The following is a 121,123-nucleotide window of genomic DNA, read 5'->3' as shown; positions in this document are numbered from 1 at the left end:
TTCTGCTATAATTTATTCGATAGCTTTAATAACAAGTCTTCTTGAACTGGGAGTTTTGAAGCTTGTTTTAATCCTAGCACTGGAGGAGGGGGGCGCTGTGGTAAAAGGCTTATTCTAAATTTGAGGATAGATTGCATTATATAAATATGGCAAGGTTTTGTCTGAAAACAAGGAGAAAAGCCTGAGGGAAGAGTTTCTTTGTTCTGTATTGTTAGAGATCAAGTCCACATGCTTGGAAAGTAGTGTCCTACCACTGGGTTACACCCCCAGGCTGAAAGCACAGATTTCAATATGTTCAATACAAATTTATTTTTTGCTGGGTGTGGTGACATGCCTTTAATCCCAGCTCTCGGGAGGCAGAGCTCTGTGAGTTGGAGGCCAGCCTGGTCTACAGAGCAAGTTCCAGGACAGCCAGGGCTGTTACACTGTCGAGCAGGAATAGTCAGTCCAAAGTTGTTAACTTTTTATTTTCTAAGTTATACATTATAATCACATGGCATTTTCATCTTATTGGGTATTAATACAGAGGTGATTTGCAGAGTATGGGGGTGGTGTAATTTTGTACAATTCTATGTCATTTTTTTAAAATATTTATTTATTTATTATGCATACAATATTCTGTCTGTGTGTATGTCTGCAGGCCAGAAGAGGGGACCAGACCTCATTACAGATAGATGGTTGTGAGCCACCATGTGGTTGCCGGGAATTGAACTCAGGACCTTTGGAAGAGCAGGCAATGCTCTTAACCACTGAGCCATCTCTCCAGCCCCCAGTTCTATGTCATTTTATATAAAGAACTTGAGAATCCACAGATTTTGCTACCCGTAGGCTGAAGGGCCAAACCAATCTTCCACAGATGAGAGATAATTGTGCTGTTCCTTGTGATTTTAGGGATCCCCTAGAGCAGTGGATATAGGCTCATGTTGTGGTGACCCCAACCATACGTTTATTTTGTTGCTACTTCATAACTGTAATTTTGCTGCTTTTACGAAACAAAATATAAATATGATGTGGGATATCTGATAGATGATCCTGAAAGGGTCATGACCCACAGGTTGAGAAACTGTCCCAGAGAGCACAATGAAGAGATTCTTTTTAAGGACTAAATAAAGGGCACAGCAGTTTTAGAAAAAGCAACATGTCCACTATGGGACAATCCTGCAATGAAGAGGTGGCCAATGGTGCACATACTTTACATAGTACCTCGGGATGGTTAATCCTGCCAACTGGACCTAGAATTGCCCTGGATGTGCCTGTCAGGGATTAGGCAGGTTAGGTTAACAGAGGTTAGGCGAAATTGAATTTAACTGTATTAAGTTAAAGTCTACCAGGCCTAGAGGAGCCAACCTGGAGTCTGCCTGGCACAGTCAGAGGTCCTAATAGGTCCTAGCTCAATGAGGGGCGACCACGCGATGCCAACAGATTGGAATGCCTGGGTGCTGGCAGGGTATATAAGCTTTTCCCTGTTAAATGAGTCTGCAACATCCCTTTTGCTGGACTCCCGGTGCTTCACCCCCTCCCCAGTGGAAGATGCCCAGCAGCATCTGGTACCCGGGACAGGGACTTCTAGCATAGGTCTTGAGGTCACCTGGTCAGAGTCCTTCATTTTCATTGCAGCTGTAATTTGGGGATTTTTGCCTGGAACAGGTTCTAGTCATTCCCCTCTCCTCACTTGCAGTGCTAGACAGCACCCCCAATATGGTGTCGTTTCGGTGAGAAGGCTCCTGGGTGCCTTCAGCAGGTAAGAGTTGGGACCCCCAGGCTGGAGAGACCGCTGCTCTTCCAGGGGTCCTGAGTTTAATTCCCAGCAACCACATGGTGGCTCACAACCATCTGTAATGAGATCTGGTGCCCTCTTCTGGTGTGTGAGCATACTTGCAAGCAGAGCACTGTATACATAATAAAAGAAGTTGGGACCCCCATCCTTGCCTCCTTTTGTGTCATCTGTCGTATTTGTCCGCCTATTCGGTTAAGAAGGCACTTTTTTCTGTCTCGGTTTGCCCAGCGTCTCCATATAAGGGCTGACCACCCCCAGGAGGGAGAACCAATGCTTGACTCCCGAATGCCGTCTGTCACCCAGAGACACTGTGTGGGCATATGCCTGTGGCCTAAAGAACCACAAAAATTCCTCACTAATCACAAAACAAAGATCTGATACAATTTCCCATTCTGACTATTGTCTTCCTCTACAAAACGAGTAACCTTTCCACCCCCACCCCTCCGTGTCTGGTGAGAAGACAGACAGTTGGAGCCCACAAAACGTGCTAAGGAGCGAGGCTACAGCTAAAACTGAATGTGCTACTTCCCTGTCAGCTCCACTCCCGCTGCGGGAGGCTACACCTCTGTGCGGTGATCTTGGAGTGCCCCAAGGTGTAGCACGATTAACAGAATACTAGAGACAGATATAGGGATTCAACCTAAAGACCAGAAAAGCAAAACAGTCAGCCACTGGTTCTTACTTCTACCTCAGTCCAAAACCGGCGATTCTGCTTCCAGGAATCTCAGAATGAGACTGTGAGAGCTGTCTCCCCATCATTTATCTTCCTCTCTAGTGCTGGGATTAAAGGCATGCACCACTACTGCCCGGTTTCTATGGCAAACTATTGTGGCTACTGGGATTAAAGGTGTGTCACCACTGCCTGGTCTGTAAGGCGGATCAGTGTGGCTGTTTTACTCTGCGAACATCAGACAAGCCTTATTTATTAAAAACACAAATGAAATATCACTACACCAAGGGTCGCCTGCCCCCGAAGGCAGAAGTTCCCCAGCACTGTGGTGTGACCCCAACTGCTGCATCCCCCTGCCTTAGGCCTCAAAGGCTGGTGGGAACCCTCCCTGTCAACCTTAACCAGCCCTAGATTCCCATTCCAGTAGCTGAACGCTCCCTTATCCAGAAGGGGGCTAATGAGCCAGGCCCAGCTTCACCTTACCTTGAACAGATCCTCACTCAATGGGCAATGCAAACCCAGCCTGACTTGCATTGGTGCAGTCTGCTGGAGCCAGTCGCCTTTCTTAGCTGGATATCAGCTTGTGAGGATCAAGCAGAAGCGTGAATGAACCTCTTCATTAATGTTTCAGGGATCCTTGACATGCTCACTGGATGAGGTAACTGCCCATTCCACCCATCAGGCTCAAATTGGCCATCAAGCCTGTTACCAGCAGGTTTCTAACTTGACCTTCAAAGCTCCTAAGGCACCGCACCCCGCAGGACCCTTCAGCATACTTCCACAATCTTCTTCAATAGCCAAGGGAACTTTTTACTGATTTTCTCGCACATACCAATGAGGCAGTGGAGCGAAGAGTAGATCCAGGCCCCACTAGAGAAATGTTAATCAAACAATTGGTTTGGGAAGGGCTTAGTGCCCCCACCTACAATGCGGTTGCAGCCGTCTGTGATGAAGACATTCATTCCTGAGTACTGGCCATAAGAGATCTTGACCCCGGAAATGATCCCATCACTGTCCTCATGGCTTCCCTAGATGCCTTCCTTGTGGACAGGCAGCATGTCGAGGACACACCCAAGTAGACAGACCTTGCTGGGGATGCGGTAAACCAGGACATCATCTGTGGCGTGACTGCCCCTGATGCCTCAGAGGCAGTAAGGGATCTCATTGGGCAAAGGATTGCAGATCACAATCTGCCAAAGCACCTGCTCCTTTAAACTCCTGGCAGGGCGCTTCATGGCCCCACCAGTAAAATGAGGCTCCGGTAATCCAAAACTCTATTGGACACGGCCCGTTTTTCCACGCTTCCCAGTGCTGACCGTCTATCTGTTAGAGGTTTGGCGGACATGAGTGTGGATATCACCATACTGACAGAAATGGAGGCACTCGACTTCTCCCATTAGAAATTTAGATCTGGGCCTATCATCAGTGGAGTAGGAGACCAGCAGGTTTCAAAACTTACCACCTGTCTGGTCCATTGGAAAGATCTTGATGGCAGCCGGGCGGTGGTGGCGCACGCCTTTAATCCCAGCACTTGGGAGGCAGAGGCAGGCGGATCTCTGTGAGTTCGAGACCAGCCTGGTCTACAGAGCTAGTTCCAGGACAGGCTCCAAAGCTACAGAGAAACCCTGTCTCGAAAAACAAAAACAAAAACAAAAAAAGATCTTGATGGCAACAAGGGAGCCATTCACCCTATCCATTCTATGGTACTGAGAAACCTCTGCGGCAGAGACATCCTGGAGGGTGTGGGTGCCGTCCTAACTCCTGACGACAGAGTTTTCTTCGCTAATCTTCCATAAAAAGAACGGTCTGGGGCAGTGGTGGCGCACACCTTTAATGCCAGCATTCTGGAGGCAGAAGCAAGCAGATCTCTGTGAGTTCGAGGGCTGCCTGGTCTACAAAGAAAGAAAAGACAAGACAAGACAGGTTTGGTACATCGCAATTCTAAACATGTGTCGCACCCCCAATTCTAAGAGCCACTGACCCTCAGAAATCCACCACGATTGAGGTTCCTGGCCCGATCCCATTGACACGGCTCTCGAATTCAGACTTCCGGGTGGAACAGTGGCCTGTGATTGAACCAAAGCTATCTGTTCTAAAGGAATTAGCTGCAGACAGCTAAAGATAGGGCACATAGAGCCAAGCACAAGAAAACATAATACCCCCTATTTATTATTCCCAGGAGATCTCCATGCAGTTAATGATCAAATGGGAAAAATGGGGTCCACACAACCAGGCCTCCCCAACCCCAGTGCTATTCCTCCATCTTATTATATTTTAGTTTTCGACATTAAAGATTTCTTTTTTCTTCAACGCAATGCCCATCAAAATCCCAGCAGAATTTTTCAAAGACCTCAAAAGAACAGTACTCAACTTCATATGGAAAAGCAAAAAACCCAGGATAGCCAAAACAATCTGTACAATAAAAGAACTTCTGGAGGCATCACAATCCCTTCAAACTCTATTCTGGGGGAGGCAATCTTTCAGTTACTCATTACTTCAGAACAGTCCCACAGAGGTGTTTCAGATAACTTGATTCCCTCACATCTGAAGACTGATAGGTCAGCTGGGCTGTTCTTGCTTGGGATCATGCATAATTGTGTTCAAATGGTGACGAGTGGTGAAATAATCTGAGGCTCAATTAGGACGGTAGATTGGCTCATCACACCCATGTGTGGCCATTCAGCTGAACCAGCCATGGTCTAGCTCAGTATTTCTCCCTGTACAGCTTCTCCATGTAGTTGACTTCAACTCCCTCAAAGCATGGTGATCTTAAGAATTCTTACATGCTGGGAGGTGGTGGTGCACGCCTTTAATCCTAGCACTTAAGAGGCAGAGGCAGGTGGATCTCTGTGAGTTTGAGGACAACCAGGACTGTTAAACAGAGAAACCTTGTCTCAAAAAACCAAAGGGAATAAAAGAAAAGACTTCTTACGTGAGTTGGGGTATGGTGGTGCATAATCCTTGGGACATAGAGGGAGGAAGATGAGATAGTTCAAGGCTATCTCCACCTACATTTAGTGAGTTTGGAGCCAACCTGGTCTACATGAGGCCTAGTCCCAGAAAAACAAAAACAACACTTTTTTTTTTTTTTTTTTAAGATTTATTTATTTACTGCTGGGCAGTGGTGGCCCACACCTTTAATCCCAGCACTCAGGAGGCAGAAGCAGGCGGATCTTTGTGAGTTCGAGGACAGCCTGGTCTACAAGAGCTAGTTCCAGGACAGGCTCCAAAGCTACAGAGAAACCCTGTCTCGGAGGGGGGCAGGGGATTGCTATATGTACAGTGTTCTGCCTGCATGTAACCCTGCAGGCCAGAAGAGGGCACCAGATCTCATTACAGATGGTAATGAGCCCACCAAAGAGTTGCTGTGAATTGAACTCAGGACCTCTGGAAGAACAGTCAGTGTTCTTAACCTCTGAGCCATCTCTGCAGCTCAATAACAGACTTTTTTTTTTTTTTTTTTTTTTTTGTTGAGACAGGGTTTCTCTGTGGTTTTGGAGCCTGTCCTGGAACTAGCTCTTGTAGACCAGGCTGGTCTCGAACTCACAGAGATCCGCCTGCCTCTGCCTCCCGAGTGCTGGGATTAAAGGCGTGCGCCACCATCGCCGGGCAATAACAGACTTCTTAAAGAGCAGTTGGCGTCTACAAGAGCACTCTAAGTAATACAGGTAGGTTCCAGGTCACTCTATGGCTTAGGACTATGTTTCAATAATTCAAACAGAAACCATAAGGGTCCAGACTCAAGTAAGACAATGACATAAAGGCTTAACTGCTGCTCCCTGGGGAGGCAACACTGGAGAGGAGTGGACACACATTTGATGATGTTACTGGGTTGCTTATACTCCACTTAGGGACAGGTCCGAACTATATCTACCTTGAAGCACACACTATTTGGAAGGCTTTTGGAAATGAGAAGAGGTCCACAGAACAAGGGGCCCTGAACTACAGGTCCAAGAGCTTTAGTTAATTTGCTTCTAAGTCTGGCAGGCCTGCTATGTAATCTGGTATGGTAAGACAGCAGACATGGCTTTGAGGCGCTCATCAGCTACTGTGTACTACAGCAATTTCCAGGAAAGGAGAGAGCAGCTGCACAGTCTCCCATATGCATAGCACGAGGGACGAGGTCAATAAAAGCAGAACATCTGAGTCACTAGAACACCCATAGCCTGTAGTATTGCATATATACACGCATCGTATATACCCAGAATTGGAATACAAAACTACACAAAGAATATTAGACATTTACTCAATATCTGTGTGTTCAAACATTTTGTTCTGTATTCTTTATTGTAAGAGGGATCATTGAATCATTTGTAAGAAAATGTTTTGAGCATTTACTATGTGCCAGGTACTGGGAATTTAACAACAAAGAACACAAAGAGGTAGGTGTGATGGCACAGAGGCCTGCAACCCCCATCTGGTTGGGAGGCAGAGACAGAAGGATGAATCTAGTGTGGAAATCAACAACTGCCTAGCAAGTTCCAGGCTAACCTGAACTCAACAGTCCAAGACCTTGTATAAGCCCCTCCCCTACCTCAGACAGGAAACAAGATCATCACAGAACACATGCTGTGACAAAACCAGAAAACAGAATGAAGCGATGGAGAGCAAATGGAAGGTGCTTTGCAGGCACGCAGCACCCTGCATGGCGCTAGGAACTGAATTCAGGGCCTTCTGCACGCCAGGCAAGCACTCTACTAGCTTAGCGCACGCCCAGCTCCCAGGAGGGATTTCTGCAAAGGTGACATTCGGCTTCACTGTGAGGAAGGAGAGGCCAATCATGTGGAGTGTGCAGAGAAATAGCAGCGACTCTAAAGCTCCTGGAGGGAAAGAGTAGCCTCAGCTACAGAGGGGAGGGTAGCACGGGGGAAGCAGAGACGGGAAGGAAAGGACAAGAGGGATGAAGAACGGGCCAGCCTGTGTCTGAAAGGAGGCAGGACAGTCTCTGCAGGGGCTTATGGGCCATGTAACCCAGGCTGGCGTCAAACTCACTGTGTAGTCGAGGATGAGCTTGCTCTTCCGGGCCTCCTGCCTCCATCTCCTGTGTGCAGCCACATCATTTCTGTGGTGTTGGGGATGGAACTCGGGGCCGTGTGCATGCTGGGCAAGCACTCTGCCAACTAAGCTACGTTCCCAGGCCAAGAAATGGATGCTTTTCTAAAAATAAATAAGAAGTCATTGAAGAGATTTTACTTGGAAGGAAGCAATGTTATTTACTATGTATTCCTTCAGACAGTGTCTTGATATGTAGCCCAGGTTGAGCTGAAACTTGAGCTCTTTTGGCTTCTGCATCAAGATTGCTGGGAGACAGGCCTGGATCACCACAACTGGTAAAAATTAATTTTTTTTTTGTCATTTGTTTTGTTTGTTTGTTTTCAAAACAGGGTTTCTGTGTAGCCCTGGATGTCCTGGCACTTACTTTGTAGACCAAGCTGGCTGTAATGGATTAATTAAAAATGTTGCAGGATCCCCAGTGGCTGCAGTGGCAGGTCACTGAGCAGCGGCAGTGGGCAGTGAACAGCAGTTCTGAGAGCAGCCAGTCCCAGGCAGGGATAGCATGGTTCCCTGAGAGGCTGCAGCAGGCCACGAGGAGAGACACACAGATGGGGGCCATGAGACCACGCTGCAGGTCTCCGAAAGTGGCTGGTCCTGGGCAGAGAGACACGTGGCGGCGTGTGAGAGACAGTTTGTTCTACAGAGAAACCTTCTCTTGAAATTCCCCTTTTTCCCCTAAAAATGCTACCCAAAGCAGCCAAACTGTTAAAGTTTCTGACAATACAATGCCAGGTGCAAATATGCAAATACTTGATTCATGAGGTACCAGGCTTTTCTTGGTCTTCTCTAAACCAAGTTTTTTTTTTTTTTTTTTAGATTTATTTATTATGTATATAATGTTCTGCCTGCATTTATCCATGCAGGCCAGAAGAGGGGATCATATCTCATTATGGTCCACCTTTTATTATGATTATGAGCCACCATGTGGTTGCTGGAAATTGAACTCAGGGCCTCTGGAAGAGCAGGCAGTGCTCTTAACCTCTGACCCACCTCTCCTGCCCTCTAAGGGAAGTTTTGCTTTGCATAGGCTTTGTATCCATGGGAAACTCTCTGTTAAGATTCACATAGGTATTCAAAAGGTATTTGTTACACAAAGGAAGGCCTAGAGGCTGTGTGAAAACTCCCGAGCCAGGTGAGTATAGACTTCATGGCTCCTGGGGGTTACCTGCTAGCCCTCTGGCACCAGGTAAGTGGGACATTATACCACAGACCTCCCCTTCTTCCTTTCTTCAAAATTTAATTTTCAAAGGTTATACAGCTTTTTTTCTATCTATCTGACTTACAATTTTATATAAGTAGGCCAAAACACATCTTAAAACATTATTGATAGAACAAGAGCAACACCTGCTCCAATAAGAATTCTGATAAGAACCGGGCGGTGGTGGCGCACGCCTTTAATCCCAGCACTCGGGAGGCAGAGGCAGGCGGATCTCTGTGAGTTCAAGTCCAGCCTGGTCTACAAGAGCTAGTTCCAGGACAGGCTCCAAAACCACAGAGAAACCCTGTCTCGAAAAACCAAAAAAAAAAAAAAAAAAAAAAGAATTCTGATAGGATGACTCACAGGGTTGAATGAGACCATGGTATCTAGAAGAATTTCCATAATATCTATTCCTAGCAGGTATTTTTTTTTTTTTTTGTAAAAGTCTTCCTGATTTCTTTCTGTAAATCATACCATTTGAGAAGAATTAGTGTGATCCATCTGTTTGGTTGAAAGCATCACCCCAGCTCCCTAACATCCCTGTACACTGAAAGTCCAGATTGTTTGGCTGGGAGCTTCACCCTGGCTCCTGGAATAAGACCCCTCCCCAAAGGAGGGTCAAGACCACTCCCACAGGCTATTTAAACTGTTTCCCAGAGAATGAACACGTGGTCTCTGGGTTTTGTGTGGTCTCCCCTTTCCTCTCTTCCCCTCTTCATGCTTTCCTGGTGCCACCCAGGAGCTTTCCACTAAACATGGGCATCTTTTAATTCAGTTTAATTCTGTTAGACTGGAATTATTTGTGTTGGTGGAGAGGCTCGTCTTGATACCTAACTGATGTGGGAGTGTCATATATCAATCTGTTGATTTCATTGGTTAAGTAATAAAGAAACTGCTTGGCCCTCATAGGTTAAAACATAGGTGGGTGGAGTAAACAGAACAGAATGCTGGGAGGAAGAGGAAGTGAACTCAGACTCGACAGCTCTGCTCTCTGGAGCAGACACCATGCTCCCCTCTCCCCAGCAGACGCAATAAAGCTCCGACCCAGGATGGACGTAGGCTAGAATCTTCCCGGTAAGCACACCTTGGGGTGCTACACACATGAATAGAAATGGGCCAAGCAGTGTTTAAAAGAATATAGTTTGTGTGTTGCTATTTTGGGGCATAAGCTAGCCATGCGACTGGGAGCTGGGGTGGCATGAACACAGCCCGAAGCTCCCACTTCACCTAACACCATCAAATACGTCTTAACCTTACCTCAATCATATTTGCTTTCATTAAATCTTAAGGGTGAATTACAATAAGAAGAAACATTCCAATCACATTTTAATCTCATCTGCTCCTTAAAAATTTCTACCTGGGGACTGGAGAGATGGCTCAGCGGTTAAGAACATTGCCTGTTCTTCCAAAGGTCCTGAGTTCAATTCCCAGCAACCACATCGTGGCTCACAGCCATCTGTAATGAGGTCTGGCGCCCTCTTCTGGCTTGCAGGCATAGACACAGACAGAATATTGTATTCATAATAAATAAATAAAATATTAAAAAAAATTCTACCTGAACCCCTAACAATATAACAGCTTGTCTTAACTCAGCTAATTCACTATCTCATTATCAATTTTATTTTGTTCAGTTCATAGTTCTGATGAATATTTATGCCAGTCTCTAATGAATTCAGTAGTTTTGATTTCTTTTCTTTTTTCTTTCTTTCTTTCTTTCTTTCTTTCTTTCTTTCTTTCTTTCTTTTTTTTTTTTTTTGGTTTTTCGAGACAGGGTTTCTATGTAGCTTTTGGAGCCTGTCCTGGAACTAGCTCTTGTAGACCAGACTGGCTTTGAACTCAGAGATCCGCCTGCCTCTGCCTCCCGAGTGCTGGGATTAAAGGCGTGCGCCACCACTGCCTGGCTAGTTTTGATTTCTTTATGAAGCATCATTACAGCTATTGCTGCTGTAGTTGTCAATACGATGATCCTCAAATCAATTGCAATAACCAGTCTTGATGTGGGATTCCCTTCTGTATGCTGTGAATTTGTTTTGTTACCACTGCTTAAAATAAAGAAAATAAAGATAAAGAAGTTGCTTCAGCCTATAGCAGGGCAGAATATAGCCAGGCTGGGAGAAATAGAGAGAGAGAGTAGGTGGAGTCACAGAGATTACATGTAGCTGCCAAAGTAAAAGGACATGCTGGATTCTTACTGTGGTGATACACAGATTAATAGAAATAGGTTAATTCAAGATATAAGAGCTGCTGGGCAGTGGTGGCACATGCCTTTAAGCCCAGCACTCGGGAGGCAGAGGCAGGCGGATCTCTGTGAGTTCGAGGCCAGCCTGGTCTATAAGCACTAGTTCCAGGACAGGCTCCAAAACTACAGAGAAACCCTGTCTCACTGGGAAAAAAAAGATGTAAGAGCCAACTAGAAATAAGCCTAAATCATTGGCCAAGCAGTGTATAATTTCTGTGCGATTATTTGGGTCTGGGCAGAAGGGAGAGGAAAGAGCAGTCTCTGCCTACACAGTCTAACCATTTGACGTGGTTTTTTTTTTTTCAATATTTTCTCAACGAGTTTCTGCACCAGAGTCATCACAAAAGAGTCTTGCCGCCAGGCGTTGGTGGCGCACGCCTTTAATCCCAGCACTCGGGAGGCAGAGGCAGGCGAATCTCTGTGAGTTCAAGTCCAGCCTGGTCTACAAGACTAGTTCCAGGACAGGCTCCAAAACCACAGAGAAACCCTGTCTCGAAAAACCAAAAAAAAAAAAAAAAAAAAAAAGAGTCTTGCCATGGCCTCAGCAACTTCATGAGTATTCAGATTGCTAAGAATATATAAACCCTCAAAATATATAAACCTCTAAGAATATATAAACCCTCAAAAGTAAAATTTAAGAACATACCAGAAAAGGATGGCTCTGATTTAGTTTAAAAGACAAATTATATTTATCATCCTTAATGTTTAGTTTTCCTTCCCATGCCTTATGAGGGTGGAAGGCACTTTCCAATTTCCACAAGTTAGGCTGAACTGAAGTGCCAGATTGCAGGAGAGGACCTGCCATTCCAACTCCATGTCATCAGATAGGTTCACCAACAGAAGCACCAATTTCCACAGTTCCATTCAGATTATACCGTGTCCATCTTAGCTCTGAGTGAGAATATTTTCCTTGAGCGGGGCCAAAATGGTTCCAGTGTGTGATGTCTCCTTGGGATATATTAATTAACACTCAAGGATTCTCACTCTTACACTGTTGCCAGTGCACCCAGTCAGATTCCTTGTTGGTAGCCCACATCTCACAGAATGGTAGTCTTATGGAACTAGTATCATTAATCTCCTTTAAAACCAGATGCTTGAAGCATATAAAACATGTATGTAATCCTGGAAAGTATTGACTATGGATAGCCATGCTTGAGAAGTTAATTTTAGGCACTGAGTTCCATTTCCCGTGCAACTAGGAATCCCTTGTATTCCCAGTGTCAGTCCTCTGCCCTCTTCCCCTGACTGAGAAGGACCTCTGTTGGCATATGGACAAGGTAACCATGAAGATGCATCATCAACTACCACAGGGATCTCCCCAACTCACTGCTACGTTAATTGGAGAATTGGGGATAAAAGCCAATTTTAAAATGTATAGTTTGTCCCGGCCGGTCACCTGTCTAATGACCACAAATAAGTATATCAAGGAACAGATCTGTAGCATTCAGAGTCATTCGCCTCCCCTGTCATACAAACTCTTAAATTGTCCCCAGGAAACGCTGTGTGCTCCAAAGGCCTTGGCTTCCCAGAGGCATCTCAGCAGCTGAAGCATTCCTCTTGGCTGTGCTGGATTTTTATCAGTTTTGATGGGATCCACAATCTTTTATTTCCTGCAGAAACATGAGCATAACCTCGGCCCTGACTTAACACTTTCCCTGGTTTTACATGGACTAACCTAATTCAGCAGCTCCCCCACACACACATAATCCAATGTCTTTTAGCAGCTGCTATCCCTGTTTTATTAGCATTTAAATTTTTTTTTTAAAATTAGAAGTTAGTAAAGCATTATGTATTCTGTCTCTGGGGGTCCTTATATTCCCCTCTGTTTAACAAGCATCTCTGGATTAGAGTTTTTCTAATCTGTACTTTTGTAGCTGAATTTCTGTTTACTTTCTTTAAATCGTAAATAGTTAAGAATCTCCTCTTTGTATTTTTCCAGGGGAAATTTCTAATTCCCAATGGATAAATTTTTCTGTATTGCATCAAACATTCATTCCAAGGTTTCTGTATCAGAAGCAGCCAAGAAAATATCATCCTTACAATGATAAATAATAGACTGAAGAAATTGTTTACATACCACTTCCAGTGGTTGATTTTTTTATTTTGTTTTGTTTTTCGAGACAGGGTTTCTCTGTGGTTTTGGAGCCTGTCCTGGAACTAGCTCTTGTAGACCAGGCTGGCCTCAAACTCACAGAGATCTGCCTGCCTCTGCCTTCCGAGTGCTGGGACCAGTGGTTAATTTGTAAAATATTGACACAAAGCTGCGCTATTTAACAATCTAAGAAAGTACTTTTATTGATATCTCTTTATGGACTAGGCATTATTGTAAGTAGGCAGTATAAAGGCATTTTTTTCTATTTTGTTTTGTAAAGGAATTTTGAGCTATAAAGATCCCATAGATTGAATTATCTTTTTTTTTTTTTTTTGGTTTTTCGAGACAGGGTTTCTCTGTGGTTTTGGAGCCTGTCCTGGAACTAGCTCTTTAGACCAGGCTGGTCTTGAACTCACAAGGCGTGCGCCACCACCGCCTGGCTAGATTGAATTATCTTATTAATAGCTTTTAGATCAGTTAACATTTTCTATTTTTTCCATTTTTGAGATTCTGTTTTATTATAAACACAGGAGAATTTTAAGGACTGGTAGTTTCCTCAATGTGCTTAGCATCTAACTGTTCTATTACAATTCCTCAAGCATTTTTTCCTTTAGTTAAGAGCCACTGTTTTATCCACATAGACTTTAATCTCCTTTTCTGTTTTTCAGGTTCAATATGTTTAATCCATTTTACATTTTGTTCCACCTAAGATTTTATTGTCCAAAAGTTGAGTGGAGACCTCTTGAATAGGTCAATTCAGATTTTAGAATTTTGAAAAATTACAGATATGTCAACTTTGCATTTAATAGGCCTCAATCTTATTGTTATTTATTTGCAATTTTTACTTTGGCCTCTCATCATTAATAACAGTTTACCAAAACACCTTTTCCCCCAGTGATTTAAAATCTTTTACTTCATAATTGGAGTTGTTTTACCTTTAAGATATGGGGGCAACAATAATTGAGCAATTCTTTTTTTTTTTTTTTTTGGTTTTTCGAGACAGGGTTTCTCTGTGGCTTTGGAGCCTGTCCTGGAACTAGCTCTGTAAACCAGGCTGGTCTCGAACTCACAGAGATCCGCCTGCCTCTGCCTCCCGAGTGCTGGGATTAAAGGCGTGCGCCACCACCGCCCAGCATAATTGAGCAATTCTATAACCAGTTTTTATCTGCATAATCTTCTATACATAAACCATCTTTTTTTAAATTTTTTTTTATATTTTTTATATATATTTATTTATTCTGTCTGTGTGTGTGTCTGAAGGCCAGAAGAGGGCGCCAGACCTCTTTACAGATGGTTGTGAGCCACCATGTGGTTGCTGGGAATTGAACTCAGGACCTTTGGAAGAGCAGGCAACGCTCTTAACCACTGAGCCATCTCTCCAGCCCCTACATAAACCATCTTTAAAAGCATTAAAACAATCTCTATGAAGAACCAAAGTTCCTCCATTTTGTCCTCCACCTCCATCTGTGTCTTGCTTAAGCTATTTCTGGTAAAACCTTCTAGTCCTCAGCAATGGCTGGGGGCAAAAGTGACAGGGTAGCCATCTGGAAAGTGCAGATAAACCACAGACCGTCCCCACCTGAAGGTCAGCTGATATGAAAGATTGACAAGCAACAGGCGAGGTTTGAAAATAAAATTTGAGAAAAGTCTCTAGACACAAGCCAATCAGGATTGAACCTGTCACCCCACACCCTGCTAATGTAACTTTTCTGGCTTTTTCCTTTAAATAATGGCCTCTAGAAAGGCGGGGGCCCTCCTCTTGCTGCTGCTGCATCGCTTGCATTGACAAGGCCCCTGCCAGCTTGTATTATGCACACAATAAACCTTGCTTTTGCATTTCAGTGAGTCAGCCTCCCTGGCAGTCTTTTGGGGTAACTATGGATTGGGCACAATACTTTATAGGATTTTAAGACATAACTTTAGGCAATACTTGTGGAACATTTTTATAAAATCTTAAAAAGAGGATCTCTCTCTTTTTTTTTTTCAAGACAGGGTTTCTCTGTAGCTTTGTAGACCAGGCTGGTCTCGAACTCACAGAGATCTGCCTGCCTCTGCCTCCTGAGTGCTGGGATTAAGGTGTGTGCCACCACCGCTGCCTGAGGAGGATCCTTTTTTATAGATCCAAAGTAACATGTTAATGCAACTTGCTAATTATTAACAGTGTGGATGAAAAACAGTAACAGCAAAATTTTAAGCAAAGTTAAGCAAACACAACAAAATTCTAAGCTCTGGCTTGCTGAGCTAGCTCAGGCTGAAGCAGTGAGGTCCATCTGTTGTTCCTTTAGATACCACAGCTCTGTCCTGACAGGCAAATTTCAGCCAGAGAGAAAGAATTCCGATTTTTTAAAATTTATTTATTATGTATATAGTGTTCTGGGCACCAGATCTCATTATAGATGGGTGTGAACCTTCATGTGGTTGCTGGGAATTGAACTCAGGACCTCCGGAACAACAATCAGTTCTCTTAACCTTTGAGCCATCTCTCCAATCCCTGAACTCTGGTTTTTAACTATTCGCAATTCCTTATATCAGAAAGAGTCTTTTCCCCCCTGTATATCTACTGGGAAGAGGCTTTTTTTCTTTTCATTATTTTTCTTTTATGAGGTCTTCTAATTTTTAGAACTTGATACAATATTTTCCCTTTCCTTTCCTCTTCTCTACAGAGAAGGGTCTTTTTCCTTGAATTATTCTCTGTTTTGGGAGCCATTTTATCTCTTTCTTTAAAAATGTACAGTTACTGCTTTTTCTTTTGACAAGCATTTTAGCAACTATACATTGTGTTGCTCCTGAGATGAAGAGTTTAAATTCCCCATGATCTTGCCAATCCCGGGGTCCTCTTACTGTTGAGAGTTTCTCCTAGTTCTCAGTATGGCTGGATTCTCTGATCTTCAAGCCCCATGTTGGGTGCCAAAATGTCATGACTATTTTGGCATGGGTATGTGGGTTCACAAGTGTCCAAGAAATGAAGACTCAGAGTCACATTGAGAATGAAATCGGCCTCTGTGCCTGCAGGGGGCTCAGTCTTGGTGAACTGAAGCCTTCCCTTTGCCTCCCAGCATCTTTATTTTTCCTGTATTTACACTTTAGCTAGTAGATTTCCATATCTCAAAACAAACTGATAGAAGCTTCTGACAATACAATGCCAGGTACACATAGCTGATTCATGAAGTACCAGGGTTGTCTGGGTTTCCTTGAAACCAAGTTTTTTTTTTTTTGTTTTGTTTTTTTTTTTGTTTTGTTTTTTGAGACAGGGTTTCTCTGTGGTTTTGGAGTCTGTCCTGGAACTAGCAACTAGCTCTTGTAGACCAGGCTGGTCTCGAACTCACAGAGATCCGCCTGTCTCTGCCTCCCGAGTGCTGGGATTAAAGGCGTGCGCCACCACCGCCAGGCTTGAAACCAAGTTTTGCATAGGTTTTGTATTCGTGGGAAACTCTCAGTTAAGATTAACATAGGGCAGCAAAAGATATTTGTTTGTTTGTTTTTTGAGACAGGGTTTCTCTGTGGCTTTGGAGCCTGTCCTGGAACCAGCTCTTGTAGACCAGGCTGGTCTCAAACTCACAGAGATCCGCCTGCCTCTGCCTCTCGAGTGCTGGGATTAAAGGTTTGAGCACCACACTGGCCAGCATAAAGGTATTTGTAACAAAGGAAGGCCAAGAGGCTGTGTGAAAACTCCAGAGCCAGGCCAGGTATAACCCAGCAGGGTTTCATGGCTAGTAGAGGTTGCTTGCTATCCCTCTGGTGCCAGGTCAGTCTGGCATAAATCACTGTTTTAAGCAAGCAAACTGTTGTGTGGGGGGATGGACTGTGCAGAAAGAGATGAAGATGAAACACCAATTTGAAGTTAAAACTCTCTGATTCAGGTAATGGTAATTTCTCAATTTCAGTAATGAAAGCAGAGTTACAAAAACTGGGTAGCAAATGGAGTCCCGGGGGGACAGAGAGGGCAAGAAATAAAGGTTAGCTCTCAGGTTTTGATATGCACCATCACTCAGTCTCCTAAAGCATAACCTTTCTTACTCGGAGCTTCAATAAATTCAGTCACCATATTAGGGCTCTCTGAAGACACAGATCAATGGGATGCATGTATAAAAAGAGAATTTAAGGAATTTAGATCACACAACTTCAAAATCTTCAGGGCAGGCAAGTAGGATAAAGACCCAAGGGAGATCTGGAGGCACAAGTCTTCCTTCTTGAGGGTCTTACTTTAACTAACTTAATTTAGGCTTGAATTCTTCTCACTGAGGTTAGGGGTTGCATAGCTCAGTGGTAGTGCAAGGCTTGCAGAGGCTCTTGGTTTTATCCTTAGTACAGCAATTAATTATACTTATGTATTAGGTACTTTGCCAAGTGTTGAAGATAAAATTTGTGAATGATTGTGTCCTCTCTCTTTCTTGTTGCCGTCTCTCTTGCTTAACTTTTAATCCAACTTTACAAATAGATGCTGTCTTTATAGACTGTCGCCTCACGATTTAATAATGCCGTACAACACTTCTTGAAAGTCCACCTTATGAAATGTTTATTTTTAGACCAAAAATACGCAAGAAATGGAAACTAATGAGAATGGCTGGTTACTGTATATCTTTTAAAGATTTGTAAAACTATGAATATAGATAGACAATGGTGGCGCACGCCTTTATCCCAGCACTTGGGAGGCAGGGGCAGGCGGATGTCTGTGAGTTCCAGGACAGGCTCCAAAAGCTACAGAGAAACCCTGTCTCGAAAAACAAAACAAAAAACAAAACAAAAAAAACCCCTGAATATATCGGAAAATAAACAACAAAATATCTAAGCTAGCTCGTCCCTTAATGTCCTTACAATTGTAGTCCAGTGCCAAATGAGGAAAAGAAAATGCTCCTTTTTAGGTGATTTATCATCAATTTACCTATTCGATTGCACTCTTTCAGGTGAGAGCCACAAGACTTCTAAATGCACCCGAGGAGTCACTCGGTTTCTCAAACTCCAACTTCACCAGCGCCTACCGCAGGCAGCCTACCGCAGACTGGAAACTGCATCCTCCGCCGTCGTTAATGCTACCTTTTTACATCTAACCTCATAATGCTTCTTTTTGTTGCAGCCAGAGCACTATGTCGAAACCTGTTTACATAACTATTTTGCTACTGGGTTGAGAACAAACTAGAGCATATGCCTGGCACACACCACGGAATTCCAAAATGTTTTCGTTAAAGAATCACCGTGCTGGCCTCCGGAGGCTCACGGAAAGGGGAAACCCCGAGAGATTGGGGTCAACTTCGTTCTCCCAGCCCGCAGGCTGGAAGATGCGGGAGGACCGCTCCGTCTGCTGCCTCCACCCAACGCTCCACGCCGCTCCCAGTCCATTCGCAGCCGGCGATCCGCGGCCGACGGACGAGCGCCGCCCGACTCACGCGTGCGCATTTCCTTCCCTTCCAGGGGCCCCCGGCTGGGGCTGGCGTCTCCCAGCCCGGCGTCGCCCCGCCCCGCCCCGCCCTGCCCCGCCCGCCGCTCGCGTCGCCCGAAGGGGCGGGGCCTCGGCCGGGCGCCCAGTCAGCCACGGTCCCAGCCTGCCCCGCGCGGGCCAACGAGAACCAGCCTGGTGACTCACCTCTGCCGCGCTAACTCTTCGCAGCTCTTCCCTTCACGCACGCTCATCCCGACTCGAGATGGCGACGGCGGCGACGGCGGCGGCCGGCGACTCAGACTCTTGGGGTGAGCAGAAGTTCCTGCCCGAGTGCGGGCCGTGGCGGTCTCGCTGCCACGCGTGGACTAACGCGACTCCCTCTCTTCCGTAGACGCGGACACGTTCTCTATGGAGGACCCGATGCGGAAGGTCGCGGGCGGCGGCACGGCCGGCGGGGACCGCTGGGAGGGCGAGGACGAGGACGAGGACGTGAAGGTAGGTGCGGGCCGGCGCGCCAGGCCGCTCGGGCAGGCGCCGGCTGCGGGCCGGCGGGCAGATCGGGGGGCCCCGGGGCGCCGCCCGGGCCTGCGGGCCGTGGGTCCCGCGTGAGCGTCGGCCCAGCCGTGCCCTGGTTCCCTCGGCCGGCCGGCCATGTGGGCAGCGGGCGGCGGCGTGTCCGGCCGGACTCTGCCGAAGGTGGCGGCAGCCCGAGTCCCAGCCCTTCACCGGGGGTCCGCTCTCCGGCCTGGATCCTAACTGGCGACGAGAAGTGACAGCAGCAGTCGGGTCGGCCCACGTGCAAGCTTCGCAGTCCAGAACCTCTCACCGGAACGAGCCGAGCAGATTGGAAACTCGGTTGCAGTGTTTGTCCCATATGGAAAGTAGGGAGAGCCGCCTGCCTTGCCCGGTTCGCGGCTCCCAGGTGTCAGTAACTTAGGCTCCTTAGGGTCGGTGGCTCGTTACAGCGGTTGGATGCAGAAAAGAGCTTGGTTTTTCCTAAACTAGAATTGGAACAGTAAAACAACTTTTAGCTCTCCCTTCCCCCACCCTGCGGTAAGAAGGATGACCTGAGCGCCGAGTTAACCAGCAGGTTAGTGGACAGAAACCTAGGCCAGAACTGGGCACTGTGGAAAAGGGAAAGGTAACAGTAATTCATCTACACAGGGATAGGCCTTGAAAAACACCCAAAATTTGGTGGTTGAAGTAGACCAGGGGCCAGTGGTTTTGTTTTTCTTTGTCTTGTAAGTTCGAATCCTGTTAACCTTCATTGTTTTTGAAAACTCCCACGGGCTCATCTTACAGCTTTAGATGTCATTATCTTCTGTGTTCATTTAAAAAAAAAAAAGTTAGAAAGTCTCAGCTCCATAACTGTATACTAGTGAAGTTTTCTTTTTCAAGACAGAGTTTCTCTGTGTAGCCCTGGCTGTCCTGGAACTAGCTCTTGTAGACCAGGCTGGCCTCGAACTCACAGATCCGCCTGCCTCTGCCTTCCGAGTGCGGGGATTTAAGGTGTGTGCCAGTACTGTCCGGCCACTATTGAAATTTTCAAAGTCTTCCTATATTTCTGCAAGTAAAGTTTTGTAAGGACTGGAAAACGCTTTTTGTCCTTTTATTAATCTAGTACTTTGTAAGTCCTGCTGCTGTTCAGAATTTTGAGCTCGGTAGTCATTGTGAATTTAGTAGTAGTGTTTGGATTTTTATGTCCTGTCTCTGACTTGTGTCGAGTATGTATCCACTTTACCAGACAGCCTGAGTTTGAGGAACAGGTGAGGTCTGCATACATTGAAGTTAATAATGACTAATAGTTTTATTGAGTAGCCACTTCCATGCGTGTGTTTACCTGTTGTGTGTAATGCGCTTGGGGATAATTTGTTACCAACCTTCTGTTACCAGCAACAGCAGATTTTCAGCTTTGATTTTTCACTTTTCCTAGGAAGTGGAAGTTAAGACATAAATAAAGAAGTTAGAAAAAGGAATGGGAGTAAGTAAGTTCAAAACAAAGCAGGGGGGCTGGGGAAATGAGAGGAATTGGAAATAAGTTCCAGAAAGTTGTTTAAATTTGTCTGTTATGATGCCATGTAGTATCTATCTGGGATTATGGCATCTAAATGGTGTTGAGCCTGATGTTAATAATTCTCATCACTCACATTGTTTCTTAACCTTCCTAATGTTGTGACCCTTTAACATGTTTTTAACATGTCCTCATGTGTGGTGACCCCCAGTCATAACGTTTTTTGTTGCTATTTCATAACTGTAATTTTGTTACTGTTATGAATCTTAATGTAAATATTTGATATGTAACCCCTGTAAGAGGGTCACGTGACCCTCCCCAAAGAGACCTATAAGTTGAGAACTGTTATAAGTCTAAGTCTTAGAGCTAAATTTTAGAGACTTAAAGTAAGGTGTTGAAATGTTTATTTCCATTCTCATGATACAGCATAAAAATAGTTTGACTCCTGGCTTTTAGAATTATACTGATTATAATGTCACCTTGGCATTTTCTAGATTTGTGGCCATAAACAAGTTATACTTTCTCAATATGTAAATAGTCATAATGAGACCGCATTAATTACATAGTTACTTTGTTATTTTTGCTTGTTTTGTTTTGAGATAGGGTCTCACTGGGTAGCCCTTTATGGCCTAGAACTTACTGTGTAGACCAGGCTGGTGTTGAATCTCATAGAATTCTGCTTAGCTTTGCTTCGTAAGTGCTGGGATCAAAGGAGTGCACCACCATGAGAATATGTATTTTAAATGAGCCTTAAGCAGGGTCACCTAACACCTGATAGGTATTCAATAAATATTAGTTTTCAGTGATCTTTACTTTTTTTTAAATCCTATGCACATATTTAGGCTGCTAAATGAGATTTATTTTGTGGGTTTTTTTTTTTTTTGAAGATCATGTTTTTTGTTTGTTTTTGTTTTCGGAGTCTGTCTTGGCACTCACTCTGTAGACCAAGCTGGCCTCAAACTCACTGAGATCCACCTGCCTCTGCCTCCCAAGTACTGGGATTAAAGGTGTGCACAACCACTGTCTGTTTTCAGCATTTAATCTTTTTGTGGGGGTATGCAAACAAGGTTTAATTTTCATGAAATCAAGTAATTGTAGTCCTTAAACAATTCAATGTGTGAATTTTTAAAAAAAATACCTGAATTTTAAAAAAAATGCCGAGATGACCAGTGCCTGTAGTTTCAGTACTTTGGGGAAGTTGGGGGCGAATCTCTTGATTCTAGGAGTTTAGGACCAACTTTGGCAGTTGAGTGAGAGTCCTATCACAAAACCTTAGGAAGCATTATCATTATTCATTTTATGTCAGGACAAAGTGACCTTTATAAATTGCCAGTTTAATGCTGTTTATTTAGTTACTCGCTCTGACTGTCCTTTTCAGAAGCTATCTTGCGGTGGCAAAAATGGACTTAAGTTGCAAACCTCTTAAAGGATAGACTTTTTCCCAGTAAAAAGATGAGAAGTGACTAGAAATGGTGCCGGGGTTAAGAGCAGCAGCCTCTTCCTGAGAACCAGAGTTAGATTCCTAGAGCTCCTGTCACAGTCCCTGTGGCTGTGCATCTGGAGTCTGTTCCTGTAGACACTCACAGACAGGCAGGCAGATAGACGTCTATGTGTGTATGTTTGTAAGTGAGTGGAGCAGACATTTCTGGCATTATTTACTTGAACCTTTCTTACTATCCTGATACACAGAGGTCTGGAAAGAATGTTTTACTTTGTGTATATGACTGGAATGACGTGCAGGATGTAGACACAGGATTGAGCACTTAATGGAAGCAGGGACAACTCAGCTTTAAAACCATTTTACTAGATTGTCAACCTTCCCATTGAACAAGTTACAAATTAGGTTTATTCAAAAGGTATACAGATTTTTAGAGGAAGCTTGTGACTGTTCAACTCTCTCAAGCATTTGTTTTGTTTTTATCTGTGTATGTTTAGTTTTTTTAGTCAGGATCTCATGTGGCCCCAGCCTGGCCTCAGCCTTTGTGTAGCCAGTTGAATTCTGTGACCTTGAATCCTGATCCCCTTGCTTTTACCTCGAGTACTAGGGTTGCAGGCCTGTACAACTACCCCCAGTTGATGCTGACTTGGGGATAGAGTCCAGGGCGAGCCAACAACTGAGTTGTATCTTCAGCCCTCAGCCAATTCTTTCTCTAGATAAATTGATTTATTACACATAATCTCAGAGAATTAACCCAGGTAAAAACTGAGCATTAAGCAGTTATGTCCTACTCATTTTCTTTTTTTTAAAAAAATATTTTATTTATTTATTTATTTATTTATTTATTTATTTATTTATTTATTTATTATGTATACAATATTCTGTGTTTGCCTGCAGGCCAGAAGAAGGCATCAGATCTCATTTTTAGATGGCTGTGAGCCACCATGTGGTTGCTGGGAATTGAACTCAGGACCTTTGGAAGAGCAGGCAATGCTCTTAACCACTGAGCCATCTCTCCAGCCCCTAGTCATTTTCTTTAAGGATCTATCCAAAGTAATAGTTTAAAATTTCCAGGGTAAGGGCATTTTTCAAGTATTCTGAAGAACAGGATTTATATTTTATTTTAGTGTGTTTTATATTTTAATTTTGAGCTAGGATTTCCAATTTGGATCCTCCTGCTTCAGCCATCCAAGTTCTTTGATTATATATGCCTGTCTCATGAAGATCTGTGTTTTAGAGAAAACACCTTCTGATACTCAGAAGGTGACCATTTTGCATAAATAGGTATCTTTTTGTTTTCTTTAAATTGGTGTCTCCTAAAGCTGAGGATTGTGTCAGATTCACTGTGTACCTAAGGATAGCCTTGGACTCTGATCTCTTGGCTTGGGCTTCCCAAGTGCTGGGATTACAAATGTGTGCTATGAGGCCTGACTTATGCAGTTCCAGTGATCAAACTCAGGATGTCCTGGACTATCTCCCCAACCTTGTTTTATTTGGGAGGTGGGAGAGGCAGTCGAGTTATATAGACGAGACTGGACTTGAATTCTCCAGGTTCTCTAGCCTCAGCCTTCTTAGTGCTGGAATTACAAGTGGTTGCCACCATGCTTTTCTGAAAATTTGTATCTTGAAGAGATTATTTTTCTAAATTTTACAGAAAATTACATATATGCAGAAGTAGTTTAATAAGTTCTTCACTGTTTCCTGATCCTCAACTGAATGAAGAGAGTGACCATCATTTTTTTCCCCTGAGGCAGCCTGCCTTTTATGGCCAAGGCTGTCCTTACAACCCCTGTCAGTTCTCTTGCTTTAGCCTCTCCCAAGTGCTGAGGTTATAGCGTGAAGGAGCCACCATGTCTGACCTTTGAACTGTTAAGGAAATTCCAATCATTTCAGTATTGTAATACTTTTTGTAAAATAGCAGGTTTTTACTTAGCTTTTTATTTTTTATTTTTATTATTATTATTATTTTTTTTGGTTTTTTCGAGACAGGGTTTCTCTGTGGTTTTGGAGCCTGTCCTGGAACTAGCTCTTGTAGACCAGGCTGGTCTCGAACTCACAGAGATCCGCCTGCCTCTGCCTCCCGAGTGCTGGGATTAAAGGCGTGCGCCACCACCGCCCAGCTTACTTAGCTTTTTATAACTATTGTTGTTGTTGTTATTTTGCAGTTACTGGAGTGTAAACCCAAGTGCTTACACATACTATCATTGGACTTCATTTTCAATCCTAAAACATACTTTAAATTTTTTTTCCTTTTTTGTGTGGGTGCATGTGCCACATTGTATGGGTGGCAATCAGAAGATAACTTCAGAGTCAGTTATCTCAACAAGTATTTTTTGTTCTTGTTTTGTTTTTTGAGACAGGGTTTCTGTACGTAACAGCTCTGGCTGTCCTAGAACTCACTTTGTAGACGAGGCTGGCCTCAACTCACAGAGCTCTATCTGTCTCTGCCTCCTAAGTTCTGGGATTAAAGATGTGTGCTACCACTGTCCGACTCAGTGTTTAGTTTTTTGATTGTGATACTGCTCAGCCAAGAATGTAGAGTTTGTTAATAATCACTCTGAATATAAGACAGGTAGGCATTGAGCTAGAACTTAATGAATTGGATTGCATGGAGTAGAATTTACTGAAACAATTACATGGACTTAAGAAAGATGATAGAACATTTAACTTTCTTTCATAAACTGAATTTTTTTCTTTCTTTTTTTTTAATATTTATTTATTTATTATGTATACAATATTCTGTCTGCATGTATGCCTGCAGGCCAGAAGAGGGCGCCAGACCTCTTTACAGATGGCTGTGAGCCACCATGTGGTTGCTGGGAATTGAACTCAGGACCTTTGGAAGAGCAGGCAATGCTCTTAACTGTTGAGCCATCTCTCCAGCCCCCATAAACTGAATTTTTATGAGAAGTCTAGCCCTGTCGGTGCTGAGGCTGTTTAGAGCAGAAACCAACACATACTTTACAGAGTACTAAGAAGTTGTTTTTCCAGTAAGGAATTATGATGTATTTTGTGGGCTGGAGATATAGCTCAGATGATAGAGTGCTTGCCTAAGATACATGAAGCTCTGGATTCCATTTCCAGCATTACATAAACATGATTGTGGTACCTTCCTATAATCTCAGTGAGGGTAAGAAGTTCAAAGTCATCTACTCATAGGAAGAGTGGGCTACTCTACCTTTAAAAGAAATGCGAATCAGAAAGTTTTGCTGTGTCTTAACTAAATTATTTAAGGAAAAAAGGAGAGAAGTATATGTTAGCTCCTGGGATATTGCTATGAGGCAAAAGCCGTTTTACTGCTCTTTTGAAGCTATTCCTGTTTGACAATCTATAAATATGTCTTCCTTCAGCTGGAAAGCATTTTCAGACTTGAGTATATTCTCTCATTGCATATGACACTCAACATTTTGGTATTGTAAAAATGGCAGAACCAGCCACCTATAGGTACTTTATTATAAATTTAAGTACATATATAAAATATGTGTACGTATATATATACATATATACATACATACAAAACAAAATAAAGTATTTGTTTTGATTTTAATACTTGGTTGTGTTTGGTTAGAAAAAAAGATTTTGGGGCTGGAGAGATGGCTCGGTGGTTAAGAGCATTGCCTGCTCTTCCAAAGGTCCTGAGTTCAATTCCCAGCAACCACATGGTGGCTCACAACCATCTGTAATGAGGTCTGGTGCCCTCCTCTTCTGGCCCGCAGGCATACACACAGACACAACATTGTATACATAATAAGTAAATAAATATTTAAAAAAAAAAAAAGATTTTGAGGGGCAGCCTTATGCCTTTAGTCTAGCACTTGGGAGGCAGGCAGATCTCTGTAAGTCCAAGGCTAGCCTGGTCTATAGAGTTCCAGGATAGTCAGGGCTGTTACACAGAGAAACCCTGTCTTTTTTTTTTTTGTTTGTTTGTTTCTGTTTTTTGAGACAGGGTTTCTCTGTAGCTTTAGAGCCTGTCCTGGAACTAGCTCTTGTAGACCAGGCTGGCCTCGAACTCATAGAGATCCACCTGCCTCTGCCTCCCGAGTGCTGGGATTAAAGGCATCCGAGAAACTGTGTCTAGAAAAAAAAAAGATTTTGAACTTGAAAAGCAGCCATCTCTTTCAGACAAATGATTCAATTCGAATGATACTAGGCATAAGGAAATTATAAACAGTCTCTCTTCTACAGAGCTGGCCATTACAGGAAGGCAATCAATGTTTTTGTTTTTGTTATAGTCTCATGGTCCCGGCTGGCCTAGAACTCCACATGTAACAGAGGATGGCCATGAATTCCTGGTCCTCCTGTCTCCACTCTCCAGCTGCCGAAATTACAGGCATGAGCCACCAGGATACCTGGATCAGATTTCTGGAGTGTCTGTTGTTTGTTTTAGCAATGGAGGTTGAATCCAGGACCTCATGCGAGTTGTGCGAATGCTGTCTCAATTGAGATATATTCCCAGTTTCTGGGAAAGGTATTCTTATTTATTTATTTATTTATTTTGGTTTTTCGAGACAGGGTTTCTCTGTGGCTTTGGAGCCTGTCCTGGAACTAGCTCTTGTAGACCAGGCTGGCCTCAGACTCACAGAGATCCACCTGCCTCTGCCTCCCGAGTGCTGGGATTAAAGCCTGTGCCACCACCGCCCAGCGGAAAGGTATTTTTAATAGGATATTAATAGATTGTATCTTGAACCAAATAACACTTAGGTCTTTTTTATTTTGAAGTGATAGATAAGCTTACTGTCTATTTTAAGTGTCTTGAAACACTTTTGTCATTTTATCTGAAAACTTGCCAGTGTTTACAGAGTTCTTGTGTTTACAGGATAGTCTGCACAGTTTTTTTTTTATAAATAGCGATTGTGGTAGGTATTCTATACCCTACATTAAATTTTTAGGACTTGCTAATTTCGTAGCTAAAGAGCCAAAATTTTAAAAATTCCTGTGGAAAGCTACTGAGCCTCCTTCTGTGTACTCTTAAGAAAATTAATATGACAATTTAGTAGTAACTTCAGGACAGGTTTGTTGAGTGTATTTGAAGGTAATGATGATAGACAGTGACTTGCCTTTCATGGTCCTTTGTGCATTGGGGTGGGGTCATGACTCTGCCTAGAATTTGTTTACAGGAACTACGTCTTTGGCTACTAAAACCCTTCCCTTTCTGGCCTGGTTTAGTGACATTGCCACAAATCCCAGCATTCTGAAGGTAGAAGTCAGAGGATTGTGAGTTCAAGGCCAGCCTGAGCTACACAGCAAGACCCCACTACAATACCCTACACCCCCACCGAAAAAAAAAGGGGGGGGATTCTGATAAAATGGGGAATTTCTAGGGAGCCTCCTGTTTGCATGGATGGGAGCTGGGTTATCTTTTATAGGAAACCATTTCATAATAGGGACATGGTATATAGAGTTGGTGTGGAGGAGCTACTAAGGGTGCTTCTCTGTGTTGAAGGTATCACCAGGGTACTGTTTATTTTCAGTGATAGTTCTCTCTTGGCTTTGTGGTACCAGACAGACTTCGAGATTTTTAAATTTCTAAACAAAATAATAGGCACCCTGAGTTTTGAAGGTGTGTAATTAATACAGTTTTATGTATCTGGGCACATTTTACATATTAGCATGTACCTTACTGTGTATTTTTTTTTTTTTTTGAGATTCCCTATGATCTAGGGGAGTTCATTCTAGAACTAATTGAAAGAACAAATATTAGTAGGAGAAACTCAGTTTGCAGTTACTCTATATTCTGAGTCTCAGGAAGTTCTTTGTCACTTTGAGCCACTCAATGCAAGTCCCTATATTGTTTCTTACTAAGATCATTTGTTGGCTATATCCGGACCACAGTTTTTTCTGTAAAAAGGGATGCTGCTGCCGTATATTGAGGAGAGTTATGAGAATTAGCCTTAATGTTACAACAAGAAAAAGCTCCTAGCATAATTTTGGGTGTAAAGTAAATGTTCATCAATATGTTCTGTTACTACTATTATCTCGGTTTTAAATCTGCACTTACTGGAAATACAGTACCCTCCTATCTGAAGCACTGTCTAAGCAGCATATTACAGACCCTGAAATACTTGATAGTTAACTTCTGTTGGTAGCTCTTTGGTTCCCTTTGCACTACAGTTTTCATGTGAAAACTAAGGCATAGTAGTAAGGTAATAATACAAACTTTTTACTTTTAATTTTTTGTTTGTTGAGATAGGGTTTCTCTGTGAAAAGTCCTAGCTGACCTGGAACTTGCTTTGTAGAGCAGACTGGCCTTGAACTCAGAGATCCACTTACTTCTTGCCTCCGAAGTACTGGGATTAAAGGTGTGCGCCACCACTGCCTGGCTCTGATTTTTTATTTCCAACTCTTATATCTTAGTTATTCAAATAATGAATAATTAATTTGTTTTCAGTCTGATAAAACTCGAAACCATGGGTTAAACTGACAAGTGATTGTAAAAATATATTTTTTACTGGTGAGTTAGCTCATTGAGAGCACTGGCTGTTCTTCCAGAGAAACCAGGTTAGATTTCCCAGCACTCACATGGTAGCTTACAACTGTAACTCCAGTTCCAGGACATCTGAATCCTCTTCTGGACTCCCTGGTCACACAAGTGGTACATAGGCATACATGAAGGCAGAACACCCAAACGCAGAAAATAGAATGTTTTAGAAACTTATACATACACATACTTACTTGTATATGAAATTATTCCAATCAGGAGGATATATTTTTAATTTCTTTGCTGGATGTACAAACTTGTTTTTATTGAGGTTTAGTGTATATATATACCTGCATTGATTTAGACCTGCGGTCTATAATGCTATAAAACTAGACGCTTGTGTTTGTGTCATAGCTGTGGGATTAGTCAGCTGTTGCCTCTTCTAATGGCGTTAGGGCTTCCTGCTTTGCATCTTCCCTCTGATGGCTCATCTTTAAATGACATGTCATACTGTGCTGGTGGTTGCTGAGACTGTGTTCTACCTATAGATTAAAGCATAATTTAAATTGAGGACTGTCTCCATCCCTGCTAAACTGGAATCTTGTAAATTCTATAGTGTCTTCAGAAATTGTTTGACATTAGGTTTATATGTAGCTCAGTATAGAGTTAGGCATAGAAAAAACAGATTATAGGTCTACCTCAGTGCCTTGCCTGGTTTAAGGAGGCAGAACCATAAAGGTTTGAATAGTTCCTCACTCATCTCTAATACTGTGCCTAAAAATACTGTGTAATTTGATTCATTGACTATGATTGTGTTGTAAGCAATACCGCTGGAAACAAATAACCCATTGATTAGAGAGCAGCGTACTTGGTCCATCTGGTGAACGAAACAACTGAAAAGCAATGGGCAGTACACATGTGTGTAATCTCAAAATGCAGTAAGGGAAGGCCATTTTGGGCTATATAGGTAGACTTTGTCAAATTAAAAATAAGACAGCAACCTACTTAAGGCTTATAAATTTGAGCTTGGTTATCTTGTATTTTTAATTGGTAAGCTTTTTATGGCATTAGATAAGTGGATATAAAGGCTTATGGAAAAACAAACAGCAGAAACATAAAAAATCCTAACCGGGCTGGCTCACAACCATCTGTAATGAGATCTGGTGCCCTCTTCTGGCCTTCAGATATACATGCAGGCAGAACACTGTATATATAACGAATAAATAAATCTTTTTAAAAAAAATCCTAAAATGGGGAATGACATTAAAAACACATTATTTTATGTATACAGACATTGGACACACCATAAATCTTCTGTAATGAAAGCAGTGTGGTAGTAAATGGGCGTTAGTTCCATTTTAACCTCTGCACTCAGGAGATAGAACAGGGTCACTGCAAGCTTTAGTCTATATGACAAGGTCTGTGGTTTTTTACTATCGATAGATCAGGGGTTTAAATAAAAAAAAACAATGAAACAATATACATTCTAGAAGAAAACATGGTGAATTCTTTGATGTGAGATTTTTTTTTGACTTAATGCAAATCTAATGCAAATCTAGAGGTAGCAAAAGCCAGTGACTCATAGATTTTACTGTATTTGGAGGACAATTTCATTAAGAGAGGAACAGAAAAGGGTGCCTATCATCTCTATTCTGTTCACTAGTGTACTGGAGATTAGCAAGTACAATTAGAAGAATTAATTTGTCAGGCTGGTGTGGAGGGCCTTCTTCATGTCTTCGATCTCATCACTTGGAGGCAAAGGTGGGGAGATTGCTGAGTTGGAGGCCTGCATGGAATATATAGTGAAACCCTATCTCAAAAGTCAAGAAGTAGTGTGCCCTTTCTGTTGTTTTTAGGTGATGTGTACTGGTTGTATAGTATATCCATTATCCAGAATACTTGGGGCAGAAATACTTCCATTTAGGGGCTTTTTTCGCTTCAGATTTTGAGGTATTTATATATATGTATATGTAATAGTATGGGACCCAAGTAAACATGAAATTCTTTTGTTTTAAATATACCTTATACCCATAGCTGGAAGGTAATTTATACACTATTTTAATCATTCTGTTTGACAAAAGATGTATCAATGGGTCAGATGTGGAATTTTCTGTTATTTTTAGTTTTTGGTAGTACTGGGAATTAAACCTAGGGTCTTGTGCATGCCAAGCAAGCAATTTATTATATAAGTTGCTTTCTCTCTCTCTCTCTCTTTAATTTGAAACAGGATTACTCACTTCGTAGAGGCAGGCCTTAAACTTTGATTTACCTTTCAAGTAGCTGGGATTATATTCAGGCTTGTGGTACTAGGTCCATTTGTTGTAAGTATGGAATATTTTTTTTCCTTCTTCGAGACAGCCCTAGCTGTCCTGGAACTCACTCTGTAGGCTGGCCTCAACTCACTAAATCCACCTGTCTCTGCCTCCCAAATGCTGAGATTAAAGGCATGCAGCACCCCCGCACCCCAAGTATGGAATATTCTTGTGCCAACATGTTGATGATACTCAAGAATGTTTTGAATTCTGAAACATTGCAAATTTTTTAATTAGAGAATTATAAGTAAGGAATTGATAGTAAATCTTAAGTGGTAAAATTGCTGTTCAAAGGCTGGGAGTGGTAACCTGTACTCCAACCACTTGGGAAGTGGAGGCAGAAAGACCGGGAAGGAGTTCAAGGCCAGGCTAGGCTATACTGGACTCTGTCCTTCACTAATGTTCAAAGCCCACTAACCTTTGCTGCATACAAATAACTAATTATAGGGCATGATGGGAGCAAGGGAAATTTAACTTACAAAAGCAACAGAATTTACAGAATACTAGGAACAGACCCAAAGAAAAACATGTAAAACTTATTATACTCCTGAGATACGGAAGTAGACTTGAAAAAATGAGAAGATAACCTTTGGCTAAGGGCCTTACTGTTACAAAGGCTATAATACCAAAATTACCAACAAACTTGTTTGTGCAGAGTTAACCATAGAGATTCCCCCCCCCCCCCCCCCCCCCCCCCGGTTTCTCCGTAGCTTTTGGACCCCGTCCTGGAACTAGCTCTTGTAGACCATGCTGGCCTCGAACTCACAGAGATCCACCTGCCTCTGCCTCCCGAGTGCTGGGATTAAAGGTGTGGGCCATCACCATCCGGCAAACGTAGAAATCTTTTTTTTTTTTTTAAATTTTTATTTATTTATTATGTATACAATATTCTGTCTGTGTGTCTGCCTGCAGGCCAGAAGAGGGCACCAGACCCCATTACAGATAGTTGTGAGCCACCATGTGGTTGCTGGGAATTGAACTCAGGACCTCTGGAAGAGCAGGCAGTGCTCTTAACCGCTGAGCCATCTCTCCAGCCCCCAAACGTAGAAATCTTGTGGGAAAGAAAATGTGCAAGAATTACTAATGGAGGGGCTGGAGAGATGGCTCAGTGGTTAAGAGCATTGCCTGCTCTTCCAAAGGTTCTGAGTTCAATTCCCAGCAACCACACGGTGGCTCACAACCATCTGTAATGAGGTCTGGTGCCCTCTTCTGGCTTGCAGACATACACACAGACAGAATGCTGCATACATAATAAATAAATATATAAAAAAAGAATTACTAATGGAGGTTCTTGTCTTCAGGATAACTGGGATGATGATGATGACGAAAATAAAGAGGAAGCAGAAGTAAAACCAGGTGAGCTAATGATGCTGCTTCGTTGTTTTAAACCAAATCTCTTTGTATATTTTCCTTTTCTTGTACTTTTGTACAACAGTCAGATTAAGTACCTACTGGTTTTCTGTTTGATTGCTGGGTCATCTAGGTAGGAGAAAAGAGTAGAGAAAATGGTGTTGTTTGAATAATCTTTTTTTTTTTAAATATTTATTTATTATGTATACAATATTCGGTCTGTGTGTATGCCTGCAGGCCAGAAGAGGGCACCAGACCCCATTACAGATGGTTGTGAGCCACCATGTGGTTGCTGGGAATTGAACTCAGGACCTTTGGAAGAGCAGGCAATGCTCTTAACCACTGAGCCATCTCTCCAGCCCTGTTTGAATAATCTTATTTGTCTATTTGGATCTTTGGGGATAAGATTTTTTTTTTTAATTTATTTTTTTTTTTTTTGTTTTTTCGAGACAGGGTTTCTCTGTGGCTTTGGAGCCTGTCCTGGAACTAGCTCTTGTAGACCACACTGGTCTCGAACTCACAGAGATTCACCTGCCTCTGCCTCCCAAGTGCTGGGATTAAAGGCGTGCGCCACCACCGCCCGGCTGGGGATAAGATTTGAAAGGAAAAGGAAGAGTACTGGAACTTTTATCATTTCCAGAATATCACCATAGACTCTGAAAGCTAGGGAGGTTTTGTCTCTTCAGGTGTTCAAGTATCATATCTGCCTAAGCCACAGACTAGAAAGTATTCAATATAATTGTAAATAAAATATTTCTTTCAGAAGTAAAAATTTCAGAAAAGAAAAAAATAGCAGAAAAGATAAAAGAGAAAGAACGGCAGCAGAAGAAAAGGCAAGAAGAAATTAGAAAGAGGGTAAGTTCTGTCAGTTTCCGTAAAATGCATACAGAATTCATAATGTGTCAGTTGTGGTACAGCGTCTTAACTGGCTGCAAATATTACCTTGCAACTTGAAGGGCTCTGTAAAGACAAAGTGGATATACCATAAGATAGGTGCATCCCAGAGCAAAGGGATTTTTGGTGCAAAAATCCAACCCAAAAAGTCTTACATCTGAAAATATTTTCAGTCTCATTAAAACAGTTAGATTGTGCAGTGACCACACTTAATGTTTTTTCTAGCACCTGCAGTTTTGCTTTTTTTTTTCTTTCAGTGCTGGGATTGAATTCAGGGCCTCATGAATGTAAGTGATCCCTCTGCCACTGCGCTGTATGCCCAGCCCACCCACAGCTATTTCTAGTCACAGTCATACACAGAGAATACACTGAGCAAACCTTTGTCATGTCCTAAAGTGGTTTTATTCTCGATTATTTGTAGCAGGATCCAGAAATATTGTTATATTTATTAATTTTCTTTTTAATAGGAAACATTTCATAATTCAAATTAATATAAAACACTATTCCTTATTCTGTCTTTCCCACTATCCCTCATGTAAACACTTGTTCCTTATCTTTCCATCACACCTTTATATTTCTGTGGTGTGTATTATCCCCAGCTCTCTTTGAGACAGACTCTAGTTGTGTAACCTAGGCTGACCTTGAACTTGATTTCTTCCTACCTCCACTTCCCAAGCACAGAGATTATAGATGTGCACCGCTAACTGGCTGTCCTTTCTTCTGTAGTTTCCACTTCATTTTTATTTACTTTACTGTAGAAATCTTCCCATAATAATACATAACATGGAAATACCTCTAGTACTTTACTTTTTGTTGTTGTTTTGTTCTGTTTTTTTTGAGACAGGGTTTCTCTGTGTAGCCTTTGCTGTTCTGGAATTCACTTTGTAGACCAGGCTGGCCTGTAACTCAGAGATCTGTTTGTATGCCTCTGCTTCCTGAGTGGAATTAAAGGCTGCACAACCCCCCCTTGACTTCTTTACTTTTTGTTAAAAAGATATCTTCAAATATGAAAGTAGGAAAATAATCAGGCGTGATGGTATACTCCTGAAATCCCAGTACTCTGGAAGTGTGAATTACATTACTGTAAGTTCAAGACTAGCCTGAGTTGTACTGTAAGGCCCAGTACCATAAAGCCAAATGTTGGTGGTATCCATACCTATAATCCTGGCATGTAGGAGGCAGAAAGAGGAGGATTGCTAAAAATTGTATGCTAGCCTGGTCTATATAGCAAGTTCTAGGTCATCCAGGGCTACATAGTGTGAGACTGTCTCAAAAACAACAAATATCACCTAATATTGTTAATGTGTCCCCAGATTTGTTTCAGCTATTTTTGTTTTGTTTAATATAACTAATATACATTTTACCTTTAAACTCTGAAAAGGGGATGTTTTTCGTATCAGGTTGTATTTATGTAATATACCTGATATTTTAGAAAACTATTTTTAGCTATGTCTGTATAGCTTGTTTTTACAGCGAAAGAGATGAAGCATGAGATCCACATCTGTGAGATGCAGCTCATTGATGGAGTGCTTGCTTGTGTGAAAGGTGCTATGGTCAGTCTGCTTTATGTGGGGGAGACAGTGTCTCTGTGTAACTCCGTCTCTCCTGGGATTCGCTCTGTAGACCAGGCTGGCCTCAAATTCAGATCCACCTGCCTCTGCCTCCAAGTGCTGGTATTAAAGGTGTGTGCCACCATGTCTGACTCTGCCAAAAAAAAAAATTCTTTGTTTTCATATAAACTTGTTAATAAGGTTTTTGTAACTTGTGTTTTACTCAAGCACAGTAGTTTATTATTTGAGACTTTTATACTTGTATATAATGTGTTTAGTTGAAACCCCTAGTTCCTCCCCTCCTGTCTTCCCCATTACTCTCCTTCCCAACTTCATACGCTGTTTTTAAAAACTAAAGAGTCTACTTAGTGCTGCCAGTGTGTAGATGGTTACAGGACCATCTACAAAACCATGTGTTCAATCCTTCGCACTTCATAAAACAATGTGGCACTACATGCCTATAATCCCATTGCTTGGGAGATGGAAGCAGGAGGATAAGAAGTTTGAGTAATCCTAAATTACATAATGAGCTTGAGACCAGCTCGGGGGCAGGGGTAGGGGAGGCTGTCCTTGTGCTTGTTCACACCACCACCACCATGTATGGTACACACATATGAATGAATAACTATATAAGGAAAAAACATTGAAGTTTCAAGCAGGTTGTGGTTCTGCATGCCTATAATCCCACTGAGAGAGTTACAGGTTTGAGGATAGAATAGCCTGGGGGGTACAGATAGAGATCATGTCTCAGTAAAGAAGCAAACATGTGCATGGTGGCGTATACCTGTGCTCTCATCCCTCCCTTACTATATGAGACTATCTCAAAAAAAATTTAGAAATCAAAAAACTCAAAAAAAAAAAAAGACACAAACAAAACTATAACATGTTAAAGAATAAAATTTAAAGCTTTGAAGTGGAGTTTAGGGTTTGTTTTCTGAGACAGGGTTTCTCTGCGTAACAGCCCTGTCTGTCCTAGAACTCCTGAGTGCTGGGATTAAAGACATGCGCCGTCACCACCTGGCCAGCTTTTCAGGCTTTTATATTAGTCTCCAACTTGAGGAGACCTTAACTTGAGTGTACTTAGTTTGTCTTAAGCCTGACACTGAGATATTTTCAGTTTTGATCTTTGTCTAGGTCTAAAGACACTTGGAAATATTCCATTTTTCTTTTTTAGCTTCTTTACATTTCTACTCCATTAACAAGGAAATGTGTTTTCAACATGAAAATTTACATAGGCGGGAACATGCAGGTGTTTCACTATTCCCCAGTAACTGTTGTCTGTAGAAAAGACACCAGTTACTATCTACCCTTTCAGAGGGCTGGGGGGATAAGTGAGAGTTTTACATTACTGGGGTGTCATGTTGGTATTTTGGTTACATTTGTAACTCTAAAATAAAATCAAACTTTTTCTGATGTTTTGAAAACATCTTTAATGTCTACATTGCCAGATGAACAGTGTGTTAAACATTCTGTAGGTGAGCATTTAGGATGTCACTAGATTTACTTGCAATTATAAATAGTATTCCAGTGGATATCTTTGTGTTTAGCTATGGTTTCTCCACCTCCTCCCATCCCATTTTATGTGTATTGGTGTTTAGCTTGCATGCTTGCCTGTCTATCTACCACTTAAGTGACTGGTGCCCTTGGAGGCAAAAAGAGCACATTGGATTCCCTCCAATTGGAGTTGTAGGTGGTTGTGTGGGTGCTGGGAAGAACACTTGGTCTTCTAAAAGAACAGCCAGTGGTAATCTTTGCCACTGAGTCATCTCAGTGCCTCCTCCCTTTAAAAAAAAGTTTATTGTTTTTGAGTGTCTTGTGTGTATGTATATTTGTACTGTGTTCATGTGGTACCTGTGTATCTCCTAGAACTAGATTTTTAAGTTACCATGGGGGTGCTGGGATTTGAACCTCTGTTCTATGGAAGAGCAGCTAGTGCTCTTAACCACTGAGCCATCTCTTCAGCCCCCTGCCCATATCTCAGGTTTCTTAACACAAATATTTATTATAGAATTGATGAAAGCATGTAGAAATATTTTAAGATGCCCGATAGAGGTCTCCATATTCTAGAAAGGTTGCTCAATGTCTGTTGTGGCAGCATGTGAAGAGTGCCATTTCATCTTACCTTCAATTTCATCCACTCATTTTCAACAAGTGGATGGGGAACTAAATAGCCTCTACCTTCCTGGGTTCAAATATTACCCTTATTATTGTGTGCAAATTGTTTTACCTCTCTGTGTCTCCATGCTTTATTTATCTATATAATTAAGATATGAATATCCTTTAAAGTGTTTAGAAGAATGCCAAAATACAGTAATCATTTGTATGATTACAAATATGTGCTTGTTTCTTTGTGTAAGTGCTGATGACATAAAATTTATACTATCCACTATAAGCTCGTCTTTTACAAGTGAAACTTGTGTTTCATTTTAGTTAGAAGAGTCCGAAGAACCTAAAGTGCTAACACCTGAAGAGCAGTTAGCAGATAAACTTCGGCTAAAGAAGCTACAGGAAGAGTCAGACCTTGAATTAGCAAAAGAAACTTTTGGTAAGATGGTGGGTGCAGTGTTGAACTACTCCAGGTGAAAATTCTGCCAGTCTTACTACCTCTCTGTGAGAGATCAAAAACTACGGTTTTTTTTTTTTTTTGGTTTTTCGAGACAGGGTTTCTCTGTGGTTTTGGAGCCTGTCCTGGAACTAGCTCTTGTAGACCAGGCTGGTCTCGAACTCACAGAGATCCGCCTGCCTCTGCCTCCCAAGTGCTGGGATTAAAGGCGTGCGCCACCACCGCCCGGCAAAAACTATGTTTTTAAAGGATGCACACATTCTAATTGAGATTAGAACACTGTTTTAAGCTCTTGTTTATATATTTAAGATAACTTGACAAAGTATAGACATGTTTTCAAATTTTTTTGAGTAATATTTTATAGTATCATATATATAAAACAACATTTGTAACACATGCCCATATTCCTAACACTTGGAAGACTGAGACGGGAGGGTCAGAAGTGGTGTTTAACTAGGGCTATATAGCAAGACTGCCTCCCAACGCCCTCCAAAAGATGCCAGTAGACCAGTAAAGTGTACTGTTGCCTAAACTTATGAACTGGATAGATTCTGCTGTCTTTGGCTTTGAAATTGAAATATCCAACTGTCTTTGGGGATATCCTATTGCCGTAAGTCCAGATAGGACTTGGACAGAGCAGGTTGGTCCATGTAGAATATTCAGTTTTGGCTTTGCCTTGTGTTCAGGGTTGTTTCTTTTTTTTGGCCTTCATAATACCCTACCTTTCAGGGCCATCATTTATCTTACAGCTTATATAGTCCACCATCAGGAAAGTCAGGGCAGGAACTGAAGCAAAAGCCATGGAGGATTGCTGCTTACTAGCTTGTTCCTTACTGCTTGTTCAATCTATTTACTCACAGTTCCCAAGACCACCTGCCCAGGGGTGGCATCACCCACCGTGAGCTGGGCTGTCCCACATAAATCAAAAATCAAGAAAATGTACCCAGGGGGCTGGAGAGATGGCTCAGCGGTTAAGAGCATTGCCTGCTCTTCCAAAGGTCCTGAGTTCAATTCCCAGCAACCACATGGTGGCTCACAACCATCTGTAATGAGATCTGGTGGCCTCTTCTAGCCTTCAGGCATAAACACACACAGACAGAATATTGTATACATAATAAAATATTAGAAAAAGAAAAAGAAAATGTACCCAGTCTGGTGGGGGTATTTTCTCAGTTGAGGTTCCTGCTTCTAAGAGGACTCTAGTTTGTCATGTTGACATAGAACTAGCCAGCATACCTAAGGAAGAGTTAAAAGAAATAGAGAAATACAGACTACTTCATTTGTCAAGTTTGTCCTTACCTGGTGTGAAAAAATTCACCAACCCCTTCTCTAGAACAAAGAGGCTTGCTTTAGGAAAGTGTGTTCATACCCTCAGTGGTTTTCTAGCAGTGTTGGCTGTAACTGTGGGTGTTCCTCTCTTCAGGACAGCCCATGTGTGTGTATGCTCAGTGCAGAAAATCTCATGGGGGTACCAGTTGCAAATTAAGAAGTGGAAAATGAGCTAACAGTCACTATTTGGTTTAATAGGAATTGAATTTGTGGTTTTGTTAGATCATTATTTGACATTGAAAAAGGTATGTTAAGAAGCATACATACTTTTAACCTAGAATTTTAGGCTAGATTATTTTTCTCTCAGGCTTTAACACATGGTTACTTCTGTTTAATTTTTGGAGTTAGCTAATTATTTTTATCATATCCGTCTCCTTATCCTTTCCCATCTTTGTAAAAAGTTTTTACATTTATTGGGTTTCTGTACCCAAGGATGCTTGTGGAAGCCAGAGGACAGCTTGTGGAATTGTTGCTATGGGGGTTCAAGGGATTGATTGAATGTAGGTGGTCACACTTGGTGCCCCCCCCATCCCTTTTGTCTTTCTTGGACAGCTCCTGAGAGCATCTTTCTTTGAACAACTAGTAAATTCTGTGGGTTCCTTTTCTAGTTACAGCTTTTGTTTTTGAGACAGGGTCTTTATAGCTCTGGCTGGTGTAGAACTTACTATATATATAGACCAGGTTGGCTTGGAACTCACAGAGGAAATTTGCCTCTGCTTTCTGAATGCTGGGATTAAAGGTGTTTCTAATACTTCAGTTGGAACAGGAATCAAACCCCAAAACCCATGACACACAAAGAATTCAAGGTTTTTAGTTTTTAGTGCAGGGGATTGAACTCAGGGCTTCATACACTATCTGAGTATCAAGCACTATCTGAGTAAGCTACATTCTCAGTCCATATTTGGTAATTTATTGGTTGGTGGTTTTCTTTTTTCAGACAGGTTCTTGCCAGGCTGGCCTTGAATTCTTCATCCTCCCAAATGCTGGGATTATAAATGTTTGTAACTACTCAACTTCATATTTTTTTTTAATTGGTAGTAGTTGACAGTATTGTAAGCAGACAGTAATGGGGTTTGTTATTAAATATGATTGTTGCCTAAAATGGAAGAAAATGCTAAATTGGAGGTCAGTAAAATTCAAGATAAAATAAATTTTTTTATATTTGAATTTCAAAGGCACCCTTCTGAATTCTGTCCAGGAACTCCCACTGGCCCAGGTTAAAAAGTTCAGTAGTTTAAAAAGCTTCCTAGGGCTGGAGTGGTGGCTCAGTGGCTAATAAGCCTGATAGCCTGAGTTTGATTCCCCAGAACTCTCATTGGTGGACGGACTGAAAGTTATCCTCTGATTTCCACATGCAGGTCATGGTGGCACATGTTTTTATAAAGTTCTGCTTTAGAGTAAAACTGATTAGATAGCAGCTTGGTTTATGGGGAGGAGCATGTGGAGATCAGAAGACAGTTTTGTGTCCTCAGTTCTTTCTCCCCATCTTTACACGGGAAGCTCTTACCCTGTGAGCCATTTCTCTAGTCCCCATTGATGAACTTACAATGTTTGTATCTTCCTAATGCTTCAGGTCTTCTCTCCTGCAGGTGTTAATAATACAGGTTATGGAATAGATGCTATGAACCCATCTTCAAGAGATGATTTCACAGAGTTTGGAAAGTTACTAAAAGATAAAATTACACAATATGAAAAATCACTATATTATGCCAGTTTTTTGGAAGCCTTAGTTCGAGATGTCTGTATTTCATGTAAGTGATGCTGATTTCTAGCCCCTTTTGTTAAGATTATATTGTAAACATCATACTTGGGAAAGTTTTTTTTTTTTTTTTTTAAAATATAAGCTTTAATGCTATATAATATAGACTTTTGGGATTTCCATTTTAGCAACTATTTTTGGAATGTTCTCCAGTTTGAGTATTTGGGGGTGGGGGCAGGCTGCTTTCATTGTTGTGTGGGAGCTTCTCAAGAGAGATAGCTGATTTATGCCTAGCAAAGCAGGTCACATTGTCTCCTAAAGGACTACAAAGTATCTTTAGAGGGAATGGACTAGGGGCTCTTTGGGAACTGTTGATTTTACAAGTAGAGTTTGAGATGCTATCCAAATTGCCCAACAGAACTGGTGCCCTAATGTTGGGACACCATACCAAGAATGTCTGAGGGTGGTGAGGGGCTTGGGACTTGTTGAAGAGTGTCAAAAGGCTCTTAATGAATTAAGAGTCGTAGTTTCTTTGAGGAATGATCACTAAGCAGGGGATGATCAATGTGGTAATGATTACGCCCAGGTGGGTTTTCATTTTACACGTATGTACTGTTTTTCCTGTTTCTTTTGTGGGGGGCTAACAAAACCCTAACGTTTTCTGTATCTACTGTTTGTCCACTACTAAAAGGTGTTGTTCCTGGGCTAGAAAACATAGCGGGGGCAGAGGCCTATCATTTGTGTGTTATCATTTCATATTCTATGTAGCTGCTACTCAGTGATTGTAGAGGCTGTGGTTAGTCTCCCCTTTGTTTAGACTGAGGGAAGACAGTAAGAAGCCATGCAAAGGCTAAAGAGTTTACAAACATTGTTCTTTTGTTTTCCAAGACAGGGTTTCACTGTGTTTTGCTGTCCTGGCTATACTGGGTCTCACTCTGTTGACCAGGCTGGCCTGGAACTCAGATCCACATGCCTCTGCCTCCCCAGTGCTGGATTTAATGCGTGCATCTGGCTAATTACAGTTCTTATACTCATTGGGTTGACCATTGTACTTTAGTGTGCTATATAGACTGAACAGATACCTGCTTATTTATGAAGGAGAAATTCATAGTTGTTTTAATAAAGGTACCTAGGTTACAAATGTAGGGTATCTATTTTGATTTTATTTTTTAAAATGCTTAAAAATTGAAGTTTAGTAGTATCTCTTTCTCTTTTTTTAAAGTGGAAATTGATGACTTGAAAAAGATTACCAATTCATTGACTGTGCTTTGCAGTGAAAAACAGAAGCAAGAAAAGGTAAGAAAGAGCAAGCTGTGTAGAGAAATGCCTTATGTTAGGGTGGGGCTGTGGGCAGAGTTCCCTCAACACGGTAAAGAGCCTGTTGAAATTTTAAGTTAGAACAGAACAGCAGTGTGGTGTCTGTTGTCTCCATTCATAGACATATTTGTGTTCTTTTCTGAGACAATAAAACTTGCTGTAGCCTAGCCGGGTGGTGGTGGCGCACGCCTTTAATCCCAGCACTCAGGAGGCAGAGGCAGGCGGATCTCTGTGAGTTCGAGACCAGCCTGGTCTACAATGCTAGTTCCAGGACAGGCTCCAAAGCTACAGAGAAACTGTCTCGAAAAACCACCACCAACAACCCCCAAAAATGCTGTAGCTTTAACATCTCAAGTGTTTGCTGTGACAGGTGAAATGTTCATAGCATACAGGTTTATGAATTTTAACTCTTCCTTCATTTTTAGCAAAACAAAGCCAAAAAGAAGAAGAAAGGTGTGGTTCCTGGAGGGGGATTAAAGGCCACTATGAAAGATGACCTGGCAGACTATGGTGGATATGATGGAGGATATGTACAAGACTACGAAGACTTCATGTGACATTCTATCTTCTCCTGGTGTCTTCTTTCTGTTGCCCACAATCCCTTCAACATGTAGCACAACTTCCTTTCCTTTCAGTTCTGCCAAATGCTACAATCAGAAGTGCAGTATCTTTCGTGCTGGTTATTTAACCCCTTGACACTCAGGTGCTAATGAGCAAATGAGGGAACTTGGATCTTGTTGCCAAGGGGTTAAAATTGGGAACTTCAATTGCTACTAAATCATAGTTTAAAAACAAAACAAACCTAATAATGTTGTCATTGTTGCTATCTGATTCCATAGCAGCAGTCACTAAATTGGAAACAAAGGTCGCAACATGACAAAAAATTGTGTAGTATTTACCAGCACCATTCAGTAATACAGCCTTAACCATACCTCCTTGAACTACTTCATAACTTGTCGAGAAGAGCAGTTTGCAGCAAGCAAGGGCATGTGGGATGCACCTAGTATTAAAATTGCTTTGTCTAAAATTTGAGCGTGAGGATATTAAAAACATGTTGTGAAGAAGACTGCTTATCTCAGAGTGAAGATACTGTGGCTGAAAAATACTAGTTTGATACTTAAGATTTTAATGACCAAAACCCTTCAACTTTGAAGCTGAAGAAGGTAAACCTCTCCATTTGTTACAGTGCCAGTGGTGGACGCTCCAGTGCATTGACTGTCTAGTTATTTATCGGCCTATTTCTACTGATGGAGGACTTCAGATGGGGGAGGGAACTGTTTCTATTTGCCTGATTCAAGTGTCTGAGAAACAAATCTTGTTGTTCTAGGCTGCAACAGAAAAACTTAACAGGGTTTTGGCATTTCCTTTTCTTTATAAAACATACTCAGCAAACTGCACCAGTTAACTACAGTTTGGTAAATTGTTATGTTAACAATTATGACATCCGCAATGTTTTATAAAGCAACTAATTTAATAAAATCACTATTGTGAGGACTTAAATTTTGTGTTACCTCCCAAGAGATAGTTGAGTACAGGATGCAGCTCTTGGATGGAGTTCTCTTTGTACTCACCAAGGCTTAATCAGTGCCTGATGTAGTTACAGTTTTGAAGCAGGAATGTTTGGGGCCTTTAGTAGAGCAACAGATACCGCTTTCCTCTTGTTTATTTGGGAAATTTTGTTTAGATGCTAGAGGCTCAATTAAGTACCTTAGAACTATTTATTTGGAGTATTGGCGCCTACTACTCATGTTATTGTTTTAAGCATAAGTTGGGTGATCATTTAAGTCATTTTACCAAATTTGTGGGGTTTTTTTTTTTTTTGTCCTCATAATTGTCACTTCACTAGGTCAAAAAATGTTTTTAAATTCTCTTCCATAGGCAATAGGAACCTCAAAGCTCTGTAGACTACTAAGTGGAAAGCAGGACCATCTAAATGACTTGAATTAATGGAAGGCCGTGACTACACAGCAATAATTACAGTAAATACTGTTGAAGGCAGACAAGGGCTAAGATCTCCTTAGCAGTAATAATGACAGACACTGAATTTAAACCTATTTTATTATGAAAAGATCAGTTTCTAACTCATGAAAATGTATCTATCACCTGTTCCTTAACTGTGTAAATAAGATTAAATTGCTTTGAAACTGGAACTTCCAGGCACAGGTACTCTTTAATCATGACTGTTCTCCTAATGTGGAAGCCATTCTAACAAGTCTTTGACCTTATACCAGTTTCCCCTTCATTCCCTGTAGTCACAAATGACTGATGCGATATGGTGTGTTTCTGGGTTTCTCACCTCAAGTGGGGAGAAAGATCTCCAAATACTTTATTGCCATATAGGTACAAAAAGCAATAAGGCATCTTTCAGATCTTCTAAGCTGCAAGCATATCTTTAAGACAGCATCCTGTTTGAGGGTCCTTCAGAAGCACATTTACAATTTCAAAAAATTTGTGTTCATATGCCAACTTGTAATGCAGGTAGATGTCTTCACAATATGAGAGTAACTTCTTCAGGTTTTCTGTGACCCTGTCGGTAGGCTGGTGTTGTTTATATCTGCACAAAAATATGTAAAGTACAGGTTAAATACCATATCAACAAGGGGGGGATCACCTCTGCCACCATGCAGGAGTGTTGTAGCTGAGGAAATTACTGAACTAGTATTAGATTTAGTATTAGATTAGTTAATTTAATTAAGAGCAATTATGTTGCTGGGCATTGGTGGCTCACACCTTTAATCTGGGAAGCAGAGGCAGGTGGATTTGTGTGAGTTTGAAGCCAGCCTGGTCTGTAGAGTGAATTCCAGGACAGCTAGGGCTACACAGAGAAACCCTCTCTTGGCAAAAAATAAAACAAGAAAACCCAAATATGTCAGCACCTACCTTAAATTTAGTATTACTGCAAAAGACGACTTGCTGGAGTTTCTGGCTGACTATCAACTTTTTCCTTTTTTTTCCCTTTTTTTCTTTTCAAAACAACATCTCCATATGTAGCCCTGGTTGTCCTGGGACCCACTAGGATTTAAAGCAAGTGCTGGGATTAGGGTCAATTTAAGTACTTACTTTTTGGAAATGTCTTCAAATATACTGGGTCTTAGTAACTTTTGCTGTTTAAATTCTTCCAAGTAACCAAAGTCTCCTTTAAGAATCACTTGTTGGTAGAGAATTTCAGCCCAGTCAGGAACAAAGTCATAGGCCTCAGCTACAATAGAAGCCTTAGAAGGATGGAAATGAAGGGAGGGGACGTTAGAGCCCATGCTGTAGAAAACTGAAGGCACGGTGTTAAAGGTATCAGGTTGCCTGGTATTGCTCTCCTCTCATAAAGCCCTCTCCATTAACTTGTTTTTAGTCTTCCTCACAATGGACAGTAAAACCGCTGATGTGAAAATTTATTTTCATAACTCAACTATGTGGGAAGCAGGAAAGCGCTGATGCTGGGCCATTACTGCCTTTTGTTGTAAAGGGCAAGACCCAATCTCCGGGCAATTCTCATTGCTAAACTGCAGGCTTCATTCCATGGACACAGTCTGCAAGATTGTAAAAGGACAAGCCAAGGAATTCTCTTCAAACCATAACTGCCAAACATCAAAATTCTCTAGCCTTTGCCCAAACGATGCGCTAGAGAAAATATGCCAGAGAGTGCTGGGAGTGTGCCTTTGTGAAGACCTTGCCCACATTTGTGAAGACCTTGTCTGATCTGAACCACTACAAAACACATGCGCAACTATCTCAAATTGCCTCTTCTTGGTACTATTAGACAGCTAAATCAGAATAAGTAGTTTGCCCTGGGTTTGTCCCTAACGCTGAGACCTCAGTTACTCAGCCTCTGGACACCAAGGGGAAGACACCAGGATTACCTGTCACAGAGTATTCGTACCTGGTAGAACCTAGGTAGAGCCATGATACAGTCCATTAGCTTCTGATGGCCCAAGTTGATTAGCATTGTGTTCTGACCAGTGTTGAGAAAGTGAATCTGCAGTGTTATCAGCTTAGTGAGCCGGTTACAGTGTAGGGCTTGCCGCACACAGGAGTCCTGGGGAACAAGTGGAGGAAGCATAAGAAGAGAATTTTATTACCATCTCTTCTGTACTCAATACTGACCTCTGCTTGACCCATTACACACTCCCTCTTCACTTGGAAGAGCCCAAGCCAAAGTAATTCCTACTAGTACGGAGGCCAGGCTAGAATAACTCTTGGTTACCTTGGCGTAACTCTCCGCTGCATCTAACATCAGAGTCAGGGCTTTAAGCAGGAGCTGTTTGAGCTGGGCTCCATCCTTGAGGCTTTCCTCTGTAGAGTAAAGGATACTTGCTGTAAAGCTGAGTGACCCCTCAGGCCACTCAGTGTGGCAGGCTAGATGAGAGAAACATCCTAAGTATGTGTACTTAGAGTATAGTATAGGTACGCTTCACTTGGGCAAGAAATGTCCTTACTAGAACTTGGATGGAGTGCAGTCCTACGGTTCAAACTCTTATGTAAACTTCCATCTCCTGCCACCAAGGCTGCTACCAAGTCTTTCCCCTAAAGAGCTGGTCGGGTTAGTGTGGGCACGGCTGTGGAAGTGCTGCATCTCACTCACCCCAGGGCTGGGACTCAATCAGCTTCAGCTGGATACAGGCCGCCGCTTCATGATTCTCCCCTATCTCCCGGCACATGCTGAAGCACAGGGCAATCATGTTGTGCTTCTCACTGTCTCCAGGGCGGCAGCGCTTGATGTAGTCTAGCAAGGCTGTCTTCAGGGTGCCACTCTGCCCAGGAAGAAAGGGTATTTAAGTTCTTAACCAGAGACCACAGGGGAGGATCAGCTGAGTCCCTTTGTTTTATACTGCTCAAAATGCCCAAAGAAAGGTAAATTATGAATAACAGTGGAAATGACTGTGAGATCTTAGGCTGTCTTGGGGATAAGCAAACAGACGCATCCTGGCTGGGAGGACAGCCAGTTAACCTGACCAGATGAAGGCAGCCCCGGAAGCACACACTGACCTACTATTGTGTTTGCGACTCAATTGTGAAGGTGAGTGTAGCAGATTTAACAGCTTTACTTAGAAGCAGCTTGAATGCTCCAAATAAAGGCTAAGAATACCTTGTAGCCATTAAATTGCTGAAGGGAGTCTTTTTTTGTTTTGTTTTGCTTTTTTCAGTTAGGGAATAGAACCCAGGGCTAAGCACATGCTTTAAACACTTAACTGTGGCCGGACTACCTTGACTTGGAAAATAGCCACAGCAGACATTATAAAAGGAGAACCTCAGTTATCTTATTTTCAAGGCATAAAATTTTGCTAACGTGAACTATATTTTAGGGTACATGTGCAAAGAAAGGGGTATATTAGCAGTGGCTCTCACCAGATGGTGAACACTGAGGACTTCCATATTTTCTAAATGTCTTAATATGGAGTATATATTACTTTTGTAATCAGAAAAAAGTTATTAAAATAATTTTAAATGCAAAATGCTTCAGAAGAACAATTTTAAAATCTGGGGATACTGAACGGACCTGTGTTGGGTCTTGCTCCTTTGCCAGCAGCAGGATTGTCTGGAAACAGCCTAATAGAGGTTTTTTTAAAGCTGTATTTCTTGACAGAGGAAATAAAGACAACCCACCAACCCAAATGCTTTGTAAACAAAAGCTATATGAACGACACCTCATGTCATAGCACGTAAATGGGGCTAGAGAGGCTCCAGGGCCCACAGACCCAGCAAGCCAGGCCTCTGTTTCCAAGGCTTTTTCCTATTGTCATAAAAGGTTCTCTGGCCCAGGTTAATGCACTTGCTTCCTACCTTGGTGATTGCTTTTCTTTTCTTTAGTGTTTTTTCATATGTGTTTTGATCCTGTTCTTTTCTCTCCAACTACTAGATCCTCCCTACCCACCCAACTTTGTTTTCTCGGAAAAACAAGAAAACAACAAAAACAGGCCAAAAAGAAAGTGCCACATGAAAACCATGGAGTTTGTTTTGTGGTGACCAACATTTCTGAGCATGGATCTGGAGTGTGATTGATAGTACCCAGAGACACTCCATAAAAGCAGCTTTTCTCTCTCCTAGAAGGTAGCAGTTACAAATAACTTCTTGTGGGACTTTATGTCCTTTTCCCTTTTGCTGTGCTGGAATTCTGTCTGGTTTGAACTGGGGCTGGGCTGGCGCATGCCACCAGTCTCCGAGTCCCTAAGTGTATCAGCCTGATGTGTCTGGAAGACACCGGTTCCTTGCAGTCATCTACTCTGCCTGGCTTTTAAAATCATCCTGCCTTCACTTCTGAATTAGATGCCTGAGCCTTTTGTCAGAATAGAGACCTGTTGCAAGGAGACTGCTTGTTCATCCTGGCCGCCCGGCTAGGCTGCAATGGCTCTCAGCAGCATAGTTTGTCTGGAAAAGAAAACCCCCCCAAAAAACCAAACCCTCTAGTGGCACTTCCGCACAGCCTCAGCACCGACAGACCACTTGCAGGGTGGTTCTCGGGGTGTTCTTGTCAAAACAGATGCTTTAAACAACAGGGAGGGGCTGAAGGCTGAGATGAAAGACAAATATTTTCTTCAGTGCCAATATCATGACCTAGTGTGAACTCTAGCTTAAGTCACTGGTGGTAGTGTGTACCCAGGGGAAGACCCTGACCTCACTGAACATTCTAGAGCCCTACACAGATACATTCCCAAGAGCAGGTTAGACTTACATCCTGAGCTCATTACTAAACACGTACCGGATCTAGCTTCTTCCTCATCAGAACTTCAAAATAGTGCTTTTGATGCAGCAAGTCAAATATGTACGTCATCTCATTGTACCTTCCAATGCCGGTGAGGAGGCGTACCTGCGGGAAAGAGCATCGAGCTGCTGAAGCCAGACCACTACCATCGCCCAACACAACATGGTGAGAATGGTCAGGCTGCCATGTTTTATTCCATCCCAGCCACCCAACTGAGGTTTCTCCGGATAACTGGAAATGAATCTTTGGGATGTCACTGTCACCCCTTCTCGGTCTTTTTTTAACTGACTACCAAGTGCTATAAAACCTCTCTGAGCAGGTGCTTCCTCTTGTTGCTTCTCATCCCCCTGGGATCCATTTTACTTACCCACGTGGTCAGCATTTGCAGAGCCATAAGAGGGTTGAATGCTTCGTTTACACATCATGCCTGAACCCGTTTGGGGGAGAAGCAGTTCTTTCCCCTAGAAAAGTTGACTTCCCTGGCAAGAAGCTATAGTAGCCCTGGGACATGACAGGACGTCTTGCTTTCTTGGGACACTTCTTTAGACAAATCAACCAGCAACCCGGGGCTGAACTGTCTAGCCAGTAATCAGATGTGTGGCTTCAGACGGCAGAATTCCCTGAGGCCCTATTAGCTGTGAGCTGGGTCTTTGTTTCTCTTCAGAGCTGCCTCAGGGTGAGGTGGGCTTGAGGGGACTACTCACCACCAGCCCGTACTCCTCCTTGGGAGCCAAGTGGTTGTCTGTAAGCATTCGGGCGGCCTGTAGGACTCTGATGATGCCCTCCATGTGGCACGTGAAGGTGAAGCAGTGGTGGGCCAGGATCAGGAGCTCTGTGGCTGGGTAGTAGGATGTAGAGAAGCTGGGCTTGTAACTACTGTTGACTTTGGCTTGCCAGGAAAGTAAAGGGCCTGGCAGAGTGTCCTGTCTAGAGAGCTCTCATCCTCTGACAGGCTTAAAATTTAACAGCAAAAACTGGAAGCAATCTAAAGGTACTACAACAGTACAAAACTTTGAGTTATAAAGACTTACTGCAGGGCAGCTCCCCGTGGGGGACAGACGGAATCCTGTCCAGCAACTTCATGCCTACCAGTGTGCGGTCTTGACACACAGCAGTTAGCTGGAGAAGTGTTTGGCTCTCCTCTGCTGGGTTGAGAGGCTGCTTTTCTCCTGCACAGAAAGATGAGGAGACTGTCACTGTAAGAGAGCTGGCAGGAGGCCAACTTTGTCCAGGCCCGGCAGCAGGTATGTATGCTGACAGCTCTGTCCATCTGGCCTTGTGGGTCAGGGGCATTCTTCAGAGGCAGAGCTAGTCTAACCACGGTCATAAAACAGTACGGAGCAAGAAGAGGAATGTAAAGAATTTTTCCCCAAGAATCTGTAATCTTGATAGAGCAACATACAAGCTGTGTATGATTCTAACGTTCAAATCTTTCATGCTGGGAAACAGTGTTGTCTGAGAGGCTGGGAGGTCTGCAGAGAAGGCACCTGTTCCCTCCGATGAGGTCAGCAGCTCTCGGGTCACCTCTTCAGCCACTAGTTCAGCCACAGTGTCCGGCTCCAGGCCCTGGGTGCTGATAAAGACCTGGGCTTGTCTGCATCGGTCAGGCCGCTGAGAAGCCAAGATTGTTCGCAGCACGGCTTCACTGTCCCTGGCCGCAACATCAGCATAGGAGCAGCCCAACTCCTAAGTGGAAGATAACAGGAGCAAAGTCATTGTGAAACAAAAAGTAAACACACTTTGAAATGTGCAGACCGCTGCTGCCTGAGTTTAGCAATTCCAGAAGACCAGAAGCAGCCAGCAGCACGCCTATGAGTCCTCCAAGCCAGTCCCTCACCTCGTGTCGAATGCTCATCTTTTCAGTCACACGGTGTAAAGGAATGGACGTGAAAGAGCCTTTATCGCTCCTGGAGCATGCGCGGAGGCCCGAGTTTGCAGAGACCCCATCTGAGGCCAGCGCTGCACCGCTCAGCTTCGCTTCCCTTATGGTCTTGCACTTGTGGCTGTTTCCCAGCCAGTGCAGGGCCACACACAAATCGTGGCTGCTCTGGGTTGTTTTGGAGTGGGATGGAGGAGACAGGGTCTCCCTATACAGCCCAGGCTGGCCTCAAACTCCTGGCAATCCACCTGCCTTGGTATCCCAAGTGCTGGGATTAGAGGCTTAAGCCTTCTGTCTTTATATGCATCAAATGTCATATACAATGTTAATTTATAGAGCAAAATCTTACTCCTGAAGTCTAGAAGGAACTCATGTTCAAAACAGTGTTTATAGAGAAGAGCCAGGAGCCCATGGGAGTTAAATATCTTGCCCCACCTTTCTGTTTGCTTGAGCTACAGCCAAGACTCAAAGTGGCCTGGCATCCTCCCCATTAGTCCCCAGATGGGTCACCATCTTGACAAGGGCCTGCCGTACAAGTCATAGTTCTGGGGATCTAGGGACCCTGCTCATGCTAGGCAAGTACTCTCCCTTTCACAATTACCATCTGAAGAACTCCCACTGCAATGTCCAAAGTCTACCCCAACTTTCCACTTCCCTCTTAGACAGTGCTCTGTGGGCCCCCTGGCACACACCTTGGCAAGTTCATACAGACAGAGGACCTGCCGGCAGTAGTTCTTCCCGCGGAGGCACTTGCTGGTGAGAGCTCGTAGACTCCTCGTCACCTCATCAGTAGAGGGCGCCATCATAAATGACTGACTGTCCAAACTCGAAGCTGAAAGCAAACCCAAGTCTGAAGGGAGCTTTAGGTTGCCCAGTTCCCAGCGCCCCATGATTTCATCACTTTGAAAAGACCCCCGCCCCCCACCACCTCTGAACTGAGCTTCCATGATGCTCCTGGCTCTGGGGCCACTTCTGACAGAGCCCCACTTAAACCTCCATCATCGCCTTTTAGGAAATCCAACCATGGTTTCTTCAGTGATCTCACTACCTCAGACTTCAAGTTTCCTGCATGCGCTAGAGGCCAGCACGGAGACGCGTCAGAGCCCTCTGCTCTCGAGCCCCCTTGTGTCGCACAGACAACACATCTATCTATCTCCAGACCATCTCTCTACCCCTTGGTTCTCACTTCAGCAGGGCTCTGCCTCCCTTCTTCAAATAACTCCTCCCCAGTCTTATTCCAGGTTTTAGAAAGGAAATCTTGGGGCCAGGCATGTGGTTCAGAAGCAGAGTACTTGCCTATCTTTTTTTGTTTTCTTTTTAAAGGCCTTAGGTTGAAACCCAGCACTGTAAAAATGCCAAGCCTTAGCCTGAACTAGGAGAAATATTTCTTACTTGGCAGAACATTTTCGTAAGTAGACCGTGTGACACTTCGTCTTTTTTCGTCTCTCAGCAACTCATTCTTAGCACCGGGTGGCCCGGAACTCACTTTGTAGCTCAGGCTGCCTTAACTTAGGAGTGATTCTCCTGCTTCAGCTCCCAAGTGCTAAGATTGTAGATGTGTGCTACTACTCTGTTTGTGACACAGCGTTTTACTATCAATCAAATCAATCAAACCCCACTGAAGTATGGTACATCCATCCAGTAGAATGGTCTTTCCCCATTAGAGAGCCCACTGGTCCATCCTGACAGGGTAAACGTGTAGATTAATATGATAGGGTCTAACTTTTGGGGAAATGTGTTGTGTGTGTCTACACTGACAAGCAGAAAAGAACACATGCAAGCAAAAAATTGGTGTCCTGGAAGCTCTGAAGAGACAGCACTGAATTTACTTTTCGCGTTCTGCATGACTGTACTCTGTCTTTTGTTACACTAAGCATGCTAAACTTCTATACTTAGCCAGGCGGTGGTGGCGCACGCCTTTAATCCCAGCACTTGGGAGGCAGAGGCAGGAGGATCTCTGTGAGTTCGAGACCAGTCTGGTCTACAAGAGCTAGTTCTAGGACAGGCTCCAAAGCTGCAAAGAAACCCTGTCTCGAAAAACAAAACAAAACAAAAAAACAAAAAAAAAACTTCTATACTTAGAATATGAAGCATCATGAGCTGAAGAAGCCTAGCATGCCTGCAGCCCTGAACTCCACTCCCATCACATAAGTCTGCATGGCGGCACAAGCCTGTAACCCCAGCTCTCTAGAAGTGGATGCAGGGAGACTCAGTAAGGAGTTCAAGGCCACCGCTGCCCATACAGTGATAGAGCCAAACAGAAAAACAGTTTAAATCTAAAAACATACACTTTAAAAGTGAAGCAGGGTGTTGGGGGCATCTCTCTGATCCCAGTACTTGGGAGGAGGAGATCAAGAGTTCAAGGTCATTCTTGGCTACATAGCCAGTTGGAGGCCAGCATGGGCTAAGTCTCAAAACATAACAAACAAACCTGTAGAAGCCCAGACCTGAGCACAGAGGTGGAGGAGAGACTGCAAGTGTCTGTCTGTACATACGAGCACTCAAGCAAGCGCTAGGACCAGTTTTAGGGTAGGGCATGAGCTCCTGTGCTTACCCTCCCTTGCCCTGGCACCTAAGACACCTCTTGGCAGTGGTGGTAGAGGCTGCCATGGCAGCTGGAGTGAGCTGGGGGTTGGGAGGAGGTAAATCCATATTGAATCCAGGTTCAATCCCCAGTACCCACATGGCAGCTCACAACCAACCCCAGCTCTTGTTCCGGGGTTGGATACCCTCCTCTGGCTGCTGAGGGCAATGAATACACATGGTGCACAGACAAACGTGGCTCACGTATTGAGTTCTAGGCCGGCTACATAGAGAGACCCTGTGTCAAAAAGGGGTGGGGGGCTGAAGAGATGGCTCAGCAGTTAAGAACACTGACTGTTCTTCTAGGGAATTCCAGTTTGATTCCCAGAGTCCACGTGAAGACTACAACTGTATTTCCACAGAGTCCACGTGAAGACTACAACTGTATTTCCAGAGTCCACGTGAAGACTACAACTGTATTTCCACACACAGTGAAAAACACCCATGTACTTTTCTTTAAAAAGAAAAAACAAAAACATTACACAATAAGGTAGAAAACAGTCCAAATGATCCAAAACGCAGGGGAAAAAGTTTTCCTGAAAAAACCACAAACTACCAAAACTCATCCAAAAGCTAAAAGATAATCTTAATAACTATATAATTATAAAAGGAATTCATAATTTAAAATATTCTAAAATTAAGCCTCTAGATTCAGACTTGGGGAAATAACATTAAGTCAGCCACAGTGGCTCACGCCTCTAATCCAAGCACTTGAGAGGTGGAGGTAGGAAGATGGGGTTTAACATCATCCTCAGGTACACAAGAAATTAAAGGTTGGTCTGGGCTACATAAGACCTTGGAAGGTGTCGGGTAGGGTGGGGGTGGGATAAATTACACCTGGGTAAACCACAGCTGGGTGTGGTGGTGCGTGTCTGTAGTCCTAGCACTTCAAAGACAGGAGAATCTCTGTGATTTTTGAGGCCAGCTTGGTCTACAAAGGGAGTTCCAGGACAGCCAGGGCTATGTAGAGGGATCCCGTCTCAAAACGAACAAACAAAAAAGTAAATTTGAGACTAGTCCTCAAGAACATACACACAAAAGCCCTCAAGCCAAAGCGCTAACCAGTCCCACCTCTACTGATCAAAGGTGATGTGTTTACCTGGGAATGCATGGTTGGTTCGGTATTTAAAAATCAATAAGCATATCTCATATTAATAGTTTAAAGAAGGAAAAAAACTACACAAACAGATCAACAGGTGCAGAAACAATCACAATGAACACTGAACAATGACGATAAAGTCTATCCCCAAATCAGTGCAGAATGAGGTGAGTGCTTTCCTCCCACGAAAGCAGCAAGGGAGTACGCCAATGGTCGCCCATGACCGCTCATGGTTGGTTGCCCAAGACCGCCCATGGTCGCCCACGACCACCCACCGGACAGTTTCGGCCCAGCCAGCACAATGACACATAAATGAGAGCAATGGTGACACGGAACATTCTCTGTTTCTATTCGACATGTCTATGTAGAAAATTCCAAGAAAAAAAAAACATAGGAAAAGCAAGTTCAATGAGGTGAATAACACAAAACCTATTTTATTTCTATCTCCTACCGATGTATATTATAAATTCTTAAGCAGATACTTGATTTTAATCCTATGTGTGTGTATGAGTGGTAGAAGAAGGGGCTAGAGCTACAGGGCCTTGTGAATGATCTAACTTGGTTGCTGGGAACCAAACTGGTCCCCTACAAAAGGTGTCTATGTACTTTATATCAACTTCTCTTCCCCTAGACTTGGCTGTCCTGGAACTTGCTATGTAGACCAAACTGGCCTTGAATTCATGGAAATCCACTTGCCCCTGCCTCCTGAATGCTGATGTTAAAGGTGTGTGCTCACATGCCTGATGTTTTTGGCTTTATTTTTGTTTTAAGATAGTTTGACTATGTAGCCCTTGGCTGGCTTCAAACTCATGGGCAATCCTGCTTCTGCCTCCCAGTGCTGGCTTATAATATTTATATAATTTATATAATTTCAGTCAACTAAACTAGTATCAGCCAAGCTGAATTCCTCCACTTGATCTACTTGAGCTAGTAAAAAGATGTTACTTTATTGACTAGTTAATAACCTTGTTTACATATTACTTGGGGAAAAGTTAGTGGCTCCTTAGTTTAGTGTAACTAAACATCTTAAGAGGTGCCCCCTTTCTGGAGACAGTACTGGACCATGTGGCAAAGGCAGACAGGGTGTCACCCTTTACTTACTGCTATGGACTTTCCGGAGAGGGGCGCTAGGGCTCTCTTGGTCGTCAGGCAGCGCAGCACTTGGGAGGAGAGCTCGGATGTCTGAGTGCAGGTCGTCCACGCCGGCCTCTGCGGACGCCAAGGCTCTGCAGTGCAGCGCCAGCGCCACATCCTGACTGTAGAAGTGGAAATACCGGCACACCCTGCTTGCTTCGTGCACACAGCTGCCATCCAGCAGCTGTCCAATCAGAGCATTCAGTGCTTCCCGCTCCTTCCAATTCAGCCTGTTCTCACACGTCTCTTTAGATGGAAGACCATTAAGGTCTAAGTATTCGGATGTGTTCAGAGCAGCAAGCTTGGAGAAGGAAAACTCATCGGCTAAGATATCAAAAGACAGTTCAGCGCCAGCTGACACTTGTTGAGAGGGGCTGGGCTGGGTTTCCTCCGTGCCCCCTCCACAGGCATGCCGGGTGATGCGGCAGATCCAGGCCTGTTTCTCCAGCTCTTCCAGTTCTCCCAAGGGAACAGGCTCTTCCCGGGCCAGCCAGTGCCCTCCCAGCGTGAGCAGCAGGTGGCGCTCCTCCAGGCTGCCTGGCTCAGCGGGATGCTCACTCACCACAGGGACCTGGCTGGAGAAGAAGGAAGAGGCCGCTCTGTTCGAAATGGAGTTTTTCTTAAAGTTTTCATGGCACTTTTTCCAGAAGTCAATTCTTGTGTGTTTGATGGACCACTTCTGAGTGTGTTTTAGGGTCTCCATTTCCTGGGTTAGCTGTGAAATTGAACAAAGCAGACTTCAGCTTTGCCGGGGTAAGGAAGCATCCTCCAGACATTGATGCACTAAGGCCATGCTGGCTACAAGCCAATCTCATGATTACAGATGAGCCTGGGCTGCAGAGGGTGCTGGGTACAATTATGAGCAAAGTCAGAACGAAAACAGTTCTCAGAGCGTCTGAGCGGGGGCTCGGAGAAAGCCGCGTTCTATTTACCCTGTTCAAAGGAAAGCAGCTGAGCTGATTCCAGGGCAGTGGTTCTCAACCTTCCTAGTGCTGCGACCCTTGAATGCAGTTCCTCCTGCTGTGCTGACCCCAACCATAAAATTAATTTTGTCACTACTTTATAACTAATTTTGCAATTATTACGAATCATAATATAGATATCTGATATGCAGGACATCTGACATGTGACTTCCAGGTAGAGAACTGCTGTTCTATAGGCTGTGCTTACTTCAAAGCATACTCACTTCTGAAGTAATGTGCAGAAAGGGCTGCCCCGCCTATGGACTGCATCTCTTGGGTTCTCTGTTAGGAGCGTGAGCATCTTAAATGTTCTACCTGCTCAATGACCAAGCTGTCCACAGGCAACGCTGCTAACTCTGCTACTCTCCTGGCCACAGCAAACTGTCCATCCGCCTTCAGCTTTTCCAAAATAGATCTACACTCATGCTGAAAATTCTCAGGGCTGTAGCTGGTAATAACTGCAGGGCTGATGGCCACAGGTGTATCCTTCAAGATCTGGCTGAGCACACACAGCTTATGCACATCTGGGCCTGTGTGGAAGAGAGGAGGACACAGTCACACAGTACTGAGGAAACACCCCGTGAGGAAAGGAGAAACAGACACAGGACTTTCTTTTTTGGGTTGTTTTTGTTTGTTTGATTGTTTTTTTGAGTCAGGGTAGCACAATGCTCAAGCTGGTCTTGACTTATTACTAGCCAAGGAAAACCTTGAACTCCTGATTCTTCTGACTCTACCTCCCAAGTGCTAAGATTATAGGTCTATGTCCTGTAAAAACAAGTCTTTTATTCTGACTGATAAGAGAAGCTGTAAGTTCAGTTACCTACATACTCAAAATGCTAAGTCCCATCTATCTCTTTCACTCTATCTATCCACAAACACGTATGTATCATGAATATGTATATACATATATAAATATGTACATATGTATGCATATATGACACTTAGCATTTTCAGTTTATATATATGTGTGTGTATATGTATGCATGTATGAGTGTGTGTGTACATTGCAAAACCCTTAGTCAAAGTCTGGCTGAACTTGCCCAACTTGCTCGAAGAACTGACAGAGATTAGATTAAGACATGAAATCAACATCTGTCATACACATGTGGCTTTTATTAGATAGAATCTCACTTTAGTCCGGACTGGCCTCAGTCTCATGGCAATTCTTACTCCAACCTTAGCCTGCCTCTCTCTCTCTCTCTCTCTCTCTCTCTCTCTCTCTCTCTCTCTCTCTCTCTCTCTCTCTCTCTCTGTGTGTGTGTGTGTGTGTGTTTCTGTCTATCTCATTTGTTCTTATTTCCATCAAATTTGTTTGGTCATTTGCTCACTCAAAACCAGCATCATTTGGATGGAGACACAGGCTTGCAGGGCAGCTACAATTATACTGGCCAGTCCTCAGGCATGGCTACTGTAACTATATTCAGAGTGGAGCAATATTTGCTCCATCTGGTGTTTGTTTAACACAGCGGACACAGCTGCACTTCCTGTTGTCCCTGGAAGATTACCCTGGTAACATCAGGAATTTCAGAGCCGTGAGTACATCTTGACAGTAGAGAGCTGTTAGCACACATGACACCTGGATTGATAGCCAGTACAGCAACACAGACAAACAGACGAGCAAGGATTCTCTACCAGTGCTTTGTGCGGCTGGGTTTGTTCCTACTTCCAATTAGTATTATGTGAAGCCCATGCATGTCCACTTACACAGGACGACATGAGGTTATTTCTAGTGTTTGCTGCAGAATGGCAGTTTGATTTAGATAGTTCTAGAGACAGGCGACACACCACACAAAGGTCACCAGCATGGTCATGCCTTCTCTCTTTATATTATAGAAAACGCAAAAGAAATATAGAAAACATTATAGAAAACACATGTTTTTCTTGGTTTTTGAGACATGGTCTTGTTATGTAGCCCACACTGGCCTCAGGTCTTCCTGCATGCCTTCCAGTTGCAAGGATTACAGAAGTAAACCACAGGCTTAGAAAGAGCATAGCTGTGCTTACAGAAATGTGCTGTGGTCTGCTTCTGTTGCTGTGCTATAGCATTCTGAGCTCAGGGAAGAAAGGGTTTCTTTCAGCTCACACTGCCCAGTAACAGTCTATCACAGAGGGAAGTCAGGGCAGGGACCAGAAGCAGGAACTGAGGCAGAGACCATGGCAAAATGCTGCTTACAGGCTTGCTCTTCTGGCTCGGGCTCTGACCAGCACTGCCCACAGTGGGCTGGACCCTCCCATGTCAATCAACAACCAAGACCATTCCTCATAGACATAACCAAGGCCAGTCTGATATGGGCAATTGCTCAACTGAGGCAGCTCTTCCCAGGTAAATGTTGCGTGTGTCAGCTTGACAAAACACTAACCAGCACAGTCACTAGCCAGTGCTGTTCTGGAATGTGCTACCTCTTAGAAACACTAACCAGCACATAGTCACTAGCCGGTGCTGTTCTGGAATGCTACCTCTTAGAAACACTGTTTTCTTTCAGCCATGAGACCTGGAGCCTGGAATATTTGGTACTGAGCCCAGCATCTTGTCAGTGTTCTGTGGAGCTCTGCTTATCAGCTGAACATCTGTGAGTATCCTGGAACAGTACAACCAGAGGACACTGTCTCTCAACAACTTGAAAGACCCAACAAGCAGAAAAGAGAAAGACAATGTCAGTTTGATATAACTGGCAACAATCTTAGAGAGCCAATGTCTAGAGGAAAAAAAGAAAGCACAAATTGTCTCTAAAATGTTCACAATTAATTATTATTTCTGAAATAGGGTTTGTGGCCATAAGCAATGAGGACATATTACAGTTATCTGCCAGAGAGTATTACAATGATGTGTCAATCCAGAAGCACGTGCACACATACGTGTGTACATACACACGTGTGAGTGTGTGTGTATGTGTGTATGTGATAATGTTCTTAAACCCTGTAAAGATTTGTCATTCATATTGGTTTCATAAAATGCTGAGTGGCCTGTAGCCAGGCAGGAAGTATAGGTGGAGCAACCAGACTAGGAGAATTCTGGGAAGAGGAAAGGCTCAGTCTGCAGTCACCAGCCAGATGCAGAGGAAGCAAGATGAAAATGCTGCACTGAGGAAGAGTATCAAGCCACATGGCTAAACACAGACAAGAATAATGGGTTAATTTAAGTCATAAGAGCTAGTTAATAATAAGCCTGAGCTTATAGATCAAACAGTTTATAATTAATAAAAGCCTCTGTGTATTTTGTGGGGACTGAACAGCGCAGGACCGAGGGCGACAGAAACTGCCATCTACAATCATGTGACAGTTGTTTAGAAGGACTGGTTGCATCACAGTGGATGGCGCTATTACAGACGACCTCTTCACACTCAGTTATGGACATCAGTGTGATGCTATCTCTCGATGCATTCTAAAATTCTGAATGCGCTCCAAAAATAATTTTAAGATATGGGAGCTAACTTCTTGGCAGTAGCTCCAGGGCAACGCTGGCTTACCGTCGGAGAAGAGGGGCTCAGTTCCGACAAGCAGCTGGAGGAGCTTCCCCAGCTCATACTGTGTCTGACACTGCTGTGGCATGAGTTTCAAAATGAAACACGCCTGGTCCTTCATCCATGCGGCAGGGAGGACAGGAAGGCGCCTTGCAGGAGCTGTGTCAAGCTATAAGAAACAACAAAGGCTCAAAGACAATGGTTCTTGGAATGAAAAAGCAGAATCCTCACATTTCGGGAGAGGAAAGCCAAAAACTTTTAAGGGTCTATCACACAGGAGTGTATGAGCATTCTCCTTGGTCTATCACACATGGAGTGTTGATATCGGGGCTATGTGTATGAAAGTCGAGAGACGCCAACACTGGGAACCATGGAGTTCCCTGACTTAAATTCTTCATACTACCAAATTAGTTTCTCACTTGGAAGCTTCCTATATTTAAGCACAGAAGATTTCAAATCCCTATCATTAAGGTCTTTTGGATAGCCTTTCTTACCTCTGTTGAGGAAGAGGAGAATTATAAGTTCCAGGTCAGTCTAGGCTACTGAGCAACACAATGTCTCAAAAACCCTTACCTGAGTAGGCATTTCCTTTCTTATTAAAATACGAAAAATCTTATTTTATTTAATATTTAATTTTACTCTAATATTCTGAATGCCCTCCAAAAATAATTCTAAGCTATGGGCGCTAACTTCATGGCAGCAGCTTCGGGGCAACGCTGGACTGAGAGATGTGTGAGACGGCTCACGTGGGACGCCTCAGGGAGTTAGGGCTCTCTCCTGCTTTCCACCCTGGCTCTGGGGATGGAAGTGAGGTTGTCAAGCTTGCGAGGCAAACCTGCTGAGCCTTCTCAATGGCTCCTGAACCAAAACCTTTGCCTCTCCCAGGAGACAAAGCGGTGTCTCGCCTGCGTCACCCTCAGGGCCACCCCATTGAGAAAACGCAGCCACCGGCCACCCCTCTCTTTTTGGCGTCCGCATCCATCTCTGCCCCACTAAAAGTGTGGCTACACCATCAGGACACGAGCACAGCAGCGTATCAGGCGACACGTCTCCGTGGCAACTACACTCACTGCGTGCCTGCCTGGCTTCTCTGCAATGACACACATGACTGTCAGTCACGTGACTCACTCGCTCGCCTGCTGTCTCCCCATGCCAGCCACCAAGCACAAGAGCCAAACCAACCAACTCCAGACCAGAGGGCGGGGCACTCCCATTCCAGCCTACCATCTCAAGGCTTTTCTGGAACTCCACAAGCTTGACTTTGGCTTTCTCGTAATTCTTGAAGAACATACACAGTTCATACATCTCCATAATCAATAGAAGGGGAGAATCCTTTGAAGAAGAGTTGAAATTAGAAAACCCAGAGCATCAAATGCTATTAATAGCAGCTTCAGAACTAAATTAAATCTCTCGTGTTATTTCCTTTTGAAGAAAAAAAAAAAAATCAACAAATCCGTTTCTGGTTAGTCCACAGACGTCCACTGGGTGGCGCTATGCCTCCACAAGCATTCCTGGAGGCAAAATGCTCCAGTAGCCTACCCTCTTATGGTCTCTGTGGCACCATCCAGACTATTGGTAGGGTTGTAAGATTAGAAGAGAGGAATTTTGGATTAGAAAGGAGGAATCTGAACTGTAAGTATGCCCACGTTCTAGTGCACTTAAGTCTGTGTGGTTTGAGTTCTGTGACTTTAGTTATTAGTCTATAAAATAAGGGTAATGACACTTCATAACATCTACGTATACATAGTTTTATATTGTGAGAACTTACTACACCAATACATGTAAGTCCTCTGCTAAATAAACGTGATGTCTCTCAAAGGCCCTGGGGCTTGATACCTAACACTAAACACCACACAGTAGGTCTACTATTGTCTCTTGATACCTAACACTAAACAACACATAGCAGGTCTACCATCATTTCTTGTTGATTCAGTAAGAAAAAGCCAAGGGGTGCTATGCCTTGAATGCTGAAGTTCTAGAAAAACCTGGAGAGAGAGAGAACATAAAATACCTTAATAAAAAGTTGGAAGCCTCGGATGAGGGTGTGGCTCTTCTGCCTCGTCAACACAGTTCTCCAGATAACGGACAGGTCCTCAAGGCTCCATGGATGATCCTCTACAGAGGCCTGGATGTGTTCCATTGCTTCAGCTGCAACCCTGTCCTCCACAGAGGTGACAATCCAAACACATAGACAGGGGACAGCACTGGCACCCTGTCATCGAATAAGAATGTTTCAAAAGGAAAGAACTGGGCCTGGATCAGACAGATGCACAAAGGCCAGAGATGGGCATTCCCTGTCAGAAGAGGTCACTGTTTCTCAGTGCAGGTCACTCAGAGAGCTTCCAAACATGACACAAACTGACGACTATGCAAGGGACCGTCATATACTGTCCTGAAGAATGTGGCAGTCAAAGGCCACCAAGGGGACGAGAGTCCATTAACTAGCTGAAGTTCTCCAGCGAGGGGGACGTGGATGCCTGCCCAGCAGAGTGCTCTTGTGACGGCCAGCCAGCCAGGGTCTGAGCTCTGACTGCTGGCTTCACTGGTGTCAGGAGATAGAGAGGAAGCTCAGTGGATGGGACAGCCTGAGCTGTGGCAGCGCGGACACTTTCAGTGACGCTGGAAGCAGGTGCAGGAGCCTCACTATCGTGCATCCCATCCCCGCCTGCGGCTCGCTTTCCTTTCTTTCTCTTCCTTTTTCTTCTCTCTCCTGTCTGATTCTCTGTGTGTCTGAGCACGGGTGTGCTGACGCCCACAGAAGCTAGAACGGGACAATGGGTGCCCAGAGCTGGAATAACAGGAAGCTGTGAGCACTGAACTCCAGTTCTCTGCAAGAGCAACAAGCACTCTTAACCACTGAGCCAACTCTCCATCCCTAGATTGTTTTTAAAAACGTATTTGTATGTGTGCATGTTTGCATGTATGCGTGTAGACGCATGTCATGGAGCACGTGTGGCGAGCAGAGGACAACTTCCAGGAGTCAGTTATCTCCTTCCACCTTGTAAGGCCCAGAATCAGATTCAGGTTGCCAAGTTTGGTGGCAAGTGCCTTCCCACTGGCCCTTGCTTTGGCTGTTTTTGTGGTTGTTATTTTACTTTTTAAAAGACTTAGTTTATTTTAACTTCGTGTGTGCTGAGTGTCTGTGTGGGGTGTATGCACGAGCGCTGGTGCCCAAACCCAGGTCCTCAAGAGTGCAGTGTGTGCTCTAAGCCCTGAGTCATCATCTCTCTAATCCTTGTGCTGCTCTTTTGAGACAGGATCTCGCCTTATGGCCCAGGTTAGCCTCAAACTTTCCATCCTCCTAACTTAACCACCCAAGTATGTGGGACTTCAGGCCCCCACCACGATGCTCAGCTCTGTTCTGTCTTACTGCTTTCTGGCCCCTTAATTTAGGCTTCTCGTGCCCCTCACCTGGAGACAAGCGGCCAGGACACTGAGGACAGGAGCCCGTTGTCTCACTGCCTCAGCCAGAAGCCAGGACCAGGAGGCCGACTCCTCCGAGCACTGGTGGAGAATTTCAAAGAAATCCCTCGTCTCTTCTTTGCTTTGCTGGAGTTCCTGGTGGCCCTTGTAGTCTTGATCCCCGTCCGCTTGAGAGATAGATCCTGATGACAGTTTCTCAAAAGCCAGCTTCAAGTGGCTCTGAAGGACGGGGCTGAAGTACTGGAGGAGAGAGTTCACCTAAAGGGCAGATGATTAAAACACACTCACATTCCTTCTTAGCTAGAGGGGGCATGTGCATCACAGAAAGGCTCAGGATGGATCTTTAGGATGCTGAACTGTGTCAGAGGTGACCATGTGCTGCTTCCAAAGTCTTCTGACTTGTCCGTGATAACGTCCGGCTATCTGGCCCAGGGTGGCATAGAACTTGTGATCCTGCCTCCTCCGTCTCCCTAGTACTGAGATGACAGGCCTGAGACACCACAGTTGGTTGCTTTTGAGTGAATCTGAGTGAACTTCCATGTTCAAGCTGGAATCCTCAAAACTCGTCCACACTCTACCTACGATCACCCTCTTGTCTGATGCCCGTCTAATGAACTTGGCAAACACAGCTCTCATAGCAGACAAAAACAGAAAGAACACTGTTCGGGAAGTGGGTTTACCTCTTCTGGGTGGTAGTTATGGAGTTGGCTGTGAACCAGGAACTGCAGCCAATCATTTGCTTTGGCACATTCTCTAAGGTAGGACAGGCTCAGCTTCATATTATGGACCGTGCAGAACTGTAAGACTAATGCCCACTGGCTGCTGGATTCACTGGACAACCTATATCAGAATTGGGGATGGACAGCAGATGGGAAAATATTAAAATATAGCTCTAAGGCCAGACATGGGGGTGCATTTCTGCACTCAGGAGGCTAAGGCAGGGAGTATCTATGAGTTTAAAAGCCAGCCTGGTCTATAGAGCGAGCTCCAAGCCAGTCAGGGTTCCATAATGAGACCCTGTCTAAAAAACAAAAACCATGAAGTAAATAAATAAATAAGATGGCTAAGTGGTGAGAGGAGCTTACTGCTCCTACAGGGAACCCAGGTTTGGTTCTCATCACCCATGTTAGGTGGCTCCCAGCTGCCTGCAATTCTCCTTCCAAGGAATCAATACCTTTGGCTTCCATGGGCACCTGCACACATACGCACGCACGCGCGCACACACACACACACACACATATGAACACACCTATAATATAGATCTAGTTTGAAACTTGGAAATTGGTAAAAATTAACCAGAGCATTTTCTTTTTAAAAAAGGAGAAAAGCAAAACAAACAGAAACCCTTTCAACAGGAGTAGGCATTATCACCCAGTACAGAACAAATGCTTAACATGCATGAGGCTGTGGGTTTGATCTCTGTTGTGGTAAAAATAAAAATAATTAAAATATATGCTTCTCAACACATACCAAATATTTATTAGACTTCCTAAAAACAAAACAAAACAAAAAAACTAGCTGGGTGTGGTGGTGCACATCTTTAATCCTAGCACTCAGGAGGCAGAGGTAGGTAGGTCTCTGAGTTCTAAGCCAGCCTGGTCTATAGTGTGAGTTCTAGGACAGCCAAGGCTACACAGTGAAACCCTGTCTTGAAAACAAAACAAACACTCCTCTCTTGGGCTGGAGAGGTGGCTCAGTAGTTAAAACAATTGCTGTTCTGACAGAGGACCCATGTGCAGCTCTAGCACCCACATGACAGCTCACAACCTTTTGTAACTTTAGTTCCAAGGATCTGATGCCTTTTCTGGCCTCTGAGGACACTGAACTTATGTGGTACATAGACATACATGCAGACAAAACACCGCAACAACCTTAACAACCCACCACCTCTCTTGCCTACAAGGAGGAGCAGACTTCCTTTTCATCCGCACAGAGGGCATCCACAGGGAAGCTGCAACTCTTTGTCTGCTTTATGCCGGCTGAGGAAGACCAGGATTTTGATGAAAGAGCATGACACTGGAAGATCAGCCGAACACAGGCTGCCACGGTCAGGTTTACTAGAACAGCCCGAGGCTGCAGCTCACAAACCTGTTGAAACCCTGTTGCCCAAAGCTGTTCCACACGCCTTCTTCCAAGAGAACGAGCAGCTCTTCGGTGGTGGCCTTGTCACCGGCAGCAAGCTTAGTCAGCTTTTCAGCTGTGAAAAACACGGGTGAGAAAGACCCAAGTGGGCACAGCGGCACAGCCCTGCAGCCACAGCTCTTCAGGACGCTGAGGAAGAGGACTGCTCAGGTTCAGGAGCTCAGGGTCAGCCTGAGCAAGAGAGAGCACAGTGGGGCCCCATCTCCAAAAAAACCAAAAACCAAAGAAAAGGCTCAATGAGATCAAAGCCATCAAGGGTCTGGGCATGTGTTCAATAGAAAAAGTCAGGACCTGGGCATTTCTGTTCAAGTAATGAGGCTCAGGGTCATTTAAACCCCATTAAAATGACATCTAAGAAAGTGAAATAAAAGGCCGGGCGGTGGTGGCACACGCCTTTAATCCCAGCACTTGGGAGGCAGAGGCAGGTGGATCTCTGTGAGTTCGAGACCAGCCTGGTCTACAAGAGCTAGTTCCAGGACAGGCTCCAAAACCACAGAGAAACCCTGTCTCGAAAAACTAAAAAAAAAAAAACTAAAAAAAAAAAAAAGAAAAAGAAAAAGTGAAATAAATAACATGAACTGTGCAAGAAAGGGGGTAAGTACTGTCTCCACCCTTCCCCACGTGTCCTTTGGGCAAAACAGAACAAAGGTGCTGTACCTAGAGACTCTCTGACAGAACTGGGGTGAACGTCTTCATTTCTGCACTTGTAGCCCAGAATCACATTCACCACTTTCATGTCAACTCTGAGCTTGAGGCTGCTAAGACCAAGCAACTCTAAGAAGCACACACAGGCAGCTGCTACTGCAGGGCTGTGGGAGGAAGTGAGCCCTAAGGTGTAGGCCTCCTTGCCTACTTGCTGGATCCTGAAAAACAAAGATCAACATTACATCAGTCAGAAACATCATTTTCACACTGGCTGGAGACCTAGCTCAATGGTTTAAGATCTTGCTGTACAAGTGTGAGGACCTCAGTTCACACCTCAGAGCCCACATAAAAGTCAGATGAGGGGGGCCAGGAAGATGGCTCAGTGGGTAAAGATACTTGGTACTCAGCCTGACAACTTGGGTTTGATTCCCCAGACTCACATGGCGCAGGGAACCAGCTCACAGACATTGTCCGCTAGGCTAGAGAGATGGCCCAGTAGTTACAAGTGCTTACATTATTGTCGATGACCCAAGTCAGGCTCCCACACCCATGCCAGGCAGCTCACAGCCATCTGTCACACCAGCTGCAGGGGACCTGGTATCCTCTCCTGGATTCCCATCTGCACGTGTATAACCCCTCCCTACTACAGACACGTAACTTAGAATTTTTTGTTTTGTTTGTTTTTTGAGACAGGTTTTCTCTGTGTAACAGCCTTGGCTGTCCTGAAACTCACTCTGTAGACCAGGCTGGCCTCAAACTCAGAGATCCGCCTGCCTCTGCCTCCCGAGTGCTAGGATTAAAGGCATGTGTCACCACTGCCCAGAAAAATAGAATCTTAAAACAAAAACTTATTTCTGATTTCTGTGGGTATCTTGGTGTACACACAGACACATATATAGACAGACAGACACATGCACTTTTTTAAAAACTGCTTCTCACCAGGCAGTGGTGGCACACACCTTTAATGCCAGCACTCAGGAGACAAAGGCAGGTGGAGTTTGTCCTCTGAGTTTGAGGCCAGCCTGATCTACAGTGTGAATTCCAGGACAGTCAGGGCTACACTGACAAACCCTGTCTTGGGGAAAAAAAAAGAAAAAAAGCCATCTGCTTCTCACTAGGACAAGAAAACAAAACAACGTCAAAGGCAGGCAGGGAGCCTGGTATTTGATCACTTGCTCTCTCCCTTCCCTTTTTGCTCATTTGGGTTCTAGGTCACCTTATTTTGGGTACTATAACTATTTCCTTAAATTAAAAATTTTTAATTGGGAATTTTTTGTTTTTGTTTTAGAGACAGGGTTTCTCTGTGCAACAACCCTGGCTGTCCTGGAACTAGCTCTGTAGACCAGGCTGACCTCCAACTCAGAGACCTGCCTGCCTCTGCCTCCTGAGTGCTGGGACTAAAGGTGTGCACCCCACTGCCTGGCATAATTGGGAAAAATTTGGTAAGTGTGAAATGCACTCACTACCCATTGCCAATGGCAACGCCAAGGTTGTGGAATTTTTTATTTTTCTTCAGAAAAGTTGCTTTCTCTGGGGAGAAATGGAGAGCCAACCAAGTGCCAGCGGGACCAGTGCTGTCCGGATGGAGGTGACATTGTAACTAACCAGCTGCCCTTTCATCTCTGCAAAAAGGAAGACTGAGCACTGCTTATATTTCTGAGTTCCAGCAAAAGTTTTATAAGAGAATTCGTAGCATGGCATTTTTGTTTCTCCAGATCTGCTTTAGTGTATCTACTGAAAGTAGTTTCCTCTCCTGATTCCTTGTATTCTGCAGTAGGTCTTAGTTCTTCTCTGCTATAAGTGGGCTATTGGTAAGAATGATAGTTAGATTTGTGGCTGGTTCCTAACTGATAGGAACCCACCAGAAGCATCATCTTGTAGAGAAGAGGCTGCAGGAAAAGATGAGGGACACAGCACTTCTCGTCTGTGTCAGCACAAACACTCAAAGCTGTCACTACGCTGCCAACTGTTTCACAAAATATGCCCCCAGTCTACGGGGACCAGTGTTGAGTCGTACTGTGGCAGCTTGTCGGGCCAATTCAGAGTTCAAAGTCCTTTTTGCCATCGTGGCCCCCTGAGGTCCACACCCCAGATAAATCAAGTTCTAAGACTCTTCCATACAAGGCACAGAGATGTGCTATTAACAGTGGCTGTGCTTCCATGACCAATGCAGAACGCAATCTCAGAAGCACAAAACAATACGCCTATCCTTGCAAAGATGTCTCTGCAAAAACGGATTTAGAAAAGACATCAGTGTCCAGCACACTGCCACACGGTCACAGGAAACACAGCCCTGCCGTACTCATTGAGTTTAAACAACAAAATGCTCCACAACACCTAGTTGCACTGGTTAAACTGGATTTAGCCAGTCAGCGACATGTTGCTCTAGAGCAGTGTGGTTCTCAGTCTTCCTAATGCTAGGACCTCTTAATCCAGTTCCTCATGTTGTGGTGACCCTTTTACTATATAACTGTAATTTTGCTACTGTTGTGAATCATAATGTAAATATTTTTGGAGACAGAGGTTTGTTAATGGGGTTATAACACACAGGATGAAAACCACTGCTCTAAGAGTAAACAAAATACCCTGCTCCCCCTGAGCCAGCGTGGCCCATAATGCTGCCAGCTGTGACTTAACAGATGGAGCAGCGTTACTGGTTTGTGTGAGATGTGGCCCAAACCTGACTCTTCTAGAAAGGTAACTGCTTTCCGAAGCTATTTCCACAGAATGACTGAGCACAACTAGAATACAGGCCCGAGTCGGCTGGTTAATCTGCCTGTGGGCTGCTGTGGTAGGAGGAGCCCCCCAGGTCAGCTTATGTGGTCACGTAGGTGGAGGGTGTGGTGTGGAGGCCAGCCCTCTTCCTCCGCCACACAGGTCCTAGGGCTCAGCTTGCCGGGCTCCTCACCTGCGGAGCTGTATTGCTGACCCCAGATTCTCTTGGAGCCCCCATTCAAACGCTTCAGCACTGTAGCTTCTACCTTCACCCAGCAGCCACCAAGAACTTTCAAAAGCGCTGGACCTGTGCTCTGAGCATGCTACGGGTATGAGCACGAGCTGCCTAGAACATCAACACTGCCTTGTCTTTTGAGATTCATTTCTACTTTATATGTACAAGCGTCTGTGCATTATGTGTGCTCAGTGTCCATGGAGAGAAGAAAAGGGCATCAGATCCTCTGGAACTGGAGTCACAGGTCCCCTGGAAGAGTGGCCAGTGCTCTTAACCACTGAGTCAAGCTCCAGGTACATTTTAGAGGTCTCAGATGTACATTTTATATACGTAGAAAGTTTTCTAGCAAGATGAACGAGACATTGCCAACCCTTTAATATGGAGAATTGGAGTCCGGCCTCCTGTCTCTCACTCCCTCCTTCCTGAACTACTGAACTACATCACCAGGAAAACCTACTAAAACAGCTTAAAATGCATCCCTGCGTTAATCATAAAACAAAAAAATCTCGCTGTCAATTACATCAGACAGTTCCCCCAATTCTGTATGAAGAAGAACACAGAAGACAGCTCGTGCATACAAAATGCACCTTGTACAGAATCCCTCTGCTGCAGCTGCTGGTGCCTGAGCAGCTGTCACGTGACTTTAAAACAGGTCTCTTTTCAGAGTTATTGTTTTACTTTTTCCATTAGCAAATATTATGTACAATAAAGCCAAAAACTCGAAATGCAAAAGAAAGGCACAATGGAAAAACGAAGTCACCACCCGAACACAATCACTGTTGTCCCTAGTCACCTCGGTGACCTGGGACTGCTTGGAGTCTGACAGGGTCTAAACCTGAACTTGAGCTCAGCCCTCGTCAGAGAAACTTCTCTTTGCAGTCGGTGGTGATGACCACAGACTCCCAGCTGATTCATTTGCACAGGATAAGGGACACCAGAGTGCTCAGCCCCCTTTCCTCAAGGTTCAGGGATCTATGTGGAAAGGGGACCGAAAGATTATAGGAGCCAGAGGCGGTGGATGATGTCAAGAAAACTGTGCTCTCCAGACAGAGCGGGGCGGGAGGACATGTGAACTCACAGACTGTGACAGCGTGCCAAGACCACATAAGCTCAAGCCAGACAGAATCCCAGCTCGGTGCAGGGGAGGTGGGCACAAAGTCCCATGCTAGCTGAGGAGCTGCTGGCATGTGATTGTGCTGGGGGAGGGAAGGGAGAGCCCGTCTTCCTTAGCGGGGTGACACCTGGTGCACTGACCATCCGCAAAGCAGGCCTCAGGCTCAGCTGTGCTCAGTTCACACAAAGTGGGCTCAAGGGGACAGAGGGGACAGGGGAACACACAAAGTATGAAGTTGGGTAAGTAGGAAGGTGGGGACACCTGGGATATAAGGGGGTGAATACGATCAAAATGCATTGTATGAAATTTTCCAAGAATACAAACATTTAAGACAAAACAAAGGCAAACAATCACAGTGCAGGTAATGATCAGTTTCACTACTTTTTAAAACGCACCAGTAAAACACACATATGCTTTTCTAACAGCGGAAATGAAGCTCTCAACACTTACAGTTGTTTGGGAGTCTTACTCTTGATCAACTCCTGGACCAGGAAAGTGCCAAAGGCAAACGATGGGCGTCCGTGATGTAAATAATACGCATAATTCAGACGCTCCACTACAGCGTATTTACTCACCAGGTCAGGGCTGGAAAAATGTGGGAGATGGCTGGCTGTATCTGGGGAGAAAGCAAAGTGTATCAACCCTTATGACAGATAGTACGAACTTAACATCACAAACATGGAGACAGAGGCATCATACATATTAAACATTAACCCCAAACTCAAGAGAAACAGAAGCTAAGTTCCTAAAATGGCACAGAACTCAGAAAGATTCTTGCGTCCTACCCAGGACAGCAGTGTGTGTGAGCTGGGCACACGGTGAGGGAGAGTGGCAAGCACCTTGCTCTCCGAGCTGAGGCTGCAGCTCGGTTGGTGGAGAGCTTGCCTCACACACATAAGGACTGGATTTGATCCCCAGAACCACTCTGTCAGATGTGGTAGCAAACTCAAGAAACCCAGCATTAGGGAGGTAGAGGCAGGAGGATCAGATATCTAAGGTCAGTCTGGACTACACAGCAAGTTCCAGACCAACCCATATGAGGGCTCTGTACTCCCAGAGTAAGAAACCCCACGTCTTACCTCCTATGGCCAGTGTGTTGGCAGACTGCCAGCCGAACAATCTGCTAGGATCAAAGGGCGGCAAAGACTGAGAAAGAGGAAAAGTTAATCAGACTCAAAAGCTTATTGACCCTAAAACAAATAAAGCAACAGAAAGCCCTTCAGAGGAGTCTCTCCATAGGACTCTGGTAGAATCTTTGCCAGCACATGTGGGGCTCTGACTTTGATCCCTAGAACCGAATACAGTTTAACGCTATCTCTCTGAACATAAAATTCTTTGAACATGGCTCCTCCCCACACCATTACAGAAGAGAGCACGAGACAGCCCCTAAGGACCAACACCCAAGGTTGGTCTTTGATCTCTACATACACGGGCACATGTGTGCACCTGCACACGCATGGAGAGCCACATGAACAGAAAAGTGCACGCATACAAAGAGCAGTGGCATGAGACCGCAGTCATAGCTTTCAGGAGGCTGAGGCAAGCAGGTCACTTGAGCAGCACAGTAAGATGCAGCTTTAAATAAACAAATGAGTAGCCAGGTGTGGTCACACCTGCCAGCCCAGGTCCTGGGTGGTAGGAGAGGGAGGATCAGGAGTCGAAGGCCATCCTAGATTACATAGTGAGTTTGAGCGCTGCATGAGATCTTGTTTCAAAACAAAACAAAACAAAATTATGTACGTCAACAAGAGCTAGTTCCGGGACGGACACCAAAGCTACAGAGAAACCCTGTCTCGAAAAACCAAAAAAAAAAAAAAAAAAAAAAAAAAAAAAAAAGAAGAGAACAAAGAATAACTTGATATGGTTTGTTTTAGAAGTTGATTCAAATGCTGGAACTCTGTACACCTTTGATCCTAGCACCTGAGACACTGAGACAGGAGGATCACTACATTGAACCAAATCTGGACAAAGCACTGTGTCACTGAAGTGTCTGGTTTACACCAATGCTCCACAAAGTGCTGCAAGCATGGCAGACACGCCTGCACCAGAACGTGCAGCCAGCACGAGGCTGCCTTCAGGAAATTCTTCTAAGGATTTCTGCATATGAGTGTTTTGCCAGCATGTATGTGTGCCTAGTACCTGTGGAGGCCATCAGGGGGCATCGGATTCCCAGAATTAGAGTTACAGATGGTTGTGAGTGGCCATGTGGGTGCTGGGAATCAAGCCCAGGTCCTCTGGAAGAGCATCCAGTACTTTAACCGCTGAGCCATCATCTAGCCCCATTCTTCAGGAAACTACAGAAAACTGATCTCAAGGGCATACGAAGTGGCGTGATGGGCTTGCACTCTAGCACAAGCTGCTAACCTCATGGTATTCCAGAAACAGACAGTTCTGGCATATTTGTGAACCACACTTCCAAGTAGCGTTAGTCCACCCCAAGAATTCCTCACATCTGAGTAGGGCAGATTTCACATCTCTAAAGAACAACAGAACTTAGGCTGGACTGAAGACACTATGAGCACATATGTAAAGAAGAAAGCCTGTTGAACTGAGATACGGGCAAAAGATGCTTCTCCTCCACAACCTGAGTAGGTCTCAGAGGGTCTGTACATCCTTTGAAACAGAAGCAAAATGATATGTTTCCACGCCATTCTTCTGGGTGTAGGCTCAGAGCTCTATCCTTCTTTGCCACGATTGCTTACCCTGAGTGTCTACAGGAGGTAGGGTTTTCTGTTTCCTGGCAGAGACCTGGCTGACACATCCAAGAACCAGCTCCCTAAACACAGTACCTGAAGGAGGTGGTAGAGTGTGACATCAGAAGGCAGGACACTGGGAGCGGCGCCCTGTGGGAAGAGGGCAGCTTTCAGCTTTGGGTAAGGCATCAAAGCCATCTTCAGCAGCTGGGGGTCCACCTTCTTCAAACAGTTCTCATTTTCTTCATTCTGAATGACCTATGCAAGAAGACACATTACAGATGGGAGTGATGCTTAGCATGTACATTTTAAGATGTAAAAACCAGTCACATAGGAGACGGCTCCCAGTGAAACAGCACTGGCAAAGTGGTCACCCGATTCTCGGGCCGCATGACGCTGGACTAGATGTTTAACATCCAGCCTCCATTTCCTGCAAGGTTAGGAAGAGAGCTAGATCTATTGCTCTCAAACCATATGTTGTTTGGGAAAAAAGTCATCTCTACCACAGTGTTTATAATATTTCTATTTAACACTCATTAATATCTTAAAAGATCTCACAACTATTACTGCTGGACATGGTGGTGCCTGCATATCGCCCAGCATTTTTGAGGCTGAGGCAGAAAAATCACTTAGAATCCAAGACTAGCCTGGGTCACACAGGGGATTACAGGCCAACTTGGCCTACAGAGTGAGCCTGCTCACAAATAAAAGAGCTGGGCAATGACAGGGCACGCCTTTAACCCCAGCACTTGGGAGGCTGAGGCCTGGTCTACACAGTTGAGTTCCAGGGCAGCTGGCGCTACATAGTAAGACCCTGTGTCAAAAAAACAAAAATAAAAACAAATAAATAAATACCATCAAGCAGATGATTCCACAGTCCTTTCTTGACCTGTACCCTCTGACTGGTGGCTAAAAGTGGGCGCAAGTAGCTTAGCCATGCATGCACAGCAGCAATTTAAGGGTAACTGCCACCAGGAAGAAACTACTGGAGAGGGGTTGTCCAGCAGCATTCTTGCCCTCTGTATGTTCAAAGAGCAGAGGAGCACATCCACATGTCCCCCAGAGGAGTTTATAGGGAAAGCTAAAAATTATGCTTTCAAATAAACCTTTCAAAAGGGTAAACGCATAGACACATCACAAACCACAGACCTAAAATACTGACTTACAGAAGTAACCCGGTCGTGATTCTGTCCTGGAGTTATAGAAAACACACCAAAGGGACAAAGAATCTCTGTCCATGCCTGAATTCTGCTTCAGCTCAGGACACAGGACGTAACTCACCCGTTTTGCGCTCACCCATCTATCAGGACCCTTGGAAGCATTTTTGCTTTGGCACCAGCTAAGGTTTAGACAATCCCGGTTGTCTATGCCAAGTTTCAAATCAATCCAATTTCACCATGGTAAGTCTGAGTGTCTCCCGTACCTGGCTGACACCCCCAGGAGCATACATGGTAGTAGCAAGGGCCAGGAGGGTGTGTCCTTCCAACAGCATACTGCTCACACTGGCCTGATTGGTGGGAATCAAAATTTGAGCATTTGCAAGGCTGGCCTGGAAGATCAGCTTGGGATCTGAAAATAAAAGGGATAATTACCAAATTAAGAGAGATATAATTCTGAGAAAAATATTTTTAACTCTGTCCACAGTAAGAACAACTTCCTAAGTTTAAAAACAATGAAAAGACGTGTGTGTGTGTCAAACTCAAAAGATTCATCTTCATAAAAATAAAACTGTCAAAGAAAATGTAAAGGTAGCAGAGTCAAACTTCAGCACGTGACATTCTAAAGTAGTAATGCCCTCTGGACAAAGAAATACTCAGTGGACAGAGAAAGAAACAGACATGCCTACACACAGCCCCCTCGCAGCAAGGGACTCGGAGGCCTCAGGTAAACCGCATCAGCGGCGCTCCAGGGTGACTGTTGGTCATCACGAATAGGCTGTGCCAGGCAAGGGCCCGACCTCACTGACGGCGACTGGCCTGACAGTAACCCTTTCGGCCAACAGCCTGCGACTCGGTGATTCTGTATACAGAGGCCTGCATGTGCTACAGAGCTCATTTGAAACAAAAGCAATGGTCTTACATTAAGATATATTCAAGACAATTATTTACAATTGAGAAAAGTGTAACGACAAGCTCATCAAAAAATAGAGACTGGTAAGTTAGTGGAGGGACTATTTCTCAAAGAGAAATCTTATGCCAACATTAACATGAGCGCTGTCTCTAAGGGTGCAGGGACAGCCTCATTACGCAAAGGCAGTTACAAAGCACAGATGTTTCCTATGCTTCTGCACAGGGCAGGCGCCATGGGAACCAGATAGAGAACGTAAGAGTAGTCATGAAAGCAGAAAGAAACTGGAAGGAAGCATACAATGTCACCGATGGCCACTTGTGGGCAGTCATCTTCCTGTAAGCCCAGGCTGGGTCTATGCGGGTTTCACCTTGTGGAGAGTTGTAGGTAGCTTCCTTTGTTTGTTTATTTGAAACAGGGTCTCACTATACAATCCTATGGCCTGGAACTCACGTGAAGACCAAGCTGGCCTTGAACTCACAGAGATCCGCTGGCCTCTGCCTCCCTTGTGTAAGGATTAAAGGGTGCACACTGCCACCTGTAACCCCAACAAAACTGGACACTACATCAAAGACTGGTTGTTGACATTGCGTGATGTATAGCTGCTTGCCTGGTATCTTTCCCCGGAATCTGGAAAGAACATTACTAGCTAGAATGCTTGGGGCAAAGGGGATTTTTTTCTTGTCCGGTCATAACCTTACCAGTTGTTTCAGCAGCCCCCTTCCAAGGACACAACAATCCCACACATACATGAGTTCTTTCCCTTTCATTTGGAGCTCCAGACTGCAAGATTTATAGGTTCCTAGAACCTACCTAAGGGTGGAAGGAGAGAACCTGACTCCACAAAGTTGTCTTCTGACCTCCACATACGTGCCTGGGGCATAGGGACTTACCATGTGAGAGGCCCTAGCCCTGCAAAAGAATAGAAGGGAGGGAGGGAGGGAAGGAGGGAAGGGAGGAGGGAGGGAGGGAAGGGAGGAGGGAGGGAGGGAAAGGAGGGAAGGGAGGAGGGAGGGAGGGAAGGGAGGAGGGAGGAAGGGAGGAGAGGAAAGACTCCTAGCAGGTTTCTAGAAGGCACACCAATTCTTTGTGAGAAAAGGTGTCAATCTACCAAAGCAGGGGCTGAGCCTGTGCTGCGTGGGTGGCGTGACGGAGCGGCAGAGCGGAGCACAAGGCAGACGCGAAGGGAGTTTAACTGCATAAGCTCTCGGTTCCAATTCTGACTTTTCTTGGCAGGCAAAAACCATGTTTTTTAGTTTTCTATTTCATTAATAAAATGTGAGCCTGGATCACAGTCAAACATTTGACTACAGTCAAAGGATTAACTTAAAAGTTTGTAAGTTAAATGCCATTCAGTAGACTCACAGTTTACCTAGAGAAGACTTGTGTATTTAATACTGAACGTAATACCTGTTAAGTTACTGGAAACTTGCCGACACTGAACCAAAAATTCAAGCCAAGGGTGAGCTTCATGTAGTTCTTTCTTTTCCAAAAAAGGACAATTTCCAGGGCTAAGTCTATATTTAAAGACAAACAAACAATGTGTGGGATTATCACACGGGACATGACTGTCCTGAGCACATTTGTCAGGTGAGAGCTAGCATTAGAAAACAATTTTGGTGTAGAGTATAAGGTAGCAGTGTGCATTTCAGGCCAGCCTGGGCTACACAGCAAAACCTTGTCTCAAAAAACCCTGAAAATTAGCTGGGTCTGTAGTTCAGATGCAGGGCACTTGCCTGACAAGCAGAACACCTTGGGCTGGATTCCAGCATGGCCAAAAAAGAACATAAACTCTAGCATCTGTAATCTCAATGCTCAGGAGGCTAAGGCAGGAGAATTGCTGTAAGTTCAAATCCATCCTGAGCTACAGAGTGAGAAAACAAACACCTCCCTTCCCTATAACGAGTACACACACACACGAGAGAGAGAGAGAGAGAGAGAGAGAGAGAGAGAGAGAGAGAGAGAGAGAGAGAGAGGCAGGCAGGCAGAGAGGGAGACACATATAAGTATACAAAGGATGGGGCTGAGGAGGTGGCTCAGTGGTCAAAGCACTTGCGTGCAAGCATGAGTGAGGGCCAGAGTTCAGGTTTCTAGAAACCCACATAATTACAGCCTAAGAAGACAGAGACAGGAGATTCCCAGAGCAAGCTAGCTAGAGAGACGAGTCATTTGGTAATCTCTGCATTTGACTGAGAGACAATGTCTACAATAATGAGAATCTGAATTCAGATCTCCAGTGCCCACACAAAAATCTAAGTGACTAGCCGGGCGGTGGTGGCGCACGCCTTTAATCCCAGCACTTGGGAGGCAGAGGCAGGCGAATCTCTGTGAGTTCGAGGCCAGCCTGGTCTACAAGAGCTAGTTCCGGGACAGGCTTCAAAGCCACAGAGAAACCCTGTCTTGAAAAATCAAATTAAAAAAAAAAAAAAAAAAATCTAAGTGACTCAGCAATCCGAAGCTTCAGCTCTAGAGAGGTGGAGTAGAGATGGGGAATTGCCTAGAGTCCATTGGCCGGCTGTCTACCCCACCAGCAATCTGAGGTCCAATAAGTGATCGTCCTTGAAAAAGTAGGTGGACAGTGATTAAGGACATCACTCGGTATCAACATCTGGCCTCCACATGTGCCCACATGTGCATATGTGTCCACCCATCCACATGCACACACACAATATGAATATATACATATATGCTGGGCAGTGGTGGTGCACGCCTTTAATCCCAGCACTCGGGAGGCAGAGGCAGGCGGATCTCTGTGAGTTCGAGACCAGTCTGGTCTACAAGAGTTAGTTCCAGGACAGGCTTCAAAGCCACAGAGAAACCCTGTCTCGAAAAACAAAACAAAAGAATATGTACATATATGCATATATGTATATCAAAGACTACATCTAATGGTGCTAATACTGATCCAATAACAATTAGCAATGGCCACAGACAGGATTCTACAGTTGGTTTTAAATGAAGATATGTTGATTTATGTAAATTTATCTATATAAACCTACCTTTTAAAATTAATCCATTTTATAGTGGCTATGAACTTAAGGTTTCTTTTTAGAATTCTCTGAAGAGAATCAAGAATTGCTAGTGAAGTCTATCTTTCTGCTAAGATCTCTCCTTTTAAGCGTTTAAAACAAACGTGCTTTTCATTCTGTCATTTTTCCATGCAGCGCTGGTGAATGACTCCACAGCCTTGCGCACGATACACAAGGGCTTTGCCACTCACTGCTGTCCCAGACACAACATTTCATTCTGATCTCAAGTGATCTGAAAGGCTAATAAGATGCTAGACTCATGTCAACAAACACACACGTCTTTAGTTGAATATAATCCTGAGATCACAGAAGTGCCGAGTGTTGGAGTGGAAGAAACTATTTCAAAAGGATCAGTTTCTCAACACTTGATGCTTTCCCAAAGCAGTTCAGGAGCCACATGTGACAGCTGCTGCCTTTGACCCCACAATTTAGGAGGTAAAAACAGGCCTCTGTGACGCTGTGGCCAACTTGGTCTACACAGTGAGTTTCAGGGCTACATGGTGAGACCCTGTCTTAAAAACAAACAAAACCACAGCAGTTCATGTAGGCACACGGTGCGTACTTGTAATCCCACCACTCAGGCAGCACAACAGGAAGGCCAAGAGTCCAGGCTTCTCTCGAGACCCTGTCTCAAGCCCCACCCACCCAACAATTCCAGAGCAGTTTGGAAGGAGGACATGGGCACGGGAGCCGGCGCAGGGCTCACCTGTAGTAGTCAAGATAGACGTAGAGAAGGTGCTGCAGGCTGTGCTCCACACAGTGGAGGATGAAGAGGGAGTGGAAGTCCCGCCCTCCTGAGGGGCTGTAGCTTTGCACGGGGAGGGGGTCCTGCATTACGCCCCCAATCCGGCTGAGTCTCAGGAGGAGGAGCTCAAAGTCTTCCAGTTCAGATGCGAGAAAAACCCCGCTCCTGTGGGGCAGGATTGAGAGAGAAGTTAAACCCATTCCCGTGGGACAGGGCTGAGAAAGGTTCAAGTTAACATGTGTCCACAAAAGTGGCTAAGAAGCTACAGCGGTTTAATAGACACCAAATGCTAAACAAGTTTGGAGGTCTGCACTTAAATATCGCCTTTCATGAATTCACTACTAAATACATCAAAACTGCCATACAAAAGGATCATGAAACACACACAGAGTTAAAAGAAATGCTATATAAGGGCCACAGTGATGGCTTGGTGGTTAAAACACGGGCCACTCTTCTGGAGGACCCGGGTTCGATTCCAGCCCACATGGAGGCTCACAACCATCTGTAACTCCAGTTCCAGGGATTTCATGCCCTCTTCTGGCCTTCGTGATCACTAGGAATGCAGCTGGTGCACAGACATACATGCAAGCAGAATACTCATGTACACGCAATAAAAATAAACTAATATTTTTAAAAATTAGATACTTTGAAACTAGATAACTGGCACCCTGATCATAGACAATTGTGCTTTGGAAGCTACTGATGTATTCCCTCCCGCTGCATGCCCTACAGTAACCCGTCTGTCTGACTTCTGTGGTAACTAATTCTTACCTTTTAATTCACAGCTTATAACTACAATCAACCCCAATAATATATGGTTGGATTTTGTCTACTCTGAACTTCACACTAAGAAATGAAGCACTGAAAATGTATATTATTCTCTGCCCAATTCTTTTTTTAACTCTTTTTATGTATCCTTTGTCTTTCACATCATGCCTCCCGATCCTACCCATCTCCCTCCCTGCCCCAAAATAAAACAAAATAAACTTTAAAAGAAAAAAGGAGAAAAAAAAAAAGGAAAGGGAAAATCTCATCATGGAAGCTGCAGTGTGACACCGTCAGTCACGTGGTAAACCCCTTTATCCATACAGCTTTACACGCAGGTGAGCATTGCAAAGAATCACTGGTGTGGTTCGAGGCCCGGGTCTCTGCTGCACCGTTGACACTGGGCCCCTCTTGGACTCTTCCTGGATATCTCGTTGCTGCCCTGTGTTGTGGAGGACTGAGTCTGCAGGACTGAACCCCCATCCCAGGCAGGTCACAAGCGGATGAGTTTTGGGGCGGGCCAGCACAGAACCCTGGTTCTGGGCCTGGGCAGTTGCAGGGTTTGTCAGCCCTCTCCCCTGGTTCTCCACCTGGTTCAGCACCCTGGCTAGTTCAACCCTTTGCAGGGATGAGCAAGGGGCGTGGCCAGTTCTCAGGTTTTTATGCCCTCAATGTCAATTCTTCCACACCTTCAGGGCCAGCTCTACTGTGTTGCCTAGGCAAAATGTAGGGGCTGCTCTCCCCGAGTGCTGCAGCTGATGAGGGGCAGGGACAGCTCTCCTGCTCTTATGACCTCAGGGCCAGTTCTACCTGCCTCAGGCATTGATGGGCAAACACCTCCCCTCCACCGGGCAGCAACGTGCCACATGACAGATAAGGGGACAGCTCTCTCCTGCTCACAACATCAGGGCTGGCTTACTCACACCTCTGTCAACTGTGCTGCCTAGGTGAGGAGCAGTGCCTGCTCTCCTGAGTGCTGCAGCGGTGTGTGTGTGTGTGTGGGGGGGGGGGCAGGAACAGCTCTTCTGTTCTTATGGCCTCAGGGCCAGCCCTCCCACCTGCTCAGGCAATGATGGGTTAGGGGTAGCATCTCTACCCTCTGCCCTAATTCTTTACTTGACACTGGTCATTCATCCATGGTGACACTCGTGGCAATGTAGCATACTGTTGGATGTTGTACTACATTTTGTTGTGGGTCATTTCAGCTGTTCCTAGATTTTGGAAAGATAAATTCCTGTTTCCACTATTACAAATGAGAAAGAAATCTTTTCCTGTGTTTACTGGCTGTGATGGATACAGTTACTATTTCTGGGATGAACACCATTATCAAAGCAAGCAGAGGAGGACAGGGTTTATCTGGCGTACATTTCCACATCATAGTCCATCAGTGAGGGGAGTCAGGGCAGGACTCAGACAGGGCAGCAATCAGGAGGCAGGAGCTGATGCAGAGGCCATGGAGGGGTGTCATGTACTGGCTTGCTCCTCATGGTTTGCTTAGTCTTTTTTTTTTTTTTTTTGATTTTTGAGACAGGGTTTCTCCGTAGCTTTTGGTTCCTGTCCTGGAACTAGCTCTTGTAGACCAAGCTGGCCTCGAACTCACAGAGATCCGCCTACTTCTGCCTCCCGAGTGCTGGGATTAAAGGCGTGCACCACCACCGCCCGGCCCTAGTCTACTTTCTTATAGAACCCAGGGCCACCGCCCAAGGTTGATCTCACCTCACCCACAATGGGCTGGGTCCTCCCCCATCAATCACTAATTGAGAATATGCCCTACATGCTTGCCCACAGTCGATCTTACGGAGGAAATTTCTCAAATGAGATTCCCTCCTCTCAGATGACTCTAGCTTGTGTTACATTGACATAAAACTAGCTAGTGCCCATTTGTGCTTCCTTCTTAGTGAAATATCCAGGAATTGGTTCTAGTGGCCTCTCTCCTCAGACCTAAGCTCTGCTCTTCCCCTGCTGTGTTCCTGGACGCTCACCTGTGTGCTGTGATTTGCCCAGTCGGGATCAGAGAGTCAGGGAGAGAGGACAGCTAGCCTGGCTCTGTAGTAGAGACTGCAAGCTGCCTGACACCTCCCTCTGTGGATCCTGACGAACAGTTCTCGTGGTGTCAGTAACTGCTTCTCTGCTGCCTGGGGCATTTGGGAAGCAAGCCTCCTCCTGAGGTTGTGGCTCCAGGAGCCTCTTTCAGGCTGTTCTGCGTTCTGACATAATGACTCAATGCACTGTCACTTTGCCAGACGTCTGCTCATTTCTCACAGTGCTGCTCACGCTGGGGACCACTCTTGTCGCATATAAACCAGTCGACATGTCCAAGTCTCTTCTCTGCTCTCGCTCTGTCTTCCCTGTGCAGAGTGAACTTTGCTGTCTTTAGGACAACTTCTTTCTATAGGTTTGTGACTCACACTTCCACACATGCATTTAAAATCAGATTGTTCCAACCAAAAGCAAGGCCCGCTGGATGTGCTCCTGAGCCCACAATGTACCACAATGTGGCTGTGGGCTCTTGTTCCAAATCTGAAGACAATGCTTGTACTTTTTTACCATTTGTACAATGTTGGCTAGAATGGTTATTTTTAGACACCAATATTTTAGGGTAAGGGATTTTGCATCTATGTTTAAATTACTAATTTTTATGAATCTAATGAGAATGGTGTGATTTTCCTCTTTAGTATAATTACATAATAGGTATCATGATCTTTATTATTATCATTTTGGGTCTTTCTACATAGCCGTTGCTGTCTTTGAAGTCAGTATGTAGACCAGGCTGGGCTCAAACTCAGAGATCTGCCTGTCTCTGCCTCCAGAGTGCTGGGATTGAAGACATGTGTTGCCATGCTCAGCATAAATTAATTTTTCAATTCATATTAAAACGGATTAGTTTTTTTTTTAAATATTTATTTATTTATTTATTTATTTATTATGTATACAATATTCTTTCTGCTTGTATGCCTGAAGGCCAGAAGAGGGCACCAGGCCTCATCACCGATGGTTGTGAGCCACCATGTGGTTGCTGGGAATTGAACTCAGGACCTTTGGAAGAGCAGGCAATGCTCTTAACCACTGAGCCATCTCTCCAGCCCGATAAGTTAGTTTTTTAAACAACCAAATGCTAAGGCAAATATTTTGATCATATAAATTATACAACATCTCATTTTTAGTAAGTGAGAAGAGCATCGATGCAATGAGAACAGAGGCCAGAAAACCAGACGTTAAAGGGCTCCACTCTGTAAGTGAGAGGCTTAGGCAATGTTCTCCACTTCCTGGATCTGACTGCACCTGCACGCTGTGAGGGCGGGGAGCATCAGCACATCCCCAGCAGTACGAGTGGAAAGGAACACGAGTGACAGTGGGAGACACATGCTGATGTGCACACCTAACTTTCCTCATAGGAAGACGGATTAGACTGAACCACGTTTGGACACACACAAATGGCAAGTTCACATGGTTAGATCTAACACAGTTATCTTTGTAAATGAGCTAAAATCGCCAATCGGCTCCGTATCTTATTCCCACAGTCCTCTGCAGCCCACTCGGCTCCGTGTCTTACTCCCACAGTCCTCTGCAGCTCACTGAGTTCAGTGTCTTACTCCCACAGTCCTCTGCAGCTCACTGAGTTCAGTGTCTTACTCCCACAGTCCTCTGCAGCTCACTGAGTTCAGTGTCTTACTCCCACAGTCCTCTGCAGCCCACTGAGTTCTGTGTCTTACTCCCACAGTCCTCTGCAGCCCACTCGGCTCTGTCTTACTCCCACAGTCCTCTGCAGGTCAAGGCCATGCAGCAGATGTGGTGACATTATCTTGTATTATTGGGCAAGAAGAGTAGATACAGCCACAGGACACCTCATCTCGAGGTTTCTAACTCTGTCCCCTGCCACTTATTCCTTAGAGTTCTAATGACAATTCTGCATCAGAGATCACTAAGTAGCAAGCTCCAGGCCCATCTGGTCTACCTCACAAGACCCTGCTTCACAACAAACAAAACAACACAAAGGCACAAAACGTTGTGGGAGAACCTGCAGCCGGAGTTTGAGAATCTCTTCACCATCCTGACATTAAACCATACCCTTTAAATGCTACGTTATGAAGCAGCCCCGCACTGACCTGCAGTGATTTAAAGGGGGAAACCACACGCGTGCAATCGCACACCAGTGAACACACACTGGACACAGCCTGCAGGCACCAGGGAAGCTTATTTTTTAAAATTTTCATTTCTTTTGTTTTCCCATTGGACTTCCGTCTCACAGTTACAGTACCTGGCCAGCTTGTCCAAAATCTTATTCCTCATATAACTGTTGCAGCAAGTATTCTGATCAATGATGGCAGCACTCAGAGGGGGCCACTTGTTCTGCTGAGGGGGCTCAGTCTCCTGGGTCTGAAATTCTTCAATCCACAGGCTAATGCTTGACCAGTCATGGCGAGCCGTGAGGTATCTCCAGAGAGCGTCCGGGGAATGTGCTTTGTATTCTACATGAAGAACAAGACAAGAGCCTTTTAAGAGCGCCGTCAACTGTGGTCACTGACTATGTAGTCAAAGCATGTGGTGTACCAGGCCTCTACTAATGTAACAGTCTTCTCTGTTAATCTTCTAGTCAACACTACAGATGGGAAGAGGGAAGGTTCCTCCCTGCAGAGTCAGAACGAAACAGGCACCGAAGTTGCCAGCTTTCTCCTGGTCTGTCACACAGAGACTCAGGCTAAAACAGACGCATGAATCTGATGCAAAGACTTTATCACTGCTCACCCAGTTAGCTACGCTCCAGAGCTCGGTGTGATACTAATTCCCAGCTTCCGTAAGAAACTCAGAGGCTGTTTGGACAGAGAGATGTCACTCCAAAGCTGTAGTGATAACACTGCTTTGATAATATCTACTCGCTGAACCTCGTGACTTTTTCACCACCACAGTGTAAATCCGTTACAAAAACCTTGTAAACAAGAGGTCTTAACTCATGGCTGAACTTTAAAGAAAGTGAGCATCCCCCGCCAAAAGGAATTCTAAAGTAGAGACTTCCAAATATTAAAACATTAATGTCTAACTTACTCCCCGTTTAATATGCTCACATTTCAGGGGCTTTTGTACTTGCCTTCTGGACTTATCCTGGGGAGAAGGATGCATTCTTGTGTTTGCTGATCCCACCAGCGAGCCCAATTCAGTGCAATCCTGTGGTCCTTTTCACTAAACTCATCTGTTCGATCACGTTTGAGGAATGTATCCAAGACAGATTTGTGCTTCAAATAGTCCTGTTCCTTTATCCAATAACTAAAAACAGTGAAATTTCATTTATTTATTTATTTATACACACACACACACACACTTAATTTTTTTTTTTTTTTTGTATTTGTTTTTTCGAGACAGGGTTTCTCTGTGTAGCCCTGGCGGTCCTGGAACTCACTTTGTAGACTAGGCTGGCCTTGAACTCACACTGATCCACCTTTCTCTGCCTCCGAGAACTGGAATTAAAATCATGTGTCACCACGGCCCTGCCTAGCTGATGCCCCTCTTTAAGATACAAATTTTACCTTCCTGAGGAATGAGTACTTATTTCCACAAAAGCAAAGTTGCTCATAATTATTACAAACAACGTGCTACCCACAGCCTTCTCCATTGTTACCTACGGACTAATGAGCCTACCTGGGGAAGGAGTGCGTCTGAACATTTTCTTGGAAATGTCCTGAATAAAACTTTTCAACTTGATGAACAAAGTTTATAGTTCTTCTTTCTTTTTCAGAAAAACATTCTTTTCCTTTTAAAATTTCAACCTTGGATAAAAAGCAATTAGAGCAATTACCACACAAAAATCAAAACCATTGGCAAAACAAAAGCCATTTTGTTTTGAGATTAAATGCCATTTAATAACTGTATGCTGGGGTAGAATGTAGCTGGTAGAGTGCTTGTTTGGCATGCCTCAGGCCCTGGGTTTGGTCCACAGTACCACAAAGAAAGAGTGGGGGGAAGAGGAAGAGGGAGGGAGAGAAGGGAGGGGAAAAGGGAGAAAGGAGGGAGGGGAAGAGGAGGAAATTATATTCCACACTAAAAATTTTTCGTTCCATTATTTGATTTGCATGGTACACCTCTGTGTGTGTGTGTGTGTGTGTGTGTGACACAGTGGGTGTGTGAGACACAGTGGGTGTGTATGTGTGGAAGTCAGAGGACAACTTGTAGGAGCTGGGTTCTCTCCCTCTACCATGTGGGTCCCAGGGACAGAACTCAGGCTGCCAAGCTTACCAGGAGCCTTTATCTGCAGAGCTGCCCACCAACCCTCTAAGTTGCATTTTTAAGTTAATATATATTTTTATAAATTTTCCTTTACCACAATGTCAAATATCAAAATACAATCATTAAAAAAGGATTATCATGTTTCCTCAACTCATGTTCCCTAGATATTAAAATTATTTATTTTAAAGTTAAAAAAATTCATCAAGGCGGTCTAATAAGAATGTGACCCAGGCAGGCATGCCTGTAATCCTGGCATCTAGAGAGCCGAGGAAGAAGGGTGAGGAATCAGAGGCCAGCTTGGACTACATACCAACACCCTGTCTTAAAATGAAAAACAAAAGCTACATAGTCACGCCTTTACCTACCAAAAGGTCCCGTATATTTTTATCAGTTGTATAAAAGCATATCCTGAGCAACTCATCTTCCACATTGAAGCCCTGAAATGAATGAAATTTAAAAGCTTACATTTGTAATGAACCCATCTGCATGTAAGTATGTCAGACGCAGAAAAGCTCTCCTGTAGACACGTGCTCTGCTACAGCAGCACACGGCTTCTGCTCTCTCCATCAGTTCTATGTATTGATTGCTTCTCCCCAAAGCCCTTAGTTGTTTTCCCAGAGCGAAGGCAACACACAGAATAATTTACGGTAATACCAGGCAACCAGAGGACCAAGACTACAACAAACTGCTGCGGTGGTTTAGCGGGAACCCAAGGTTGACAGAAACAACAAACACATGTGCACTTTCAGCTGGTTTCCCTGGTAAGACTCCAGCCACACAGATGAGGACCAGATCTTAGCTCAAAAGCCCTGCTTCTTCTAGGATTTCCCTTCTCAAATGAAGCAAAACTAGGGACTATAAAGCCCTAAGCCAATGCCTAACCCACCAGGAAGTTCAAATGGAGACGTAAGGGGTTACATGAAGAATACAGACTGCCCTCAGTAAAACCGAGGCCCTCTGCATGACATGTCCGAAGTCTTTATTTTTACTTTGTGCACATTGGTGTTTTGCCATGGGTATTGGGTCTCCCAGAACTGGAATTATAGACAGTTGTGAGCAGCCATGTGGGTGCTGGGATTGAACCCAGATTGTACCAGGTTCTTAACCACTGAGCCATCTCTCCAGCCCATGTCTGAAGTCTTCTAGGAAAACACTGTCTCAGAGGGTGTGATAGTACAGGCTTGAGAGACTGAGAAGGAGGACAGTGAGTTCAAGGCCAGCCTGGGCTACACAGCCTCTAAAAACAAATGAAAACAAGAGACGTCAGGTGTGGTGGCTCACGCCTGTAATCCCAGCATGCTGAAGCTGAGCTAGGAGGATCACGAATAAGTCTGAGGCCAGTCGGGGCTGTAGAGTGAGCTCTAGGTCAACCTGGTCCACAGAGACTTTGTCTCAAAACAGAGGGGTGGGGTCAAGTCTTCTTATCCATCAGAGACAGACAGAGTCACCACTCACCATATTCCTCAAGAGCGTGGAGGCTTTATCTACACTGTTCTTTTTCAAACTGTCAAACACCAAATCTAGGCCTATCCTGACCAGCTCCTCCAGTTGTTGAGCAGAATGACCAGGAATCCTGAAGAAAGTCTGCGCCTCTGGTATCTTGTTATTTAAAATGGCATCAGCAATAACTTCCTAGGAAAAAGAAGAAAAAGTAAGTTTAAGTTCCTTGTAGCTTTCTTACTGCCAACGCAGAATATATATGCATGGACTAGACACCTACTAAGGGGCCTTTGAAAATCTACTTCTTGCTGGGCGGTGGTGGCGCACGCCTTTAATCCCCAGCACTTGGGAGGCAGAGGCAGGCGGATCTCTGTGAGTTTGAGTTTGAGGCCAGTCTGGTCTATGGACAGGCTCCAAAGCTACAGCAAAATCCTGTCTCAAAAAAAAAGAAAGAAAGAAAGAAAGAAAGAAAGAAAGAAAGAAAGAAAGAAAGAAAGAAAGAAAGAAAGAAAGAAAAGAAAAGAAAATCTATATCTTGGCAAGGTGTGGTACTGACTGAAGCGGAGAACCTCAACAGCCCAGGACCCCACAACTCGGAGGACACAAAGAAAGTGACAGTTACGGTGCTCACTGATGAGGGCTGTGATAGCTGGGCTATGAGTTCAAGGAAAGCCTGGGAGAGTGAGACCCTGTCTCCAAAAGAAATAAAAAATAAAACAAAGTGCCAGGCCCAAGCAGTGATGCAGGCTGCTGGGCGCTGCCACTGGAGATGGGTTAAAGGCTGATCCTGCAGCCGACGTGGCATTCCGAGGGCACAGCATTAAATGAGGAGGACCTGGAGATATGGATTTGATATCATGCCCCGAGAACCCACATCAGCAAAACCTAAGACCCTGGCCAAAGACTCCACAGCACGGGTACAGACTCTAAAGTCCATTTCTTCTGGTGTCCTCTTAGGCTATCCGAATCTGCAGAGTTATGATGAGTACTCATATTTACCTCAAAGTTGAGTCTCTCCCAGATTTTGCCCTCCTTTACTGTGAGGACATCTTTGTTTACGTCACAGTTCTCAGGGGCATCTGCTGGCTTCCAAGGAAACTTTATCATGAAAGTCCGAAGTTCATTGATGTAGCTGGTCAAAATGTCCACTCCTTCCTGGAGATGCTCATCGAGCTCTGTAAAACACATCAGTGTGCCAATCTGCGTGTGTGTGTGAGTGTGTGTGCATGTGCATGAATGTGTACGTTCATGTGTAAATAGGCACGGAGAGAAAAGGAAGGGAAAACACACTACAACTTGTTGAAAGGAATTCTGGGAATTGTCAAATTTAAAAATAAGTATTTTCAAACAATAACCCGAGGTGTTTCTCCCTTTCTACGAGCAGCTGCATTTAGCACAGTCCACTCCACTCTGCACAGAGATTATCCTTAGAGCTTCCTGCCGGTGCTCCTACATCAAACCCATTCCCCTCACTCTTTCTTCACTGCAGTGTGCCCCTTCTTCACTGCGGTGTGCCTGCTCGTCACTGTAGTGTGCCCCTTTTTCACTGTGGTATGCCCCCTTCACTGTGATGTGCCCTCTTCACTGTGGGGTGCCCCTTCACTGCAGTGTGCCTGCTCGTCACTGCAGTGTGCCCCTTCACTGCAGTGTGCCTGCTCGTCACTGCAGTGTGCCCCTTCACTGCAGTGTGCCTGCTCGTCACTGCAGTGTGCCCCTTCACTGCAGTGTGCCTGCTCGTCACTGCAGTGTGCCCCTTCACTGCAGTGTGCCTGCTCGTCACTGCAGTGTGCCCCTTCACTGCAGTATGCCCCCCTTTACTGCGGTATGCCCCCTTCACTGCGGTGTGCCCCTTCACTGGGGTGTGCCCCCCTTCACTGTGGTGTGCCCCCCTTCACTGTGGTATGCCCCTTCACTGCAGTGTGCCCTCTTCACTGCGGTGTGCCCTCTTCACTGCGGTGTGCCCCCTTCACTGCGGGGTGCCCCCTTCACTGCGGGGTGCCCCCTTCACTGCGGGGTGCCCCCTTCACTGCGGGGTGCCCCTTCACTGCGGGGTGCCCCTTCACTGCGGGGTGCCCCCCTTCACTGCAGTGTGCCCCTTCACTGAGTTTTCTGTTTCTGTTCTGATGAGTGGCATGGCCTACCGTCACTGCTATTCTTACCTTCAGTGTGCACAAAAATCTCCCTTATCTGTTTGTTAAGAAAGGAGAGTGTGAGGTGAAGCAGCTGCTCTGCAAAGTGCTTGCTCTGGGTCTCAGAGTCGCTTTCTCTGATTGCCGAGCAGAGCAAATCCAGTGCTGGTCTCATCTCTTCCACCTCTGAGAACAAACGAGGAAATTAACATGGCAACCAGCTCCCTAAATTAGCAGTCCAAATGTTAGCTGCAATGTTCTTACATATATGAACAAGGTCCAGTGCCTTGTTTTCACAAGCTCACACACCTTAGGAAGGCTTATGACTTACAAACCTCAATGACCGCAGCCACTAATAAACTTTTATTGGTATTATTACTATTATTTTACAGACTTGGTGTTTTATAAACTCTTTTTTTTTTCTTTTAAACAACCTATTAAGTGTTTACTTCCTTTCCATAGAGAGGAGACTGAGGTTGAGAGAGAATAAGCCACTTACCCAAGCTAATTCTGAAAGTAAATAAAATGGCAGAGCCAAAATTTGAACTTAAACCTCTGTGGCTCCAAAGCCACTCCAACAGGCGTGTAGAGGGCAGGCGTGTAGAGGGCAGGCGTGTAGAGGGCAGGCGTGTAGAGGGCAGGCGTGTAGAGGGCAGGCGTGTAGAGGGCAGGCGTGTAGAGGGCAGGCGTGTAGAGGGCAGGCGTGTAGAGGGCAGGCGTGTAGAGGGCAGGCGTGTAGAGGGCAGGCGTGTAGAGGGCAGGCGTGTAGAGGACAGGCGTGTAGAGGGCAGGCGTGTAGAGGACAGGCGTGTAGAGGACAGGCGTGTAGAGGACAGGGGTGAACACGCTCTGAATCCCCTCTTCCGGCTTGAGGGCCCTCTCGGGGGATTCCTGTCTCTCAGCATCCACCCAGCTTTGCAAGTGCGTGTGTGCAAGAATTATGGGAAACAGGCCCAGGAAGGTAAGCACAGCTCGTTCCCAGGCATCTGATCTCGGATCCATTTCTGCCTTTAAATAAGGGCAGTGCAGGAAAGAAAAGGGAGAGTCCAAGCTATCAAACACGTGCAGGAATAGCGGCCACACGGCTGCTGATGGAACACTTTCAATACCACAAATCATGTCTTTTCCTACAAATTAATCTATATGTGTATTTTTTATTGAGAAGCTTAAAAAAAACATATCCAAGAGGAAGAAAAACCAACCCTATGATCAAGACAAAATCAGGTTGGGAGTGTAGCTCAGTGACCTAACACGTGTGAAGTCCTAGGCTTGATCCTCAGCACAGAAAGGGGGGTGGATAGAGAGAAGAGAGGAGGGAGAGGGAGGGGGAAGGCTGTCCCTGCATCCCCAGCAATCTGCCTGCTTCTGCCTTTCAAGTTCTCAAAGTTCTGTGTCTGGTTTATTTTGAGACAGGATCTGCTAAAATCCCAGGTTCCTTCAGACTTATTAGGTGGCACAGACTAGCTTTGAACTTGCAATCCTCCCTCCTTCCTCAGAAAGGCTGCGTCACAGGCATACAACCCATGCCTCGCTTGGCTGACAGAATGCCCATTTTATTCTATGTGTATGAGTGTTTTGCCTGCATGTATGTATGTGCACATTGTGTGTAACTAGTAACCAAGGTGGCTAGAAGAGGGATCAGATACCTTGGAACTGGGGTTACAGACAGTTGAGGGTGCTGGGAATTGAACCCAGGCCCTCTGGAAAAGCGCTGAGTGCTCTTAACCACTGTGCCATCTCTCCAGTCCCTCTTTATTTTATTTATTTTTTTTTAAATATTTATTTATTGTGTATACAATATTCTGTCTGTGTGTCTGCAGGCCAGAAGAGGGCACCAGACCTCATTACAGATGGTTGTGAGCCACCATGTGGTTGCCGGGAATTGAACTCAGGACCTTTGGAAGAACAGGCAATGCTCTTAACCACTGAGCCATCTCTCCAGCCCCTCCCTCTTTATTTTTAATCAGAGGTAAGAGGTCTTGGATCTCCTGGAGCTAGAGTTGCAGGAGGCTGTGAGACACCCGACATGGGTGCTGGGAATTGAACTCAGGTCCTCTGCAAGAATAATATGCACTTTTCACAGGTGAGCCATCTCTCCAGCCTGAGACAATATTAAGAAGAAAAAAATTTTTGCTCATATCTCATGAAGAAGATTGCCATTTTCTCCTGTAACTAAAGTGAAAATTCATAAAACTTGCCTGAGGACAGTTTCAATTGCATATTGCAGCCAAGTATGATAACACCCTTAGAGCTGAAAATTCTATGTCTAGAATTTATCCCAAGTAAATGACTATACATAGGTATACACACACACAAAGAAAGAGAGAGAACATTTATATCATACAGCTAATAGTTTAAACAAAACAGTAGACACTGGAGTCGCCCCGGGCGGCACAGAGCACAGCACAGGGTACGGACAGTAGACACTGGAGTCACCCTGCTGGAGCTCTCTAGTACTAAGGACTGAACAAGTGCCCCACACATGTCAGACAATGCCGCAGCACCAAGCACCTCCAGTCCCTACAAGGAGAACATTACAGACTTCGATAAACTCCCTCAAAGTACATAAGCCCTGTAACTGAGTTTCGACAGCAAGAAGCCATTAGTGGAAAGATGGCTCAGCAGTCAAGAGCACTGGCTGCTGTTTCTCAGGACTGGGGTTCTGTCCCCAGGACCCACACCAGGTAGTCCACAACCATGTGTAACTCTAGTTCCAGGGGATCCCTCTTTGGGCCTCCCCAGACACCTGTACAATTGTGGGCACATACACACAAGCAGGCACACACACATACACATAAATTATAAAGACTGTAATGATTTGAAAATGTCTAAAATGATAGTACACGTGTAGAAATATTTTACTTACGTCTTAAATATAACTGGGATGGAAGCTGATGCAGCTGATCAGGAACGGGAGGTTTTGACAACGGAGTAAGAAGATTTTCCTTGCTCTTCAGGAAGAAATCTACCGTATCCAGCTGCCGATTTTCTATGCCAGCCTAAACACAGAGAGGAAAGAACCCAGAGTTTTACCTTGTGTGTGCTGGGGTGGGGGATGGGGACAGATTTTAATGAGTTTAAGAGCAGAGACTACAAAACAAATAAAACTATCTTTACTTTGTACAAGTACCTGGGTTCTAGTGAACGCTGATCATTTTTGTCTAACTTGTTCTCTGAGTCATTTGTCTTCCTTAGCTCATGTAAAGTTCTAGGAACAATAGACTTGTACAGTCAACTGCCCCACGATGGAAGCTCATCAAGCCTGCCATTACCTCTAGAGCGTGTATAGGAATGGAGCACCGTCCCCAGCCGTTGAGATGGCAAAGGGAGTCCACGGTGCTGGCACTGCCATGGATCATCAGTCTGTTCAGAAACTCCTCTTGAGTGAGACCAAACAGAATCAGAGAGAGTCCATTTTCTACGGGGAAAATAAAAGTTAGCATTAATAAATTGATAGAACTATGACTTAGAAATTCATTTCTAGCCGGGTGGTGGTGGCACACGCCTTTAATCCCAGCACTCGGGAGGCAGAGGCAGGCGGATCTCTGTGAGTTCGAGGCCAGCCTGGTCTACAAAGGGAGTTCCAGGACAGGCTCCAAAGCTACAGAGAAACCCTGTCTCGAAAAATCAAAAAAAAAAAAAAAAAAAAAAAAAAAAAAAAAAAAAAAAAGAAAAAGAAATTCATTTCTAATTACTCAATATTTTCATACTATAGCTAAAATACATATACTGAGCAGAGTATGGTAGAGCATGTCTTCTACTCCAGTACTTGGTGGGTAGAGGCAGGTGAATTGGTAAAATTTAGGCCCATTTGGTTTACAAAGTGAGTTCCAAGCCAGTCAGGACTATATAGTGAGACCCTATCTTTTTCCTTTTTTTTTTTATTTTCGAGACAGGGTTTCTCCATAGCTTTTGGTTCTTATCCTGGAACTAGCTCTCGTACACCAGGCTGGCCTTGAACTCACAGAGATCCACCTGCCTCTGCCTCCCGAGTGCTGGGATCAAAGGCGTGCGCCACCACTGCCCAGCTAGTGAGACCCTATCTTAAAGAAAACATTTAACTATCTCTGTGTGTGTGTGTGTGTGCGCGCACGCGCACACATTACCCTATGTACCAGTTACTATTTTACTGCTGTGATAAAACACCATGACCAAACTAGGAGAAAAAAGGGTTTATTATTTCACATTAAAATGACTGCCTTCATCTTATGAAGGGAAGGCAGGGCGGGAGTCTGGAGGAACTGCAGCAGAGGCCGTGGAGGAGGACTGCTTACTGGCTGGCTCCCCAGGGCTTGCTCAGCCTGCTTTTGTTTTTCATTTTATTTATTTATTTATTATGTATACAACATTCCTTCTGTGTATATCTGCATGACAGAAGAGGGTACCAGATCTCATTATTGATGGCTGTGAGCCACCATGTGGTTGCTGGGAATTGAACTCAGGACCTCTGAAAGAGCAGTCAGTGCTCTTAACTGCTGAGCCATCTCTCTAGCCCTGTTTTTCATTTTAATATTTATTTTATGTAAGTGACATTTTGCTGCATGCATGTGTGTGCATCACATGACTGCCTGTTGGGATTCCCTGGAATGGAATTAGAGATGACTGTGAGGCACCATGTGGGTAAGAATCGAACCCAAATCTTGTGCAGGAGCAACAAGTGCTCTTAACTGATGAGCCAACACTCCAGGCCCTCAGCCTACTTTTTATGCAACCCAATCCATCTGCCCAGGGGTGGCTCCATCCACAGTGGGCTTGGCTCTCCAAAATAAATCAATAATTGAGAAAGAAAATGACTCCAGCCAGACTGCCTGCAGGGCATTTCCTCAGCTGAGGCTCCTCCTCCCAGAGAACTCTTGGCTTGTGTCAAGCTGACAAGAAACACCAGCCAGGACATAGCCCGTATTGTTAGGGGTTAATTAATTGATGCTTTTTAATGTTTTTATTGCACTTATTTATTATTGTGTGAGTAGGTGTATGTGTGTGGACAGAAGTGTGTCAAGGTGCACATATTTGAAGGTCAGTGGATGGCTTATGGGAGTCAGTTCTCTCCTACTATGTGGTTCCCGGAATGGAAATCAAATTATTAGGTTTGGTGGCAAATGCTTTTACTCAATAAGCTGTCTTGCTTGCCCAAGAGTTTTGTATTTAAAACACCAATCATAAATCGAATTTTTATAAGAACAATACATTAGGGCTATAGAAGTAACAACATTTGCTTAGCATGTATGAGACCATGGATTACATTCCCAGCACTACAAGAACTAATAGTTAAAAAATAACCAAAAAATGCATACTATGAAATGACATTAAAATTGACATTTATATTTTATATATTATCTTACACAATCAATACCTGAAAACTATTTATAGAGGTGTCAGATTTCTGGTTTACCAAAATAAATCAAGTAACAACATACCCCTGGATATACAAAAACATCAGAATTTGTATTAAGGACTGAGAATGTGCCTCAGTGGTAGAGCACTGGTCTAGCATGTACAATAGCCTGAGTTCAAGCCATCGTACAAAAACAGAAAGGAAAGAAGAAAGGAAGGAAGGAAGGAAGAAAGAAAGTATTTCCTGATCATGGGGGTACATCCCTGAAAGTTTGCCCTTGGGAGACTGAGGCAGGAAGATCATGGACAGTTCCTGGCTGGCCAGGGCTATTATAGAGAGACCTTGTTCAAAACAAAACACACAAAAACCAAGCCAGGTGTGGTAGCACATTCCTATAATCTTGGCACTAGAGAGAAAGAGGCAGGAGGATGGCCACAAGTTTTAGACCAGTCTGGTCTACATAGCAAGTTCCTGGCTGGCCAGGGCTAAGTAGTGAAATTCTGTTTTTTAAAAATCAAAATAAAGCCGGGAGGTGGTGGCGCACGCCTTTAATCCCAGCACTAGGGAGGCAGAGGCAGGCGGATCTCCGTGAGTTTGAAGCTAGCCTGGTCTACAAGAGCTAGTTCCAGGACAGGCTCCAAAGCCACAGAGAAACCCTGTCTCGAAAAACCAAAAAATAAAATAAAATAAAAATAAAAATAAAACAGAAACAAAAACTAGACTGAAGGAGAAACACAGCAGTTGAATCCCATACAATATTCAAACCTGCTACAGCAGGCCTAGCACCTATGCTGAATGAATGCATCTTTTATGTAAATTACTCTATGACTACGGTATAGGGCCAGAGAGGTCAGGGAAGTGCAAGAAAAGTTCAACCCAAAATACAACAGCCACTGGGGAACCCCAACCAGAAAAAAAACACCCACCGGTGAACCCCAACCAGAAAGACAACAGCCACTGGGGAACCCCAACCAGAAAGACAACAGCCACCAGGAACCCCAACCAGAAAGACAACAGCCACCGGGGAACCCCAACCAGAAAGACAACAGCCACTGGGGAACCCCAACCATAAATACAACAGCCACTGGAGAACACCAACCAGAAAGACAACAGTCACTGGAGAACCCCAACCATAAATACAACAGCCACTGGGGAACCCCAACCAGAAAGACAACAGCCACTGGAGAACACCAACCATAAATACAACAGCCACTGGGGAACCCCAACCATAAATACAACAGCCACTGAGGAACCCCAACCAGAAAGACAACAGCCACTGGAGAACCCCAACCAGAAAGACAACAGTCACTGGAGAACACCAACCAGAAAGACAACAGCCACTGGAGAACACCAACCAGAAAGACAACAGCCACTGGAGAACATCAGCTTCACCCCAACACTTAAGTTTCTATGCAGAAATGCAGGTCCAGTGTGCTAGAGTGGTAACAGCTACAGATCCAGATTTTGTAAAATTCTGTCTATTTGAATTTTGTATTTATGTTATCTTTTTAAAAAGCCTAAGCTAGGTGTGGTGGCATGTATGCCTGTAGTTCTAGGAACTGGAAGATACAGATAATAGGATCAATGGTTTCTGTTTGTTTTTTTCAAGAGAGGGTTTCTCTGTGTAACAGTCCTAGCTATCCTGGAACTCACTTCATAGATTAGACTGGCCTCGAACTCAGAGATCTGCCTGCCTCTGCCTCCCAAGTTCTGGGATCTGGCCTAGGATCAGTGTGTTTAAGACCAGCATCAGTTACACACACAGCAAGTTTGAGGTCAGCTGGGGCTATGTGAGACCCTGCTTTAAAACCAATAAAATAAATCCCTAGTCAGTGCCAACCAAAATGAATATGCAGCACACACACAGTCCATGATTGGGTGGCTTGTAACCTCTGCTACAGAGACTCCAGTCAGAGGAGGTTTCTCCAAGTTAAAAATCAGCCCATATTACTCTTACTATCTTGTATTAACATTTGGCTGAAGAGAAATTATTTAAATTAAAACAGGGCTGGGGGATGGCTCAGTGGCTAAGAGCACTGGTGCTCTTTCTCTGGAGCCAGGTTTGAGTCCCACCACCCATATGGCGGCTCCTAACTGTCTATAACTCCAGCTCCAGGGGATCTGACGCCCTCTTCTGGTCTCTGCAGGTCCCAAGCATGCATGCCAAAAAACACCCACCCACATAAATTAAGACACATGAGACAATTACAGAGAATAAGGCCAAGTTTCCTCCCAGAATAAGGACCGCTTTTCAGTGAGACTGGGCACATGCTGGCACCAAGGCAGCAGAAGGGAAATACACCAAGAAGTCACCAGAGCTCAATCCCTGGGATCCACGTGGTGGAAGGAGAGAACCAACTCCCACAAGCTGTCCTTGACCTCCACATGAGCGCTTTGGCATTTGCCACCCCCCCCACACACACACGAGAAACAAGTAACTGTAATTTTAAAGAAGCAGTTGCACCTCTAAGCAGTGATTCCAGCTGGCTACGAGACATGCTCACCTGTCAGAACGAGGCACTGCTGCTGGTCCCCACTGCTATGGACAGGAGTACAGGGCTGGCTGAGAGGAAGACACTGCAGGCCCTGGGTCTCCAGGTCCCAGAGGACAATGATGCAGCTGCTGGTTCCTACTGCCCGAGCAAACAGCGCAGTAAATCCCGTTACAGACATACACTGCAGCTCCGCAGGCTGCTCTTGCCTGCTCAGCCGCATCGTCTCCCACCACCTTGGGTCACTAGTCTTGATGTGCTCCTTCTGCGGAAAAGCACACTGGCCACACGTGGCATCCCCTGGAATGAAAACGTGGCTCGGCACAACGGGAGTGGGGTTACCAGATTCCGGGGACTCCAAACGCAAAACACCCTGGAACCACGGAGCACAACAGGAAGCCTCTGGCTTGGAGCTCATTGTTTCCTTCAGTGCTGACAGCTGGGCCCTCCAAGACCTGGAAGACAGGGCAACCGTCAACACCCATCACAGTCGGAGCACCAATCAGACACCAGCTGGGGTAAAGACACTCAGAACGGCAGCTTCCACCTGCAGTCCCAGCACTTGGGAGGCAGAGGTAGGGGGATCATTCTGAGTTCAAGGCCAACTTGCCCTACACAGCAAGCTGTAAGCCAGCTAGGACTACACTGACTCCAAATAAATAAATAGATGTATCTGCCAGGTAGAGACTTTTCATATGAAAAGGACAAAAATGAAAAGGAAACACATAAGCCCTTAAAGTGTTCATACCTATCAACCCGAAAGGAGACCTTGGTGAGTCTCATGTTGTGGACAGAGTTAGCAAGGTCATCTTCGTCTATTCCAGTAGGCCCTTCAATAGGAAGGTCTTCCAGTGTTCCTGCATACAGTAGGTGTCCTGGGTGTTGCCTACATTGGAAAAGAATGATAGCTGTATCAAAAATAAATAACCCCAAATTTGTGTCACAAGTGCCTCTGGGTTTGTGTGCAGGCACTTTTTATTTTTATTTATTTATGTTTTTGTCCTTTTTTTTTTGTTGTTGTTGTTTTGATTTTTTTTTTTTTTGAGAGAGAGAGAGAGAGAGAGAGAGAGAGAAAGAGAGAGAAAACATGCAGTGGGGGTGGCCAGGGAGGTGGGGAGAATCTGGGAAGGGCTGGGAAAGGGAAGGAATATTATCAAAACATATTGTATGAAATTTCAAAATAAAAATGGACATGGGCTGTGGACAAGAATGGCATAAATTTTATATCCCCAAGATTTTAGTCTCTCTAACCTCCCTCATAGAACAGTGATGACTCTGTGGGCTAGAGAGATGGCTCAGTGGTTAACGAGCACTGGCTCTTCCGGGAGACCTGACTTCAATTCCCAGTACCAACATGGCAGCTCACAGCTGTCTGTAACTCCAGTCTCTCTAAGCACTGCACACACACAACACACAGACATATGCGCAGGCAAGGCACCCTTATATACAAAATAATAAAATAAAAAATTACCAATGCCAACAAAAAGCACTTGGCTCCATGGAGCAGTTCCTTTCCCGGAGTGGAAAGAGCAGCCACTGTCTAGCACACCGCAGATGTCATGCTGACTTACACGGACTCTTAAGCTTTTCAAGATCTTTCAGAAGCATATAACCCACTTCAGGGTACAGACACTAAGGTTAAGAGAACACGGAACCAGGCTAATGTAACCATAAAACTTGGGGTTTGATTTTTTTAAAAACATTTATTTACTTATTAGAGGTGGGGTAGAGAGGATTCAGGCATTCCACAGAATGCGTGTGGAAGTCCATTTCAGCAGCTCACAGCTAAGGTTCCTAATAACTCGTTATACCATAGCAAAGCAAGACTTAGGCCAAGGTCAGTAAATGAACAAGAACGGTGTATATGTGTGTGTGTGTTCACACGCGCACATGTGTGTAAGTTAAGAAGGAACAGCTGTGTGGAAAGAGGGTCATCACATCTGAGAAACAGAGAGGACCGTGGTGCCCTAGCACAGCAAGTGAGAAGCAAAACGGAGTAACAGGAAGCCGGAAGAGCTGGCGGGAGACAGAGTTTAGAGCCTTCCGTGGGTCAAGGAAGTCAGCTTTCATCCTTAGGAGAAAAGGCAGCTAAAGGAGGGTTTGGGCAGAACTACAACACGATCACATGCAGAGCACAGCTAGGGAGAGGGGAAGCATTTACTCTCGTCACACACTTCGCAGGTGTTCGATTTGGAAGGCACTGTGTTGACACTTATCAAGGAGATGAGAAACGTGAGTGATTGTGCGTGGTTGGACCACTAATGAGACAGGTTTAGGGGATAAGGGAGACACAAGGAGACTGAGCAGGCATTTGTTAAAGCAGTTCAGATGAGAAGACAGGGGCACAGCTTGGGTGGAGGCAGAGAGGAGGAGAGCCTGGGGAGACACTCAGGAGGGAGATGGCTGCTACTTATCTGATAACTGGACACAGACCTAATACTGAAAAGACATTATAAATATGGAAAAGGAAATAGAGAAAGGTTTCTCGAATGGGGAGGGGAGGAAGGGATGAAACCTCATAAAACAAAGGAACCAAAAAGCTAAAGGAGGTCTCACGAGACATCATCAGATGGCTTCTGTTCCCTTTAAAATGTGGGCGGCAAGGTCACTCAAGAAAAGGGAAGAATAACAAGATGAGCAGTTTTGAGGAAAAATAGAGGATTAAAAACATTTTTGTAAGTCTGGGTATGGTGGCACACTTTATAATCTTAGCCCGGGGAGGCAGAGGCTGGCAGATCTTGAGTTTGAGGCCAGTCTGGACTACAGAGCAAAACTCTCTCAAAAAAAATCACAAAATGGGGGTTGACAAAGAGTACTTTTACAGGTTCCCCACAAACGCAAACTTGCTTGGGTGTAGGCAGCAGAAGGCAGAATAAAGATTTCATTCAGAGTCGATGTTTTGGCAGGCCAAATGCTACCATGGAGCAAGAGCAAACAAAAGTTTAGAGCGTGTGTAAGAAACTGGCTAGAACGATGGATCGCCAAATCCAGGCTTGAAAAGGGGGGAAGTGGAGACAGGTGGAGGGGAAGCACAGAAGGTCCATTAGCTGGAAATCCCAGTGAGGTCAGCGGGCACGCACTTGGGTAAGCTGGCTAAAACCTTTGGGAAGTTGTGTTGATCCGTGGAGAGTAGTGATCGAATGCTGACAAAGCCCAGAGTTCAGCTCTGACAATGTACAGCTAAGATAAAATGGAAGATGAGGCGGAAGAATGAAACTGAGCTACTGAGGAGGCTGAGCTGGGAAGATCACTGCAGCCCACAGCAAGGGCCCAGCTCCAAAGGGAGAAAAAGACTGGAAAAAACGAACTATTAGACTTTATTGGAAAAAATGAAAAAATAGGAACTATATAAAACTACAGTTCAGCACAAAGCCCAGCTAGGGAGGGGAAGTGCCACACGCACCACAGAGGAGTCCTGAGTGAGATTCTGGTCGAGAGTGCCCGTGAGCGCAGGGCTTCAAGAAAGAGCTGTCATTCCAGTGGATTCCCACGGGATGAAAAGGGCCGAGGAGGAGGACTGATGTTCTGATTGGGGGAAGAAGTTCGCTCAAGGCAGGAACGACGAGGTACACCTGGACTTCAGGCAACTCCAGAGAAAAGGCACTAAACAGCATTTATGTGAAGAACAAACACAGATCACTTGCTTAGCTGGACAGACTGGTCCCTAAGTTAGTTGTGGGGGACAGGACAGAGCTCTAAAGCATCCAGAGCATAGGACAGGCGACTAGGCCTTCTTCTTTTCCCACCATTTACACCATTTCCAATGAGTGATCAGGGATATGACCGATGAGCGAAACCACCTATGGGCAGACAACAACAGACTACGGAAACTAAGAGCCCACACTCAAAGATTTAAAAACAAGGCCAGGCATGATGGCCTCTCCTGTGATCCCAGCACTCAGGAGGCTGAAGCAAGAAGATAGGAGTTTGAGAGAAGCTTGGCCTATATTGTGAGACCTTGTATTAAACAAACAAACCAGATCAGATCACATCTCCCTCATCAGCTGAAATTCCATCAATGTCTACTCATTTTTAGAGCAAGGTCAAAATGTAAATAAGTAAATAGCCGCTTTGAACCAGCTGGGGCTCGGAGTCTAGCTCAGCGGTAGGGGCTTGCTTGCTGAACATGACTGGGGTTCTGCATTTGATCCCTAGAAAACATCACGGCAGGTACATAAAAATAAACCAAGCCATAGGCAATAAAACTCATCAAAAACATTCCCAACTCCTCAGGGATTTGTCTTATTCATATCAAGGAGGAATCAAAATACCAAATGGTTTGAATGGCCCTAAATGTGGTCAGCTCATAAATGTTGAAAGGCCTACTTCCAGATCATCAAGTTACATAAGTTTATAAAGCCAACAGCAGCTAGAAGCTAATGGAAAAGAAATATAAGAAAGCGTTTAGCATTACCGAGGTTCTTAGACAGCCACAAGCTCAGTTCCTCATAAGGAAATACCATGGAAATCCCCAGGCAGAAAAGCTAGCTACCTGAATAGACCATGTCATACTTCAAGAGGAACATGAGTCCCAGTGCACCCAGGATCCCAAGCCACAATAGCAGCAAACCCAATGACAGGTAAATTCCACTCTCCTCTACTCTTAAATGGAACAAGAAGGGGGTGATATATAAAAGTGAGGCTTTTTAAACTGTACAATCCTGATTCATTCATTCTCTCCCTCCCTCTCCCTCTCTCCCTCTCTCTCTTTTGCGGGGATGTGCTTCAAGACATGTTTTCTCTGTATAATAGTCCTGGCTGTCCTGAAACTTGCTCTGTAGATCATATTGGCCTCAAACTACTGAGATCTGCCTGCGTCTACCTCCCAATTGCTAGGATTAAAGGCATGCACCACCACTGCCCGGACAATTCTGCATCTTTATATGACATAACCATAACCCCCACACAATACCACTTAAGTCAAAACCAAACCTTTGCCGTACAAGCCAAAAGACAAAGGTGGCCAGCAGTCATTTAGACACATTCTTCACAGTTACAATCTTACTAAAGGAGCCTTAGCGAGATCTAACTGCATAGAAAAGCTGCTTAAAACAACAACAAGAAGCTAACGAGTATATTTTTAACCTTTTATGAGTCTATTTACCTCAAATGAGAAATTTTAGTCATCTGCCTACCTGAAATACAAATTCAGGTTGAGAGCAACTGCAGAGTGAGATGAACTGACGATCACCAAGACATCTAAGTCCTGAGACACTTTCAGTGATGTGAAGGAGGGAGCGCTGGCTGCCTCCTGCTGCTCAGAGTCCTCTCGGAGAAGAGCCAAGTCCACACGAGCTACCTGCTTGCCATCTGAAGTGTCAAAAATATCTTTGGGCTAGAGTTAAAGAAGTGTCTTTTCTATCCAGGACCCTTTGAGTCTCAGGATGGGGAAGAGCTGTCGTCTGGATCACTACAACCTTGCAGGGCTAGCAGCAGGCATTCCCCGATGTCGGAACCAGATGACTATGGAGCCGGCTGCACAACAGGTGACGCACTGTTTCCCAGGGTAAACCCCAGTTAACACTATACATTAGCTAATCCCAAAATACTATCATCTCAGCATGCAACCAACATCAAAAGCTGAGATATTTCATTTTCTTGTAAGTCACCAAAATCTAAGTTACACTTAGATTGCAACTAACTTTAAACACTAAATTTTCTCTCTCACTCTTTCTTGGTTTTTCGAGACAGAGTTACTCTATGCAGCCCCAGCTGCCCAGGAACTTGTTCCATAGACCAGGCTGGACTTAAACTCAGAGACCTGCCTGCCTCTGCTTCCTAGTGCTGGGATTAAAGGTGTGAGCCACCACCACTGTGCTTGGAGGCTAAATCTTCATCATAAATATCTCATCCATATTTAGACCCCACGGAGTTGCAGCTGAAACACTAAGAGAAACTGGGCAGGAGATGAAACTAAGTAAGTAGAGTGCTTATCTAGCTCAATGAAGCCCAGGTTCGATTCCCCAATACCATCAATCTAAGCATAATGGCTCAAGCCTGCTATCCCAGGACTTGGGAGGCTGAGGCAGAGGATCAGGTGGCAAAGGTCAGCCTTGACTAAATATAGAGTACAAGTTCAGTCTTGACTACATAATCTCTGTATTGTTTTTTAAAAAGAGTCCAAAAGAATAAGTTTATTCTAAATATACTTAAACTCTTTAATAACTGAACCAAGTGTCAGCTTTTAAACTTAAAACAAATAATTAAGTATCCATATGCCTAGACCATTCCAGATGTTCAGCAGCCTCACGCACCTGACACCCATTGCAGAAGACAACAAATTCTGCAACAAAAATTAAGTCAGTTTAGTATTTTATGACATCTTTGTAAAAAACAATATATCTAAAATAGGAAAATCATCCCTTCTAGAGGCCGAGTCAGAGGCTAGCTACAAAGTAGGCTACAGAGTGAGTTCTAGGCCAGCCTCAGCTATAGAGACCCTGCTTCAAAAACCCAAAATTTAAGGATGCCTTTAATCTCAATACTCAAGAGTCAGGGGTAGGGGATCTCTGTGAATTAAGAGGCAGTTGGTCTACACAGTTAGGTCCAGGCTAGCAAGTCTATATAGTAAGACTCTGTCTCAAAAATAAATAAGTAAACAAACCAAGGGCCAGGGATTGTCGCTCAGTGCTAGAATATTTGAATAGCACACATGAGGTCTTGGGGGCCAACCCCCAAAACCATAAAGAAAGGAAGATCATCCCTTTACTTCAGAAATAAAAGTCTCAAAAATCATTTCATAAAAGGTCATTTTTTAAATCTTCAAAATAATTTTACTGCTAGATACAAAACATAATACTTTCAAAAACTATTAATACTTATGCAAACCATTCATTAGAATGATGGAATTATCTGGGTGTGGTAATGCATACTAGTAAGCCCAGTATTGGGGTATTTGAAGCCTCAAAAAAAAAGGAAAAAATGGAATCATCACTGAACAAAGTATGTTATATTCATGTGGAAAGGATATACGTCATATATCATATATCAGTATCATGCATTTTAACAGACACTTAAGAAACGTAGTTGGATAAATAAGCAAAGAATATAATATGGGTAAGATTATTATGACAATAAGAATATTTCTATACATTGAAAAATATAATGTAATATAGTTGAGTATTTTATGAGAGTATTTATCCCCTAAGAATTCTTAGCTAAAAACTAACTATTCTCCCTTAGCTCCAGCTCCCCCAACTGAAAGTGCAGAAAGGCTCATCTCTCTACATATTCTTCTCCCTACACATTAATCAACAAGTTTACGGCCAAGGATACAGATCCAGTGTAATGTACTCAGAACAAAAAGAAGTCCCCTGCAGAACTGTACGTCAATAACCGTGTCGGCCGCCGCTGGCGGCAAGGGCAGCGGGAAGCAGTCCAGTACACTTCCGGAGTCTCCCCCTGGAAACGCAATGTGGAGGACGAGACATCTATTGATGAGCAGTAAGGCCGTATTGTGAAAGGACAGAATTCTCAGAGACTCCAAGGCAATACCTGTGAAACAAAAGGATACTGTCTCAAACTCTTCACTCATACTTTTACAGTTGGCAAAGGTGATCTTATAAACACAGGAAAAATGGATAAAACAAATGAAAGGTGTTGGAGGGAGTGGGAATTGCACTTATTCCAACTCCAAGCGGTTTCTGTTCACAGACATTAGGAAGTAGGCGAAGATAAATAAAGATGGCTCACAGTGGTCCAGGGTTCTTTTTGCTTAAGGCTGACATCTCAAAGCATATCAGAAGAAGATTCAAAAGAGCAGAGTTACCCATGAGATCACTCAAAGTCAATCAAACATTTTTTTTTTCCTTAAGGAAAAAGAAGGAACCTTATAGTCAAGGGTAGAAGGGATGTTACTGCCTTAAAATTAGAGGCCCAGGAGCTTGGATTTACCTCCCCCCTCCCCCCACAGCTTATCAGGCCAAGACACAGGCAACAGCTCTATTACAAGTTTAGGTCAGCATTGTCCACTATAATACAAGAGTCATCAATCCAAGAGAGAGATACGATTCAATATGACCAACAGCCAAAGAAACAGGTGAATTAATTTAATATATATTATTCAGTTTATCACATACAAAATATTCTAATATGTTAGTTTATATAAAAATTATTAATGATCAACCCTGATATGTAGAATCAGTTTGGTGTGCAGGCCTATAATCCCAGCTTTTCAAAGGCCAGCGTCTGTAATTTGGTGATAATCTTTCTCCAAATAAAGGCAAAAAAAGCCTGGAGACTTGGGTATGTGGTTCAGTGACTGAGTGACAACCTAGCATGTGTAGGCCATAGGTTCAATCCCCAGTAGCCCCTAAAAAAGAAAGATGTTTGATTTTTTTTTTTTTTTTTTTTTTGAGACAGAGTTTTACTATGTTTCCCAGGCTACCATCAACCTGACATCCTTCTGCCTCCCAAGTGCTAGGATTACAGCATTATGGACACCTCACTTGGCTGGGACATTTAAAGTATATTTTTAGGGTGAGGATGTAGCTCAGGGACCAAGGGCTTGCCTAGCATTTGTGAAACTCTGGATTTGATTTCCAGCATTGCAAAAACTGAAAGTACAACTTAATTATATTAACCCCATTTCAAGGGCTCAGCAGCCCAATCTGGCTAGTGGCTCCAGTGCTGGACAGTGCAGACTGGTACAGCGGCACACTCCTGAGTCCCCAGCACTTGGAAGCTGATGCAGGAGGGTCGCATTTGAGGGCAGCCTCCACTACACAGTCAGGCTGTGTCTCTAAGAAGGAAACAGAACAGAATGAACTTAGCAGGACACTCACAGACTCCTCGGTCTTCAACAAGCGTCTGCAGTGTCCGCCCACAGCAGCTGTGTAATAAAGTCGACTCGCATCGCCCGTCCTTCAAATCAAACTCATACACGCGCAGTTCATAATCCTCACGAACGGCGAGCAGCTTGGGCTTGTCTGTGGATATGCTGTGGTCACGACACTCCTCCCATACGAAGCTAAGGAAAAAGTCTAGATTTATTATATTTCTACGCCCACAATCCCATTGACCGTGATGGCAGGGTTCAAAGGGCAGAACAAGAGAGCTTAGCTCACTCGACAGCACCAGTTCTGCAACCCAACTTAGGAGAATGAACTGCTCTAGGGTCTCTTCCTTCTCCCCACTTTCCCCTAACCGCCCCCTACACTGTCTGAGAGTAGATGACTTGAGCTTAGAGCAGAAAACTGCTTCCTCATCCCTTCAGTTTTCATTCATTCATCCACTTATTCATTCATTTATTTGGTTTTTTCAGACAGGGTTTCTCTGTAGCTTTGGAGCCTGTCCTGGAACTCGCTCTTGTAGACCAGGCTGGCCTCGAACTCACAAAGATCTGCCTGCCTCTGTCTCCTGGGTGCTGGGATTATCCTTCAGCTTTTAAAAAAGCCTTATTAAATCCATTTATTCTTTTACCTTGAGCATCAACTGATATTTTTAAACAGATTGTCATCATGAAGAATAAATACCAACAATCAATCTTGTTTTTTTTTGACACCGGGACTTTCTATGTAACCCTGGATGTCTTGGTATTTGCTCTGTAGACCAGGCTAGCCTCAAATTCATAGAAATCTGCCTGCCTCTGCCTTCTGAGTGTTGGGATTAAAGGTGTGTGCCACCAAGCCCAGCTCTAAATTTATTACTTATAAATATATTACTTATCACAATTAATAAAATGGGCTTATAGAGCTGGAGAGATAGCTCAGTGATTAAGAGCTCACAACTATCAGTAACTCCAATTCCAGGGAATCTGATGCCCTCTTGTGGTATCTGCAGGCACCACCAGGTATGTGGCACACATACATGCATGCAGGCAAACACAAGACACATAAAATAAATATTTTAGCCAGGTGGTGGTGGTGCACGCCTTTAATCCCAGCACTCGGGAAGCAGAGGCAGGCGGATCTCTGTGAGTTTGAGACCAGCCTGGTCTACAGAGCTAGTTCTAGGACAGGCTCCAAAGCCACAGAGAAACCCTGTCTCGAAAAACCAAAAATAAATAAATAAATAAATAAATAAATAAATAAATAAATAAATGAATAAATAAATAAATAAATAAAATATTTTAAATGGGCTTTGGCTGAGTTGAATTATTTCAGATTTTAAACATTCTTTACATATAGTCTTTGACTACTCCAGAATGTCATGGTACAGAACAACCCTCTCCAATAGAACCTTGTGATAATGGAAATGTTATTTTCTTTTTCAGTGCTGCCCAAGACAGCCACAACCAGTGGGCAGATATTGCTACAAAGACTTCAACTGTGGGCACTGCAACCAAGGAACTGGATTTCAACATTCATTTTAACAGCCACACGTGGCTAACGACAACTATTCTAGACAGCACAGGAAAGACCAACTGTAGGAAACTGCACTTAAAATAAACATAAGGGTTGTAAGTGGCTAAGGGGTTAAGGAGATGGCTCCACAAGCTTGAGAATGGCAGTCTGGGTACTCAGAACCCACATAAAAGCCAGGCAGGCATGGCAGCCTGGCCACCTGTTAATACCAGCACTCAGAAGGAAGAAGCAAGGGATCCTGGGGACAAGCTAGCAGCTCAGATCAGTCTGATACTGTGAGCTCCTCCTTTCAGACACAGACTCTGCCTCTGGAAGTGAGGTGGAAGGCCAGCAATGGCTCAGCAGGGAAAGGCACTCACACGCAAGTCTGGCAACCTCAGCTGGATCCCTGAAATCCATGTGAAGGTGGACGCAGGGAACCAACTCCACAGAGCTGTTTTCTGACCTCCACAATTTGTGCGGCACCACGGGTTCACGAGCATGTGCACACACACCCAAAAACTTATAAAATTTAAAAAATACATTGTGGAGAGCAATCTACTAAGATATCCCATATCAACATCAGGCCTTCAAGCGTACATATGCACACATTCGCATACATGTACAAACAAATACAGAAATGACCCAAGCCAGGCATAGCAACACAGACCTGTTAGCTGCTCAGAAGGCTGAGGAAGGAGGGTCTCTGGAGCCCAGGAACTGGACAGCCTAAGTGACCGAGCAAGACTATCACTAGTACACATGAGCCAGATGTGGTGGCTCAACAATAATCTCATTGCTCAGTGGCTGAGACAGGAAGACCGAGACTTTGAGGCCAGCCTGGGCTACAGAGAAAGACCCTTTCTCAAAAGCAGTCAATAGGGCCCACTCTGAAAACAACGCAGTTCGAGGAGATGAGGCACCCTCTGAGAGTTTCAACTTCTTTAAAAGCTTTGTTTTCTACAGTAGTAAATTTTACATTAAATGGGGTGGCTATTAGGTCCTTAGTAGAAAGACTTGCACTTCAATCCCAGCACTCGGGAGGCAGAGGCAGTCAGCTCTCTGTGAGTTGGAGACCAGCCTGGTCTACAGTGTGAGTTTCAAGACAGCCAGGGTTACAAAGTGAAACACTGTCTTGAATCAACCCCTCTTCTCCCCCAAAAGGAAAAGACCGACAGTTCACATTTCTGCCTTTTTTTTTTTTTTTTTGATTTTCGAGACAGGGTTTCTCCGTAGCTTTTGGTTCCTGTCCTGGAACTAGCTCTAGTAGACCAGGCTGGCCTCGAACTCACAGAGATCTGCCTGCCTCTGCCTCCCGAGTGCTGGGATTAAAGGCGTGCGCCACCACCGCCCGGCACATTTCTGCCTTTTAAATAACAGGAATTATTTCTTTTTTACAAACACCTAATTTCTGTTTACACTGAAAATTTGGGAAATAACCTAAATATCAACCCTGGAAAAGGTTAAACAAAGTAAACTATTTAAAGGCACTGCACTATCCCAAAGGGAGAACACTGTGAGACCTTATCAGACAAGGCTTTATTCAAGGGGTGCGGGTAAAATACTTGCTGATTTACCAAACTTGCCTTGTGTGTACACAGCTGTCACAGAAGTTGGAGGTTCTAAAGTGAGATATCTCTTAGCTCTACAGTCTCACACAGACTGGTCCTAGAATACTTCCCACTATTAAAAATGTCAGCATATAGTTCGGGCATTCCTAAACTTTATGATTCCGACTGTCCACCCTGGATAGGATTTATGAAAATGGAAAGTAGTACATTATTGTAACTGTCTATCTTCTCGGTCCATGGGAACCTCGTGCTTAAGAAACAGCAGGCATGCAGGTATGGAGACGGAGGCTGTAATCTCTGCACTAGAAAGGGTAAAGCAGGATTGTGACTTGCAAACCAGCTACCTGGAGACTGTGATCAAATACATTAAAAGTGGGACTGGGATATAGTTCAGTGACCCCAGGGCACTTACGTGCACTGAGTGGGGCTATCTTTGCAAGAAAACATTTCCGTAACAAAAATGGATATTTGAAATGACTTAGAAATAAGCCAGATCATCTGGCACTTTTTCTTTTCTTTTTCCCAAGACAGGGTTTCTCTGTAGCTTTGGAGCCTGTCCTGGAACTTGCTCTATAGACCAGGCTGGCCTTGAACTCACAGAGATCCTCCCGTCTCTGCCTCCCAAGTGCTGGGATTAAACACGTGCGCCATCACCGCCCAGCTCAACTGGCACCTTTAAACAAGGTCAGGTGTGGTAGTTTAGGCAGAGGCACGCGGATCTCTGTAGGTTCGAGCCCAGCCTAGTCTATGTACCAAGTTTTAGTGCTGCCTGGGCTACGTAATGAAGGGGGTGGGGGGAGAAAGGCAGGCTTAGTACTCCTTTCTGTAACAATTTGTTTTAAGTTAAAGAAACAGCTCTTGGACTGGGACCCATCCAGAGAGTGAGTTAGGGAGATGCAACAAGGTGAGCATTTCGCCCCGGGATGGGAAAGGTTCCTAGAGAAATGGGGCTCACAGTTTTGGGGTGATTCCCCCGCTGTCACCCCTCACCCACCAACCCGCGCCGCGGGGAGCACGCAGGCTTCCCACTCAGGAGCGGCCGGAGCAGCTCAAGGTCCAGACGCCTCCCGCACCGCACAGCTGTCCCGCAGCACTTACTGCCCAAAGGGGCCTTGGAGGCAGCAGCTGCTTTCACCCCTGCTGCCCGGCGCCAGGGAGAGCACTCGGAGACTGCCCGCAGCCGTCAGGCTCCCCAGGGCCTCCTGCTCTCGGTGCAGCTGCGCCCGCGCTCCGAGCTGCGCCGTCTCCTCGGCAGGGAGCTGCACAAGCAGCACAGGCAGAACCCGCTCCATGGCCCCGGCACAGCCGGGAAGAGGCAGCACTTCCGGGCCCCGGTTAAGCGGCCATCCCGGCCCGCGTGCTTCTTCCGGGAAAGACGCCCGGCCGCCCGCGTGCGTGCGTCACGGGCATGCGCGGTGTTCTGTGCCTTATGACTGTCACCTGAACTGCAAAGCGGTCCTACGTCTGTGGTCTTTTTAGCTTGGGGGTGGGGGCGGGCCTAAGCAGACTTCGTGAAACCACACCTGCGCTCCTCTCTCAGCTCAAGTCAATAAACGCCAACTCCTGTCAATTGCTTCTGCTGTGCTTGTTACCAAAGCTTTCTGAGACTGATGCCTGCTCTTTAAAACCCAGTCGCTGGCCCCTCGTCACTTTTTGTGCAATTGCTTGGAACAACAGTCATGCGGTTCTTGGTAGCAAGGACTCTTTAATAGACTAGAATTAAAGAACTATTTCCTCTTAAAAACAAAACAAAACAGGGGCACAAAACAGAGCCCACCCTTCTCCCCCGGGCTTCAAGAAATCTGCTCCCACGGAATTTTGCAAAGTTGCCATTCCCATCAGATGCCCTGGAGCTCAGAGTTTGCAAAAGCAAGCCACCTGATTTATCTCCCACCAGGCAGTTTTGAAGAATTTTTTTTTTTTTTTACCCAAAAAGCATTCGCCAGCCCCTGCCTACAAAAATTGCTTTTCAGACCCCACATAGTGAGTTTTTCTGGACCCCTGGCTACGTAGCTGCACGGTTTGGGGGTGCCGACCTCTCAAACCAATACACCTCCACCACTGAGTTTTCTATTCCTTACAAGCATGAAGGTTAGCATGAATATTGGAGTCAAATGATATCCTTTGAAACAGATGGATTGAGTACAGAGTGAAGCGGCTCACTCAGGGACGTACAATCCAATATAGAAAAGAAAGGGGGAGAGCGCTGAGACGTGTTGGAAAGGCATTTGGGAGAAACTGAACAACAGTACCTTGCCAAGTTTTTTATTTGATAAAGGCTCCCTGGAGGTCTTGGACTCCTGTGGCTCCTTCCCCGGCCGTCTAGCTACTCAGGAATTCAGGGGTATGTCTCAACGCTTAGCCTTGGTAATGCGGCCACTTCCACAGTCTGAGGATTGACTCAACAGCAACCTGTTAAAGCACCGTCCTAGCCAATCCAATCTAAAGCCTCCTCCACTCCAGTCGCTCTCAAACCATCCTGTTTCCTGACAGTATTTACGACTGATTGATAGTTTCTGTCAATTCTTGCCCAGCCTCTACGTACATCTTGTACATAGCAGAGACTTGTGCATCTTTGTTATCCTCCTACCTGGAACCCAGCCTGGTGCATGAAAGGTTCTCCAGTGTTCCTTGACGAATGCAGGACTTCATTTGACGAAACGCAACCAAGCCCAGGAAGATGCTTACATCCAAATCTCTCAGCCTTAGCTCGACTGTTTGGTTTACATAAAATCTGGCACACTGAAGCAATATTCCAGATTACATTTTTATTACATATAACAAGGCCTTGCCCCTTATTTTGGCACACTCACAAAAATGGTCTTCATTGTAATTCTAAACTTACAAGCAAGTTTCAACATATCATTTGATGTTTTTTAAATTATACTTAAAGTAATGCCTTAATTTTAGGCAAGTCACTTAGCTTTTAAGAAGGGTTATGACAATATGGCAGGGTCCTCCAACATAACAAAGTATAGGAAATGCTTGGACTGTATCACTGTAGGAAGGTGATGTGATGTAGTTTCATTTCTGAGATTTCAGCTTCTCACACATAAGTTCAAGAACTAATAAATCAGTAGATACAGGCAAGCCTAAAAAGAGAACAAGAGTTAACTGCAAACAATTCCATATTTACAAATATTTATGGTTTAATTCATGCTTGGCTCATTAAAATTCTGAGGACAGAGATTATCTCTGTGTTATTCCTGATATTCTTTTTTTTTTTTTTTTTTTCGGTTTTTCGAGACAGGGTTTCTCTGTGGTTTTGGAGCCTGTCCTGGAACTAGCTCTTGTAGACCAGGCTGGTCTCGAACTCACAGAGATCCACCTGCCTCTGCCTCCCAAGTGCTGGGATTAAAGGCGTGAGCCACCACCGCCCGGCCTATTCCTGATATTCTGAAATAATCTTTCAACTATTTTTGAATGAATTATTGAACTTTTCAAATTACTGCTCTGAAATAGTACTTACAAATGACCAAACACTGGGAATAAACCAAAGGTTTGACTGAACAGTACGAAGGACCCCAATGAGTCCAGCCTGGTTACTCCACAAATACACGAGGGTCTAGATTGACTTTTTAATGTTTTGCTATGTTTACATGCTTGTTCACACGCACACAAGACACACCGTCTCTCTCACACACTCACACCCACCCATACTTGCACCCACCCACTGGAACCCACCCACTCACACCACCCCTCTCCCCACACTCACACACGCACTCTCTCATACATGCACTCACATGAATGCACTCTCTCACTCACACACACATACACACACGCACACTCTCAAACATGCACTATCACATGAACGCACTTTCACACTCACACCCTCACTCACACACACATACACACTCACACACATACACACACTCACACACATACACACACTCACACACACTCACACTCCACAGTGAACATTTGCAGGTCACAGGACAACTTTTAGGAGTCACTGCCTCCTTCCATGTGTGTCTGCCTGCTCAGCCATCTCACTGGGGTCTCATATCTCACTACATAGCCCTGGTTGGTCTAAAACTCACCTCTGACCCAAAGTGCTGGGATCAAAGGCATGTGTTACCATGAACAGGCCCATAGAACTCTGTCTAAAGCACATTACTGTCCATGCTCACAGCTTCTCCGAGACTGGATCCACAGACCCAGACAAGGCTGTGACTGTTCCTGTAAGCACTTACTCCATTCTGGCTGCCAGCTGCTGCACTAGCTGTTTGTCCATGTGATGCCAGAAGAGGGGAAGCAGGTTCCTGGGGAAGGCTAGAGGCTCTGCCAGGGATGCTGTGGGCAACTGAGATATCTCCCACGCAACGAGAATCACCAAGTCTGTCCTGAGGGACGGAAGAGAGCTGCTGTACTATTCAGAAAACCGCATCCGCCAGCAGCCACTGGTCCCATCCGAGACAGCAATTGAGAGGTGACACGCGTGCATTTGGTACATACCCGGTAATGCCTATCTAATCTTAATAACTCTAAGGAGTTAAAAGCACCACTCCCAGATGAAGAAACAGTAGCAGGTGAAATGTCTCAAAGTTACATTCCAATAGACAGGTTTGTTTGACTCTAAAAATGTATCTTCTTTAATTACTATGACCCTGTTCCCCATGGGAAACCAACATTGTAGGATACTCTGTGGGGCCAGGAGAAGATACAGTTCTGGGATGTCTTCTTCTCTGCCCAACTTCCTTCCTGGTCCTCGAATATGCTATTCAGGATCTCTTTGGTAGGGTTTGCCCTGCACACCGTTGGAACACATTGACAAGGCCTTTGCCTTCTTACCAGGCTGTGCAGTCACTGGATTGGAGGGAAGAATCCAGGGACACCAGCTGCTCTCCATGACTCAGCAGGGCATAAAGCAGAGATATCCCAAACTGTGAGCGATAGAATAGACAGTTCGACACAAAAGGGGGTCACCTAGGCATTTTGGGCTTCTCTGGTTTTGCTGGCTTCCTCCTGAAGGATAGACTTGCGTGTGCAGATGGAGACCAATGCCACAAGAGTGGTCAGATTTTACAGCTAAAAAAGAACTCACTGCCCTGAACTTTCCACAAGCCTTTGAGAGCTGACTAAATGGGGGGGGGGGGGATGTCAGTCAGTAGATGAGGAATGAGTCGGTAGTCTGTGGGCCGCACTTTCAAAAGTACCACCTTCAGCAGAGAGCTACAGAGGAGATTGCACAAGAGAATTCACTAGTTATGAACACAGTCTGTCAAGTCTAAAGCGGCAATACTTACAGACTTGCTGTTGTGGACTGGGGGCAGAGTTCAATGCTATGGGAAGTGCCTAATTTGTCACTTATTTGGATGCTCAGGACAAAGAAAAGACTTTTTATCTCTTCTTTAGAAGAAAAAACTAATGTTATAAACACATGGGATGCCTCCATTTTTTTTTTCTCTAAAGGGTACACAATAAAAAGACTTTTGGTGTGGAAGCAGTTACCACCAGCAGTCACAGGGATTCCATCACAAATATGTGGCACCCCCCCCCACCGCCACACAGAGATCTCAGATAGTCCAAGCTAGCCTTTAACTCACCGCAAAGACAAACGTGACCCTGAAACCCTGATACCCTCGTTTCTATTTTCTTTTCAAGTATGCACCACCAACCTCGCTTTGTGTGGTGCTAGAAACCGAAACCAGAACTTTGTGCACACCCCACAAACACTCCACCAACGGAGCCACACCCCCTGAGTCAAGATGTGTACTTCTCTTTTCTAAATACCAGGAGGTAAGAAGTCCTGTACCACACGGCCTTTCCACTGTGGCATTTGCCACAAGTCTCACCACATAATGAGATGCAACAGTGCCAGACGGTATAGAAAGAAAAGGAGAGAAGAGATGGGGAAAGGAAGAGAACAGAGAGAGGAAACACACAGCTCCTTGTTATCTTCCTGGGAGTGGGACCAAGGACCTGGTACTTAATAAGCTATGTTCAGATAATCCTGCGCTCCCTGGAAAGTTTTGAGACAGGTTTAGGGTGTCCCAACCCTCCCTGTGATGCTTAAGCTGATCTTGAACTCATGGTCCTTCTGCCTCAGCTTCCTGCATACTAGGAGTAGACCATGTCCAGTTCTCCCTGGACACTGAGAAGTGCTATTGAGGATACAATTTGTGTAGAGATAAGACTATCCTCTTTACAATTTCTAGTAGGCCATTGAGAAGTCATCTATGGGAGGACTGTCGTGGTGGCACATGCCAACATAAAGGTCATGAGTTCAAGGTTATCCTTGGCTAGCTGGAGAGTTCTAGGCTAGCCTAAGCTATATGAGACCCTGTCTCAAAAAAAAAAATCAAATCAAACAAAAAGCCATCTATGGAAAGAAAAGTGTCCCAGATATATTACCTGATTCTGAAGCACCACAGAGACTGGCCGCTCTGAGGTGCCAGGGGGGAGCAACATTAGACCCTGAAGTCCATGGAGGAGCTGATGGAAGGTCAAATAACGGATGTATTTTCCCAGAGGTTTGAATAAAATGTGTAGAGCCTACAAGAAAATCACTAAGCATCTCTCCCAACTCTACCACAGCCTTATCCCCTTATCTTTACCTCCAGTTCCTTCCCTGGCTGACGGGCTGTACACAGCTTCGTGGTCCAGGTCCTCACCAGGCCTCCCACTGCTCATGACTCTCTATTCCTAATGGAGTCCTAGAATACTGACTTATTTTACAGTGGCTTTCTATAGGACGCCGACGAGACTCACCCCTCCTCAGAGGACCCTTATTTCCTCTTTTGCGCACTCATACCTGCACGGCCGCTCACCTACTTTCCTCTCTCATCATACCTGAAGATGATCTGCTGCTGCTATGGTTGTTCATTCTGTAACTTCCTTATTTGAGGGGTGGGCAGCACACTACTCTATCTCTTGCTGGCATCTCTATGAAGGGAGGGGAAATAGGGGAAGGAAAAGACCCCAAACCCATCGAGACCACCCTCTTTGCCACTCATTGCTGCAGTACCTGGTCAGCCATGTCCCTCAGGATCAGGAGAGGCAGATGGTAGGTGATATACAGGAGAAGGCTAACTGCTTGATCGTGGGGTAAGAAGGGGAGCAGCCGAGCCACCAGAATTTTCCCTTTCCTCACAGACAGCACCTGCAGAAGGCTATCTGCTGTCTCCCTACAGGGGAGAGAGGAGAGTGTTTTAAGACCTGTGCCAGGAAAGAAAGCTTCATGCCAGCAGCCAGCCCCCACAGCCGCTGAGCCTCCTCTTCTGAGGCTAAGGTGGGACTCTCTCATACTCACTCCAGGTTGTCCTGCCCCTGGGTCTTTAAGGCCTGAAAGAGCTTCTCCACCTGGTTGCTCTGTTTCCCCGAGTGGTAGAGCTGTGGAAACCCATCATTCTGGCCCTCCTCGATATCTAGCAACTGAAGGAACATCTGGGAATTTGACAGTGGCGGGGAGGGGGGAGAGGTGGTTAATTGAGCAATAGCCCATCCTTAAAATTTTAGTCAAGAGCATCCATCTCTCAGTGAGCTTATCTCACCTTTTCAATCAGGGAGAGTACTCGGAGCCTCTGACTGCTTGCAGCTCCCGTATCCTAGGCACAAGGGGTTCCTGGCTGTCAGTCACACCGTCAGTGCGGCTGGAAAGGGCTAGATACAAAGTCTGCCCGCGCTGCTTCCTCATCCATATGTCACAATGTAAGAGTGTTTAAACCCCAAACACAAATGCATTCTAGACAACAGGGGCAGGTAAAATTCTAGAAAGATCACACTCTCCTACCTGCTCTTGAGTTCCATGAGATACGGCATCAATAGCTCGGCGAGGGCTAAAACATGTTGATACAGCTACCTGGCCCAGGGAACCCTCAATTCGTACCACTGCATAAGAGAGCCAGGAGGAGCATGCTTCTCTACAGGAACACCCTTGCACCCAGATATCCAGCCCAAGCCAGCAGTCTGGCCCTACCTGACTCATAAACTTCTGCCTTCTGGATGTGAGGCGTGACCAGCTTGAGAGATTCAGCCCTGTTCCTCTGCCCAAGCAGCTCTTTGTCTGCCTGTGTCTTCTCTAGCTTCTGATAGTACTCCTGAGGGTCCAGGGAGCAAAGAGTGTAGGTGTTTATAAAGTATCCTGAAGGCTCACAAAAGTGCACAGATGTGGACAGGCCCACATTTCCAGGGTAGAAATGGGAACCTCTCAAAAGGATGGAGAGACCAGCCTTGGGTATTTAGGAAAGAGTCGATAACTCCATTAGACCAAAGTGTAGGAGACAAGGAGGGAAGGGGCTTGGAACACTAACTTTAGGAAGATGGGTTCTTTCTTGGAGTGATTGTGCCAGCACCTAATCAGATGTGGCCCCTAGGAGTTGGAGTGAGGGTCACAAGGTCCAGGAGTCCTAACTCATCTGGCCAAGGTCTAAAGGTGGGACGAGGGGGGTCGGGAGCTCACCTGGTAGTAATAATCGTCCAGGCGAGGGTTCTCACTCTGCAGCTGAACCATCTGCACCTTTATCACCCAGTCCTTCTCTTTTCGGGTCATGAGGTTAGCATAGGTGTCTGGCTTCAGAGACCAAGGCTTCTTGGCTAGGAGACTTCAAGCCAGCAGAAACATCCCTTTAGGCAAGTCCTGCCACTGTGACTTCCCAAGGTGATGTGAGCAGGCAGTGGAGTGTTCTTGGAAGGACCGGAAAAGGTGCAGTGTTGGGCAACAGTGATGGAGTACCATTATGCAGTGGGGGAAGATGGCTAGTCACAGGAAATACCCGGTATACGTGCAGACTGCTTCCCCTCAGCCCTGCTTCTCATCTAGGCCTTACCTCACGGTTTGACTCCTCTGCCGCAGTAGGATCCTTTGGTGCTGAGGGTGGAGCTGCGTCAGATGCCTGGGAAGGCTTAAAAGGAAATCAGCTGAGTGGGAAAACTTCTGCCCTGCACCCCAACTGTCCATGCATTCACCGGGTAAACTCCAGTAAAATCTAAGGCAGTCCTGTACGTTTACATACCTCCCCCCACAAAAAGCAGAAAACAACACAATCCTCATTTCCTCATCCCAAGAAATGGTTCTCTGCAATCTGACTGCCAACAATCTAGGCACAATAGGCAACCTTTTGGCATGGTTGTTAGCAAGGCCTAATCTGTCGGGGTAGCCCACCTCTCTTCTTTAATCCCTCGGGGCTCTGCTTCTTCAGCTGTGAGGGAGCAGAGACTGGACTATGCTTCCAATTTTTGTTAGTGTATCTAAGTGTTTTTCTGTGGCAACTGATAGAAGGTAATGGAGGTGGTCCTTGGCCACCATGTCTTATGACCTATGGGAGGAACTCAGCCTGTCCTCATTGTGCAGCCTGTCCCTGGTACCTGAGTTTAGGGGGCCATGGGGTCAGTGGGTTGTAGGACAGAAGAGGATCCAGTGAAGGCTGGTGAGGTCCCACGTGGCGGCCTGGGAAGCTGGCCCTTGAGAATGCAGGCTGGAAAGAAATTGGCCATAGATAGTCCAGGGGACAAGCGGGGGATACTCCACTGAGAGAAGAGTGAACACTGCCTCTGCTCAGGTCGTTTCCCTCTGGGTTGCTCACCTGCCTTTTCCCCTCAGTGATTTTGCCCAGTGTTTTGCAAAACCCTCAAGGCAGCTGTGGAGACCATGCTTCCTGCCTTTGACAGTTTGCCACCTCCTAGGAGATGCCTTTTCCGTCTTTGAGGATGGGGGAGGAGGATGCTTTTGAACATCCTTCTGCTTTTGTGTTCTATCTTCAGCTACTGAGGGCAGGCTTCTTAGCATTTTTTTTCCTGCCTCACCCAAGCCCTCAGCAGAGCTCAGTTACCTTATAGCTCTCCCTACGGGGTTTCCCAGTCTTCCATTCTTACACTATTAAGTACTTCATGGGCAGTCGGTGTCTTTGCTGCCCCTGAGTTCAGTACTTGATCATCTGCTGAGATATTTTATAATGTCGGAGTGGGAATCTATTGCGTGTCCCATTTTGTATGAGTAACAGTTGCTCCCGTAGCACTTATTAAGGCCATCCTGCACCACCTGTCATTTACCAAGCTCTTCTGCCTGGTGTGGCTGTCCACCCCATACCAACGCCTCACTTTGGGCGCTTCTTCTCCAGGGCAAGGAGAAGGGTAGACTGAATATAACGAAGCAAGCAAGGGGCATTCAGCACTTCCAGGAATGGAAATGTTCTGTGTCACTCAGTCACCTCCTCACAGGACAGAGACTCGACTCGACTCACCTGGCACAGAAAATGCAAGGAGGCTTGTGACATCCCCAGGGTACCAAGGGCCTCGGCTCCAGAGGAACCGTGCAGGCCTCTCTGGAACAGAAAGGAAGAAATGCCAGATTCGAACGGACCCCACACTGTCTTCTGCTTTTTGTTTTCGTGGGAGCAAGGCTGGGGTAGCAAAGTCAGTTTTTCAGCAGCTGGGAGAGTAACAACTTGGCCTTCCCCTTCATCCTCAAGGCCAAATGCGCCAGGCTCCTTCTTCCTCCTGAGAAGAGGGCTAACGTTTTAGGGGTAGGCTGCAGGAGGGCCAAGTCCTTATACTGGAAGTCCTTGTCTTTTTCCACTGGTTGTGTGAATGTAAGGGATCACATACGAGGCATGGCCTGCCAAGACACAAGGCTAAAACAAAAGGGACGTACCAATAGTCGGGTGGCTATCTATGGGAGACACAGGACCCTGCGGGGTTTTGCGTCCACATGAACTTGGAGGCACACATGCATGTGTGTGGCTGTGTGTAGTGTGAAGGGCAGAGGGGGAACCTCAGGTGTTGGTCTACAGGCTTTTTCTACCTTTTTCTTGAAACAGGGTCTCTCATTGGCCTGGAACTTGGCCACATAGGCTGGGAAAGCTGAGCAAGCTGGCCTTAGCTCCTAAGGTCCCTCTTGTCCCCACCTCCCATCTTGCACTGGTTAGGATTACAGGGACACACTGCTGTATACAGGGTTTACATGTGTTCCCGGGATCTGAACTCAGGTCCTCACATTTGCAAGGCAGGGCCTGTACCAGTTGAGTGGCCTCCTGCCCCAGCCTTGTGGATTTTTGCTTGTTTGATTTTAGGGCACACTTGTGTGTGTGTGTGTGTGTGAGAGAGAGAGAGAGAGAGAGAGAGAGAGAGAGAGAGAGAGAGAGAGAGAGAGAGAGAAAGAGAGAGAGAGTACATGCACACACCCCCGGTCTGTCTGTCTGTGCCTGGGTCTCTTTATGCAGTTCAGACTGAGGACAGGTCATGATGCTTCTGTTTCCTCCTCAGGAGTCTTAGTGCTAGGACTGCAGGTGTGGTGTGCACCACGGCACCTGGCTTCGGACCTGATTTAAGGTAAAGAACAGCTGCAGAAGCGTCAATGGGAGACAGGAGGAAGGAGAAGGAGAAAGCCCCAGCTCAGCGTCATATCTGAAATAAACACTGGTAACTCAAAACGGGTCTTAAAGCAGCAGAGGCGACAAGAGGATTCCTGAGTGACAGTCTGTGAAGGACGTGGACGTTCAGGACCGCTCTCTCCAGCCCTACCTGCCGTGGTACTTGGGTATTTTGGATGACACTGAGGATGGCTGGATCCCCGAGATCATTCCTTTCCTCCTCCACATCTGGGGCCTGATCTGAACACACATCTTCCTCTTCATTCTCCTCTTCCACTTTCTCCAGGTGGAAGGCAGATACTGAGCCTTCTTCAGGAGCCAGGGGAACAGAGAACTTGCTTGGCCCCTGGTGTAAGTGCAGGCCTGGGGAAGAAGACAGAGAGAGACATTGCTGTATTAATGGTGCGAAAACTCTGATCTAGACAAGCTGATGCTAACCAGAAGCTCCATTCAGAAGCCATCTCTAGAATCATTTTTCTTCTCTTTTCCTTTTCTTTCTTTCCCCCTCCCCCCAGGGTTTCTCAGTGTATTCTTGACTATCCTGGAACTAGCTCTGTAGACCAGGCTGGCCTCGAACTCACAGAGATCCACCTGCCTCTACCACTGGGCTCTAGAACCATTTTTGAACACCATGCTGTTTTAGCTCCGCCCCAGGACACTCCCAAACGAGCTGCCGTTAGCATGAGCAGCACTTAGACACCAAACCCCTTCACTGCCCAGGAATCACTTCAGTGGTCTGAATGGAAACCACAGGCCTCTTTCTCCACCCATTCTTCCTAATCTAAAAAGCCCTTCTGTTGCCTCTTTAAATGAGCTCATCTCAGCTGTCCCCATTCCGTGCAACTTAACTCTGTATGCTCCCTACGTTACACCACATGCCTACAAACAGTCATACAGTGCTGTTACAGCATTGCTGATAGTTTTCCCACAGCAGCAAGGAAAACAAAAGCCCAGACAACCCCATCCCAGTAGCTAGCTAGCCACTGCAGAGCTTTCAGTCACGGTACTGCGCCCGGTCTCTTAACCACGCTGGTGTGTACCTCTTGCCTGTGGCCTTCTGGACATTTTCTGTAGACACTCGGCCCACGTGGTAAAACCTTCAAGATATTTCATCTCAGCAGCCTGGTGGGATTCCTTGTCAGTTGTGTCCCTCACTGATAGAGAAGCCTCTAGAAGGGAAACCTGGGACGGAGAAGAGACCCAGAGACCCTCTCTTCCTCGATAAGGATGGGCTGGCCCCTAAAACGTCCATGGTCTCCTTTCAGCACGGTGGGCAGAGAATTACTGACCCAAGGCTTCAAGAAGTCAGAGTCTGAGGTCTCAAATAAGCATAAGCCCCCACCCTCCTCCCTCCCACCCGACCAGCTCAGCCTCAAGGAGGGACAGACGGTAGGGATCTGGCTAGGCCCTGGAAGACGACAACCAGCCACTGTCTGTGTACAGTGACATCCTGTTGCTTGACACCCACCACGTGACTGCTGCTGTCCTTCCCACGTAGGTTAGCCATGGCAGCCGGGGCCTGCTTGTTTCCCCTAGCTTTTGAAGACTCAGCTCTGCTCACCTGTTAAAGGGCCAGCATGCTTCACGGCTGAGCGAGTGTAGAAGTATGAGAACGTTAATAAGAAAATTCTTAGTCAGGTGTGGTAGCACAGGCCAGTGGTCCTCACTCTA

The 121,123-nt window shown here is 44.9% G+C and overlaps 3 protein-coding genes across 3 annotated transcripts; 1 reads left to right on the top strand and 2 right to left on the bottom strand.

The window, feature by feature from the left end:
• The first annotated feature begins 18,556 nt into the window (after nucleotides 1–18,556).
• Eif3j (eukaryotic translation initiation factor 3 subunit J) lies at nucleotides 18,557–43,335 on the top strand. Its single transcript, XM_057780221.1, has 8 exons — nucleotides 18,557–18,716; nucleotides 18,800–18,903; nucleotides 31,889–31,943; nucleotides 32,701–32,792; nucleotides 36,812–36,926; nucleotides 39,863–40,024; nucleotides 41,195–41,268; nucleotides 41,715–43,335. Exons 1-8 carry the CDS (start codon nucleotides 18,671–18,673, stop codon nucleotides 41,844–41,846), a joined length of 780 nt encoding a protein of 259 aa, XP_057636204.1. The 5' UTR covers nucleotides 18,557–18,670; the 3' UTR covers nucleotides 41,847–43,335.
• A 47-nt stretch (nucleotides 43,336–43,382) lies between these two features.
• Nucleotides 43,383–109,505, bottom strand: Spg11 (SPG11 vesicle trafficking associated, spatacsin). Its single transcript, XM_057780220.1, has 40 exons — nucleotides 109,242–109,505; nucleotides 105,073–105,257; nucleotides 103,565–103,783; nucleotides 101,425–101,617; nucleotides 97,038–97,175; nucleotides 96,302–96,744; nucleotides 91,735–91,880; nucleotides 91,329–91,461; nucleotides 88,493–88,648; nucleotides 87,333–87,508; nucleotides 86,349–86,525; nucleotides 85,259–85,330; nucleotides 84,309–84,436; nucleotides 83,761–83,936; nucleotides 82,933–83,143; nucleotides 77,871–78,074; nucleotides 75,546–75,652; nucleotides 73,492–73,637; nucleotides 72,165–72,326; nucleotides 70,455–70,521; nucleotides 69,826–69,991; nucleotides 65,324–65,529; nucleotides 64,613–64,721; nucleotides 63,205–63,364; nucleotides 62,513–62,782; nucleotides 61,113–61,313; nucleotides 60,326–60,433; nucleotides 59,108–59,270; nucleotides 55,956–56,170; nucleotides 54,646–55,393; nucleotides 50,555–50,694; nucleotides 49,471–49,669; nucleotides 49,015–49,152; nucleotides 48,688–48,821; nucleotides 47,981–48,088; nucleotides 45,866–46,034; nucleotides 45,488–45,576; nucleotides 45,164–45,319; nucleotides 44,350–44,501; nucleotides 43,383–43,843 (listed from the first exon to the last, which is right to left on the bottom strand). The coding sequence occupies exons 1-40, from the start codon at nucleotides 109,433–109,435 to the stop codon at nucleotides 43,663–43,665; spliced, it is 7,245 nt and encodes a 2,414-aa protein (XP_057636203.1). The 5' UTR covers nucleotides 109,436–109,505; the 3' UTR covers nucleotides 43,383–43,662.
• Nucleotides 109,506–112,361: 2,856 nt separating this feature from the next.
• Nucleotides 112,362–120,565, bottom strand: Patl2 (PAT1 homolog 2). Its single transcript, XM_057781748.1, is given in 15 exon segments — nucleotides 112,362–112,394; nucleotides 112,396–112,486; nucleotides 112,935–113,026; nucleotides 114,498–114,638; nucleotides 115,111–115,270; nucleotides 115,396–115,529; nucleotides 115,637–115,690; nucleotides 115,876–115,973; nucleotides 116,062–116,182; nucleotides 116,545–116,708; nucleotides 116,925–116,986; nucleotides 117,450–117,559; nucleotides 118,325–118,405; nucleotides 119,604–119,815; nucleotides 120,550–120,565. Coding segments are annotated over 15 exon segments (1,569 nt in total).
• Nucleotides 120,566–121,123: the final 558 nt, after the last annotated feature.

Source organism: Chionomys nivalis, chromosome 9, assembly GCF_950005125.1.
Source record: "Chionomys nivalis chromosome 9, mChiNiv1.1, whole genome shotgun sequence".
Classification (NCBI taxonomy): Eukaryota; Metazoa; Chordata; class Mammalia; order Rodentia; family Cricetidae; genus Chionomys; species Chionomys nivalis.
Note: the sequence above shows the minus strand (reverse complement) of the source record. Positions and strands in the feature narration are given on the sequence as shown.

Coding starts and splice junctions, on each gene's coding strand:
- Eif3j (XM_057780221.1), top strand. CDS start 18,671: ATGGCGACGGCGGCGACGGCGGCGGCCGGCGACTCAGACTCTTGGG. Junction 18,904..31,888: donor ACGAGGACGAGGACGTGAAG/GTAGGTGCGGGC, acceptor TCTTGTCTTCAG/GATAACTGGGATGATGATGA. Junction 36,927..39,862: donor ATTAGCAAAAGAAACTTTTG/GTAAGATGGTGG, acceptor TCTCTCCTGCAG/GTGTTAATAATACAGGTTAT.
- Spg11 (XM_057780220.1), bottom strand. CDS start 109,435: ATGGAGCGGGTTCTGCCTGTGCTGCTTGTGCAGCTCCCTGCCGAGGAG. Junction 55,394..55,955: donor ACAGCTTGGTCATTGAGCAG/GTAGAACATTTA, acceptor TCAATTTCACAG/CTAACCCAGGAAATGGAGAC. Junction 46,035..47,980: donor TGAGGAAGAAGCTAGATCCG/GTACGTGTTTAG, acceptor CTTCCTGGGCAG/AGTGGCACCCTGAAGACAGC.